Source organism: Pipra filicauda, unplaced genomic scaffold, assembly GCF_003945595.2.
Source record: "Pipra filicauda isolate LSUMZ 115617 unplaced genomic scaffold, ASM394559v2 scaffold509_size397805_pilon, whole genome shotgun sequence".
NCBI classification, from domain to species: Eukaryota; Metazoa; Chordata; class Aves; order Passeriformes; family Pipridae; genus Pipra; species Pipra filicauda.
In genome coordinates this window covers 257479-397763 of record NW_024104653.1, presented here as the reverse complement: position 1 = coordinate 397763, position 140285 = coordinate 257479, and the positions used below count along the sequence as shown (strand labels likewise).

At 40.0% G+C, this 140285-nt stretch overlaps 4 protein-coding genes and 2 long non-coding RNA genes across 13 annotated transcripts in view; 3 read left to right on the top strand and 3 right to left on the bottom strand.

Annotated features, from left to right (window-relative positions):
* Positions 1–19106: 19106 nt before the first annotated feature.
* Positions 19107–31326, bottom strand: LOC120324382. 2 transcript variants are annotated; one of them, XR_005565651.1, is made up of 4 exons: positions 30949–31326; positions 23932–24412; positions 21225–21343; positions 19107–19417 (listed from the first exon to the last, which is right to left on the bottom strand). It is a non-coding gene; the product is annotated as an uncharacterized LOC120324382 (long non-coding RNA). The 2 variants fall into 2 exon arrangements; XR_005565650.1 differs by lacking the exon at positions 19107–19417 and having other exon boundaries at positions 24321–24412.
* Positions 31327–31344: 18 nt separating this feature from the next.
* Positions 31345–51832, top strand: CIBAR1 (CBY1 interacting BAR domain containing 1). The gene is made up of 10 exons (XM_027737390.2): positions 31345–31459; positions 33266–33500; positions 35121–35189; positions 40287–40388; positions 42317–42322; positions 44041–44145; positions 45390–45503; positions 47001–47120; positions 51027–51125; positions 51702–51832. Exons 1-10 carry the CDS (start codon positions 31428–31430, stop codon positions 51720–51722), a joined length of 903 nt encoding a protein of 300 aa, XP_027593191.1. The 5' UTR covers positions 31345–31427; the 3' UTR covers positions 51723–51832.
* A 3834-nt stretch (positions 51833–55666) lies between these two features.
* On the bottom strand, positions 55667–61896 carry RBM12B (RNA binding motif protein 12B). Of its 4 annotated transcripts, none has more exons than XM_027737386.2 (3): positions 61818–61896; positions 58865–58910; positions 55667–58168 (listed from the first exon to the last, which is right to left on the bottom strand). In XM_027737386.2, the coding sequence occupies exon 3, from the start codon at positions 58138–58140 to the stop codon at positions 56041–56043; it is 2100 nt and encodes a 699-aa protein (XP_027593187.1). In that variant the 5' UTR covers positions 58141–58168; positions 58865–58910; positions 61818–61896; the 3' UTR covers positions 55667–56040. The 4 variants fall into 4 exon arrangements, with proteins under 4 accessions (XP_027593187.1, XP_027593190.1, XP_039242772.1 ...); XM_027737389.2 differs by having other exon boundaries at positions 61770–61867; XM_039386838.1 differs by having other exon boundaries at positions 55667–58910; positions 61814–61836.
* Positions 61897–63654: 1758 nt separating this feature from the next.
* Positions 63655–110911, top strand: TMEM67 (transmembrane protein 67). Of its 3 annotated transcripts, none has more exons than XM_039386837.1 (28): positions 63655–63841; positions 65786–65874; positions 67301–67394; positions 68805–68904; positions 69336–69405; positions 69501–69575; positions 69986–70048; positions 72387–72541; positions 72659–72767; positions 74376–74462; positions 77504–77569; positions 80492–80648; positions 81026–81149; positions 82364–82469; positions 82965–83021; positions 83123–83221; positions 83695–83793; positions 84144–84230; positions 84948–85047; positions 85149–85288; positions 87612–87752; positions 88220–88300; positions 88777–88893; positions 90091–90207; positions 90290–90394; positions 90642–90744; positions 91625–91767; positions 109689–110911. In XM_039386837.1, exons 1-28 carry the CDS (start codon positions 63655–63657, stop codon positions 109716–109718), a joined length of 2901 nt encoding a protein of 966 aa, XP_039242771.1. In that variant the 3' UTR covers positions 109719–110911. The 3 variants fall into 3 exon arrangements, with proteins under 3 accessions (XP_039242771.1, XP_039242770.1, XP_027593173.2); XM_039386836.1 differs by lacking the exon at positions 109689–110911 and adding an exon at positions 105335–105426; XM_027737372.2 differs by lacking the exon at positions 109689–110911 and adding an exon at positions 92220–93427.
* An 8482-nt stretch (positions 110912–119393) lies between these two features.
* Positions 119394–126929, top strand: PDP1 (pyruvate dehyrogenase phosphatase catalytic subunit 1). 2 transcript variants are annotated; one of them, XM_027737361.2, is made up of 2 exons: positions 119394–119498; positions 122993–126929. In XM_027737361.2, exon 2 carries the CDS (start codon positions 123037–123039, stop codon positions 124642–124644), a length of 1608 nt encoding a protein of 535 aa, XP_027593162.1. In that variant the 5' UTR covers positions 119394–119498; positions 122993–123036; the 3' UTR covers positions 124645–126929. The 2 variants fall into 2 exon arrangements, with proteins under 2 accessions (XP_027593162.1, XP_027593160.1); XM_027737359.2 differs by lacking the exon at positions 119394–119498 and adding an exon at positions 119537–119943.
* A 9526-nt stretch (positions 126930–136455) lies between these two features.
* The window catches only part of LOC120324380, a 6182-nt gene continuing 2352 nt past the window's right edge, over positions 136456–140285 (bottom strand). Inside the window, exons 2-4 of the long non-coding RNA XR_005565648.1 lie at positions 138788–138927; positions 137524–137813; positions 136456–136711 (exon numbers count right to left, since the gene is read on the bottom strand). This is a non-coding gene — a long non-coding RNA (uncharacterized LOC120324380). The remainder of the gene's footprint in view (positions 136712–137523; positions 137814–138787; positions 138928–140285) is intronic.

The following is a 140285-nucleotide window of genomic DNA, read 5'->3' as shown; positions in this document are numbered from 1 at the left end:
CCCTTCAGCCCCGTGCGCGCGCACACCACCGCCCAGCTCGCCCATGCCATGATGCAAAAACCGCTGGTATTTTGCGCCCTGTTTCTCCCTCCCACCGTCCGCACTCTCCCCCCACCCCCCCCCGCCGTTCCGGGACCTCGGGGCTTGTCGCCCTCAGGGGATTTGGACTTGGATTTTTTTGATTTTTGCTTGGATTCTTGAAGACTTTCATCCAAACTGGTCATTTGGTGTTGCAGCACCATCAAAATCAGTCTCCAGGCAATTAGTGCTTCGGTTGCGTTTTTGTCCCCTCTCTCCTTTTGTTTCCATATGTGGTGTCCAATTTTTTCCCAGTCTTGTATTTTTAAATCGTCTGAGACCACTTCGCCGCGGTTTTCTAGCCATTTTGCAAGCGATTTCGCCAACTTTTTGTCTAAGGGTTGTCCATGTTCAATAATAAAGTCTTTTACCTTGCGGTATACAAATTTTTGAGGGGTTGAGAGCCAGAGGCCCATTGCGAAATTACTTAGGCTTCTGTTAGTCTGTAGTTGGTTTTAAAGTTGTTTTTGTGAGGGTGGGAGATGGGATTAGAGGTTTTCCCGGTGCTCACCTTTCTTGGTGCAGTGGCTGTCTTGCCATGATCTGGAGTTCAGCCGGGAAGGACCAGTGGGACGAAAACGCTTCTCTCCGCGTCGTCTGAGCCCTTGTGGCATGTGGGCAGTTTTCTTAAGGTAAAAACCTCTACCTTTGCCCAACACTGGGTGCCATTTGCTGCGGTCCGAAGAGGGGATGGGACACGAGGAAGGGTGCAAGTAGAATGCCCTATTCACGCGTGCACACTGTCTTTTGTCAGCTCGGGAGGGGAAAGGGCCAGAACGTAGGGCACAGCATGAGACAGACAAGCAGGGGGACAAACCAGGATAGGGACATGGGCAAAAGGGAGAGGAGTGGGGAAAGCAGGGAGCAGGCAGCAGGCAAACTCATGGCAAGCCTGGGCATGTCCAGTAGTGTGAATACAATGAAACCACATAATAACAGTAAAGTCCATGTGATAACTGTAAGGTCCATATAATAAAGTCCTGACAATTGCTGTATGCTTTTCTCCACGCCTGGAACTGTTCTGTCCTAATTAGGACAGCTGAGACCAGTTCATCACTGTATGGGTGTAACCCAAAACTGTGTATTCTATAGCCTTCCATGCCATTTCCCAAAACTGTTATCAATGAACCATTTACACCATCTGCACATAGAACCTGACTCCTCAGCCTATAAACTAGGTGCTAAGAGACCTGCGAGATAGGAGTTGCTCTTGTCCTCACACCCATTAAGGAACCCCCCGCCCTGAGGGAGGTACTGAGCATTCCTGCCTGAACTGGAGAATATATAATCTTGGAGTCTTGGGACCTTTTTAACCACTCGTGGGATCCGGAGGAAGACTGCAGCTCACCGCTCTCAACCAGACTGAGACCACCACTCTCAACTGGACTGCAACCACCACTTTTCAGCCAGACTGCAATCACCACTCTCGACCAGACTGCAACAGCACTCTCACCAACAGGTTTTCCCCTCTCCTTTTCCTTTGGACTCAGGGGGCCCAAAGAACACCAGTCTGTTCATGCCTCAGGGTACTGGGTTATATATTTGGGTTTTGTGGGTTAAAACCAATTGTTTGTCTGTATAATCGTACTTATTGTATTATTTTATTAAATTGTTATTCTGACTTATAATCTCTCTTTTGAGTTGAGTTCATTTCCCCTGCTGGTTTACCTTTAAACCAACACATGTTCCCATCCTGAATCTTTCTCCTTCACAGCCCAAGGCCAATTTGAACTTCTGGGTTGCTTTTAAATTAGAATAGTTTTTTAAAAAAGGGAGATTTTTAACTTGTCATAAAATGAGCAGAAAGAAAAACTGTAATTTAGTAATTAATTAATGAAGACCCATAATGGATGCTATGACAACTGGAAACAACACTTGACATGAGTCATAGAACACACAACTGTATATAGCAGAAGGTATTAAAAGTACCAAACTTACAGCTTCATGCAATCTGCAGACTCCAAATCTGCTCCCTTCTATGTAATTCAAGATTATAATTATTGAAATCAGTGAGGAAAAGTGAAAAAGAGTCTCTTTCACTCTTACTATCCAAATGTATTTCACTAATTGGCAAGACATTGATTTTTGCCAACTCATGACTGTTTTGCCCATGATGGCAATTGGCAAAGGATCTCTCCATCTTTACCTCAATCAGCAAACTTTTTCCTCTTAGTTTCTCCCCCTACCCTATTGAGGAGGAGAGGTGAGAGAGGGGCTGTGTGGGCATCAGGAGAGAACCAACTGGGACAATCCCTGCTGCCTGGAACCCCTGCACAGGCCTTGTGATAAAAGCCAGTTACCTACACTGCAATATTATGCTCTGTGCAAGTAGACACGAGGAAGGAGGATTTACATTCTGAAGTTTTCATCATTAAGTATTAAATGATTTTGTAAATCAGGAAATCCCAAGGGAACAAAACAAAAAAAAGGAGACTCTTTGTATTTGGATGGATTCAAAAAATTGGAAGGAAAAACTTCAACACGTTCTCTTAACTCAAATATATTTTCCTGTTCCTCTTATCAGCTGGAACATTAGTGGGAGAAAGAAGTCACCATTTAAATAGCTAAAACGTTAAGATGTACTTTGTCATTATGGCACAGCCATCTTACATATGCAAAGCAATACTTAATGTGCACTTAAAGCCTAGAGTTCCACATGTGCAGCTTTTACAGTGGCACTGCAAAAATGCTGAAGTGAACCTAAGCAGCAGAAAAGGAAAACAGCTTTGTATTTCTAAAAGCATGAAGCATCTTGCACAGAACACAGCAGAACCATTTGAAATGATTCAAACCATGCACACGGTGCAGCTGTGACAGGAGTCACCCAGCTGACAAGGACACTGACTGTGGTGGTGTGGCCAGGTTGAGGGAAAGGAGCTTCTGTGCACTGCACTTCTAATGGACAGCCTTGCCCTCTTCCACAAATGCTAGCTTTCAAGTACTCCAATAACATGCTGAATACAGAGCTGAAAGCTATTCAGGAACAGAAACCATACACAGCAGGAGGTTGCAGAAGGTGGTCCTTGGGGGAAAAGGGGTTCCATGTTGGATCTCCTCTCACATTAACCACAAAAAACAAATAAGCCTTGTTGCTGTTGAACAGCTCTTTGTAATTATTCTGACTAATTTACTTTTCAGATTAATTTATACTGTTACAAACACGAAATATATAGTAATTCCAATATAGAGGAAGAATTTAAAATCTACAAATGAGCACCACAGGATTCAAAGAACCTTGTAAATAATGCCAGGGAATTAAAACACGAATGAAAGCATGTTCCCTGAATCCAAAAGTCCAGCAGTTATAACACAGATCTCTCTAAGAGGGTGGGATGAAGAAGATTAAGTTTATTTAAAAAGCACCCTTCATGATATACTGTATTATTTAAGTGGCTGTGATCAAAACTCACATCAAGTAATATTGATGCATTACATCCAGAAACCTAACTGCTGGGACTCCAGAAGTCTTTGCAGACTCTGAAAAGATTCCAACACTCCTTTCAGGAAATACCTGAAAAGGACAGTACCCTAGCCAAAATCTGAGATAGGAAAAGATCATTATACCTTACAATCCTATTGCCAACTTACTGGCCTATTAAGGGATAATTACCTCCAGTTTCATAGGTTTTCAGGGTTTAAGAAAACTCGACTATTTCCACTGCAAACACCAGGTAACCAGACAGTGGATATAGCAAAGTTTGCACCCACCAAGGCAAAAAAATCAAGACCCTTCTGGCCAGGAGTTTCCGCTTAAAAACTGTTTATTTTCTCAAATACCAATTCACTGCTACAATCTTACCCTAACATCGTCCTTTTCCCTACCTTACTGTACAAAATATTTATTCCAATACTCTTCAGTGCTCGCCAATTATCCAATGGACACGAAAGCTCTCTTGGGAATTTTCTGCAGTGCCAGTCCTAAACTCCCATGAGGAGTCCCAACCATTGTGCTGGTCTAAGTATCTGCTGCAAGGACAGACGCTTTTCCAAGGTACAGAGAAAAGAAATGTTGATACGAGGACAACACATCATCTAATGTGCCAGTGGAAGCCAAAGGTCTACTAAGGAAGGGCATGACAGCAAGAGCACAGCAGCCCTTAGCTCCCAGATAACTTAAGAAGACTGACTGGAGGGGTAAACAAGGAGCTGAAAAGCTCTTTCCTTCTTCCCAACTCAGGATCTTTATCTTGGCTCCACCTCTCCAAGGGTTTTCCATCATCTTGGAAAGCTGTGAAGCATCATTGCCTGCACCTCCTTAATCATACCAAACAAGATTCATACATGGAATATCTGGAAATATCAGCTCCTCTGGCCTCCAAAGAGCATTTTACCATCACATTTAGTATCATTTTCCATAGTAGGTAAAAATCACAAGGGTGTCTAGAGCATGTGAGAATATAATTTGCTGCTTTCCAGCCAAAACTGTTACAAACCTGTAATTCCCAGGTGCAAGTAATCCATATGATGGCACAAGCAAGAACACAGGCAGTGGTTTAAACACAACCAAGGTAAATTGAGTTTGAAAAACCAAAACAGTTAACCCTTTACGGCTGTCCAGCGTTTCCTTGTTAATTCAAACTGGTGTGCTTACTTCCCACTGTTGTTATAAATGGCCTCTTTCTCTAAAGACATTTAGAGCTCACAAGTTGATATTTGGTCAACCTTCAGTTTCAGGTATAATCTCCTCAAAACAAACATTGCTTTTCCAAAACTTTAAATATGAGAAATTAGAGTGAAGTTTTCCAAGCTCAAAATAAGTGCATTGCTATAGCCATGAAAGGATCTTAGAGAAAAACAACTCTTTCCATCCACCAACAACTAAAACTGCCACAAAGCATTAAATGAGACCTACTGATTTTTACTATAGCAATGATTAACTAAGTCCTTAGATTAGTTTCCTTGTTTCTCTCAGTTCTGTTCACTGTTTTGAACTGCATTATCATTAATCTGAAAACTCTAAAGAGAAGCAGTTCCCCTCTGACTTTGACCTTAAGACAATTTGTTTTAATATTCCCTTTCACTTAGCTCACACTAATGATGCAGTAGATCATTACCAGAAAGAAAAATATTCCCACTTTCTCGATATTTTGCTGTGCTCCATGAACTAGCATTCCTGCTCAAAGAATCTTTCCAGCTCAGCAGTCGTGTCCTCTGGCTTTTTCCTCCAGACAAAACCTCACACATTATCCACGTGCCATTTCCATATTATTTATGCAGCAACACTTACGGCATCTTCTTGCTGCAAGAAGAACCTCAAATGTCTTCAATACTAACAACAGTGCTTGTTCTGGTAACAGGAGACGTTATCAGGAACAGTTTCCCCTAAGTTGCATCAATAAGGTTCACATTTCACTATCTGCATGTGGCTTTGTGCTTCAGAGCAAGTTTCAGCTTCTATTTATACCATTTTGTAGTCAGAAAAGCAGTTTAACTTCTAATATAAGTCCAAATGACCATTAGCTAGAAATGTTATACTTAAGAAGGACATTTAAAATTCTTAATAGTTGACCAAGTGATCTGATTAAGCCCATCTGATTCTTCAGGGCAGGCTCTAGATGCTTCACGGCAACATCATTACTACTCAGGTGTTTAGAGAAGAGTGAGTTTTAAGCACATGCAGTATATGTAACATCTTCTGAGCACTGAAATAGTTCCAATTTACATAACAAGTTCATTTCAAGCTGCAAGAATTAGCTAGAAAACACTGCTTCAAGCTGTCAGTACTTTTCATAAACTCAAAGTGGACAGCATTGTTCGCTTTTTGTAACAGCTTATCAGACAATTGATTAATTAGTTAGGGATAACAAAAAGTCCTTTTATAAATACATTAATAGCAAAAGGAGGGGCAAGGAAAACCTCAATTCTCTGTTGGACTTGGAGGGAAATATAGTTAACAAAGATGAGGAGAAGGCTGAGGTACTTAACACCTACTTTGCCTCAGTTTTTAGCAGTAAGACAGGTGGCCCTCAGAACAACTGGCCTCTAGAGCAGATAGACAGAGACAGAGAGCTGAATAGCCCTCCTGTATTCCAGGAGGATGTAGTTAGCAACTTACTGAGCCAGCTGGATCCTAACAAGTCTATGGGACCAGACGGGATCCATCCCAGGGTGATGAGGGAGCTGGCAGAAGAGCTTGCCAAACCGCTCTCCATCATCTCTTCCAACAGTCCTGGCTCTCTGGGAAGGTCCCAGATGATTGGAGGTTGGCGAATGTCACCCCAATCCACAAAAAAGGCTGCAAGCAGGACCCTGGCAACTCCAGGCCTGTCAGCCTGACCTCGGTGCCTGGCAGGGTTATGGAGCAGATCATCCTGAGTGCAATCACACAGCACCTTCAGGATGGACAAGGGATTAGACCCAGCCAGCACGGGTTTAGGAAGGGCAGGTCCTGTCTGACCAACCTGATCTCTTTTTACGATCAGGTGACCCACCTGATGGATGCGGGGAAGGCTGTGGATGTGGTCTATCTAGACTTCAGCAAGGCCTTTGACACTGTCTCCCATAATATACTCCTGGAAAAGCTGGTAGCCCATGGCTTGGACAAGTGTACCCTCTCCTGGATTAGGAGCTGGCTGGAGGGTCGGGCCCAGAGAGTACTGGTGAATGGAGCTGCATCCAGCTGGCAGCCGGTCACCAGTGGTGTTCCCCAGGGGTCTGTGTTGGGTCCAGTCCTGTTTAACATCTTTATTGATGATTTAGATGCGGGGATTGAGTCCATCATCAGCAAATTTGCTGATGACACCAAACTGGGAGGGAGTGTCGACCTGCTGGAAGGCAGGAGGGCTCTGCAGAGGGATCTGGCTAGACTTGAGAGATGGGCTGATTCCAATGGGATGAAGTTCAATAAAGCCAAGTGCCGGGTCCTGCACTTTGGCCACAACAACCCTCTGCAGCGCTACAGGCTGGGCACAGAGTGGCTGGAAAGCAGCCAGGCAGAAAGGGACCTGGGGGTACTAATTGACAGGAAGCTCAACATGAGCCCACAGTGTGCCCAGGTGGCCAAGAAGGCCAATGGGATCTTGTCCTGTATCAAAAATAGCGTGGCCAGCAGGAGCAGGGAAGTGATCCTTCCCCTGTACTCTGCGTTGGTGAGGCCACACCTTGAGTATTGTGTTCAGTTCTGGTCCCCTCAGTTCAGAAAGGATATTGAGGTGCTGGAGCGGGTCCAGAGAAGAGCAACAAGGCTGGTGAAGGGACTGGAGCATAAGTCCTATGGGGCGAGGCTGAGGGAGCTGGGGTTGTTTAGCCTGGAGAAGAGGAGGCTCAGAGGTGACCTCATCACCGTCTATAACTACCTGAAGGGAAGTTCTAGCCAGGTGGGGGTTGGTCTCTTCTCTCAGGCACTCAGCAATCGGACAAGGGGGCACGGGCTTAAGCTCCGCCAGGGGAAATTTAAGTTGGATATCAGGAGAAAATTCTTTACAGAGAGAGTAATCAGGCATTGGAATGGGCTGCCCAGAGAGGTGGTGGATTCACCATCCCTGGAGATTTTTAAATGCAGATTGGACGTGGCACTGAGTGCCATGATCTAGTAAATGGACTGGATTTGGATCAAGGGTTGGACTCGATGATCTCGGAGGTCATTTCCAACCCAATCGATTCTATGATTCTATGATTCTATAATTAGTTCACCCTGAAGCCTTCTCTTCTTGAAGCTGAACAATTCCAATTCTCTCAGCCTTTCCTCATAGGAGACATACTCCATCCCTCTAATCATCTTGGTGGCCTCCTCTGGAATTGCTCCAACAAGTCCTGTGCTGGGGACCCCCAAGCTGGACACAGTATTCAAGGTGGCATATCACCAGAGCAGAGCAGAGGAGCAGAATCACGTCCCTCAACCTGCTGCCCACACCTCTACTGATGCAGCCCAGGACACATTTTGCTTTCTGGGCTGCAAGCGTATCCCTTCCCATGTCAGGGGGGGTTGCAACTAAGTGATCTTTCAGGTCCCTTACAACTCAAACCATTCTGTGATTCTATAATTCTATGGATTAAGTCTTGTACAGGTAGCTAAATGAGAAAGTCAGGAACATCAAAGAGCAGTCCAGAACAAAAATGCTTATAAGAGAAAGCCTACGTGTTTTCATGAAAGGAAGGGCAAAAAACTGCTCAAGTAGAGGTTTGTGTGAAACCATCAGGGAGAGGACTGGAGAGGCTCCACAAAAGAGCTGGGCAGAGGAAACCAAGTGGCATCTGATGAGAAGCAGGGGCAGAAATTCCCTAATGTGCCAGTCAGGTACAGAAGAGCTGATGGTATGTCTGAAATTAGAAAAGAAGGAAGGGGAGAAAAAGAAGATTGAGTCTGGATTAAGATTAAATTTGAATTCCGATATCAATGTGAATTGCTCAATTCTGGTTATGGGGAAACCACAGAAGGGGAAGGAGGGAATGCAGCAGGTTTTTGGATCCATCCTGCCATCAAGAACGGGAATTCTTGGATCAGTCTTGAAGAGGGTGAAGAGAAAGAAACAAAAGTCTGTACTGATCTGTACATTGATATGTAGAAATAAGATTAACTGCAGCTACCACTTGATCTATTGATTAGATGCCACCAGATGATGAACTGCAAGCTAATGGCAAGCTATTACCCAATTCAGTCTAGGAGCAGTGGAGTAAATCAATACATAGCAGATATCAGACTTTTTTGTTGGTTTGGGGGGAGGAAAACCTGCAAGCTGCTACATTCTTTAAGGTATGTACAATACAGATTTGCACCTTAGGAACTACATTTGGCTCCTAGATTTCATGGGACAATTAAATGCGTTTTCTCTGCTGACTTCAGTGGACTGACTGTACCATCATTACTGCAGCCTTCATCCAGAAATATCAGCAGTTCATTGTCTAAGCTACACAGTGGATTTCTGCCTGCAAAGTAAGAGGAAAGTCTGTACAGGAGATGTAGCTAATACCTGGAACTTTTCCATTGCTGGAACCACCAGCTTAAGTCAACTGTGGAATTCTCATTAAAATTCTGGAGCACGTGGCTTTCATCCTCTCCCTTATGCAGAGATTAGACATTCCTGCTCTTTAAACTTAATGAATTTTGACAATGTTTATGATATTATTTCTAAAGGTGGAAGAAGAATATTTTTCCAATGTCACTTTGAATATTTGGAGAGTTATAGCACTCTCAAGTTGAAAACCCAAATTGTAGAATATCAGTGATCAGATGTCAGATACTTCAGTGTTGGGGATGAGTAGGATATTATTGTCTCTCCAGATTTAAAAACTTTTTGAGTTTTATAAAAAGACATAAAAAGGAAAACACCAGTTCAAAATACTACCACTTCAAATTAACACGTTTCTTTAAAATAAGCAATGGAAAAATATGGACATATTGCAGCAAGACCAATGAAGGGTCATCGATATGGTTGGGAGCTGGATCACAAGACATATAAGGAGTGGATGAGAAGCCTGGATTTGTTCTACCTGTAGAAAGAAGGCTCAGTGGGACATCTTACTGCTATGTTCAGTTACCTCACAGAAAAGTACTGAGAAGATGGAGTCACCTTCTTCTCAGAGGTGAATGGGGATGAAACCAGAGGCAACAGACACAAGCTGAAACATGAAAAATTTCCATTAAAGATTAGAAAAACCTCTTCCAATGCAAAGGTAGTCAAACACTGGACCAGGTAACCCTGAGAAGTTATGGATCCTCTGTATCTGAAGTTGTTAAAAATTTGACTCTCTATGGCTCTGAGTAATTTTATCTATTTGGACCTGATGTCCACAAACTTATCTAATCTATTTTGAACCTACTGATAGTCTGTACACAGACTACTGCAGTAAGTACAGCAATTCCCTGTCTTTGAAGTAAAAAAAAGTACTGTTTCATCTGTTTTAAACCAGACTCCCACTGGTTTCACCGAGTTCCCTATATTTCTGATACCAAGGAATTTGTTAAAAAGCTGTTCTGCATTCAGCTTATCCAATATCTTCACAGTTTCTGAAAGCTTAACCATGTACCCCACCCCAGCTTTTTTGTCTCCTGTTTGAAGAGTTTCAGCTTTTATAGTTTCTTCTCATAAAGCAACTACTACATCCCCTTAATCATCTCAGCTGTTTTCCTAATACCTTCTCCACACTGTCCTTGATATGTAGAGACCAGAATGGCATTCAGGACCCAAGATGTGAATGCTAGAAGCTATTATGTGGTGGTGAAACAATATCCCCTGTCTTATTCTGAATATCTTTTCTGATGATTTCCAGCATTCTGTCAGCTATTTTTGCTGCCAAATATCAATAAAAAATATTTGGTTTAGTAATGAAATTAAAAAATTAGTAATCCCATCATGCTATGTATTAGTCTTTCTGAGCTATACTGAGAGCTTATTTATTTACCTCAGCCTCAGTCATAAAAACATAGAATGGTTTGGGTTGGAAGGGATCTTAAAGATCATCTGGTTCCAGCCCCTCTGTCATGGACAGGAACACCTTCCACTAGACTAGGTTGCTCAAAGCTCCATCCAACCTGGTCTTGAACACTTCCAGGGATGGAGCATCCACAGCTTCTTTGGGCAACCTGTTCCAGTGCCTCATCACCCTCACAATAAAGAATTTCTCCCTAATATCTAATCTAAGACTACCCTCTTTCAGTTTTGGTACCATCAAATAATGTCATGTTTTGAATAAGTTTACAAGTTTCTCAGGGGAATAAGCATGTCTTCTCTTTTATTGTGAGATGCCCATGATAATATAAGCATCCTTCAGGCCTGATAAGGAGGAATGAGAATAGCAGGTATAATGGTAAATGTGAACTACTGCCCTTTGGGACTCATAACAAGAATTCTTGTTACCAGTTGGTTTACTAATACCAGAAGGAGACAAAGGTTAACTGCTTATATGGTTGACCCTAATCAAAGGTGTCAACACTGGAGATGATTTCATTATGACAAATCATGCAATTTAGGATTAATTGCATAATGTAAAAAGAGGGTAGGCATTACTGTCACTGGCACTGATGTCAATGGTAAATTCTAATTTGGAATGTTATACATTAGCTTGATACTCATTTTCACAAAAAAGTTGGGGAAAATGCTGGGATGGTCTAAAAGAACAATTGGAAAAAAAAAAAGTCAAAGAGCTCAGGTTATTAACCCAGCAAAACAAAATCTTAGATAAGATATGATTCCTCTCTAGGAATATAAAAAGGGCAACATCAGAGCTGGAAAGAGCTATATAAATTGAAGCAAAAAACAACACAAATGGCCATGAATATATTTACATCAGAAATTGAAGACCTAGACCAGTAGAAAGGGGGTAGTGGATTGCTACAGGAGAATTTAATGTGCAGCCAGTTATTAAAAAATGTCCTCTCTCTCCCAGATTGCGCAGATTTATTTAAATGGTTCCTGAGAGCAACCACCTTTCCCAGGTGGGGACAGCCTAGCTCCTTGACCCTTTACTCTGTCTTAACAAGTTTAACAACCAAACAGAAATTTCTGCTGGGATACTGGTCTCATAAAGAGGCCTCAGCAAATAATGAACCTCTAAAATTCCAGAAACTAGATAGTGAGGAAAAAAATCCTCCCATGAAAGATTGCATGAAGGTGCAAAAGAGCAAAAGATTCAAAACAAGATGGATACTTTTTTTTTTTTTTTTAGTCTGCCATGTTGCTGTTGTCTCTATCTGCCCTGAACTAGCTTCTTTCTTTCTCTCTCTAAAAGCAATGTTGTGGTAGAGGAATTCTGTTCAGCAACAGACCTGCTTGGTCTCAGCTGGAGAACTTTGTTTAACTGCTTTTTAATAGCTGTTGAGAGAGTTCAGAGAGAAGGCCGGTGCACAGACATGCAGAAGAACAGTCTTGGAAAGTATCCTCTTGTGAAAGGACAGGAGCAGTAACCCTGCCCACTCTGGGGAGAGCATCTGACATCTGTTCACACATACTGACAACCAGGATGTCATGAAGAGAGAGGCTTTCACACAGTGATAAGACTTAATTTCTTCCTTCCAATGAAATGAGATGATGAACTGCAGAATGTGACATTGCACTATCCCTCTCCTCATGCCACAGCACCTACTCTGTAAATGGAGGAGGGCCTTCAAATGTAAATTTTGTTCCTGATGATGTTAGAAGAAGTAACATTCTGGAGTTTCTGGGAGAAAACAGCAGGTTTTTTGATTCGTTTTGCTCTCTCTTGTTAGTAATCAATGCAGCAAAATTGCTTCATAATTTTTTCAGCCCTCTGCCTGGGTTTTTACTAAGTACTGCAGTCCTAACCATAGAATCATAGAATCATAGAATCAGACGGGTTGGAAGGGACCTCTGAGATCATCAAGTCCAACCCTTGATCCACTACCACCGTGGTTACTAGACCATGGCACTGAGTGCCACATCCAGTCTCATCTTAAAAACCTCCAGGGATGGAGAATCCACCACTTCCCTGGGCAGCCCATTGCAATGCCTGATTATCCTCTCTGGAAAGAATTTCTTCCTAATATCTAACCTAAACTTCCCCTGGCACAGCTTAAGACCATGCCCTCTTGTCTTACTGATAGCTGCCTGGGAGAAGAGACCAACCCCCAACTGGCTACAACCTCCTTTCAGGGAGTTCTAGAGAGTGATGAGGTCTCCCCTGAGCCTCCTCTTCTCCAGGCTGAACAACCCCAGCTCCCTCAGCCTCTCCTCATAGTGCTCAAGTCTCTTCACCAGCCTTGTTGCTCTTCTCTGGACCTGCTCCAGGATCTCAATATCCTTCCTGAACTGAGGGGCCCAGAACTGGACACAGTACTCCAGGTGTGGCCTCACCAGCGCTGAGTACAGGGGCAGAATCACTTCCCTGGACCTGTTGGCCACACTGTTCCTCATACAGGCCAGGATGCCATTGGCCTTCTTGGCCACCTGGGCACACTGCTGGCTCACATTCAGCTTCTTGTCAATCCAAACTCCCAGGTCCCTCTCTGCCTGGCTGCTCTCCAGCCACTCTGTCCCCAGCCTGTAGAGCTGCAAGGGGTCGTTGTGAGCAAAGTGCAGGACCTGGCACTTGGCCTTGTTGAACCTCATCCCATTGGAATCAGCCCATCTCTCAAGTCTGTCCAGGTCCCTCTGCAGAGCCCTCCTGCCTTCCAGTTGATTGACACTCTCCCCCAACTTAGTGTCATCTGCAAATTTACTGATGGTGGACTCAATCCCTTCATCTAAATCATCGATAAAGATATTAAACAGAACTGGGTCCAACACTGATCCCTGGGGGACACCACCAGTGACCGGCCGCCAAATGGATGCAGCACCATTCACCACCACTCTATGGCCTCCAGCCAGTTCCTAACCCAGCACAGGGTGCTCCTGCCCAAGCCGTGGGCTGCCAGCTTTCCCAGGAGTATCTGTGGGAGATGGTGTCAAAGGCTTTGCTGAAGTCCAGGTAGACTACATCGACAGCCTTCTCCTCATCCACCAGGTGGGTCACTTGATCACAAAAGGAGATCAGGTTGGTCAGACAGGACCTACCCCTCCTAAACCCATGTTGGCTGGGTCTGATCCCTTGTCCATCCTGTAGGTGCTGTGTGATTGCACTTAGGATGATCTGCTCCATAACCTTTCCAGACACTGAGGTCAGGCTGATGGAGCTGTAGTTTCCCAGGTTCTCCTTCCAGCCCTTTTTGCGGATGGGCATGACATTCGCCAACTTCCAATCATTTGGGACCTCCCCAGTGAGCCAGGACTGTTGGTAGATGACAGAGAGCAGCTTGGCGAGTTCTTCTGCCAGCTCCCTCATCACCCTTGGGTGGATCCCATCTGTTCCCATAGACTTGTGGGGATCCAAGTGGCTCAGCAGATCGTTAAATGTTTCCTACTAGATTACAGGTAATGAATATTGTAAATATTGCCCTAGCATATCAGTTAAAGTCTATGAAGTGGGAACATAAATAGATGAATACAGTTTGGAAAGTCCTATCTTCAAATTTTTGTTTATTCAGTATTGCTCCATTTATCCACTTCAACAAAAGACTCCAGAAGGTATGACAAATCATGATTATACATCAGTTAAGTGCTTAAATTGCCTCTTTCCCCATGGTCTGAGCAGGAAATGATGATCACTTTACTGAGATTTCACAAAAATCTTTCTTATTGAGAAATAAAATGCATTTTTTGGAGAACATGCAGAGATTCCCATGAATCAGATAATTCTGCCTCTTGGCAACAGCAACTTTCAAAAGTTAACAAATATCAGGTAGGAAGGCAAAGAGTTATGAACTGGATGAGGGCAAGCCCTCCCAGGGAAAGAAGAGAAAAGCTTGAAGACACACGTACATGCCCTACAGGGAAGCTTTCAGATCAAGATCCTTTCTGACTCATTTCTGGTGTCAGCTCAGTGTAAGCTAATGATCACTTTGATTTTTCAGAAGAAGACAAAATTTCTGCCAACTGATTAATAAAGCTGCGCAGAGCATGTTAAACCACATAGAGGCCTGATTCTGTCACTAGTAGCAACCAGCCTTGCTGCTCTACCTGCACCTCATTAAAGCTGGGGGGCTTCCTGCAAACTGAAAAATCTGCTACAGAGACTGCATCTCACAGGACCTGCATGCCTCCAGTAGGATGCCCAGTCTCTCAGGGAGCCAAGTTCGGGTCATACCTTCCTACTGCTGCAAAACTGTGACCAACACTAGTCGTGCACCACAAAGTCAATGAAAAGCAAAATCTCAACTTTCAGTTTCAAAGTTATCCTTCACCTTCAAAAAGAATTCCCAGGAGAATTCTCTGACTGCTTTCAGCTGTAATTTCGACCATCAGCCTCCTTATGCTACCCAGCATGCCTGTCCTGTACTTCACTCAGCTGATGCAAAGCTTAGTGGCTGCTCATGAGGTCTTGCCTTCAATTTGTGCCAGCCCAGACAACTTATAACTAGTGAGGATAATATTGACACATATTCCTCTCCTCTGAAAAGAAATGCACGCGCAAAGCCAATGCTCAGCAGGTATAACACCCTCAGGCCTAGACAGGGACCTTGAAGGAACCAAGAGGAGCCCCCACTGGAGACAGCTCTCCTGCTGCATTCCCTGGCCATCTGGGACTGCAGCCTTGTGCCTATCAGCCTAGAAAGGTAAAGCCCAAGGGATGCTTCCTAATGAACCTTCTCAGAAATGTGATGGTATGGATCAGAAGCAAAAAGGAGTATCGGGTGACTCCTTGGCAGAAAGGCAACTGGTGGGATCCCTTTAGAAGTTTACTAGCCTTGCACAGTACATGGCTTGCCAAGGAGCAAGCTGCCTCCTGGAGCTCTCCAATGCCTCAAGACCTCTACAGGCAACCAAGATTTTTCAAACCTCTCTTCCCCATCAAAACTTCTTGCTCCTTAACAGCCAAGCTCACCAGCACTTCATTGCACCTTCTCATTGAAGTTGCCTTCCATCCACAAAGACAAACATTAGTAAGTGGTCATATAGTTGCAATTTAAAAATAAAATACACCGCCCCCAATAAACTAAGAGTGATGATGAAACAGGCATTTAGTTTAATTCAAAACCTGAGTTAACGTATCAAGCTCCTAATCAGAGAGCACAAGGTTGACCGAAGAGAAAATCCTGTTTAGTTCCTCTCTGCATTTTCTCTAGAAATTAGAACCAGTGAAACAAGTGTAATTTACTACAATTTAATTATTCAGGTAAGTGTCCTCTCTCACTTGGTGTTACTCCAATAAAAGTTATTGAATTTTTAAAAAAAGGAAAATCAAGAACTTGTGAACTGACATGGTAAAAAAAAAATACACCAGTATTTTAATAGACAAGGAAAAATTCTTTATTTTAACAAACATATTATAAAATTATGGTTATTTTTAGCCTATCATTCACCTTCCTTTTAAGAATGCATTTCTGGTATTATGAAATATAAGGTTAAATTAAAACAAATGGTGATTTATTATTTAAATTATACTTAACACTTGTGATATAGTTCACTCTCTTTTGGTTTTCTAATCAATTCTTAGAACTCCTTACATATACAACCAAAATTAATTTAATTGAAGCTGAGTTTAAGCACGAGTCTTTAGCAGATTTCTGCAAACTGTCCAAGCATGTTTGTACTAGGAATGTATCCTCCTGCTGCCATACTAGAGATAAGAAGGGACTTTCTGACTCCCAAAAGAAGACCAAACATTCAACTGAATATCTCAGAACCCACTAGTTTTCCAACCATGCTTATAATTTACTAAAATACCAGCATTTTTTTCACCATCATTTTCCATTTTTCTCCTGTTTTTCCATGAAGCGTGCTTTATGTATGAATGCCTATGGCCAAAAATTGTCACAAGCTTTTTGTGGTAATTCACTATTCAATTAACAAATTATGTCTTAAGCTTCAGCATACATAAAATCAAGCTATTTTAATTTTATAAGCGTATCTATAGAAATATTTTAGGACATTTTGAAATACATATAAGTCACGGGAAATATCTCTGTGCTTTCCTTATTTTCATTTTCCTGGAAGAATATAAAATTGCAGTTGTGTAGTTCATACCTAACAGCAATTTATATGAGATAAAGAACAGTTTAAGTTCCTTTCAACTGCACAATATAGAATTAACCACCTTGTGGGGCCATGCTTCATTATTTTCTCATCTTGAAGGCTGACGACATTAAATCTCCCTTGTAATTTTTAAGCTCTTTGACAGATGCAGTGCAGGATACAAAACCTTAAATTACACAACCTTGAGAACAAATAATAATGTAGCTATTACATGTATTAGACTGTTAGTTCATGTATTATGTAGTACATGAAGTAAACAATTAGTTGAAAACAAATAACTTTTCAGTTTTCCATTAATTCGTATACACTTTACTTCAGCATTATCTGTTACAAATAATACACCATCACGATGATTTATTATCAAAGTTCAAAGCTGGAGTATATCTCTTAGATCTGGAGACAGTAGTAATGAGGTATTACTAATGTCTTGAAAATAATCATTCATATGGTGGACGATTCTGCTTTAAACTGTGTAACTAAAAGCAATTACAGAGAACGTTTTAATATTTCCATTATTGAGTCCAAAATAAAAAACATGCACATTTCAAAAGTTTTCATTTTATCAGTTGAAAAAAAGATCTGATATATTGTTAATCTATGGAGTATTTGCTGCACTGGGATCTATCCTTCTAGCAAAGAAAATCTTAAAAAAGTACACTACTTTGTCATCATCATCACACAAGCTTTGTAGGTGACTATAAGTACTATCATGCATTTTTTGTTGACTCTTAAGCATTTTCATTTTTATTGCCCTTAAGAAAAAGTTCAGTGTGTTTTATTTGAAGTCATGTTCAAACTTTTAAGACCTGCTTTTGCCTTGTATCTGGCAACCCACTATGATTAACTGTGAAATTTCTGCATAAGCTACAGCAAAGCTGAAGTGACACGTTCCTTCACTGTCTTCACTGAACCAAGCAGCTCATTTCTCCTTTCCACCTAGAAAGCATTAAGGGCTGAGTATTCTGCACCACAAAGAGAAGGTGAGGTACACCTGACATGTCCAGGTGTTCCCTAACTGGCAGCTGTGCAGCCAGAATGACAAACCCTATGGGAAGAGCATGACCTTGAGATGGCCAGGCCCAGCCAAAACAACCTTTGGCACTACATTTCCAAGCCTTGTGGCAAGCACTGGCTGAACCTCTGCAGTGAATGTCACTACTCACAAAGCCATTAGTATACCTTTCTAGAGGTATTTTTCTTGAGTGACAGCATCCAGTCAAAGTTTTAAAAAGCAGAGAGAACAGGGTCAATGCAATCTTTTAAAGGGCAAAAGTGAACAACCATTTATCTTCTTTTGCGTGGACTTTATTGCAACCTTAGCTAGAGACACAAGAAGAACCTTTTATAAAATTATTTTTAGGATATGACATTTTCCTCTTAGCTTTGAGTTTAGTTTTTATCAAAAGATTTAGTTTCTTTGGGCTGCCTTGATCACTGAAAACAAGGTTTAAGCAGCAGTTCCACTAAGCACAGCTTAGTGCTGCTTTTCAAAGTTTGTTTGGCTGAGTCAGTTTTTACCTTACTCATATAACAAATCAGAGACTGTTACAGTGAGGAAGCTGTAGAAAAAGACAGTGTAGCATGAATTCTTCATCCAATATTCTTGTCTCTAGGAGAATTTGAAATGAAAACTTGCAGACTATTTTTAAAAAAAAAAAAGTTATTTGCAATGTAATTAAGAAAAAAATCTCCATTTTTAATTAGTTTCTGCTCAAGTTGGAAGGGGTTTTTTTTTATACATATACGTGTGTGTGTGAATGAAACTCCCACCATGTACACATGAATAGGTTATACATTATAAACTGGGATGAGTTCATCGCAGTTCGTGTTACAGTACAGCAAGACTGCCTCCACATGTGCTCTGAGTGAGATATTGGATGGATTTTTTAGGAAATTCAAAGCATCAACAAAGGCTAATTTCACTTACTTCACTCCCGTCAATCTCAGGCGGTTCTGGTTTTTTTACTGGCTTGTAAAGATGGCCAGTTTTATTAAAGTAGAAGGACTGACTTCCTGCTTGTTTTCAATTTTGTGCAATAAACTAGGAACAGATCATAACCATTTCTCTGTAGGAAATTGAAGCTATCTCCTGTCCAAAGAAAGGAGCCTGTTGCAGAGACCTCCAGGTGAGCTGCCCTGCGCACTGCTGTGCAGAGACACCACCTCACATCCATCAGCCACCGCAGCCAGCAGAGAGTTCGCTTGGATGGCTCTCAGAGCCAGCGCTGTCCTCCGCACCCTTGCTGCTCCTCCAGCTCCAAAGGCATCACACAGCACAGCTGTCTCTTGTGCCCACAGAATACTTATGCCCCGATACAAGGTAAGCTATATACCAGGAAGGTATTGACAGCTCTAAATTAAGTCTCAAACTTTCCTTGGTTATTCCCAGTTGCTTTGTGTTTGAGCTTGTGCCTGTCAAGCTGGCTTACTTGTCTTTTTCTGTATCAAAATGAAAGCATGGCTAGTTTAAAAGGGCTGACAATAAAATCCTGTAAACTAAATGAAAGAAAGCAAAACAAAAACCCTACCTCAGCATAATCGTCTCTCTACAGCACGAGAAAGAAACAAGTGACAGCAATGTCCAGATTTTTAAATTATCTTTATTGATTCATTCTGATGTCATTGCTGAAACGTGAATAAAAGACTGAGTTGTTTACTGAGATCTAGTCAAAACTTTACTGATAGCTTAACCAGTAATAACTGTATTAAAAATTCAGCTGGGTGGAGGCAGATATCCTAAAAGGTATCTTTTCAAAAAGGGAAGAGTTTGCAGAGCTGCCACAAGGCAGTATATTCACCCTTGAATACACCATATGCATTTCTGCATGGAGGTTGAAGAGTCCAGCACAGGCACTGACTCTGCTGGTTCTGCCCTGCTGAAGAAAAGGTAGATAGAAAAATTTATTGTTGCTACTAGTCAGTCATGATTTGACTAGCACAAGGAACTTATTTTTTGAATTATCTTAAAATCATCACATTTCAAAGTAGAACCACACTTTAAATATAGGAAATGTTATTTGCTATGTATGTATTATGTTATTAAGCGTAATTAAAGTTGAAAGCCACAGAACCACATTCAAAGCTACTGCAAGACTATAGAACATTTCTGTGGCCAACACAATAAAGTACCATATGCTGGAGAAGTCTGCAGCCAAGAAGTAATACACCCAGTAGCCTAAACTACAGCATGCTGTGGGACAGTATCTGTGCTAATCTCTCAGAAAAAAATGAGTAATGAAGAATTATTCCAAGAAACAACTATATCACTGCAAACATCATCATTTCTAGGCTGCTAAAAACTGAATCTAAACCTTGGAGAACAAACCTTCTCTTTTTATGGGTGCAAAATTCTACAGTGTCTTGTTTGAGGCATCTCAAAGATGTCATATCTAGCTAAAGTATTTCACCTCTTGACTTTTCTAGAAGTCTTGCTGTGATTTTTTCAGGCACTAAGTCACACAGAATGTTCTATGTTTCCTTTGTACTCCTCAGAAGTAGACAACAAAAGGTTTTTTCCCTTTACATTATGTTTTATTCATAACTGCTGAAAAGAAAAATTGAAACTCTGGTGTGAGTCACTCTTTAGACTTTTCTATTAAAAAAATGAATCAGAACTGTAAATGGTTTCAGAAACAGATACCCAGCACCAGCACTGAAAACAGAGTGAAAACTAATGTCAACCTGGAAAAGGCAGTTCCAGTACAATTTTTTAAAATGCAACTGAAATGACATCTGATTTGCCACTAGAATTGTTCACTGGTGAAAGAAGTAAGGGCTCTCTGAGACAAAGAAAATAGTTGCAGACTTCATCAGACTCCAGAAGAGACGTGGTTCACAGCATCCTCCTCCCAGCAATTCTGGACTCTGAGCACCTTCAAAGGAACAAACTCCCCCAGGAAAGGTCACCACTGGCAAGAGTGCTGCAAACATGATCCACAGTGGCTTTCCCTCAACCAGAGGCATCCTATCTGTCCCACAGCCCAGAGGCTCTGGGATGTTTCTCATCTAAAGGAGAGGTTTTCAGTCTGTATTGGAACAATCCCATTTCTTGACCTGCACAGCATTGAAATTATGACAACAGGAGCTTGCCTCTGTTACACTATTTCTGATACTCTGATACTTGGTAAAAATGCCCTCCAGGCCAGAGGATATATGTACTGAATGTACAGAATGTACTGAACTGTGGCTGTTTTCATTCTACATTCATAGGTAATCATGAGGAACAAATCATATCTTTGAGCTCTATAATTTCATCAGCTTGTATCTGCAGCCAGATTGTTCTCTAGATATGTGGAACACAAAACTTAAGCTCTTCCAAAGCAAAGGGCCAAAGAGTCAAAACACGCTCTCTGAAGAAGTTGCTATCTGAGCAGTTCCCTTTCCTCTAGCTCTGCACAAATTCAACTAATAAAATTTTGAAAATAGATGTGTATTTTTTTCTGGGAAAAAAAAAGGAAGAGGAAGGGATCATAGAGGCTACAAAGTTAGAACAGCTTCTATAGAGATAGATCACCGACCAAGAAAAATAGAATAGTAATGAGATGTTTGGGCAATTTATCATCATTTAGATTACACTACTGGTATAAGCTTACATGTGAATATACCAGGGCTATGATAAAGACAATAGAAAAACCCACATGTAAATAAAAGTTAATTACATTTAAAATAAAAATTACTTACAGTCTTTCTTTCTTTAGGTTGCACCTGTGAATTTATCACTAGGGGTTATTTCCAAAAGAAGAGGCACCCCCCACTATTCTCTACGAAGCGTGGACAGAGAAAAAGAAACATCCACATTCCTTTAAACACCACAAAACAAAACAGATAAGAAACCCCAATAAGCTCATATTTAGATAAATAATATTACATTTATGTCATGTACATTTTATATCCACTGAATTTTAGCCTTAGAATGTTAATAAAAACCATCCATAGTTCACCCTGCTTTAAAAAGTGACAACTGATAACAGGAGTATAGTGCATTTTATGCACACTATTTATCCACTTAAAAAGTGGAGGAGGGAAGAAAGTAAGGAAAGCAATAGGGGCCTGATTCTGTTCCCATGAAACAAAATGGGAAGCTTGCCATTAACTACAAGATGCTGGATTGTGCCTTTGGTTTGCTGGCAGAACTGTATGGTAATTTTGTCCTTTCTCTTGTGACGAAAACACAGTCATTTGCTGCCCTCTAGAAGCAGACTAATGCATATACTTTACAGAATCACAGAATCACAAAGAATTACAGAATATGCCGAGTTGGAAGAGACTCACAAGGATCATCGAGTCCAACCCCATAACTGACCACCCCCAAGAGTCACACCATGTGCCTGGGAGTATTGTCCAAAAGCTTCTTGTACTCTGTCAGCCTTGGTGCTGTGACCACTTCCCTAAGGAGCCTGTTCCAGCCCCCAAACACCCTCTGGGTGAAGAACCTTTAATATCCAACCTAAACCTCCCCTGACACAACTTCAGGCCATTCCCTTGGATCCTGTCACTGGTCACCACAGAGAAGAGATCCGTGCCTGCTCCCCCTCTTTCCCTCAAAAGGAAGTTGTAACTGCAATGAGATCTCCCCTCAGTCTCCTCTTCTCCAGGCTGAACAGACCAAGTGACCTCAGCCACTCCTCATACGGCTTCCCCTCAAGGCCCTTCACCACCTTCGTTGCCCTCCTTTGGAGGTTCTCTAATAGCTTAATATCTTTCTTATATTGTAGTGTCCAAAGCCACACACAGTATCCAAGGTTAGGCCACCCCAGTGCAGAGCAGAGCGGGACAATCCCCTCCCTTGACCGGCTGGTGATGCTTTGCCTGATGCCCCCTAGGACACAGCTGGCCCTCCTGGCTGCCAGGGCACTGCTGACTCATATTCAGTTTTCTTCAGTACAGGCCTTTTTGCTGTAATTTTAAATATGTACATAACAAAAATGCCTAGCAATGTTGAAGGACTAGAGAGATGTGAAGAACTATGATGTACTGAGAATTCTGAAGTGTTCCCCAATTTCACAGTCATTTGCTAACATGGTTGTTCTGTTTGAAACATGGAATAGTGTTATTTATTTCTCTTGGGATTATCAAACGGTTAGCTTTCAAGAAGAAATTAACTCAGATTATTGCTTTATCCTGCTTAATAAAACTGAAAATTAGCAGAATAGAATCATGCTTTTTTTTAAAGCCCATCTCTCACCACACTGATGCAGGCCACGGAGAGGAATGGGAGATTCACCAGGTCAAAATAAGTCGTCGAGTTTCAATTATGTGTAATGTTTGGATAGTTAATCTTTTATTGCCTCCAAAACTAGTAGCAATCTCATTCATTAATAATGATTATTTGCTTGTCAAGTGTTTAGAAATTTTTGTTCCATTTTATTTTGATTTTACTAGTAGGAAAAAAAAGTCTCAAAAGTGCTGGGAAGTATCTGGTTTCCACCAACTCTCCAATGACCTAGGAGTGATATTTATTTCAAATTTAAGTAAAAATAAATAAGACAACCCACAAACCTTCTAACCTCTACTCTAAAAAATTAAAGAATCTAACAAAGCAATGAATAACACTCAAATGTCAGCTATTATTCAATCATCATTGTATAATGCAATTAGATTACAAGTATACAGTGTTTGTAAGAGTTTTTTTTTATTTCATTACCATCACAAGTGGATTTTATGGGTCAAATATTCAAAAGTAGAAATATTGTTCTAGTATCAGTCCACAAACAGCCAAGTGCCATTTATTTAGATTTCATCCATACTTATGTCATGCTCATTGCTATATTATGTCCCCTGAAGTGACGAAGGACTTGCAGACCAAGTCTTAAAGAGCTAAAAAGTTCTTGGTTTTCCTTACATCAGAGTAATTCTATCAAAAAAATGCCCACTATCCTATTATATGCATTAAGCTACCAAAAACCTGATGTATTCATATTTACCAGCCATTTTAAAAAATTTTGTCTTAGAATCATAGAATTGTTTAGTTTGGAAAAGATCATTGAGCACAACCATTAATTGACAACCACTGAGCACAACACTTGCTTCTTTTCTCAGTACTTTGATAATAAATACAAGAAGGACAGGTTTACAGCTTTAAATCCGAAGTTAGATACTCGTAAGAATCGAACTGAATTGTGCTAGATATCACTTCAGAGACAGATAGAAACCTCCAAATTAAGAATTTGATTGGTGAAATATATTTCTGACACCTCATTTAAATGTCAAAAGTTAGGTAAAGTGAATCTGTAGCTGTTTCCACCTCCTAATAAACCTTAGTAATGCCAATGTTTCACACTTTCCAGAATGAGTCTTTGATAAGTGCAAATCAAAGATTCAAGAACTCCTTTCAAATACACTCTCCCCCTAACCAGATCTGTGCTATTTTTATTTCTAATTGACTTACCTAAAATCAAACCTTGTTTTAAACTCAGGTAAGTGGCAAGGTCAAGACCAAGGATCTAAGAGCTTAAACAGATTTTCTGTGAATAAAAATTAGTTGAACAGTCTTCCAAAGAAAGCAGCAAGATAGAGTTTAATCACTTTACTTTGATTAGTTGAGCCAACTGCAAGGCCAGTAAATATATATACTCCTACACTAAATTACAAGCATAAGGTGAGTCATGCATATGTTGAGCACTTTGCACACCAATCCAGATTAACTATTTTAAATACCCTTAAAGAATGAATGTCAAGACAGATACTCCCAAAGTTTTCCCAGTTTGCTGGCTATGGAGTTTTCAGCTAAATAAAGCATGGCATGGATGCCACCAAGTGGTAGCTATTATCACATACCAGTATCTTCAGCATGACCTCACTCCAGGCTGCCACTTCAGCTGCAGAAAATAATCCTGGTACAGCCATTTGTTGGGAATGGAATATTACTACTGTAAAAAGAAGAAAAGAATTCACTAAGGATAAAATTTGACTCCTACTGCTAATGACAGAAATCGTCACAGACTTCAATGAAACCAATATCAACTTCCTTTCAAAGCCTCATAAAACACTACTAATCTTCTGAGAGCAAATCTGAGGTTGCTCAAAAGACCAGATCTGCATTTCAGGTTTATAGCAAACCTGCAAGAGAGCTCCCAGGTGCACGTGGAAGAGACCCTCTGGGTATACCTGCTTCTTTGGGTATATCTACACTGCTGAATGTTATAGGGCCATGAGACAAACCCAAGTATTACTTAATTCGTTTATCACTACCCTACCGTTGCCAGTTCCAAATTGTTCTCTCTCAGACAAAGTACAGCCACAGTGCTGGGAACACTTTACTCCAGGGAATGATCACAAAAGTCGGTTGGTTACAGCTGCACCAGGTTTGCTGTGCCCATTCACTCTGCGATTGACTCCCTCCATTCACTACCATCCTTCAACATTATTGCAGCAAGTTTTGCCTCTCAAATATCTCATAAACCATATCCCAGGATATATATAGCCTCAGTTCCATGCTATAAGAGCACTCATGAGGGTTATTTCATGGCTTTGCATTATTTCACAGTGGCGCCTCAAGAGACCCACAGGAGACATCCAGGCACCCAGTACAGAGGCAGGCAGCCTGGTCTACTACCAATACTGAGGTAGCAATTACAGTAAGGGCATAAGACAACTCCTGCCACTTGTTGTTGGGATCTCTGGGAAGCACTTGTTTATGTGAGAAGCAATTTAGGAACACACCCTGTGTACAATCTCATTCTTAGAGAGCAGTATAGACATCTTTCGGGAATTCTGCCACGACTACCAGTATAAATCTGGCATAGAAGACATGAAGAAACTTCCGTCAAAGGTATTGTACCTGGTACATGTTGCAAATACCTGCAGATACATGAGCTCCATCCATCTTATCAGTCTTCCAGCCCAACCCACTTCAGCTGTGAAGGATCTAGGAGAAACTCCCTACCTGCTGAATGGGGCAAACAAAGAACTCTATACTCTCTGCTCTACTTCTCAGGCAGCAAAGTGACTTGCCACCAGTTTTGTATTTTAACACATATGAAATTGAAAAATAATAATTCTGACCTGCTAATTCTTATTTACTCACACTTGTTTCAATAATAAAGTATGTCTGGAAAGTAACTATTAACTAATTAAAATTATGTACTATGTTAATAATACAAGTGTCTATTTAATTAATGTGTTTATTATCACAGTTATCTGAAAACAAAAGGCAGATTAGATTGCTTCTGGCACTAGCCTGAGGGGAATGGCAAAACAGCCTGGCTCCACTGCCTACCTTCATCAATCAGAGCCCTGGAAAGCTGAGCAGGCTGTGACAGTGCTGTCACTGAAGGAACAAGGGACAATGCTGCAGAAAGAGCAGCAGACCTGCTCTCCAAAACTGATTTTCCTCACCATCTATACATTTAGTTCAAATAAATCCTTTGTTTTTTACTAAAGATTTCCATGGAGACATGTAGCAATAGTCTCCTTCCAGGAGTCCCCTCTGCCCTGTCTTTCCAGCAGCACAAGCAGATTGGCACAGGCCAATTTGTCTTCAGCAATGTTCACAATGTGCCTACACGGCTCAGGAACCTTGAGCAGGCTTCAGTAAAGCACTCTGACAGCCTAATCTAGGATTTCTACGTTGCTACCAACAAAAACTGGAGCACCATTTGTTGTCACTAATGAATCAGAACATTCAGAATCATCTAGACTGCAGATCCAAGAAACAGGTGTTTTCCAACACCTTCCCTGGCATATGAATCAGTACTCACTACACGTGACCGAGATCATGGTCTGCATCACAACAAATATGAATACCTTAAATAGAGTATCAGGCATTATAAAACAGTGTCAACACAAACATCTTCATCTGTCCGTATTCAAGCAGTAAATCTCAATGATAAACTGGATACAATGCAGATTAGTAAGGCTGGGGAAACAAGACAAGAATACAGGGTTCTTCTACCTAGGTGAGAATCTGGGAGGAACAAGTCAAAGTTTACATGGTAGAAAAAAGTGAGAGTAAGACTGAACTTGTATAGCAGCATATTCCAGACATATTTTGCATTTTCCCTTTAAACTCAGCTTGCATAAAGAGAAGTACAGGAGAAGAAATACTTATACAGAGGTAAGCAAGGAACCAAACAAAAGAACTTCTCTTATTTTATAAAAAATATAATACCATAAAAGCATGAGTGCATGTACTGAACAAGATCAAAGACCCTGCTAGCCCAGCATCCTGCCTCTGACAGAGGCTAAAGCTCTTTTACAGAACTAAGAACACAACAGGCAAATGCATAAATCATTGAGAGGTTTCTATGCTCCCACCAATACTGACAAAATGGATGACAGAAGGTTACACCAGCCCGTGGGTATTAGCCTGAGGAAACAGTGTTTTACGGTTTTTCTAATTATGTTGTCTTTTTCTCCTCTAACTAACTAACTGATTTTTAATTGAGATATCTGAAACTTGTTGAAGACTTGTGCATCAGGGAAGGATGGCTCCCATAAGCTACCTCTTGTTCTTGAGAAAACACAAAGCTAGGAATAAGAGGTGGTCTAGTTCCTGCATTAAGGGAACTGCAGAGGCAAAGTGAAATAGCAGGAAGAGAGAAACTGTTATAGAAGGAGAAAATGCTTGAAATTATTAAATCTCAAAGAACAATCCCTTGTATGCTAAATTAATGGGGTTTGACATTCAAAGTCTACAGTGATTGCCTTTTGATACATAGAATAAGATTTGATAGCATAGGTGGACACGAAAATGGAGTTATAAAAAAAGTTTAAAGATTGCAAAAAATATTCTAAAGTCACAAAACACACTATGAGAAGAGAAGTAGTCACATGAATAGGCAGCTCATCAGCTACATACAGAGACTTAATCTTAATCACGTAAACTGCAGTGCACAGATGAATCTCTGGACCTGTATGGATCATTTTGTAACTATTATACCATATAAATTAACATCAGTTAACTTAAATAAAGTTGACTGAATATTCTGTTGATATTTTACATATATCTAGGACACACTCATTGATGAAACGTGAAATTCCAACCCAGAAAAATGGCTTTACCTTACCAATGGCTAAAGCATTCCCTAAATATTACAGAAGAAATTCTATTCCAACTAGTGTTCTTGAAGTTTCCACAGACTCATGCATACTGTGTTTTTTCTATTTAGCATTGACAGGCAATTCTTCAACACTGTTGAAAACTGCTGGAGTTACATACTGTTGTTCAATATACCAGTACAGAGAATTTCCATGTGTTCATTTAAATCAGCAGGACTCTGTTGCTTATCCTCTGGATGAATATTGGAAAACACTGTCAATTGGTATTTCAGAGCTTTCTTATTTTCAGAATTTGTTATAAGATGTCATCATCTTTAGTATGTTATTCTGGAAACTTACTTAGAGGTAATGAGCAGGAAATTTGGCATTACTTTCAACAAAATTCTCCATAATTATTTCTAAACCACAGTACAAAAATATTTTTCCACTCCATGATTTATGCAGCTTGTGCTCTTGTACACTTTCTGATGACTCAATATTTCAACAGGCCCTCATGACATTATTTTCAACTTTCTATGTGCAGCTGGAGCTGGTGGGCCACATATTCCAGGACTATCTATAGCATCATATGAAGAATTATTAAGTCAAATCATGTGTGATATCAGCATATACAAAATAAGATTTTTAATGTCTATGCCATGTACTGTACTTCAAGACTGAAGCAGATTTAGTTTTCAGTAACTGAATATGAGCTGTGATTCCTCTTTTGTGTCTTGTACCAGTAACAACTACTTATTTGATTTTAATCACAAGTAACTTTTCCTTATTTTCAGTCTTTCAGCTTCTCATTAAGTGTCAGTCTGTTTCTCATTGGCCCATAATTTGAAGCCAATAACCCTGTGCTTCTTACAAGTTTGTATAGCACCTCATACAACAACATTCTACTGTTTATTAAGAATTTCTAGCTATTCTGGAACTTGCTTTGCTGGGTGACCAAGTCTAAACATGCTCTAAGTAGCAGAATAGATATTTTCAACTTTCAGAGCTCTTAAAACTTGTGAGTGAGAGGTCCTGCTGGAGTACAGGTCCCTGTGAAGAGACAAGACCACCTCAGGAGACCAAGAGATTGTCCAAAGAACATGTCAAGGGCAATGATTTGTAATTAAACACTTAAGAGCAGGATGCTGTGTGAGTACAAAAACAGTGGGGGAAAAAAACCCCACAACTATATTTAACAGGATAAGCCTTGCTCTGGTATGTCAACTGTTTGCATATAGGATAAAGTGCTTAGACTTAATTGGAACAAAGTAAAGAAAAGACTAAAATTGAATTGTATGTCTCAGAAAGTGTGAAGGGTAAACAATGTGCAGACAGTAGGAACTACATAACTGAAGGGGAATTTGGGAGATATTTCTGAAGTGAAAAAATCTCACCTAAAAAAACCATCCAGACACATATTGTACTGCACCCTGATAACAAGCAATGAGATGTGGCAGAGAGATGAGTGATAGAGTTGTAATTCAGTGGTAGTTGTGTGTAATGAGTAAGACCTAAGAGTAATAAACTCGGATCTTGCTACAGTGTGGGGAATTACAGGATTGCACATTAATAATAGTGACATCATTATTTGCTATGTCATTTAACTGATTTATTAAATTATTAAAAAATGGTTAACAATAAACATTGTAGCCTCTCATTTCAAGCCTGCAATTGAGAGAAATTAAGACCTTCAGTTAGCTTGATGTCTCACCCTTGCATCCTCTGTAAGACATTTTGGAGTTAGATGTATTAGTCTACCAAGTCCGTAAGGGCTGCATACCTTTGGGGTGAGTTTTACCATTGATTTCACAAACTTGCCTAAGGCAAAATGGCAACATTTTGTTTTAGCTTAAGTTGGTGCAAACCATTAAATAGGTCATTATTATTTGAAGAGTATTTTGCTTTATGTGAGTTAAAGCTTTGGTTTAAGTGATCTAAATAATCTACTTTCAGTAGAAAAATATGATAAAAAGTTTAAAACCAAATCTTAACTGAATCAGTTTCTATTCATATGCTCAGGCAAGCCTATCAGATTTTCTCATGCATGTGTGGTAGTAGCACTCACCTTCCCCCCCAGCTGACACGTGGAGATGACCAACCTTTTGTGCCCTCATTTTCACAGACTCCTCCACGGTGGGAATGAGAACAGAATGTCTTGGTCAACAGGGTCCTCAGCCAGTGGGGGCCTTGGCCCAGAAATATTTCTGGCCCATGACCAGGTATGACCAGGGGCCCTGACCTGACCAGGTTATCCGTGGGGGCCCTGCTGGACACCACCTGGGTGTGATTTTCCTTGGAACAGTGGGTCTGTGAGGAGAAGCCCTCCTCTAAGGGCTGGGAAGCCAGCCCAAAAAGACTTAAAAGGGTTGACTGCCTTACCTCTCTCTTCTGGGTGAGTAATTATTTTCCCACTAGATATACCTGAGTGATCCTTCAATCCTTGGATCTTTTGGGTACCGTTTGAGTGAGAAGCTTCATGTGCATTGTGTGTGTGTGTGTGTGTGTGTGTGTGTGTGTGCACACTTTGTGTAGTAAAATAATCCTGACAGGTACACCAAACCTGTAACCTGACAGATGCCATTGGAGCACCATTATTACCCACCTTGTTCACTAGTTTTGGCCATTGTACTTAGTTGCGAATTAAAGCTTGACTTTGTTACCTGAGTGAAGTTGTTGTCTTGTACCTCCGTGACAACATGCTAACAGTTGTCCAAGTCCTTAGCTCTCGTGGACTGCTGTAATTTCGGCTGGGTTTGTGTTGAACACAGCACAATTCCCTCCTTCCCCCTTTAAAAGCCTTTTCTGCGTTAGTCTCACACAGCACCTGCAGGGACTCTGACACAGGCTCATGCCTACACAGTCACAAAGTCACATTCCCAATACATTACCTCTACAGAGAGGGGGGTTGGGGGTTTTTTTAAGGTTTTGAATTTTGTTTTTTCTTTTCTTTTTTTTTTTAAAGACCTTTCCCATGGCTGCCCAACCTCAGTGGCTCTTCCTCAGGTGGAAGACCTGTGGGCCACATCCCCTGGTACTGCTTGTCACTTGCCAAGGCTAGACTTCTTTTTTTTTTTTTTTTTTTTTTGTGAGACAGGCTTGAGCCTTCTGGCTTTCTGCTCCTGCACCAGTCCAGGCCTTGGTACTGCACTTGTCCTGGCACAGACTCAGTCCCTGCCCTTGGGCCAGGCTCAGGTGTGGGGCTCTGCACACCCTGAGGGTCACCTGGAGCACCTGGACAACTCCGGTCACTAGTTGTTTCCCCCAGGGATCACAGAATCACAGAACATCCTCAGTTGGGACCCACGTGGATTATCGAGTCCAAACCTTAGCTCTGCACAGGATCATTCCCAAGAGTCACACCATGTGCCTGAGACTATCATCCAAAAGCTTCTTGAACTCTGTCACCCTTGGTGCTCTGTACAATTACCTGAAGGGAGGCTGTCGCAGGGTGGAGGTCGGTCTCTTCTCCCAGGCAACGAGTGACAGGACGAGAGGAAACGGTCTTAAGCTGTGCCAGGCGATGTTTAGGTTGGACATTAGGACGAACTTCTTACAGAAAAGGTGATTAGGCATTGGAATGGGCTGCCCAGGGAAGTGGTGGAGTCGCCGTCTCTTGGGGGTGTTTAAGGAAAGACTGGACGTGGCACTTAGGGCCATGGTCTAGCTGACATGGTAGCGCTCGGCCACAGGTTGGACTCCACGCTCTCAGACGACTTTCCCAACCTAACGGATTCTCTGATCCCGTGACTTCCCTCACGGCACCTCCCGGGGGCGGAGCTGCCGCAGCCCGTCCCGCAGGCGGCGGGCGGTGTCCATGGGAACAGAGCGCACGCCGAGCGCCGCCTCCTTCCCTCCTTCCCTGCTTCCCGCCGGGCCGCCGCCGCCGCTTCCACCGCCACCGCCATTATGATGCTGCTGGGCCGCGGGCTGGACGCCAGGTACGGGGCGGGAGGCCCGAGGGAGCCCAGGGTGTTGCGGGGGAGGAGGCCTGGCCGCGGGCAGGGCACCAGGGGATGGCGCGGCGGTCGGAGGCCGATGCGGGCCCAGTCCCCCTTAGCGCATCTGCCCACCCCGTGCGGTGGGGCCGCCTCTGCCTTTCTCCGGTAAAGGCCGCAAAACTTTTCTAGGCTTAATGTGCTTTGCAGAGATGAAGTAAAGATGTGCCGATATTTATTTGGGCCTCTCGCAGATAATTTTGTGGCCAACTCTAAGCGATCATGAATAATGACGGGGGAATAAAAATGTTTACACCCCCATATAAATAAATGCAGTGTTTCATGTCTCAAAATTAAATACTAGTTGCATGGGAGTCTTGTGAGATCTGAATTGTAAGGAGGGTGAGGAAACGTGCTTAAGGCTTCCCCTTGGGAGGGGAACTTTCTGACATGAAGACCTTCCAAGAAAATAGAGTGTACCTTTAACTGAAGATCTTATCACACAGTATTAATTTTGAAAACCAACTTTGTTTGTACTTCATGAAATTCTTACTTTCCCACTCACTGGGTGAAACCTTCACTATTCAAATGGTTCTGTGCTCCAGCATGTTCTGGAGGACTGAATAACTTACTAGGATTTTTTTTTTCCTTTAATGAAATCTCTTTTTAACAGTCCTCTAGACTGCTTGCCATGAAGCAATGCAACTGGGATTTTGCCCATAGTGTAACTTTGGCCTGAAATACTTTTCCTGAAGTAAAAGTGTTCCTTGCTTGAATTGACTGCATTATTGATCATTCTCAAAATACTACATTTCTTCCAGTTTTTCTGATCTTCACATGTCCCGATAGGAAGTCAGTATTTAAATATTGGTCAGCAATATTGGAGTAGCTTAAGGATATGAAGGAAGTTTTTGTTTCTGCCCCTTGCCAAGACAGTGGTATGAGTGAATTCTCTTGCTGAGAATTCAAGCACTTCACATGAATAGTCTTGTCTTAGACTTTGGAGACTTCTTAGGACCCAGTATGTGGAAGATACTGTTAGCTAAATTGTCTTGTAGCTGATTCAGTCTGTCAACAAAAACTGGCATGAATTCACACAACCATCAAATGATATAGGAATATGAAAGCAAAATACAAAGTGAAATACATGAATTATTGGAATTACTTATCTAGATCATTAATAATGAAACACACAGGCATTTGGATCAAATAAATTAATTAGATTTATGTAATTTAAAAGAAAACAATTTATTAGTGTAATGAATGTTCTTTCAGTGGTACAGAGTGTTCACCTCTGTACTTGTGTCCATTCACTTTTCTTCTTTAATTCTCAGCAATATTTATCCTTTGTGCTGCTGACCAGGAGCAGATTGGTACCTGTTCATGATTTAAAAACCATTTAATACCTCTGCTGCCTAATTTCTCCAGATTTGTCCTCTGCTGCCTAATTTCTCCAGCCATTGACTTGCCAGTTTAGCTTGCAGACTCGTGCAGGAAGCAGTGGTCTTGGGAAGGTCTTGATTGAGACTTCAGGTGTTACCACTGTGTTAGTAATAATACCAATAGTAATAGTGAGCTTTTGCTTAAATACAGTAAGAAAACTTCCAAGCAGATTTTTGTGATTTGGGGTTTCCTCTCTTGGATCTTTAAGTGTAAATCCTGCTTTTTTTTGTAGTTCATTTGTTATTTGTTCAGAAATAAGCACATAGTACGTCAGACTGTTACAACATTCTCTTTTTAAAAGCAAATTTCTGTTTTGCACTGATTTGTGTCCTTCTTATTTTTTACTTATTTTTCTTTGGTATCCAGGGACAATCAGACTCGACAAATACAAGATGCTGTTTCAAATGTGGAAAAACATTTTGGTGAATTGTGCCAAATATTTGCTGGATATGTACGTAAAACTGCCAGACTACGAGACAAAGCAGATCTTCTAGTACATGAAATATATGCATATGCAGCCACAGAGACACCAAACTTAAAAGTTGGACTGAAAAACTTTGCAGATGAATTTTCCAGACTTCAGGATTATCGCCAGGCAGAGGTACAAAATTAAAGCTGTACATGTTGTGTTTGCCATCTGAACTTTTCAGTTACTTCTCTTTGATTAAAAGGAGAAATATATACTCTGTAATCACAAGAAAACATAGGAGAAAACATTTCTAAATATATTAGTGTCTGAGCAGGGTAGGCTGCCAAAGTATTCATTATTTACCCCCCTAACAACTAATGAAAACTGCCTGCAATTAGTCCTGTTGAAGTCAGCAAAACTATCCCTACGAGCACTCAAAGTATTTGAGACAGAGCAAGTTTTTTAATGGTCTTAGACTTGGGATTGTGATTTATGGTTAATAAAGTGTTCTTTTTATTTGTGTGACTTGACTTGTCTGGCAGCAGCTGAGGTAAAATCAGTCATTTTCCTTTTGCTGAGTCTTATCAGAAATAGTATGGAAGAGAATGGGCACTGGTAGCCCCACTGAGATGCTGTCAGGGACCACTGCAGATTTCTTAAGTTTGTAGTTTAACACTCAAAGTACAAACTTGATTTGGACAATGTGTGACTATATAGTCACATGTCTGCTAGATGAGTGAGAGTGTAAAGGAAGGTGTTTATGCCACTTACACATCTATCTGCAGGGCCAGTCAAACTGTAACGTGTGATGCAGAATTCCAAATACTGCGATTTAAGACAAAATAAATTCATTCACATGGACTCAAACTAGTTTTTGGAGTATGTATCTATACTTTCAGTAGAGTGTAGAAAATTACCATTTATAGTTTTGAACAGCTAAGACCCACTATAATTCAAAAAAGAGACCGAAGTAACATGCACTTCATTCAGAGCCTTACTGCCCTAATCCTTTGTATTTTATTGGCAGTTCAAGTGAAATTGTTTGACAGTGTACTGGTAGAGTGTATAAAGGAAAAACATTTGCTCAGTTGGCATAAATTTTAGCCCAGTTTAGAGGGAACTGTACATTCCTTGTCCTGATCTGGCCCATCTGGCCGAGCAGTGGGCCAGATGACTCACTGGTCCATAAGTCATTGGCAGCTTATGCTGGTGCTGCTTGGACAGCATTGTCAGGTGTGATGAGCAGGTCTTATCCTATTGCCTGTCTGACCATATGTAGCTGTTTTTCTAAGTAGGAGAACTGAAACAAAAATTCAGATGCACTCACCTGTGAAAGCATTCGTGCCTTTTACACAGCCTGTTATTGGTATTTTTAGTGCATTCAGTACCAACAATGCAAGAAGTGTTACATTTTGTACAATATATTTGTTAGCAAAGATGGCTTAATCCATGATCTATCAGTAAGTGTAGAGCAAAACGTTGATCTTAGATAGAAAGTTACACATCTCCAAGATGCAGTGTTTGACGTATTTAGTACTCAGTTGTTAGAATCTCAGTGTTTCATTTATCCTGATGCATTTCTAATTAAGAAAAAAGTAATTCCACTAGAAATCAGCTTGATCTCCTCAAAATACAAATTGCTTATTGGCTAATGTACTTGACTATAGTTTTTACAGTATTTTTAAAACTATCCCATTATTTTTTCAGCATATATGGACTAATTCCTAATAAGATGAGTCACCATTAATTGTTTCCTGTTTCTGCACAGCATAGATATGGATGATTCTAGTGGCCCTGTGATTTCTTTTGTAGGTCGACAGGCTTGAAGCCAAGGTTGTTGAACCTCTGAAATGTTACGGGACCATAGTGAAACTTAAAAGGGTAGGTTAAGCATCTGTTTTCTCACAAGGTACATTTCAGTGTTCTGGCCGCTCAGTTGAAAACTTCTGCTTTAGGGGGTGAATGGTTCTGATATTTCATATTGCAATAATCAGTCTAACTTAATTATGTAGTGATACATCTAAATTGAAGCTATATATATGTTGGAGAAAGAAGCTTTAGTGTGAAGACAAGGATATTCAGGCTCTTTGAGCACAAGCAAATGCTAAAAAAAAGGCATTGTGGATAATGTGAAACTTATTGGATAGTGTCATTTATTATTGTTAGGGTTTTTTTTATTATTATGATTATGATTATTACCACTATTATTCAGATTTCCAAAAGGTGAATTATATGTAATGCTTTTGCCTCTTAATCATCAGTATGCTGCCTTTAGCAGCTTTTCTAACTCTTTTCTAACTTTTTTTAAAAGACACATTTGAAACTGATATATAGGTAGTGGCCTAAATCCCTCTCTGTCCTGTTAAGTCATCATGATGACCTGAAGATACACAAAAATCTGAGGTCTCTTCATTCACTATATTTTAGAAACAGTGTTTATAGGGGTTTGAAATGTTCCCTTAAAATATCTGAAAGTTTCTTTCCTCCAGGAGGGATAAGCTTGAGCTTAACTTTCAGTAAGCAGATACTAGTTTATAGGACAAAAGCAGATCTTTGTAATACTTGTATATTACATAGTCCTGTAAACTCAAATCTGTAATTGATGTCTATCTGTATCATAGTCTATATAAATCAAAATATTAAATTATTATTCTTTGATTATATTTTACATACTAAAATCTCACAGTGTGTTCATCATGATTAATTTGAGTATGTTGTGGCACTGCATCTCAAACTAGCATTTTTCATATGTTTTTGTTCTGTATCTTTTTCATATGGTGAAGAACCGAGTACAGTGTGTGGAACTTACCGCACAGCTACCTCACTTGGAGATTGGAGAAACAATTGTGAAGGAGATGCATCCTGCACTTGAGTGGGATTACATGTGGTGGTCCTTAGCAGAGTTGTAGACTATAGAGGCTAGAATCTGGTATCCTAATAGTCATTATAAAACCCAGTTTGTGAGATCTAGAACTGAGTATTCCATGGGATATAAATGTTGAGGGTGGAAGACAAGCTTCATGTGTTTGTGGCAGTATGGTTGCTGAGGAGACACAGAGCACTACAGCAGTGCCTGGGGTTTGCAAAGCATTGAAGGTGCATTGCCACTGATAGCCAGTAATGCTGAGGACAGAAGCAACTGAAGCCAGGTCATCCCTTGCAACACTGAATGGCATTTCCTGTTGCCTTTGCCTTTCAGAATGCCAGAAAGCATTGCATAATGTTTATTTCAGCTACAGTGAGGAGTACAAGAGTATTCTTAAACTGTAGGTGGGATTAACTATTTTTGTCAACACACCTTTGAACTAAGATTTTGCTAAAGACGTAGGCTATTAAATGTTTTTTTTTCCCCCATTGCACATTAACGATAAACTGTGGTTAAAATTTCAACTGTCTGGTCTTCAGTTATCATCTCTAAACACTAGGACATCTTTAGTGAAAAAGAAAGTTTTGTGACTCTTAAATTTAGCACAAGGTGTAGGACTGCTTTACCTGTAACTACCTTAGCTAAGTAAAACCTGTTAGAACATGTCATTATAGCACTTTCTATAAAGGGAACGTTCTCACTGTTGATTACTTATTGGAACTGTTCCAGGATGTACACAAGAGTACTTCTGTGCTTTATCTAAAAGGACTGTTGCTATTTCTGTGGCATAAGACATCAATGTCCTGTGCTACTAAATGCTTTAAAGAGGCCCAGATAATGAGAGTAGTGTTGTCCTTTAACTGCAAATGCAATAAAATTGTTTCATTCACTTGTTCCGGTTTATGATGCCAAATAGCTTCAATGGACATTAATACAATGGTCTGTAATGTACCTTAAATGTAGGATTTTAGGATTTCTTTCTGTTTCATTGTTCTGTATATCAATCTTCACTTTTCTGCTTTTTGGCAACTCTGTTCCTGGCTCCTTTTCTTCATATAAAACAGGACATCATAAAACCAAGGTGATCCACATGCGGAAGAAAGGATTGGTTTGCTTTAATAACTTCAGTGACTGAAGCAGGTAACAGTACAGTGATGAGGCTCTGTCAGCTCACTGTCTGGTGGACAGACTGTGGCTTGAAATTAGATGGGTGACCAGTGTTCTTACATGTGACTTGAATTCGTAGTTAAAAGCCAGAGGGACTCTGAATAATTTTCTGTTCTCTCTACCTGTCCTTTGACTTGTTGCCTATTCCATTCCATTTCTCCTCGAGTGTAATTAAAGCATATTTTCCAAAAATATGTCAAAGCTTGGTCTGAAGACACTGAAGGGGAATGAAGGACTGTTTGTGGTAGTAGGTGGTGAGTTTGTGGTGTATTGTTTTAAATTAAAGACTTCTCCTAATCTCTGGTTCTTGTTATATGTTCCACTGAGATGAAAGCTCTATAATGCTCTGGTTTTTTCTGGATGAAGGTATTTAGATGCTAGTAAAACCAGTCTTTCATTTTTTTTCTGTTAGGTAATAATGTACACCTTGATTCTTTCACCATAATCACATTTTTCCCAGCTTTTTAATATTTTTACAGGGTTTTTTTCTGCACCCTTTTCAGTTTTTCAACATATTAGACAAAATATGCATGTAACTGTGCCCTGCCTTTGTACATCCAAAACTTGTGTATAGCTTCACCACTATAGCCACAGTAGCACTAATTCTTTATCAGGCATTGGTTAGTAGAGAAGTATGTTTCATGGTGGCTGATGCTACAGAAAACAGAGGTAGAGGAGGGAACTGTAAGTATTTCCAAAGTCACGACATGCTAGAAAGAACATACTGAATTTTATAACAACTCTAGAACTTTGCATCCTCAAGTACACTCTGCATGAAAGTCAGAACCCTTTTAGCCACAGCTTGAAATCTGATTGACTGTTTTAGATGGGCCTAGAAGTCAGTGCTGTTAACAGGACTTAGTCATTAAATAACACTAAACATGCAGCTGTGAACATTAGATACAAATCTGTTTTGTTCTGTTCCAAAAATAAATAATTCTTCTCTTTCTCTACCTTTAAAATTTAAAACTCAAACCAATAAAACAATAAAAAAAATTCTGTTATTGCTTTTCTTGTAGCTTCATGGTTTTGATAAAGGGAAAAGCCCTTTCCAGCAGTGTTTTGGATGACCTTAAAGGTGGTGTAAATTCCCTTCTGAAAGAACAGCAGTAAAATTAGTTTTGATGGGCTAAAGATGCAATAGTTATTATTATCAGAAACCAGCTTTGTCCCCCTAAAGGGGAAGCAAAATGAGTCATACACAAGGACATAGAGACAGACAGTAAAGACAGAAACAAGGAGGAAACTTCATTTTTTGACCCTGACCTCATGTACAGACACATTATTGAAGGAACACAGCACTGTAAAACTTGGCACGCTTGTGCGTGTCACTGACAAGTGATCTGGTCGCAGGGTTACAAAACCTGCTGAAAGATGCATCCTTAGTTGCATATCCTTCTGGGTAAAGGAGACATACAAGCATATAAAACTCTGAAATCCAAGGAAGGAGCACAGACAACTTCCCAATACAATAGTTTCTAATAGCCCTAATTCCCTCCATTCTGAAGTAGTAGATAAATGGGAACTGGTGTTTTTAGAGAAAAGAATGGTTTGAAATGTATACCCAACTTCTGGCTCAGATTTTGTTAAGACTTCTGGCTGTATTTCTGCTTGTTCTGAACTACTGCTCCTTTAAATTGAAGCCATCAAAGTGTATGTTATTTCTGATACCAGGGTCAGGGAAGTGATAAATATCTGACTGATAATCTTAGATCCCATGAATGCCAAACACTCTGCAAAACACAGTTTTATAGCATGAACAAAAATTTGAGACTGGTAGATAAACGTGATTCAGTTGTCACAGATCTTCCTAGAAGTACGTCCTACTTCTCCTTTGGAAATGAGGAGCAAAAATATTTATCAGCAGTTTCTGCCTTTTCTAAATCAGCAAGTTTCATCTTCTCCAGCTACATCATTAGTAGGATGTGTTTTGTTTCAAATGGTTTTAAACACCTTACTAACTGCATATATAAAAATAGGCAGTTCAACCCTTTCAGCCATAGATTTTATATTTCACACCTTGAAATCTGTGTAGCACAGAATTATGGAGTTGTTAAGGTTGAAAAAGACCTCTAAGATCATCCAACTGTTAGCCCAGCACCACCATGTTCACCACTGAACCATGTCCCCAGGTGCTGTATCCACATCTTTTGTGAACACTTCCAGGAATGGTGATTTTACCATTTCCCTGGATAGCCTATTATGACTGACCACCCCTTCAGTGAAAAAAATTTTTCTATTATTTAATCTAAACCTCTCCTGGTGCAGCTTAAGACTGTGCCCTCTCCTCCTGTCACTCGTTGCCTGGGAGAAGATACCAACCCCCAACCTGGCTACAACCTCCTTTCAGGAAGTTGTAGAGAGTGATAAGGTTCCATCCATCCTCCTTTTTTCCAACCTGAACACACCCAGATCCCTGAGCTGCTTCTCATCAAACTTGTGCTCCAGACCTTTCACCAGCTCTGCTGTCCTCTGGACAGGTGACAGCAATTATGTTTTCTTCATAACTTCTGACTGGTACTGGCTGCTTCCTGCTTTGTTATTTTTCTTACTGATATATTTGATGCCACTTTTTATTTCTAAATGCCACCTTTATTCTGTTTCTAAGTCAGGAATGGGCCTACCTTCTTACTGCTTTGGGGATCTCAGCTTTTGACCATCTGCTATACTTGTCATGAAAAGCTGTGAATGTATTTTTCTTCCCCACATTTTAAATTACAGTGCATGCTGTAGGGAGCTGTGCAAGGTTGGGATTGTGCAGCACTCCCTTGGTTCCCACTGACTTCTCTTTCAGAAGATCAATTAACAGGATAAGATCTATAAAATCTGGTTTTGTTTAAAGCAGAAGTTTTGTCCGTTTTCTAGGCAATGCATGTATGAAGGGAAGTGTATTTTGTATTACCCTAGTTTCATTTTAAACATGTCTAAAACATTTTTATTTCCAGGATGATCTTAAAGCAACTTTAACAGCAAAGAACCGAGAAGCCAAGCAATTATCTCAACTGGAAAAGACACGTCAGCGGAATCCATCAGATCTACACATTATTGTATCCTATTTTTCTAGTCACTATGAGAAATATTTTTAAAATTTCTTGGGAAATAAACTACTGTGTTTAGAAAGCAGTAAGAAAGTAGTAGTAGCAATAAGTCTCCTTAGAAGGATTTTCTCTAATGTCAAATCGTTTCTTAAACTTTATGATGAGTTACAGCTTATAATAGCTGCTGTTACTTCTTTTTTAATTAAACAGAAACTATTTCTTGATATGTTTATGCAAGAGAGGTAGGCATAGTTTACATCTAGGAATTTGGAAGTTTTTGAAAATAAGTGTAATCAGACAACTTTTTTTATTTCTGTGGATTTCTTGTTTTATTGTTTTTCTTCCTGTCATTTTGGTAGTTGTTGTGCTTCCTTGGATGTAGATGGGGTATGAGTTTCCTCCAACTGCATGAAGTGTGAAAGGAAAAGTTGTTATTCTGTTAGTAGCATACTCTACTAGACTACTTTTCCTTTCCAAAGACCAGTCACCTTCCCCAGTACACTATTCTGTATCAGAGGGAAAAATTAAGCCCCCACAGAACTTCCATTAAAACCTCACTGAAGTCTCAAATTCTGAAGCAATCAGAATATAGGAAATGCCAAAACAAAGAGGATCAAGGCAATCCTACTTCAGTCCCTTTATGCCTACATATGTCCCTTTATGCCTACATAAAGCATTTAAGTGCATGATGATGTGCTGTTTACTTTTTATTACACTCTAGTGCTGGACTCAGGAGTTAAGCAGTCCTATTCTTAGTTGGATTTTATCAACTTTATTTCAGAAACTAGGATCTTTAGTGACTGGGGCATGGGAGTGTAGAAAGCAAAAATGATTGTGATGGTCAAGTGCCACACAGGAGAACTACATTTTATTTTTGTCTCTGCCAAAGAATTCACATCTAATATTAATCAGATCAGTTAGGTCAAGTGATAACTAATTTGAATGCCTTCTGTAATAAAGACAGATGCATGTCAGCTGTATAGTTAGAACTTGAGCTGTGATGCAAAGTTCTCTTCTGTTGGAATTAGGAGAGTAAACTGTAACAGTAAGCTTTCTCCCCAGAGGGACACTGGTCACATTTTTCTCCCTCTTGAGCAGTAGTTTTTTCATGGGAATGTCACTGGCACCTAGTTAATTTCTTCTTATCTGTTTGCTAAGCTTCTCACAAACACACCTCTGTGGTTTAGCTTCTTGTAACACCTGTGCTTTCTATAGTTAAGGCTTTGCCTGAAGAGTTATAAAATCTCAGTACAGTCTGCTTTTGCATATGGCCAAAGGCACCAAACACTCTGTATTTGCATTTTAAAGTGATTGACACAAAATGCGTGAAAAGGTATTAGGAGCAGGAATATGTTCATTTGCTTTTGGGGATGTGTGCAGGTCAGCTTTCAGGTCTGAGAGAGGCTTCACGACATTGGAGCACAGTAGTTGGGCTCCTGCAATGCTTCTCTTATGGTTGAGCAACTATGATGTTGCAGCAGCAAACAACTTTGGCCCCAGATAGCAAAGGATCTGTACTCACTCCCATCTTACAAAATGGGGGTGGGAGGGTAGTACTGCTTTGAAAAGAAAACATTACCAAATTTTTAAAAATATAAAAATACAATTTTTAATCAATTTTTTCCCCCTGAAATAGTCTACCTAGGTTGTTTAATTTTTTTATTTTTTTTTTAATAAATAACCAAATCCTCAGTCCAAGACAAACAGCTGTCCTGAAATGTTTTGGTCTGGATACTTGAATTCTAGCAAAGCTGTAACAAACTGTAATGTCTTAGAGCCAGAAGCTTCAAACAACATAATAGTAGCACTAAGTATACAGAAGTTTTGAAATAACTAAGGTAAACAGTTCACAGCATATTAAAAATAGAAGTGAAAATGCATACTTTAATGAATATTGGTTGTTACATTGCCATTTTTTCCTTCACTAGTATTTCCAGTCACAGGTGAGTGTTTAGAAGAGAAAATATCAAACTACTGTTGTGCAAACTATGGACGCTCTGTGACTTTAGACATTTCACTCTACAACAGAGAGAATTCCTTTCCCAAAGCATCTGCACACAAAAATCTGACCAGTCTATTTAAGATGTATTGAGATGTATTTGATTATCATAGAAATAACATAATGTATTTGTATGTGTAATGGCTGCTTATGCAGCTTATGCTGCCTTCACTTACAGGGAGTAACTGATTGAACTAATTGAGAATACACAAAATGTCTTTTCTTACTCTGTTTCCCTCCTGTGTTTTGGGCAAAATCAAGAAAGAGAGGTGAACAGGTGACCTTACTAAACATTGTTACCAATTTTTTTTGCCCAGTAATGGTGGCAGAATTGTGTCTGTGACTTTAAGCTGTTTTTGAAAGATTGTTTCAATTTGATAATCCTGTAATACAAGGTTACCAGATCGTAATCAAAGAAGTCAACAGAGCATACCTTATGCCTTAGGTTTCCATATATGTGACACTAAAAACTAGATCACAGGAACTGGACCTGTGGTGCCTATTTAAAAAAAATTTCCTCTCTTAAGTTACAGTTTTTTAGATATGGGAAGAAACCTACAACTTGATCGTAGACAATACTTGATCCATGTCCTATTTTCAAATCTCAGCACAAAATAGATTTGTGATGATACTCACTGAGTGAGCCTATAAGTATCACTAGTATATGATGTTTGACCAGTAATCTATGGAAAATTACATAAGTTTAGACCCAAATTTTGTAGTCTTCGAGTGCAAGCTCTTACACCTGTACATCATTATTTTGTAGTAGTACACAGTTCTCAGACTTGACATAACCAGAACAGTTTCAAGATCTTTATTTAAATGGTAGTGTGCATTTTTATAAAGTTCATAATTATATGTAATCAAAAAAACTATCTAAATGCTTTTTGTAGTAACAAAATAAGGAAAACTGTGTATTTAGGTGTTAGGGATTGGTTGATGTGTCCCCATCTCAGTGCCCTGTTGAAGATGTTTACTATAAAATATCTTAATAATACAAAAATACTAAAAATATGAAATACCTGAAATGCTTTTGGATCTAGAAATTATAACAACTCTAGCCTGGAGATTGAGATATTTACAGGATAAATGCATTACTTTCAGCTGCTGCTCTAATTGTCTATTTAAATAATATATAAAAACTTAGTAAGATGAGGTTCAGCACAGGACACTGGAAGAGATTCCTTAAGGACCCAGCAGGTTGATCTGCACTTGAAAACAAGCATGATCTTTTCTGCTCATCCACCGCACTGGAACGTGCAGTCCTGCCTTCTCCTTTGTGCAAGCTTAAAAAAAAAACAAGACAAACAAGAACTTTTCTGAAGGGTAAACCCTTGTGTTGGGTTAAGTACCTGGACCCAGTCCCTGTGTTGTCAATGGGGTGTCAGGGCTGGCTCAGTGAAATTATCAGATGATTATTACAGAAAACGGATCAGGGCAGAGGGACCTTCCTGACTGGCTGCAGTTCATTTTTCATGTTTCACATCAAAGTAACAACAGTGTAGGAGGCATCTTTATATGTTTATTAAGCAACAGATTTACAAATACTGTAACACAGATATGTAGTTTTGAAAACCCAGACTTCAATGTTTTCATGGCAATTGGAGCAAACAGCTTTGTATCAAATACAAGACTAATTTCACCTCTGTGTTACTTTACCAGGCTGAAAGTGAACTGCAGAGAGCGACACTGGATGCTACTCGAACAACGCGGCAATTAGAGGAAACTATTGATAATTTCGAGAAACAGAAGATAAAGGATATCAAAGTATGTGTGCTCACATTTCAGTATGTGATATCAATTTTATCTTGCATAATAAAATTACTATAGTTAAGTCTCGGGCAAGATTAGCAACATTTAATATTCACTTAAATGCAAATATTGTGGTATTCATGAATATTTCAGAATCACAGAATTGTTAGGGTTGGAAGGGACCTCTGGAGATCATCAAGTCCAACTCCCCTGCCAAGACAGGGTTACCTAGAGCAGGTTATACAGGAACGTACATAATCCAAATATGAGGAAATCTGAAATTAAAAAATCAGTTCATTACTCTTCCAGTTTTTGGAATTGAAAATTTTCCTGTCTCCAGTTGTTTAGTGTCTGCACCGTCACGAGTTGCTGTATTCTACTTCACTAGTAGCTGCATTTGTTAGTGGAATGATATGTGGATTAATATCAGCAGAATTAACAGAAATAGTAATAAGTAAATAATATATTTATCCATGCTGAAGTATGTGTATGTTACTGTAGTTAAAAGTTTTACTGATGCAAAAAGCACAAAATGTTCAGTGACTGCAAGCAATGAAAGCTTTCATTTCTCTCTTAATGTCAAACATTAAGTGGCGGAAGTCCCAAAGACTACAGTGACTGAAAAACACTTGCATTATGTGATCTCATTTAATTATAAAATTGCTTTAGTCATTTTTTTTGGGGGGGGAGGAGACAGACAGACAGTCTAAACAGGAAAGAATGAAAGATGGTTGAAAAACCCAACCAAACCAACCAGTACTTGATATTGGAGTAATATGAAAAAGATTGTGATTTCTGAAGTTGTCATAATTGTGGGGGGTTTTCAATATATAAAGAATACTTTATTATGTAAAATATATAAATATTTGTAAATTATAGATATGTATGGAATTTACAGATAACTTACCCCCAACCTGTTATAAAAGGTTGTCGTCAATAAAGCAAAAATCCACCAACTACATCTTGTAAATACATACTGGGAATTATCACTTTTCACCATGACGTTATTCCTAATGAGTCTCCTCTTCACTTTTCAAGCATTTACTTAGAATCTATAATGAAATAATAACAACTGCATAAGTGATAGCCCAGCCAGCATTTATGTTTAATTTCTAAAATTCAGGTCTGACTACTTAAAAGTACTAAGTATTGTGCAGTTATTTGTATAATAGAAATACCAAGTACAGAACTCAGTAATTTTTTGAAGTGGAAATGTACTTTATTGGATTAAGAAAACCTTTGTTTTCATTTGCTTTTAGAACATCTTTTCTGAATTTATAACTATTGAAATGTTGTTCCATGGGAAAGCTTTAGAGATATATACTGCTGCCTACCAAACTATCCAAAATATTGATGAAAGTGAAGATTTGGAGGTAAGAGTGATGAAGATTTGCTTTTCAGTATACTTCCTACCTAAAAACAGTTTTCACACTTGGCCTATACATGTCCCAGGCAGAAAAATGCAACATATGTTTCAGGTTCCCAGAACAAACTTCTTATGTATATCAAGCCTTTTTTTGCACTTCTCCAGCAAGAGCATACAGGTTTATAATCTCAGAGAACACTAACAGAGAACAACTGCAGTGGCAATCTAATCTTTCCCACAAAACACAGATAAGAGATTTTTCCGAAATTACCTGCTTCTCCAAGCTCAGGTAATCACAGTTCTTAAAGAATACCTCTGCAGTGAATCTCACTGTAAAGATGTGCATAGAGAAAATCCTACACTGCTCTGATCAGATGATCTAAAGACTAATTACCGCATTAAAAAAATCTACTCGTTTTTTTTTTGTCTTGTGGCAGTTACAACTTCAAGTCACCCCTTCTTCTCTATTGAGTTATAGTCTCTCTGTCCCAAGACTTGCTTTTCAGTCCTTTTTTCATTCTTGCAGTTCTTCTGGATGTTGAGCCTTTAAACTGAGTATCACTGAGATGTATGTTGTATATATATATTCAGCTTGTCAAAAAAGTTGGATCATTTTCAGTCTTCTTCTGTAAATCCTACAAGTCCTGATTTTATTTTGTTCATGACATAGCTCAGGATCAAGTATTCAGTTAGTGCAAGACACAAAAAATCATGATTCTTCAGTGGCAATCACATTTGAGACTACTCGGTAATTTTGCTTCATTTAAATTATGCCATGGCAATCTTGTACTATTGTAGTTTCACGATTAAAATGTCATGTGGCACCAATTCAGAAAAATCCTTTAAGTCAATACTTTGTCTTTCACAACCAAATTTCTAATTTCATTTTAAATTTCCTGTTAATTGGACAATTATATACTTTCCATAAAAATACTGACCGTAATCTGCCATCTCCTTGACTTTATTAAAGTCTTGCATGAATAGCTTTATTGGAAATAACTTGCAAATATCATGGATGTTACAGTCTCCTCTGTATTCTAAGAGGTTTCCCAAATTTTTCTCAAGCTGTTTGTCTCCTGAACATTTCAAGTAAAATTTTTCTGATGTGTCTGTGACTGTCAGCAAGGAATTCCTTGTGAAGGGGATAAGAGTTCATCTTTCTGAGAAATGGAGAACCTGAAGGCAGTTGCTGGGGTTCATACCTCTAGGTTAGCCTGAAACTCAGCTACATACCTTGGTGAGAAACTCTTGCAAGTTTTCCATGTGTAACTGCCCTCAAGTCTCTGAAGAATGTTTACTTTGACCACATAAGTATGTTGATGTGTCTCAGGCTGAGAAACATGTTGTTTCAGCCAAAAGTGATCAATCCAGACTACAGCTGATGCATATCTTTAGATCAGGTTTCATTGACCAGTGCTGCATTTCTGCTAGCTTCAGTATAGGTGATTCTTAGCTTGCAAGCTGTATCATGGTACCTGAGTCACAGCTTTCTCCATTTCAACAGGTTTTTCGGAGCTCACTTTATCCGTCGGACTATCAGTCTCGCCTAGACATAGTTCGTGCAAATTCCAAGTCTCCCCTGCAAAGAACTGCCTCCTCAAAATCTTCATTGAGAACAGTACAGGTAAGAAAGAAAAATTACAATTGCATGATAAAATCACTGTATTAAAGCTCTACTTAAGATAGTATTTTAGCTAGTGTACATGGATCCACTATCTTCACTCAGTTCATGACAGTCAGAAAGGTAAAGAAAATTCCAAGGGCATAAATATCATATTAAGCTCTTAATAATGCAGCTTTATCATTTGAGAGAAAAAAAAAATTCAGCTTTTAAAGCTGTGTTGCTTACTTTTGAAAAATGCCATTTCCAGCAATACTATTTCTTCCATCAACAAACTATGGCATCTCACAGAGAAAACATCTAGGAGCTTATTTGAAAGAGAAGTGACATTCTTTAAATAACACTTGCATATTATTAGTCTCAGTATCAGATTCTAGAGTGTGACTTCTCTACCAGATCCTAACTCAGATTAGTGATATCTTGTAGCAGCAGAGCAAACCCATGACCAACAAACTTTTCCCTTTATAATCTGAAAATTCAGAGGAGGTGAGGAAAAGGAGGATGATAAAAATGAGTGAAACAAATGGAAACAGGGCCACTGGTTTTGGATCAGCTACCTTGCAATAGTCTTTGGCACTTGTTTGCATCAGTAAACTTGCAGACATTGCAAAATGGCTAAATTATTTTTTCTTTATTGCAACCATAATCCTGTAACTACGATGATTCTTACCAGTGTTTCAGCTAAGACAAAGATAGCCACATTTAAAATGTACATGTCTTACTTTTCTTCTTTCAAATCATGCATTGATACTGTAATAAGGAAAAGTTATCTTGATTACATACACATTTTACACCTTCGCAACACAGAAAGGATCAGTTATTACAGTTGAGCTATTCTGTTGAAAGTGAGTTAAGTCATCTGAAAAGATAAAAGAACTCAGTGATTCAGTGCATGAAATACAACCTGGACTCGGAGTAACCCACCAGTCTTCTCTATCAAACAAGCAAATTTCATGTTCAAGCTACTTTAGAAAATGTGAGAGAGAAAAAAAACCCAAAGCAACAGGAAACTGAGTGTATGTACACTGATTTCTCCCAGAGATGGAGTGGAACTCTATTTTGACTAACTTGCAAGTTTACCTAGACTTCTCTCTTAGTTATAACTTCAGATGTTAATGTTCTCATAACATCTCACTGGAATATCTGAAAAGAACAGGAAGTCATCTAGACCTAGAGGGAAACTGCAATACATTTCAAAATAATGTTGTCTTACTTGGCTGTGCAGTGTATCTGCAGAGGATCATATGGCAGAAAAAAACCGGTGGAACATCCTACTAATGCAGTCACTATAGGGCAGTGAAGAAGGGGCAGGCAGCCTGTTCCACTCACTCCCCATGTGCCCTTTCTGATTCTGCAAACAGCGTGTTGTTGAATTACACTAAGGGCTCTAATCTCTGGAACCCACCAAACATCTCATGAGAGGAAAAAAAAGCTGTATTCAGGTGACTTGTTTTCTCTTTTCTGGGGATCTTTCACTCCCAAATTTTTCACAAGTCTAGTTTCCTGCTACATAGTAATCCCTTACTAACTGTAAGGCAGCACTTGACAATTTCCAGTGCAAAGCAGTATAAACAATATGGTAAGCAGTTCACAGAATCACTGTGCCTAGGGCTGTGAGGTGGGGGAGGACAGACAGACACATACATGCCAACACTAACCCGTAGGTGGAGGACAGACAGACACATACATGCCAACACTAACCCGTAGGTGGGGGACGTGGGGGAAGTCACTGCATACCAGATGGGATAAACTGTGCCACTAATACCGTTCAGGTCTTTCAGAAGATTTAAGGCATACCATCCTTGAATTTATTTCTGGTTCTGTGGACTAACTTTCTGTATTATTTGTATGTTAAAAATCTAAAGTAGTCCTTGAGCTTGATATATTGTTTCACAAAGAGCTACCGCCTTCATTTTGCACTTTACTTGGCAATTTAGCCTATCATTTTGTTTTACTGATTCAAGTTGGTATATGCTGTACTTTTAGAATATAGCAGAAGAAAATGACATTTTCTAGATATTTTAAATCAAACTTAACTACATAAGTTTTATCTACATGCACTTAATATAACAAACTGTTTTGCACTGACTCTCTAGGACAGCAAAGTATCATTCTAACAGTTACTGAAAATGTCTGCATCTGAATGCTCCAAAACTGCCCACTGCCCAAGACATGAGGAGAGGATTACCATGCTTTCTCTAGTAACACCTGCAGTGAAACATGGAACTGAACAGCTTAAGCAAGAACAGTCATCACACCTACATGCAAACTCATAGAATTAATCTTCACATAAAATTATTTATGAGCAACAAACTATCAGTTTTTTTATTATATTATTTTAAATTTTTTCAGCATGAAGTAATCAAAAATTAAATTTTCAAGTACCGGTATGTTCTAGCTCTATGGCACAATAATGTGGATTTAAACTGCCTAATTTCCTTACCACTATCAGTGATAATATTTAACGTACTATTTAGTTAATTACAGCACAGAGGTATTTGAGTAGTGAGCACAAAAACGCCATAAAGCCAAAACCAACACCTCTTATTTCAGGAAGGGGGAACTTTTCTTCAGAAATATGACACAAGTTCCGTTTAAGAATTTGAGATACTCTTAACTAGAAAAAAACCAGGAAAATTAGTCTATCCCATTGAAATGACACTACCTTAACAAGGTCAATCTGCAGCATTGCTTGATCACTAATTACAAATCAGTGCCATTGTCTTTTTTTTCTTTCACAGAATGAGAGATTGCTGTTTTAGGCATTTCAGCTCAAGTTAACCCAGCTTCATCCAATGATTAACTGCATTCTCTATTACGTTCAGGAATTTGTAAGCATTTGCTTGAAGCTAAATTATGTACTTTTTGAGCATCAACAAGACTAAAGATTTTTCTGCTTTCATTAGTTCAATGACTGCAGTTTGCTTTATGCACACACAAAAATCTTGTTACATACATGGCTGTATGAATTATAACATCTCAGAAGTCAATTTAATAATGAGCATTTAAGGACTTTTAAAATAGGGGGCTGTTTAAAAAAAAAGGCATGTTCTGTCTTCAATACAGAAGTTTTATTATATCACTGTACGTGAGAAAACACAGAAAATATAACCAAAATTAGAGCTGCAGATGCTCTTAAAGAACTGCTGAACCTGAAATCATTTTTCAAAAGCATTCCAGATGACTTGGATAACTAATGTTCTCTTTCTCATGGGGAAAGAAAAAGAACACCATATATCCTACATGAAATTGTAAATGTTGCATTGTCTGTGAAGAATCTATCTTCAATAGGAATTAGATTGAACCCTCATTAGAAAAAAGTACAGATTGCAGAATCTGTCAGATGAGATGAAAGCTTGGCAGCTGCCACTTGTTTTTAATGTTTGATGAACCAAAGAAAGGAGACTAATGTCATTCTGAAGGGCAAGCAGTGATGGGCAGGGAAAGTTGTTCACCTGTGAATGAAGACTTTTAATAGTTTGTCTAATTCATTCCCAAAAAAAAAGCCCTAGAGCAGCATAGTTTTGAACTTTTAACTGGAGGTCTGATGTCTTCAAGATTAGGTCCTAATACTCATCTTCAGTCTGCTGTCTCAACAGCCAACCCAGGAACAAACATCTTGTTGATTTTTAGCATTAATTGGATCAAAGTATAGTTTTCCCAATCCTATAATAGTTGTCATGACTATGGGGATTTTTTTAGCTTTTAAAAATCATTACAGTATTTTTATTCTGTGCCATGTATCTTTTCATTGGCTTGCACGTTATGAAGGGTTAAGGGACAAACAACTTATGCACTCCCCCAAACAAAAAACTATAAATATTTAGACTGGAAATGCCAACAGATAATTGTTTTTCTTTGAGGAGAAAAAACACTTGATTTACTTCTGCTGGATTTTTGTTTTGGCAGATTTCCCGCAGTATGCTAAGAAGAGATGAAGAAGAAGAGGAGGAAGATGAGGATGAGGAAGAGGAGGATGAGGAGGAAGAATTTGATGCTACTAAGGAAGTGAGATAACAAAGCTATTCTAAGAGAGGGTTTTTATTAAGGGGGAAAAAATCCCTTTACCTAAAGGCTTTTGTGTGTTGATCAAAAATTTCACTGAGGCTGTATATTTAAAATTCTAACAGGAACAAGCACTAATTCTAGAGTGCCAGACAAAAAATGACCAGTTTCAAAGAATGGAACAAAATCTGCTGAAAATGGACAATTTCAGTAGCTAGAAAATGAAATATTTAAATAGAATCCTGTATTATATTTGCATAAATATTGTATTGCAGTCATATTTGCTTAAACTTACATGAACAGTGTCCAAAAACTGCACTAAGCTGACAAGCAGTTATGAACATAAGGGTTTGCTTGTAACTTTGCCAATATATTACCTTATTCTCTAGCTAAACACCTCTTCCATTTAGTAAGTCCTCTAGCTGTACCTGTCATGACTGGGTTTATATATCCTAAATGAACTGTAGTAATCAAGAAACTGTTTGCAGCAACAACATGTTAAGATTTCACTTTGTTACGCACCTTGGATGGCAGAAGGCAGGGTGAGGTGTATTGTTTTCTTGTTTTCATTTTCCTCAGGCTTTCCTCAGGCTAAGATGACTTGATTCCTTTACACATAGAGAATCAATGCTCACAAATAAGGACCGAGCCCAGTATCTACGTTTATTGCTGCTTTGCTTTTAAATAAAAGTGCCTTCATGATAAAACTAGTGGATATTTTATGTAGTTGATGTTTATTATATTAGTTGATATGCTATAGAGTTCAAATTTCATGTGCTTAACTACATGATTCAGTTACTGATTCCATCAAACATACAAGAAATTACACATTTTGAGTGTAATTTCTTATTCTGTTTGGAGATGGTGATACACATGTTCATTTTTTAACAGTGTACAGTTGTCTGCCAGAAAGCCACTACCACACTGTTCATCTCCAGCTTTAGTTAAAGAGCGAACGCATGCATAAATATAGAATTTAAACTTGTCACTAGGAAAAAAATTTCAAGTTATGGAAATAAACCAAAAAGTGCATTTATAGTATTGATGCATACCTATTCTGATGTGAAAAAACAACTTTTGCCAAAATTAATGTGATGGAAATATAAGTGAAAATGTCACAATAAAAGGTTCTGTTTTAAACCCAGAAAATAATTTTACACCAGAATTACATACTATTGACATTGTACAACTGTTGACAAAGAGTAAATACAAATGAGCACAACTTTAAAACTATCTAGGTAACCAATTCCCATCTATTTCAGCAGCTAAGGCACTTCAATAAATATTTGTATCACAACATCAGAATTATGGTGGTCACCACTTTACCATTTCATACTCAATGAAGTAGTCCATCTCCAAAACAGATGGCCAACTTCATAACAATACTAGGCTTTCATATCATATACATACATGCAAACAGTGATTGTGTACTATGCCTTGAGAAAGGAATGCTGAAAAAAGGCAGCCATGTTTAATTAATTCCCCCCTAAAACATTAGTAGCTAGGGTAAGAATGAGGGGTTTGTTTTCCTGAGCAGCTTCAAATTCCTTCTCACTACCTCACAAAAAAGTCAACTTCAGGAATTACAGGAAAACTTCCAGAACAGGAGAAATAGAGTGTTGGGCAACTTTGTCCTGCATGTATGATGTCTTAGGTTTGCACGTTGCACAGCACTTGTGTGACCTTGAAACTACAGATGAAAAGTCCCTGATTAAAATACTTTAGAACCAGAAGAATAATTTAGAATGTAATTACAGAATTAAAAGATACTTCTGCAAAGATTTTTTTTGTGGCATAAGTGCTTGCTGCAAGACTGACATTTCTCACTCACATGTATTTTTGACTACTAACACCTAGATGATGCAGGCTTGTATCAATCTTGCTAAGAATATTTTGCCACTCTGTTGAAAATGCTGGCACATTCCTTTTGGGATTAAGGGTTATCTTCTTGTACTAACCAGACTGTGCTGTTACAGCTTCCCTGAACGCCTCAAGCTGCTTTGGTAGGTGATCACTATTTCTAATTCTTGACAATAGAGACTGTTCTCCTTTACACCAGAATTTTTGGACAATGGTAGCAAAAGCAACTTCAGAGAAGGCATAACTAAAGAAACTTGCTGTGTTTTATCAACGTCACAAACTGCAGCATTTCATTTTTTGTTCTTTTACTATGTGGATGGTACTTAAAAAGAAAGAACAGTACTTCAAGCCATGTAATTATAAGATGGCTTCTGATTTGTCCATTGTACCAAAAGTACAGTGCCTTCAAGCCACTAAACATCTAAAGTTATATAACCCTATTATCAGGAAATGCTGCCACCACACCATGCACCTGTACCACCTATTCAGGCAGAATCAGAATATAATGCCTATACATACACATCTCAGTGGAGGAGAAGGGGAACAGAGAAGGACAGACACACACAGAGGCAAAGCACCAATCAGATAACACCTATAAACTAAGAATCAACTATCCTAGTAACCTTATTATTTCACTGATACACTGGCATCCCTTCCCAATTTCCCTATGCTTCAAGTTCATCTGTACATACTTTGAAGTACAGTTTTTGTATTTATAGACCTTGAAAAAATAATTATTTCTTTGGCCTGTCAATCAAACATTTCAGATAAACTAGTCATAAACTCTATTCTGGCTTTAAATTAAATACAAATTAGCTACAGAGCAAACAGAAAACCATTTTGAAATGCCTCAATTATGACCTCTGCCATTACAAGCTTTATGATTCTTTTTTATATGTTCACTAAGGGTGGGGGGGGAGTTTACCATCCCAAAAATTAATGGTATTTTATCAGTAATTACTCTTAAATTCTTTGAGAACAGGTGTTATTTTTAAAAGACATTCTCATGCTTTACTGGCAGAAAAACCTACTAAACTCTCCTGTCTTTCCGGCCTCCAAGTTTGAAATACCCTGTTGTGTAGTAGCTGGAAGAACTTTAAAACCAGCAAATGACCTAAAGCTGACTAACTGGAGAAGTTACTTGCATTCATATTTACAACACAGCTTAGTAGTAAAGACACTGGCTTACAAAAATAATCACAATGAAGTTTTCAACATAATGATAACGTCAGGGAAGTTCATTTTGAGGATTCTCATGTCTTTTACCTGCAAAGTCTTCTGGCTCCTTGATCTCTTTCATAGTAGCTAAAGCACAACTTTGTGGGTTTTATTTTAATGCCCTTTAAATTTACAGGATTCAAAACCATATGATTCTGAAGCTAATTCCTACCAGACAGCAAAAAACTGTATATTAAGTGTTCAGAATTTAAACTTAGCCACATTTTTTTTCTTTGCTACATACACAGACCTTGCATTTTCATTCAAAATTCTTTTTTCTGGGCACTTAAAATAGAGAATAATATGCAGAGGAAATAAAGCTACACTAACCTTTTAAAAATTACAGAACAAAAAATTCTCTTGATTTTGTTTGCTTGTACTTAACAGTTTATTTGCAAGTTTAGCAATTACGATGATGACTTTACATAAATAAAGCAGTTAAAATTTGACCCACCAGTGAGGGGGATCAACCACAGGCTGCCCAGAGAGTTCCGTTCTTGGAGCTATTAAATACTGAAGGCCTTGAGTAACCTGATCTAGCGGACACTGCTTTGAGGAAGGGGTTGGACTAGAGACCTCTCTACTCCATGAATTTATGATTTTTTGTATTGCCCAAGCAAAGGTTAAAAGTTTTCACTGCCAAGTTGCAACTTTGCTGTCCTAGTCTGAGGGGACTAAAATTCATGAAATTCTTTAGTACTCCAAATACTATCTTGTACAGTTGCAATGTGAACAAAAATCCTTACCCACGCAACCAAAGTTTCCAACTAAGCCTGAATTTTGAACATGCAGCTTTTCCAGGCTAGCTTTTATTTCTTCCTAAAATTTAAATATGGTGGTACCAAACCAATCTAACCAACATATTCTAAATGCTGACATAAGCATTTATTTTATTACAAAAGAAAATAACATAGTTGGTTGGCAGCTTGGTTACCATGACAGATGTTAGTTAAAACTAATCAGAGATTGACCTGGAGCGTATCCAAACATCATCAGCAAGCTAGTATTCACATTATGCAGCATGTGGAGATAAAATGAAGACCACTGAATCAGAATTCTTGATCTGATTTCAACATTCATTTTCTGCCTCAAGTTACTACAGCGAGTGAGAAGAAAACCTGTCCAACTCATTAATACAGACTGAAATCTCTGTAAACTAACTACCTTTTCTTCACTGTGTTGACAAACTGTAACAGTTCACTCTTCCCAGAGGAAGTAGACAGCATCAATCTCACCAAGACCCACATCTGCTGAGCATAATAGTTGAAACCATTAACTATCCAAGTTTTAAATAGAAGACACACATTTAAATGGCAATTTCCTTTTTATTAAAAAAAAATTGCAAAGCCAGCTAATGTGAACAGGAAGCTCTTTTTTCTTTTTTTAACAGAAACGCCTGCAAACACATGAAACCGAATAAAACCTGAAGTTTACACAAAAACAAAACCCAAAAAATAAAAATCATTCATCTTTTAAGCTAACCTCAGTAAGAAGTGTTATTTACTAATGCAGGTAGCACTGAAAATCTTCTATTTGAACCATTTGCGTGGTCAGTCAACCAGCATTTATATTTTTATTTGATGCAAAGACAGAGGACATGAAATTAAAACAAACTAAAAAAAACCCCAAAGCATTACAACTCCATCCCTTTAGACCTTGATGTGTGACTTCCAGTGTCCTACAAACATTTCAACCAAGAGCTAAACAACTGAACCGGGTATTATTTACAACCGTTCATGGAAACTGTTTCTTTTGGATGTTCCAGGAATTAGAAAAAGTTAAAATAACTGTCAATACTGTCAAACCGAGAATGTTTTACTATAGAGCATCTTTTCCTCCTTTACAGCAAGCTCAACTTAACTTTCCGTGGACCAATCGGCCTATCATTCAGTTCATTAATAGCAGCCATAGCCTCCTCATAGTTTGTCATAGCAACAATGGCATCACCAGAAGGTAATCCTTGTTCATTGTACTGCACAGAAACTGACTCCGGAATCACTCTGTAGCCATAGAAAAAATCCAGAATCTCATTAGGAGTAGCTTTAAAAGGTAAATTTTTCAATAGAATAGGAACAACACGTTCAGAACCACCACTGAAATTCGGATCCGGCATGAATCTTCCTTCAGGAAAATTTCCCATTTTATTATTCCCAAACTCCATTCTGCCGAAAGGTTCACTGTCACCACCGAAATCCATGAGGGGTGGTGGACCTCTAAAATCCTTAGGAGGGCCCATGAAGTCCTCAGGGGGGTGTCTAAATTCAGAATGATGCCTGAAGTTCCCGGGGGGACCAAATGAATGCATGGGTGGCCCTTGTGGTGGCCCAGATGGTGAACTGACTGGACGGGAAAGCTCACCTCTGTCATATGGATGTGAATAACCATGCACTTGATTCGGTGCAGATAATGGTACAGATACACCAAACTTCTGCATCTGCTCTTCAGATATAAGTCTTATTAATACCTCTGTTCCCAAAAATGTTTGACGATTTAAATTTTCAGCTTTCATGGCTTGTTCTTCAGATTTAAACTTCACTAGTGCTTCTCCCAGTCCAAGTCCTTTTTCATCATAGAGTAAATAAATATCATCTTCATCAATATCAAATCTTGCAAAGAACTTTTGCACTTCAATTTTTGACACATCAAATGGAAAATTCCTGACATAAACACATATCTTAGGGCTGGAATGACCTTCCCGGTAACTTTTTTCTGATATAGCCTGTCCAGGATGATCTCTGTCTAGTGATCTTTTTCTCTCACAAGAATCGATTATTTTCAACATTGACTTTCTTGAAATTGGAAAAATGTAAACAGGACGATTGAGAAGAACCTTTCTATGACATTCCAAAGCAGCCTGGTATTCTCTCTCACTCCTTAACATCACAAAGGCATCTCTAGTCCTTTTCTGATGCTTATCTGTTAGAATCTTGATCTGTTTGCTGGATATATCCAGATCAGGGAAAAAATCTCTCAAATCTCTCTTCTCCACATTAAAAGATAGATTTCTTAAGTGTATGTAATATTCCTGGCTGGGAGATGAACGAGAACGCGTTCTTTGTCTCCTTGGTGATCTTGAACGAGAATGCCTCCTTGAATGCATGTAGCCTGAACTTTTTGGAGAAAGGTCTTCACAGAAAAAGTGATCCATTTCATCTGGCACATCCACCGTCCCACCACATTCAATCCACCGTTCCTCCGTAGTTGGACTAATTTCTATAAACCTCTGACCCATGTACTGTCTATGACGTTTAAGTCCTTCCAAGGCATCACCAGGTGTAGCACATTTTACCAAGCAATCACCATTGTTTAAACCATTGCGGTGCTTTATCAGAATCACTCCATCCACACGTATCCCAGAAAGGAAAGCACGTACTTCCACTTCTGTTGCAGCGTAAGGTATACCACGTAGAAATAAGTAACAGTCATCTGGGTTAAATGGGTGAGAATCCTTTCTTAACTGATAGTTTGACTTATGTATACCCATATCACCGTGTCTTGTGCCATTGGTATGGAAACCAGCCTCTAGGCGATTTGGTGGCCCGTAACCAGGTTTTCTTATTCCTTTTGGAGAAGCTGTGACTAAATGTGGCATGTCTCCAACACTTGATGCACCAGAACCATTAGTACCTGTTCTTCTAGAGCTAGACATAGTTTCTCGTCCCCCACGGTCAAATCGTTTCCGGCTCATTTCTATGGTACTCTGCATTTCTGCCTTGCTGCTGAGAAAGAGCTCTACGCGTGAGTCCTTGATAAACCCTCCTGAACAGCTCATGGCACGCCGTGCATCTTCATCTGTTGCAAATATAATAAAAGCCTCCCCAAGCTCTCCTCCAATAATATGCACACCTCCATCAGGAATATTCAATCCCAAGAAGAAACGACGAATATCTGGAGGACCCGCAACAACAGGAAGCCCCTGTAAACGGATGACTACAGCCATGCTGAGCTCAACCCACAGCAAAAATCACCTGCAGACAAAAAGGTACACATGATAGCACGTCTTTAGTACTCAGCTATTACAGTATCTTATCATTTAAGAAGCTAGAGCCGTTTTAATGAATGCCCTTGTCTCAATCGAGAGAGAAGGTATCAAAACACCCACAAGTTCACAAGAACAAGATTAAAACACAGTTCACTGAATGTTGATTAGTCAGAACAATCAGCTACTCCACCAGCACACGTGCACAAATCTATCAATATTCCCTATCCTAAGGGCAACAAAATCCACCTAAGTCATTCCTCACCATCCACAATACCTAAAGAACACATCAAGTCTTTCATGGCATAGTGACTATATGCCAGAGATCTCTGCCCAGTCCTAAGGAACAAAAAAATCCTGTTTCCTTTTGAACAGGACACTAGTTGATAAAAGGAGAAAGGAAAAAGAATAACTATGTCATTGAAAATGACATAATTCACAAACAGTGATGCCTTTACTGCTTTGACAAGTTGCTCTACCCAGTGATCAGTTCTGTTCAGTAATGTATGTTTTCTCAGCATTCAAAGAAGTTGTCTCTTTGACGTAGTCAGAGTATTAACTGCAGCAGCCACGAGCACTCAGGAGAGCATATCCTAGTTCCCAGCCACAAGTACGTGAGGAAAAAAGGCTGTGTATGATCTTGTCACAATACTCACTGAGAAGTGTTAAGCTTTTGGCAGCTTACCTGTTTCTGCTTTGGAGACCTGATAAATTCTGTAAAATCAACTTAACTGTGGAAAGAAAATGAAACATAATTAATGGCTGATACCTGTACTTTGCTTTACATACTGCGCTACACTGCTGCAGCTCATCCATAGCAGTGGCTACACTAAAGCCAAACATGTTATGAACCCATGTGAAGAACTCCTTCCACGTTCCAAGATGCTATGCACTGCATCTTTGTGTTTCCATTTCAGAAGCAAAAGAAATTCAAAATTTAAGTTGACTTCTGGAAACGATGAAAATACGATGAGATTACTTGGTCATTGGTTGTGCCACACTGAACTGTTGCAGTGAAACAGACTGCCAGTGTATCGAGGGAACAACTCTCAACTGAGTCCTTGAAGGATCCTTAAGTCCATCTCATGATTAAAGGACGTGTCCATTCTTCTGAGATCCACCTGGTTTCAAGGTTCACAAGAGTACGCTACTCACCAGTCCAGCACTACACTTAATGTACACAGCAAAGACCATCAAATGACAGAGCAAAATATCCAACAAGGACAAACTTTGGAAAGTACCTGAATTTACAAAGCCAACTTCAGTATTTTCCCTGTATCTTTACTGTACTGCACTGCTGTTCACACACAAGAACAAGAAATGCTCTACTGCACTGACTTAAACATACCTTGATTTTCAACATTATCTAACATCACAAATAAATAGCACAGTACTCTGAGAAAAAACACAAGCTTCTGTAGCAAATTACTGCATCCCTTTAGAACAAACACAACAGCCCAACACTCCAAGCATTTGACAAATCCCTCCTACAAACCAAAACCCTTGCTCAAAGCACCAGATCCTGGTGACAAGTCGTCTATCAATAACTGTAACTGTCACTCCAACTGAACTTAGCAAAACAAGAACAAAGTCCAAATTCTCTAACTAATGGGTTTTATGTCACTTCTACATCACCACTTTGCAAGCACAACAGAAAACAACTGCCTATTTAGTAACTTCTCTAAAGACCATCTGTTCTCTGTACTTTTGTGGCAAGTCGACTCCAGCCAGCAGCCAAGCACCCACACAGCCAATTGTGCACTCCTTGTCCCCATCAGCAGGACGGGAAAGAAAATAGGAAGAACAAAGTCAAGAGAACTCGTGGGTCAAGTTTCATCAGTGAGGAGAAAAATGCAAAACAAAGAAAATCACTCATTACCTCCTACAGGCTGACTGATGTCCAGCCTACCTTCAAATAACAACTGCCTTGGGAGCCAAGAAAAAATCCCCTCAGGCAACCAAAACCATCAAAATATTTCTTCCTCTACCTCAGTTTTTGTTGCTGAGCATGACGTTACATGGCACGGAATATCTCTTTGGTGAGTTTGGGTCAGCTGTCCCAGCCATGTCCCCTCTCAGCTTCTCACCTATACTCAGCACACTCGCTGGAGTGGCAGAGTAGGGAAAAGAGATAAAGCCTTGACACTGTGCAAGCACTGTTCAGCCACAGCCCAAAACACTGATGCGTTGTCAACATTCTTTCAGCCACAAATCCAAAACACTGAACTGTATGGGCTGTTGTGAAGAACATTAACTCCGTCCCAGCCAGACCCAGAACTTTACGTCTCTTCTCAACAGATGCAACGGCAGTGCCAAAAAGCATGGAGAATTCAAGGGCAGAACTTTCATACAGCACCGTCGTGTCTTGAAAAACCAAATCCATTGCCCTCCTACTTCATGATGTATTTAATCTGTAGTACTCCTGGATTTCACAACTCCACATTCTTATCCCAATTTTTAAACATCATTCACAACAGCTCTCCTTCGTATTTCTTTGGTGATAAAGAGCAAGTTCTCCACGATGCACCAGGGACACAACACACAACCTTCAGCGGTGAAAACTAGACACAGTGATTCCAGATCATGTGATCTCTAAGAAGTTCACAAACAAAAATGCAAGTTCAAATAATAAGTTCTTACTGACTGGATATTAAACAATCAAGCGTGGGTAGAAAGTACAGACAAGCCATCCAACAATTTAAAGTGAATGACCAAAAGCAGTGATTTGTCATGAAAAGTAAGACCAATTCATTAACTCAGCAGAGACTCAGAGAGCAAGGATTTGGAGAACAGATTGACAACTTCATGCCACCAATTTAAAAGCACAGAAGCAAACACAGTTTTATGAAATTTTATATTTAAACAAAGCTGACCAGAAAACACTACTATACCTATTCTTCCACAGCCTCGACAAATTTGAAATACCATTAAAGCCATTAAAATAAGCCCACAACTTGTAAACACTGTGGGAAACTAAGCCTGCACTAGACCAGTATTTTAACCACAACGTTCAGAGATTACATTATCTGTATGCAAGCTAGAAACAACATACGCAGAAACACTCTGACTATAAACTGGACCAATATAAAAATAACCGGTAGATCAGAAGAAGATTTCTTATTCTGTTCTTCAAAATAAGCCTACACAGTGGAAGCAGGCTGCTGCTAATGGCACTCTGCACATTGCTGGAGGAAGACGCAACTGAGCTCTGTAGCTGGGCCGGCTGGGAGCACCGCTCACTCCGAGCGCCACCGCCGCTGCAGGACCCGGCCGGGCCGGAGCGCGGGGCCGCGGGCGGCAGGACGGGGCACGGGCGAGGGGGACGGGCCGAGGGGAGGCCGCCCCGCGCCACACGCGCTCCGGGCCCAACAGAGCTGGTCGTGCTCCGCCGTCACGGAGAAGCCCGGCCGCCTCTCGGCACCGGGACAGGGCTGAGGGAGTCACCAGGAGCGGGGAAAGGGGGTGGGAAAGCCGGCGGCACGAGGAGGCCGCGGCCCGGGCAGCGGCCGCGCAGCGGTTCCGCGAGAGTCGAACTCCCGAGAACTGGCTCCCGGCGCAAACCCCGCGCCGCCCTCAGCCACACGCCGCACCCGGAGGAGGCGGACGCTGTCCCTCACGCCATCCATCCACGCACCCACCGGACTGGCGCTCGGACGGACTCCGCAGCTCCCGCACGGCTCCGCCAAGATGGCGCCGCCGCCGCTACCCCCCCACACCGAGGAGCGGCTGCGCCGCACGAGCACTTCCGGGCCGCGAGCCCTGCCGCGCGCCGCGAGCGCGGGGCTGCGCGCGCACCCTGCGGACGGGGCGGGAAACGCCGCTGCCCCGTGACCCCGCCCCCTCCCGCCTCTGCCGCGCGTGCGCCGCCTCGCGCGCCCCCATTCACCGTGATGCCCGCGCGCGCCGCAGGTAGTGCGCATGCGCCTTGTGGCCGGGGGCGGCCCTGTGGTCCCGTTTAAATAGCGCTGTATAATGACCAAACTGTGTAATGATAGAGCTGTACAGTACCAGATCGGTATGTAGAGATCGGTCACACGGCGGGCTGCGGGACTCGGCCACCTTGCTGTGTTGTGCGCTGTGCTCAGGCTCATACCCGCTAGTGCCGCATCCTCCCAGCCTCAGAACTCGGGAGCGGGTTTGCGCTCACCGCTGCTCTGCCAGTAACTTCTAACCCAGCTCGGCTGGCTTAAGTCTGGGTTTTGGAAGGAAAGGCAGGCAGGGATGGGGAAATGGCAGAGGAGGAGGAAAGGCTGTGTAAAGGGAAGGGCAGAGGCAGGATTGTTGGGCAGGTGAGGTAGTTATTTTATCCTAGTGTTTATCCCACCTGCCTTTATGTATTCTCCCCTGTATTTCTACGCTTATTCAGCACTTGTCTGCTCCATTTTACATAGACAAATAATAATAAAAAAATGTTATTTTTGGTAGATTCACCTAGTAATGCTGCCGATTTTAGGAGCTCTCTAAACACACACAATATAGTTTAAAAGGGAGACATTGCTTATCCTGCGCAGGATGCAAGGTGGAGGTTTCCACAAATCAAGCACACCAAGGGGTAAAAACTAACGTCTTTTAGATAGTAAAATTTACATGAACTTCAGCCTGGGGACAGATAATTCGACTTGAAGATATCAGTAACTCAAGCTTTTAAAGCCTTGTTGAGCCAGCACAAGAAATCCAATGAGGAATAAAGCATTTGGTGCAATAAGCATATAGGCTTCCAAGCAGTGCTAATATCGAGAATTGTAATAGTTAGGCAATTAGCTTGCAGGACAGGGGCAACAAGGAATAATTAATACCCAAGGCATAAAGTACCCTGCAAAGTTTTGGTAACATTTGAAGGAATGGGACAAGCGGCAATGGGCAGAAACTGTTGCACAGAAAGTTCCACCTGAATATGAGGAAAAACTTGTTTACTGTGTGGGTGACTATGCACTGGAACAGATTGTCCAGAGAGGTTGTGGAGTGTTCCTCGCTGGAGATATTCAAGAACTGTTTGGGCACAATCCTGTGCCATGTGCTCTGGGATGATCCTGTCTGAGCAGAGAGGTTGGACCAAATGACCCACTGTGGTCCCTTCCAACCTGACCCATTCTGTCATTCTGTGGAATGGGAACAAGAACGTCCTGACAAAGGTGAAAGAGGTAAAGGGGAGTTACTTCGGCTCTGTATCCATTCCTCTAGGCATTTTGTGTTTTCACCTTGTTACCAGTTTCCTCTCACAGGGGGGAAGTTACAAACAAGTGTTACATTAGTATGATACACCGTTCTAGAGACGAGGTACAGGAAAGCGTAATCCGGGATTCGCCGTACTCTTGTGTCCTCCTCCTAATCTCCCACAGGACAAACAAACCCCTGTGCAGCCCACACCCTAATCCCGGGTTTGTACCACTCCCTTCCTGCCCACCCCGCGGACGCTTCGCGGACTGCGGCGGCTGGCCCGCGGCGCTCGCCGTAGCGGTGGTGCGCGCGGTGGCCATGGCAGCGGGGGGCCGCGGTGCCGCCGCCGCCGCGCTGCTCTTGGCGGTGTCGGTGGCGCTGCCTCCCGCCCGCGCCTTTTCCGTCCCGCTCCAGCGCCCCGCCGCCTGCGCCACCGACCGCTACTTCGACAGCTCCCGCCTGGCCTGCGCGCCCTGCGGAGCCCACCAGCGGCAGAGCGCCGGCGGTGAGCGAGGGGGGAGGCGGCGCTGCCCGGGCCCGAGGCCGATCGGGGCTCGGGCGGCTCCGCGCTGAATCCGACTCCCAGCAGCGGGAGGCGCAAAATCGGGGCTCAGGCCGTGGCGGTGAAACAGTAGCTCTCAGGGGCGAGTCTGAAGGCAGCGAAAAGCGCCACGATGCCGCAAAGACCCAAGTGGGCGCAGCAGAGCTGCGACGTGTCTGAGATACAGCCCTGAGAAACGGCTTTTTAAATAAAGCCTTTTTTAATAAAGCCTTTCTTAATACTCTTTCTTTCCTCAGGCATTTGTATGGTTATGAGTATTTGCGTTTTCGTTGGTAAAATCTCACAGAGCCCTGAAATTATGTTCTTGAACACTTCGGTAACTTTAAACTGCTTGTCAAAGGTTGAATGTGCGAGATGTAGAGATCCTCAGGCTGTACCCGTGCTGGTCTGAGTCCCACACGGGAGCTTGGAGCGAATACAACACACCTTGACAGTACTAGATAAAAAATCCAGATAGTCAGTCGCTTTCTTTAGGGGATGAGAGTGGGAGTTCACTGTCGTGTACAGACACAAATTTGAGACTAAGACCCAACAGCATCTCTCTTCAGAGCTGGTACTTCAGTGAGAAGCAGTGATGTGGATGGCTGTTTTCACAACTGCTGCGTAAAAGCTGGTCACCTCTTCAGCACCAATATGACACCCTAAAGAGTAGTCCTATAGTTTACTTACAGAAAAACAAATACCATGTAATCATTTTCAGATCTTATAATGTGGGTGTCTAGATCCATAACTCCCCTGAGGCTGAATCTTCCTCCAAATCAGGGGCTTCAGGGAGAGATAAATTCCAGGTGGAGGTCAAGGGTTTATTTTTTTTCTTGGAGCATCTGACTGGAGCAATGTAGGTAGGTAACATTTAGCCTACTCTTTGCATGATGGCTGAATTCCACTTGTGATTGCACAAGCCTGCCCATACACTCCCTCGATAGCTCATCACTGTGGATTCTGCCATCAAGCAATATGCCTACAAATTTAGGTGTTGTCACAGTGAAATCACAACTCAAGCCTCTTCACTGACATAATCCTATTGGTCTTTTTTATAATTATGAGTGGTTCATCCCTTTGACAAATGTTTCTGTGCAACTGATCGCATGAGGATGTACTTTAAGGCTATTAAACTTTTCACAGAATTTTACATTATTTTTACATGCACAGTTCAATAAACTTAAGTAATAATAAATACAGTTTATTAGTACGTATAATCAGTTTTGGTTTGTAGTATGCGTTCCAAATTATGGTGAGAAGTCTGATAGACTGAAAAGGTTTCTAAAAAAAAAGAGTTGCTGAGGACTAGCAGATGTGCACGAGGGTGTGCTATGAAAGTAGTGTTTCATTTCATACTAAATGTTAGGTATGTTCTGTTAGTTACTAAAAACCATTCAAAGTTTGATCCCCATGCACAATTTTAAAAGCTTTGCAAATTTAAAACAGCTTCACATATGACAGTTAAATTTTAAAAAACCTTTGAATATAAACATTAAACATATTTTGGTTTTAGGACTGACTTCCTGTGGAAATAGTCAAAACTGTATACAAACATATAATGCTGGTGTTGTAGAGAGAATGGGCTGAGAAAGTCACTGTGGCAAGATTTAGATAGAGAGATTATATCTGTTTGGTTTAAAAAAAGAACACAAAAAACACAAGCTCGAGATTCCTGTTGCATCCTGGTGGATCAGTCAGCCTTGTAACACTTTCCTAAAATATCTGTGTATGAATCAGAACATGGACATTTTCAAAAAGCAAGATGATTTTCATCCACATCTCAGGTGTTTTGTGTCTGTCTAATAATCCATACTGATCTCTTGGGAACAACAGCAGTTCTTAGTATTCTGTAAAAAACAGTCAGTTTTATATAGATTAAAAGTGCATTTGCTTTGTTTTTTTCAGGTAGTTCCTGTGTATGTGAACCAGGATACAGGATGGTTTCCAGTAATGGTGGGTTCTCTGTTACTTGTGAAAAATGCCCAGAAAATATGGTAGGTATTGAACTTTTCATGCTTTACCATAATAATAATAATTTTTTAATTTTAAATTTCATCCTGACCGGAAGTTATTTTTCATTAATTTAAAATACTTTTGCGTTATGGTCTTTGCTTGGGAATTTTTAAGACCATACTTACAGGTATTTTTTTCAATTTAGAAGTATTTATAGTAATTCATATATTTAATATGTAGTATTTTTTCTCAATTTAGAAGTGTTTATTATTATGATTTTGCAGGCATTTTTTCATTAGAAATTTGACCCTGCAGACAAAATAAGATTTTAAATATTAATTTCCTTCCACTGCTTTTTCTTTCTGCTTTATGTTATTCTTGCCCACACAGCTCTGTAGAATGTCAAAGATAGTTTTCAGTTCATAGGTATCTTATTTGATTATTTATACAAATCCTATTATTGTAATATTTAAGCTGTATCTTTGTAGCCCCAATACTTCTTTTTACTCCAAAATGAGCTGCTACTATTTTGTTACTTTAATTACAAATATCTTTGTAGTTTGGTCAGTTCTTTCTACCATTCTTGACAAATTAAGCTATAATTTTGAGCACTGAGCCAGAGACACCAGGCTTAACCAGCTTTTTCCTGTCATAGTAAATAGAGAAATATTTTTTTGTAGCAAATCAGCTTTTCAGGGTGAAGCCTTCCCAAATACTTCTCTTTCTTCAGTAACTATAGAACTTTTAAGAGGCCAGCTTAGTTGCCTGAGTTGGGTGTTTAATGGGTAATGGGCATTGTAGGTAATTTCCCTCTCCTTTGCATTTACTTGCTAAGTTAGACAAAGACATTGACAAATATTCTTTGGTGATTTGATCATTTGCTATTTCTTTCTCTTTCCTGCACTGGTGGTATTTGTCTTTAATCTACTGGCAAGGCTTTTGAAAAGATAAAATGATGATAGTGGAGAAGGGAGTAACATTTTGGTTTTTATCTGTAGTGCAGTTACTTCATAGTATAAAGTAAGTGTGGGTGTGAACTGTTTGAGTATGAACAAAATTCCATGCAATTATGTAAGCTGCTTAACTTAGAACTCCTCCATATCCATTACTTCCATATATTTATATGCAAATATGTCTATTATTATGTTTATTTATTTTTCTTTTTCCAGTGTAGGATGTCTATATCTCTTTTTAAACCTTCTACTTTTAATTAACTCTTATCTTCACTAAAGAGTGTGCGCTAACAGGTTCAGAAGAGCTGAATTTCTTTTTAGTCTGTGTCTGCATAGGAATTGCTTTTGCCAGATTGTTTAGCCTTTTATTTGTCTTTAAAAGCTTCATGAACGTTACCAATGTTTTATCTGAACACATTTTCTGTAACTAATGTCTGGATAAGGCCAATTCTTCACAGATATTGAGTGATGTCTATATTTTTGAAAATTCTAATAGTTTTACATTTTATTTCAGAGCGGAGTTACTCAGGATGGGTGGAATTGTATTACTTGCCCTAAAGGCCTGACTTTGGAAGGAAAATGTAAATGCCCCAATAATGAAATATTAGGTAAAAAATTTATGCAAGTTATGAGATGATAGTACTTATTTTATATATTTGAGTTTACTAAGACATGCTCTTCTGTTAAATAAGAAAGGAAATTTGACGTATGTTTACATATCTGTTGCAAAAATTCAGCTTTCCTCTTGATCTTAATTGTCATTCCTGAAAGACAACAGATAAATCTGTACCATTGCGCATTGCAATAAAAATTATTATGTAAACATTCCAAAAATGAATACTGATGTATCGCTTCCATTAAGCTTATTGGCACTGGATGGAAGCATTAAAATTGGAATAAAAACAATGTTATGAAGTATATAAAGCAGAAAGGAATTATATATAAGAGTACATGGAAGAGAACAGCCTGAGCAAGCCAAGCGAGCTGCTGTGTGTTAGTATCACTGGATTTCCTGCTCCCCTGAGACACACACCTGTATCTGTGGTTTTCTGTGCCGTGCTTCCCCATAACTTTGCTTCTTAGTTGCAGATGACTCTCAGTTGACAGAAGAATAATTTTAATGTTAAAATTAAAACATTAATTAGTGTTTGTGTTAATTATATTTTTGTTTATTTTGCATAGTTAAAGCCTAAAAGCAAAGTACAGTTTTCATCAGGAGTGTAAAACATAAGAGCTCTTGGGACCCCCTGGTTTTCCTTATTTTCAAAGACATGGCATGGATGTAATTCTTTGAATAAGTATATTAAATGTCCACTTTAGTTACATTTCTAACAGAGTATGTTGAAGAATCAGTGTTTTCCAGATTATTAATTTTAAATTTCCTAGGAATCTGAAAAACAATGAATACCAGTCTTCTTCCTTAAACTTAATGAGAGTTACAAAATACATTCTGAGCTTTTATAGTAAAATGTTGAGAGCAAAGCTGATTCTGTAATTTAACATGCAGGAAGAACATTAGTATTGTCATTTTTTTATTATTTTATTTGGTTTGGGGTTTTTTCGTAATTAGACTTGAAATCTCTTGCTAAATGATTTAGTTGCTGGAAGATGCAGTTTTGAAACTTGAGATTTGTGACATTTGCATGAATCATTTCAGATGAAGTTTAATTATTTTTTTTCCCAGTAATTTGTAAGCTTGACATTTTGAATTTTTGCTTTGCAGTGAAGTCTTGGTTTGAAATTCGGTTCAGAATTAATAGCAAAAGAACAAAAAAACTACACATGAAATGTTGCCATTCTCACTAAATTTAAACTGCATGTGCATAGCTATACACAGTGTACACATACACACATAGTGGATATTATTTGCAAGTTGTGCTCTTGATTTTTTAAGAATAAACTCTCTGAATTTATTGTAGATCTGCACAGACACTTTATTTTTTCACACTTTTCCTAATCTGTGTGACATACTGTGAATCGTGCAATTTTATCACAGTTGCTTTTCTTTTCTACTGAAGTGGAAAGAAGCATCGATGGCATCTTGCTTAACGAAGCATTGTGCATACATTGTAATGGAAGTGAGCAGTCCTTCTCTGCTTCAGATGCATCAGGAAGTAGGTGGGTGTTCTTTGCCTTTTGTGATGATAAATTTGAACGGGTCATGCTCTGTTCAAATGGAACATTCCTGAGGAATAGTCTGTATCTTCGGGATGACAGTTTTGAAGGCAGTGACTTGGAAATCGTCAACTCCATATCAAACTCTGTTTCGTGCTCACTGAAGTCCTTTTATGACCAGCAGCTTGGTTTGTTTGTCTGGCTTTAGTGTGACTAGAAAGCAGGCTTTGAATTGGAAGCAGAAATAGAATTCTTATTTGGTTTGTTTTCTACTTCACTGATAGTAGAAACAAATAGGTAATAACTTTGGAATTTCAGAAGTAGGGAAGCCACTGACACTGTTATTGGGCATGCTATGTAATCAACTTTCACTAAGTAGCAAATCTCATACTTAAGTGCATTTTAAGTGCATTCTTCATGTTTGTGATCCATAGGTGTGTAAGATGTGAAAAAACATTCATCCATGTAAGCAAGTCTTGTGACTGCAGCAGCCCAAACATTCTGGTAAGTAGAATGGTTATTATATTGAAGTTCAGCAGAGAAAAGTTATTTTGACAAGTGTGTAAATTTCTATTTTTTTATTCTTTTATTTCTTTCAGACCGGGGGATTGTGTTTCTTTGCTCAGGAAAGTTTACCCCCAAAGGGAGTTGCAACTGTTCGTTTTGCACAGCTAGTGAGTATATTTATTCTAAAACATTTTTAAGCTCTCTTCATTGTTTACTTTTAGTAAATAGTTTAAATTCCAATCCTGAAAAAAAAAAGGTGGTAGTTTGTTGTCTGATTTGCATCAAGATAGAGTATAGGTATGGAGACCAGGCAAGCACTGTTCTAACATAGTAAGGTTTTAAAAATTCATGCCCTCTTGGAAACTGAAAAAGAGAAGTCATTTACATGACTTCAGTATCAAAACAAGTAGCATGGTTGTGTTTTGAACTGATATTGTTTGATTGAGATATTTACAAAGGACAGAAAGCTCTTAGAAAAAAATAAGTAGCATCTTTTGGCTGACTTAGTTTTCCAGACTGTTACATTATGGATAAATTGTTGTGAACAAAGACAGTGAAAAAAAATCCTTATTTACAGGGTATAACACTGACATCTGCGTGGTTTCTGAAAAACCTGCAGTCCTCAGCCTTTGCCTGTTGGGTGAGTTTCATGAACATTTGCAGTTTCATTTTTTTCTACAGAAGTAGAACCCTCTATAAAAGCATGGCACTTTAACTTTTGGAAGTTACCTTGCTTATTTTTAAATAATATTGAGGACAATGTTAATGCAAGTCAACAGGGCTGGAATTTTCACAAGATGAATGGGGTTAAAGAAGAAATCCCACTTCAGTCAGCAGTGTGTGAACTGTCGCTGAGCATATCCAGGAAGGGATCACTCATAAAATTAACTTCTTACATATTCAGTATTGATTGGCACCTGGTCTTTACCTCGTATTTGACTTTTGGTTATTAATTTTGGTTTGTGATGTAGAAGGATCACCATAGAACCATCCTTTTTAGTTTTGCTTTGCTTTGCTTTCTGTATGCAAGTGTTATTTGCCATTATGTTGCTCTGGGTGACAGTAAACATGGGTGGAAGAGTGGGTGCAGCAAGAGAATCACAGACACTTGTGAAGGGGATATGCCTCTGCCTCTTTTTTTTACCAACTCTGTTATCACACATGCTCCTTTTCCTTCTGCATTCCACTCCTCAAAATCAGATTTTAACTTCTCAAGCCCTACTTTTTCTTCCAATCTGTCACATCCCAAAGGGTTACCTGGCCTACTGGTCTCTCAAGATCACAATAGTGGATTTGCAGAATTCCGTAATACACAAGCACACAGAGCCTTTATTTCCTACATTTCCTTGTTAGAGATTACTACAAATAGCTACCAATAAAGTGAGTATACTTACAATTAATAAAGCAAGTATATGTGTATTCCAGTGGTAGCAGCAAACAGTAGTAGCAACAAGCATATATTTCAGTATTACAATCTACTACAAAATGATCACTAGTAAAGCAGCAAATATGCTTAGGATCAATTACCTATATGCATGCCTATGTATATATATTATTCAAAATAGTACCAGTACCATACTCACTAAACCACACCCAGAAGTGGGGCCTCAAAATTGATGACAGTGAAGTTTCACTTCAAAGATGATCCACATTGCAGAGTCTGGAATCAGCCAGGCATCCCCAGCGTGGTCTGATAACTTGCCTAGGAGAGCTCATAGAAGAGTTTGTGTAGAGGACATTCTCTGTGTGTTAGAGAGATTGAAAGAGAGAGACCACAGGCAAGGACAGAGGTCACTCTCCATTTTGGGTAAAAAGTAAGTAATTTTTGTATCACAGAGACATAATGTGGCATAGGACAGCACCACCTGGAGCAGCCAATAGATGGTGGTTTATATTCTCTCAGGCTAGTTTTTGTTTTTTCCAGACTGTTTTTGTGCTCTTTCATCTACAACAGTCAATAGCAGTTGCTAATTGCTACTCTTTTGAAATGTTTTCCCTCCTCTAGATTCTTTTTCGTGCTTCCAGATGATAAGTTGCTGTTACAGTTCCTTGGTTTTGTGTTTATTGATGGTATCTCAGGAGGTCTCTGATGTACCAGAGACATTAGGTACCCACCTGCACTTCTCAAGGATGTTTCAGATTCCCAGGCCTAGTTCCTAGGATGGCAGGTGTTCTCTCACTCAGTGTCTCATCAGATTCTTGTTCAGTATTTCCCCAGATCATCTTTGTGGCTGCTCCCATCATCATCTCGTAAACACAGCTCTGAGATGTATTCTCCTACTTGTCCTATTCTTTTTCACCAACTGAGACTGTTCTCATTGCTAACATAAGTTTGTCCTGTGTGTCCTCAAGCTGCTCAGCAACTCAGAGGTGCTGCCTGAACGTAATGTGCAGCCACGGATCTGATCCAAACAAAGGGAGTAAGGAGGTGGCAAGTTTGCACTAGATCACTGCACAGAGATGCCAGGCATCACCTCTGCCTAGCACTTAGCCCTGGTTTGTTTGCCAAAACTGAACAAGGTATAGATACAGCATAGTTTAGGAACAGCAGGATAGAAAAAGTACTAAAACTGAAAAGAAGATATTTACAATACACGCAACTATAGTTGTCAGTCTGAGCTCTTTGATGGAGTCATCTTTGTCATATAGCTGAAGCGGTATTAAACATTTTGATTCTTACTTTGTTTTCTAAATGCAGATTTTGACATTTCTGTCACATCATCACATCATAGCTGATGCAACTAAAATAAACTGAAAAAGAGAGAGTATTGATTTTACACTGCCATCTGCAGACCTATAAAAATATGATACCTGAATACATGGGAGAAAATACTAGGTGTTTACAAAACAAAATTCCTTTTAAGTGAAAACAAGGGTTTAGGAGTGGCTTCTTAAAAATAGCATTAATTTTATGATTGCCTCATCAAAAGGAGGGGTAATTAAATACTTTTGTGTGTTCTTGTGTTTCTGCACTGCAGTTGTACTCAAATGTAACAGCATGCCAAGCTCTTGGAAATATGTGTGTGATGAATATGAACTCATTGAGTTCTTCAAGTACTGATGCCTGTGGTTTATTTCAATATATTTTTATCGGTACAGCAAGACTAGGCATCATTCATTCAATAGCCTACTGGTAAGTTGCCTTTTCCATAACTTTTGGTCTTTAATAGCATTTTATGGAAATTATTCTGAATGTTCTTTGATGAAAAATATTATGTTTCTTTAGAGAAAACATTGTAATTCTTTTCAGGAGGCATAATCTTCCATGGCTATATTATGGTGATCAACCAGGATTAGCTTCTCAAGTGCTTGAGAAAAATCATTTCCCTACAACCTTCAGTTTTAAAGGAAGAGATAAGGTAAGTTTTGGGTAGTAGACATGGGAAAGCAGACATTAGGAACAAGACATAATCACATAGAGAGGCTTAGATTTATTATAGTTGTGACTCTACTAAAGATATATTTTAGGCAGTCAGTGTAACAGAACTCATTGTGAGATCTTACAGAAGAAGAAGGTGATCTTTGTGTAAAATAATGTCTAGTAAGATGATTTTACTGACACTCACACATTTGCTTTGGTTATGCTCTCATACCCACATTCTCATAAGGCCAAAATGTGCTTGCCTGAGTGGTCTGACCAGGATCAATTGTGTGACACAGAACAGAGGATGTCAGCTATTAAGTGTTCATTGTGTCCCCAAGGTCCTGGGTTGGCAGCAATGGACTAGTAATTAGACAAATCTTTTATACCCCTTAGGAGTTACTAGTTGTTTTGCCACTGTCCTTTGCTTCAGTCTTGTTTACTTCAGTCTTCATAAATCTGAAGCAAAATTGGTTTTTGTCTTTTTTCCTTGTTTGAAATACATTAATCCTTTTTTCAGTTTTCCTGGTGAGATAATTGGAAGAAGCGGGATGTATGTGCTGTGCTGTAACTTTGCTGCCACTCGCCTGGGATACCAAAGTGCAGGGTCTTTTGCTGACAATTTATCTGTGCCACGGTTTTATCACAACCCATTTCTCAGCTCTGTTGCTGGGAATAGTATTCTTCATCATTGTTATGTGGTGTTTAACCCTTTTCTTCTGTTGCTTCTGTTGTGTACACACACATTGCTCTCCCTACTTCATTTATACCAACTGTAATATTTGTTACAAATCTCTACAAGCTGAGTTGTATCAGAGATGGATTCAGTGTATTACTCCAGGTTTTTCCTCTTCCTACAGTGAGTTAGGGAAAAAAACAAACAACAAAAGAGGTGAGAAAACCAAATCATTTCAGTGTTAACAAAGCAATATATCCATCCCTAGGAGGGATGGACTGCTACAAGTAGATTGTTAACTGGCACAGTTTTATGAAGGAATCAAATAGTAAATCAAACACTGAAGTGATTTATTTTACAGATTCACTGTAAAAATAGAATAACTGGAATAGTTTATTCAAGTTAAGCTAATCACAGAAGGTAAGTATGCTAGCGATAATCTGTTTGTCAGTTATACTGCCAGATTTATCGAGAGTTTTCTTATTCACTCAAAAATAAAATCAATCTTTTTCAGCCATATTCTAAAAGGCTGTGTTTTAAGTTAAGCAATGTTACAATGCTGCAGTTGTTTTAACAACTAAAATACTCGTTATTCTTCCTAACACTGAAAGTCCTGGAGGCTCTTAAGGTCCAGCATAGTCTACATTAGAAATCTGCATAGATTTTTGATTAGTTCAGGGCATGTCTACCTGTGTCGAAGTTCCTTTGGAACTTTTTCCAGTGAAGCTGTAGAAGTATGGTAAAGTAGGGAGTTTTTTTGAAAAAGATAACTACCAAAACCAAGATTTAAAACAAAATCAAAAGGGAAAAAATGGAAGGATTATGCTGAAAGTTTCAGGAAGCATAAAACGATGACATAGCATTCTCTTAAAACATGTATGTCCACTTTAGGGCAGTTTAATTGTTTCTTTATCTTTTTTTCATCATCAGGATGTGAAGCTGCAATTTATTGCAGCCTCGTTTGATGCAGCAGGAAACTTTCTTAAATGGCAAAGTTTGGAAGGAGGCATCTTACAGGTATGTCTGATTTTAGTTATCTTTCCTTGATACCATAACTTTCTGGTTGCCTTTAGTCAAATTAATACAAAAACCAAAAGTTTGGTTACTTCACTAATGACAGTTCATAACTATAGAGCTACATTAGGGAAAATAGCCCCTGATTCTTGATCAATGATCTCTACAAAATGACAGGTATAAATTCATCGACGTTGCCTTCATCCATTGTACCAATATAAATTTTGAACATTGGAAAGATGTGAAAAATAACGCTTGTCACTTAAAACCAACCATCTCTTTCTTCCTTTCAGCACAGTTACCCATGTGTGTAGTTTCTGATTAGACCTATTTTGCTTGTTGAGAAAAGTGTATTTTTTAGCTCTCAGTTCACATATATTTATAGACGATTGTGGCAGTTTGAGCCACATTAGAAATCTAAAAATTTAATTTCCAGGCTCCCCCACCACTTCCCACAATTTATCCCAACACCGAAGAGAGAACTTTCAGGCCAGAGGCTTCTATTGGGGAAGGGGGAAGTATTTACATTTATTTTATGCAAATAAATACTATACCAACTAAAGGCAACTATATATATATATTACATTTCTATTAGTCCTTTTAAGTCCCTCCCTTTAACTTTAGTCCAGGAGAAGCCTTTTCAGGCTGGGAAGTAACCAGTCTCTCCCTCGTGGGAGTGTTCGGAGCCCGAACGCTCCCCCCTCACCAAGCTCCAGCTGTTGTGGAAGTTTTTCCTCCTCACAAAGTCCAAGAAGATAGCTTTGAGTCTGTCCTCTCATACCTCGCTTCCCTGTTGCTGTAGTGTAGTTTATCACAGTAGGCGTTTGGAATCTTCATTCCTCCAAGTCAGTTTTTGGTTGCCCCCAGTCAGCTTCGGCAGGCAACTCCCGAGCCTCTCTCTCTCTCTAGCCCGTCTCCAATTTTGCCTGGGATTCTTCTCCTGAGCGCCGAGCTGTTTTATTATCAGCCCATCCACTTGGCTCTGCTTCAAATGCTGAGCCTCTCCTCCACTTTACAGCAGAGGGAAAGAAAAGGCCCCCCTCCACAGCTTAACTGTAGAAAGGGGGGGGAAGAGGGATTGACTGCAAGGCCTGCCTCTCTCCTCTTATCTCAGGTGCTGTGAGTCACGTCCCTCACAAACACTCACTCTAAATGCTGCCTTTAACTCTGGCCTAGGCAGAGTTGGGGAGCTGCAGGGCTCCCCTCCCCCCCGAAGGGGGGAAGAAGGAGCCCAGCCACCCCCTGGCCTTCTACACCTACACACAGCAGAGACCAACAGAAACACTGCCAACAGCTTCTGGTGCTGTGTATGTGTGATTTTTCAGCAGAAGCGAACAAGACGAATGGTGACTGGCTCTCCAGGGAACACTGTCCTGGCACCCAGTCACCTCTGAGCCCCTGACTCTCGGGGGGGCCATCTCAAACCATGACAACGATTCTATGAGTATGTCCCTGTTGGATGTTGTCACCCGCTTGCACACATTGTGGGGGTAACAAGCAAATCAGTGATTTTGTCACTGTCAAAAGAGGTAGGAAACCTGATGTACTACCCCATTTTATTTCACTTCTCTTTGGATTTTTGTTTGCTTATTTCTTTTGGTTTGAAACATAAAAGGTACACTTTGGCCAACATCTGCCTGTCTTTTTCATAACAGAAGGTTATAAATACTTACTGGGAGACTTTACATAGAAATGGGGAACACTGGCTAGAAGATTGACAGTACCCTTGGATACGCTACCCTCAGATTTCAGTGGTACACACAGACATTCTACTTCAGCGGTACCATGCTTTATAGATAACCTGTAAAAATTGGAAGTAAGCAGCAAGTAGAAAGTGCAATAGTAAATTAGCTTATCAGCAAGAGAAATGGGCAGCTGCAGCACATGTTACAGAGTAGAATTTGTTTAGCAGTCTAGTGGTGATCTAAGCACTCTCAGTATTTCCCTTGGCAGGCAACAATAGAAACACTAGCAAGAACAATTGGGAATTCTATGTCCCATTTTCTAGGCTCTTCATGTCACTCTTGGAGTGTGTCACTTCAAATGCCACAGTGTCTACAGAAAAGCAGCTGACATTCAGGATTTAAATAGTGACTGCTGTTTTTTTTTGTTACTCTCTCAGGGTGAACCGTCTTGTGTCTGCCTCTCCAGTTTTAAGGAGAACTAGTGTCTGAGAGAACAGGTTACTAAGACAATTACTATGCATAGAAAATTATACATTCTGAGGGAAATTTTAAGGTTCATTAGGGCATATTAATTTTCTAAGGCAAAGAATTTCATAGCTATCAAGAACCAATAGGAAAGGAATATCTTTTCCATTCAAAGCTTCATTTAATGTAATAGGTTGTGTGTGATGATAAGACATCACAGTGCTAAAGTGATCTCAGTGCATAATTGTAGCAATTCCCAGAATTTCAGTTTCGCACTAGCAGAATTGTGGTTTATATAAATTTAGACTTGATTTTCATTTTGGGAAAATGGCTATGCCCTTTGCTAAATGCCATGATAATTTAGTTAGAATTTGGCCCATTTTTTCTAAATTCAGTTGAATCTGCTGTTCTTTGCAGAAAATATAAGTGTTAGAGTAAAAAAAGGGAAAAAATTCTGTTACTTGCTGTAACTTTAATCCTCTGATAATGCCAGCTTAAGAGAAATAGTGTAATATGAATGTGGACTCCTTTTCTTACAGGATTCTTGAATTTAGCAGAAGCCACTAATAAAGCTTGAGGCAGCACAGTGCATTGAACATTCAGTCCCCAAAAAGATTATTCTTGCCTGTTTGGATGCTGCTGTCCACAGATTCAGTGGAACTTAAAAATGCTATGCAAGTATGAATAAGCTAAACCAACGTTTTAAGAACACCAATATTACTGCAATAAATAATCATGTTTACTCTTCAAAATATTCCTTCTGTTAAAAAAATAGAACAAAATATCTTTTGTGAGAACTGTGAATACATAAACTGCTTGAGGTACCTGTAAATATTTTTCATGTGAGAAAATGATAATTTTGAATTGACTTAATTATAATTATGATTTGTTCAGCTTTGTCCTGATACAGAAACTAAATTGGATGCAGCTTATACATTTGGAACAACTTACCAACAAAGTGTAAGTAAGATATAAAACGCTATTCTAAATTTTGAGTCAAGTTGCTTGATACATCATTAGTAATTCAGTGTATATTAAAGGACATCTGCAGTTTAGCCATAAGCTGCAACATGAAGTTCTTTCTTGTGAAAGTGGTGCTTATTTTAATTTTTTTTGTCGTTGACTGAAATAAGTGGGTTTCTTTAAATTATTTAACTGTACATCACAAAACTTGTGTATTACATAGCATGATAAAAATAAATTAAACTGGCATTTATATTAGTGAGGTTGCTGACTTAGCAGTGGAAGAACACAATGCCTGAATTCTGACACTCATATACTTTGCATCATATCTTCTAATTTTCCTTTTGCCACCTTTGGCCAGGTTTCATACAGAAAGAAGGCAAATCCCATCATGCCATGCCTGTATATTATCCCTGCTAACTCTTTAATGTGTGCCCTGATTTTAGTGAACTCAATACAGAGAGAAGGCCGAACAGATGATTCATCAAAGAGGTTCTTTAGTTGTCTCAACTATGGAAAAAAACTGTTGGAGTTTTCACACCTGACTAAACAGCAGGAAGGAAAGAGGGGATAGAGCAGTGTATGCTTATATGCTAAATTCAGTCAGCCACAGACATGGTTCTGCCAACAATAAAATATCATTAATTTTTGTCACTTAACATGTTAAATGGGGAGGTGATAGTCTCTTTGGCAGGGGGTGGTGAAAGAAACATATTTATTTTTATAAAACTCCCTATGTGTGCACAGCATCTCATACCTATATATTAATACTGTTTATTAACTCATCTACATTCAAAACCATTCCCCACATTATGTGTTGCAGTGCAAAAATACATGAACTCTGGCTGCTACTTGGGTAATGTGAAAGTTTGGGTAGGGTAATACAAAGCTTTAGTCTGTGAAATCTAAAGTGTTTACCAAATAACATTGACAAGTGTTAAATATTTTTACTCTTCCATATTGTTTAATCTTGTTTAATCCATATTTCAGTATTTCAGACAGAATGAAAACATTTTCTATTCATGATCATTGAACTAGTCAAGTATGGTTATTTTTTTCTGCTCTTTAAAATGTTATGTATTTGATATATTGAGTTTGTAGAACTTGTTAAGTATTACTAACAGTTAATATTACTGGGTTTGAATATATACACCAATAAATAATAACTTACTGAGTATTTTTTAATGTAACTATTTTCATGGGTTGCAATACTTTTTTTTTCTTTCCTACAGCTTTGGAGAAAACATGGTTGACATGTTATATGAGTATTTAAAGACTTCCTGGTTGTTCATATATGCACCTACTTTCATATTTAATTTTCTTCACACAGTCACGGTGGTTGAAGTAGTCAGGGACCTCAGGAAGTCATCTTGTCCACTCCCCTGCTCAAACAGGGCCACCTAGAGCAGGTTGCCCAATACCATGTCCAGATGGCTTTTGAATATCTTCAAGGAGTGAGACTCCACAGCCTCGCTGAGTAACCTGTGTCAGTGCTTGGTCATCCTCACAGTGGAAAAGTGTTTTCTGATGCTCAGAGGGAACCTCTGAGTTCAATTTGTGCCCATTGCCTGGGCCCTTGAATTGGATTTCAGTTTGTGCCCATTGCCTCTGGTCCTGTCACTGGGAAGTGCTGAAAAGAGCCTGGCTTTGTCTTGTACACCCTCCCTTCAGATATTTGTACACATTGATAAGATCTCCCCAAGCCTTCTTATTCTGGCAGAAGTCTCAGCTTTTCCTCAAAGCAGAGATGCCCGCATGGGGCTATATCAAGTAGCTCCATATCTATCTTGTACTGGTGAGCCCAGAACCAGATTCAGTACTCCATGACTTTAGCATTTGTGTGTCTTGACTTTAGTGTTTATGCTGTTTCAAATTTTATGCCTGTGAAGTTTGCTAGGATATTTTTTCCTAATCTGTTGAAAAACATTAAAATCTTCATTCTCCACATTAGTCATTCTAGTGAATTGCAATAATTTCTAAGAAGTTTGTATAAAATCATTAGTACTTTGTAATTGCTTGCAGTAGCTGGAATGCCTTGCTTGTCAGAACTTCAGTAGAGTGTTTGACACTGTTTCCCACAGCATTTTCATGGAGTAACTGGCTGTTCATGTCTTGGATAGGTATACTCTTTGCTGAATGAAAAACTGGCTGGATGGCTGGGCCCAGAGAATGGTGGTGAATGGAACTAAATCCAGTTGGTGGCCAGGGGTTCCCCAGGGCTCAGATGATCTGGATGAGGGGATCGAGGGCACCCTCAGCAAGTTTGCAGATGACACCATGTTGGATATGGGGTGTTGATCTGCTGGAGGGTTGGGAGGCTCTGCAGAGGGATGTGGACAGGCTGAATCAGTGTGCAGAGGACAATGGTATGAGATTCAACAAGCCAAAGTGCCACGTCCTTCATTTGAGTCACAACTCCATGCAGTGCTCAGGCTTGGGGAAGTGGCTGGAAAGTTCTCTCTTAGAAAAGATGTTTGACAGCTGGCTGAACATGAGCCAGCAATGTGCCCAGGTGGTCAAGAAGGCCAGTGGCCTATATCAGAAACAGTGTGGCCAGCAGGACCAAGGCAGTGATTGTCTTTCTGTACTCGGCACTAGTGAGGCCGCACCTCAAGTGCTGTGTCCAGTTCTGGGCTCGTCACTACAAGAAATACATTGGGGTATTGGAGCAAGTCCAGAGAAGGGCAACGAAGCTGGTGAAGGGTCTGGAGCACCAGTCTCGTAAGGAACAGTTGAGGGAACTGGGTTGTTTAGCCTGGAGAAAGGGAGGCTCAGGGGGGACCTTGATGATTCTGTGACTTTGTCTTCTGTGAAGAAGTGGGACAGATTGCACAATAGTTTTGTAGGAAATGAATCCGCAACTCGATAAAATAATTAAATCCATAGTGATCTTTTTATTTTAACATTTTTTTCTTGTAGTGCAAAATTTCAGTTTCTAAGATTTTATTGGATTTTGCTAATCCAATCTTTTATGACCTGTTCCTTGAATATAATGACGACAATGGACAACAACATCTTTGGGCCGTGCCAGTTTTAAATTTGAATCTTCAATACAACGAAAAGTTTGTTAATCAAGGTAAGACTGTCACAGTAACATTTCTTTGAATTTAAGTAATCTGAATAACTTTAAACAAATAATTTATATTCATTACTATTACTAAGTTGTTTTAAAGATACCACAACACACCACAACTTGTTTCCATTTAAAGAATTTAATACTTTATGGGCAAGTTCTGATAGTTTAAGTGTAAGCTTTGGTTGCATACAGTGTTCCAATCGATAGTATGCACAAATAAAGTAATCTCATTTCATTATGTATTTGTTTAAATTGAAAATAAACAATTTTATATCCTCAACAGTTCTGTGTGTTATACCATTATATGTTTAATTTCTAGTAGATTTCTTTTCTTTTTTTGTGCTGAATTATCTGTGTGAAACTATGTTTTTTCAAAGGTACTAATATGAACAACTGGCTTTTGACTCGTCGATTTTTTTTGGTGGATACACTTAGTGGAAAAGAGACTGACTTGGGAAAACCACCAAGGGTAATTCGGATTGCTAGCGAAATAGCAATAAGGTGATTCATTCATATCATATATAGTACATAGAAAATAAAGCCAATATTGCACAGTCTGCATTTTATTGTCTCAAAAGAAAGTTGTTTTATTATGTTGTTTCTAATATGTCTAATATATAATATATAATGCTTCTTTCTCCATTGGCTATGTGGAAATGGCATGAATTTCCATAGGTTGTTCTGATGAGTGAGTGAGAAAACATTGACTTGTGGTATAGGTACAGTGGATCAGACCATGTTAGCAGGCATTCAGTCACCTCTTAGAAGCAAGCAGGTATCATCTGGAAAGACCTGAAAACTCTGTTAATTCTTTTTCAGTGTGTGTTTTGCTGGCTATACAAGGATGTTATTTCATACTCCATATTCTTTTTTGCAGTATTTTTACAACCTGTTGCCTATTCTGTTATACAATCCAGAATAGGCTTGTAGTCATTTAACTGAAAATGTGAGACTGCATATTAGGCTCATTACTGATGGTTAATCTAAGCTGGAATATATTTTGAAAGAAACTTTTTTTTCTTCTTTATGTGACGTAATGTCTTCTGAGATGACTGCCAAGAAATTGGTATCTGCCTTTTCTTTTGGCTCTCCTTCAACTTATCAGTTAAAAGATTGCTGAATAGCACTGAGTACTGACCCATACAAGTAATAATCTTCTCAGAATCACAGAAAATGCCAAGTTGAAAGGGACTCACAAGATCGAGTCCAACTCCTGGCCCTGCACAGGGCCATCCCCAAGAGGTTAATTTAATATACTGACTCCATTTACCGAGAATTACATATTACATCATTTCAAAAGATAAGGATTAGTTTATGTATCTTAGAAGAACACCCTTCCATCCCCTTCAAGAAAAGGATAATGCCAGAAATTCAAAATACCCATAAGAAAGGTCAATCTGTAATGTTTTGAGAAAAGTTACTTTATGGAATTGGATTCAATTGCAGCTATCTTAATGTCAGTAGGCAGGTAAAGATTGTTTCAGGTATTTTCTTACAAATAAACAATCCTTCCCAGCTTTTCCTTTTTATATATTTGTGTACATGCCTTTGTACACTCCAATTGCTTTTAAAATGTGAAGTGCATGCCATTGGGTTTGAAACTCACGTTTTATTGATCAGATTGTTCTGTTCTCTTAGTATTTTCTTATTAGTACAAGTTTCAATGAATGCTTTCGAAGCACTCATTCGTTTAATCATACTCTGTATTTCTGCAGTATTCGTCTGGTATCCCATATGCAGAGAGGAACTATCTACCCTCCTCTAATCACTATTGCTTACACGGATGTGCTTGTCCAAAACCCTGAAATCCAGAGTGTGATGGTGAGATCTTTGTGCTATCTTAATCAAATTGATTTGGTAATCATACTTTTAGGTCCGTTGGAATTCCAGTTTTCCAGTTGAGTGAACATTTTGGTGCAGTTTCTAATTCTGCTCTTAAGTTTTTGCTAAAACTTAAGCCTTTTAAACAAAGTGTTTAAAAGGATTCTCTTTTTAATTTATATTGAGTCTTTTTTAACTTAAAATAATTAGAGTTCAAAGTTGGTTGTATAATGCTAAATTAGGCTACAATTCAAATAAAATTATATGCACAGAAAATAACAGGAAAAGAGTATGCAGTACACTGAAAGCAATAATTTATGCAAGGAAATGAGTTTTTGTTTAAAGCAATGCACTAAGAGGAGGTTGTTATGACACAAACGTTTCAGGTCACCTATAGTTTAATTTAAAATAAAATTGTGAAAACTACCACTGTCTGTAATGGTTGTAGCATTTCAGAATTTCTATACATATTACTTTTTGCATCTTAATATTCAGGTTTCATTCTCAGTCAATTATGAGATGGATCAGTCAGAGGCTCGGATTCAGACTGATGTAAGTTGCAATTCCCTTTAATTTGTTGATTTAATGAATTATTAACTTCTGGTTTTTTGCTTTTTAAAAAATATCTGCAAATAATTTTTCATTATTTTCAGGTCGCATTGGGTGTGTTGGGTGGGCTCGCAGTGTTATGGTCCCTTCTCAAGACTGCAGGCTGGAAGAGGCGTACAGGAAGCTCTATAATTGACTTGCAGGTATAAACAGTTGGCAACCTCAAAGGGGACATTTCTTCCCCCCTTTAATGAGACCTTGCTATGATTCCCTGTGATTATAAGTATTCTGTTTCTTAAGCAAACTGAAATAATTTCTAGCCCAGCTGCATAGAGCTGTGCCCAGGAGTTAGGTTCACTTCAGGAAATAGGTTTTTGCATTTTTTTTGATTCTGATATTGTCATTCAGAATATGCTGTTGGTAAAAATAATGGTATTTACAGAGCTATTCTGATCAGTTGAGTGGACTTAGTTTTCAAATTATTTCGTCTTTGAACAAAGACTAGCATTTAGAAGTTTCAGGCAGTGAATATACCATAACTATATGACCACAGTAGAAAAGCTTTGTTCAAGGCTCTAGACTTTCCTGTGTGAGCTGCATAACATTTTATATAAATGTACATATGCATTACTTAATTAACTTTACAGATCTCTACAGTGTGTTTTTATAATTGCAGACAGTTTTCAAGTTCTTACTGTTTTATGCTGGAGACCTTGCCAACGTTTTCTTTATCATCACAGTGGGCACAGGGATTTATTGGCTTGTATTCTTCAAAGTAAGTGTTTTTCCAGATTTGAGTGCTACGAAAACCTATTAATATTACATATATTTTTACATGAAGATTAATTTTCTCTTTTTTTTTTTTTCTTTCTGGTCAGACTATTGAGGCAAGTTCTATATCATATTCTGTTTTGTGTGCTTAAATTTTGTGTTCACCTGTTTCTTTTCCTTAGGATTCATTGTACTTACAGTCTGCTTAATAGTCACTTAAAATATTTTACACATTTAAAATGATTTCACATTAAATATTGATCTTTTTCTGCAAAAGCTTACTCACTTTTAAGCACTTATTGTGTTTTTACATACGCCATGTGCAGTCTTTTCAATATAACTTCTCAATTACAGGCTCAGCAGTTTGTCTCTGTCCTTTTACCACTTCCATCTCAAGAAGAAGATTTTGTTACATACATAGCATGTGCATTTAGTTTAAAGGTAAATATTTTTTTCCTCACCATTAAATACATGTTAACATGCTTCTGTATATTTTAATTAAGCTTGATTTTAAACGTCTTGTACGGTTCATTTTATTAGTGTATAGACATAAACAATTATGTTCTTATAATAATTAAGTAATTTCCCCGTAGAAATTTATTTTGTGGAGTCGTAATAGGGAAACAAATGTCTAAAGAAGATTGTCTATGAAAAATCATTCTTTCAAGGATAAAGGTCTAAAGAAACCCAAATAAAATAGCATCATATAAAGAAGAAAGTGCTTTCTTTTGAAGCAGAATATAAATGCTGTCAGTTCCTGATTAAAAAGAAGATGGATTCAAATAACATATTCAAATATTTAGAATTTAGAGATCATTGTTCTGTCTTCATGGGACATGCAAATATTGTATTAGTTGTGGGTATTATATGGAATTCTATTGGAATTCATAATACAGGTTAATATGTTATGAGGAAACAGTTTTTTAGAATTTGTTACTTTGCTGTATTTTGTTTGTAATTTTGGACATCATCACATGACTTATCATTATTCCAAGCTTTTAAATTAAAAAAAAATATCGAAAGTTGATAATAACATTGCTGTCTCAAGTATAGTCAAGACATTATTTGTTATGTTTAATGAATGCAGTGATTATTTCTTCATCTTTCATGCTATTGCTGTCCTTACTTGTTATATTTCTCCTTTTTATTTTTCCTTAGGCTCTGCAATTCTTACAGTTGCTGATTTCACAACTTACTGTAGATATTTTCTTTATTGACTGGGAAAGACCTAAAGGCAAAGTTCTTAAGGCAGTTGAAGGTAACTCGAACTGTGCTTGTTTGTATAAACAGCTTTGGTTAAATTCTGGTATTACTCTCAAGTGTTAAATTTCAGAGCTTTATTGTATGTACTCTTTTTAGGTGAAGGTGTTATTAAAAGTGCTGCTGCACCTGTGAGCATATGGAGGACATATTTTATAGCAAATGAATGGAATGAGATTCAGACAGTGAGGAAGATAAATCCCCTCTTTCAAGTGCTTGCAGTTCTTTTTTTTTTGGAGGTAGTATAACTACTATGATGAATATTGTTGTTGTTGTTGTTATTTATTTTTTATGATTCACAATCAGAGTGTAACTTGAGAGTCTGGTTTTTAATTCTTGCATTCCCTGAGGTAACAGTGGATCACCTTCAAGTTCACTTGAAAACATGTAACTTAGTGAAATAATTATTTTAATGCATTTTTTTATTTTATATGTATGGATAGGTCATTGCAATATTTGACTAAGGAAGACTTAAAAAACCCCCAACCTTTAAATACCCTAAACACCCCTATTAGTTTTATTTGGTTGGGGTTTTTTTTAAGGTAATGAGTTACCCTAAATGGCTTAAGAGACTGATAAATCTGTGTACACACTCAATTCTTTATTTGCCTACTAGCTCCCTCCCATCACAGCTTACAGCTTTGTTTCTGGTTTCCTTCCTACTCGTTTGCTATAGTGCCCTTTTATAATGCAGGAAGTTCCGTTCCTGATGGCAGTATGCCTTCAGTTACAGCTTCAGGGTATGTGAGAAATTGTGCTTTACCTTTTAAAAAAACATTTTGGTTTGCTTCTTCTGTAGTTTAATAGTTACTTCTATTTTGGGGAAGTATTCTTAAAGCATGTAGCATATAGTTGTTTATGTGAGGTTCTTCTACATATGTTTAATACTTTTACTCAATTTTATACTTCTGTTTTTAAATTTTTCTTTTAAATTAAATAAAATTAAATGATATTAAATACAGTAAAATTAAATACAGTAATAAACCCCAAACTTTCTTCATTCACTACATCAGCATTTTTGCTGTTGGTACCTACAGGCCAGGATCAGCTTAGGTGCCTTGTTACAAGAAAAGAATGGTAGAAAAGAGAGCACGTATTCTTTTTGCGCTCTTCAACTACCTGAAGAGAGGTTGTAGTGAGGTGGTGTCAGTCTCTTCTCCCAGGTAATAATCAGTAGGACATGAGGAAATGATCATGAGGAAATGGTCAACCCTCCACAACTGTATTTCTGGTGCAGCTTCAGTTTTGAATGATTTTCACCAGTTAAGTGTTTCAAGACATAATGTTCGTCTCATCTTTTTATTGTGGACTTTTTCCAGATTTTTAGTTTAAAATAGATTCAGCCATACAGATAGTGGAGGGGAAATATATTTCTATTCAATAGAAACAAAAAAAATGAGTTTCTTATAGTTGCAAAACACATGAAAAATTTGTTCTAACACTGGAATATATAGGACCAAAGAGCTGAAATTTGACAGAAATAAGATCCCTATGCAGTCCAACAGTAGAATCCTGTGGAGTTTTTCAGTAAAAACCAATGTTGACTTTTTGTGAGATTGTACCAGGGTGAATTTATTTACTTATTTACTTTTGGTCTGTGTTTGGCCCTGCCACCTGTGAAAACTTTGCTCTTTCCTTGCCAAGTTATGGGAAAACAAGCACTGATAAACGGGAAAGTTGTCCTTGAAGAGGGCTTCTTGTATAAACTGTTTTAATTGGTATTCTGTGATTGGCTAGTTGTCCTCCGAGGTCGCTTGAAGGAGAGATTGAGGAGGAGGAGGAGGAGGAGGAAGGCTCACCCCCAGACTCAATTAAGAGAGACCCCCAAAACATACTGCACGTGCATGAGGGGGTTTCCGAAGTTCTCATGCGTGGGCAGAAGAGGTGTACTTACATAACCAGGAGGTGGGGCTGAGGGCCTCAGGCTGGGCAGTGCTGGCCACACCTGGGAGGTTGTGGCCACTCAATTAATTGTATAAAAAGCAGATAGTGCTTTCCTGGGGGGAGCTAACTTCACACCAAGGACAACGTTGCCTTTTGACGGGGACGCCTGCTAGTTTGTGAACTTACTGACTCTCCAAGGATGCAGCTTCTGCTATGGGTAATTATAGGTATGCTAGGTTGGTAAGATAACTTTATGGGCGACAGCTGGGTAACTGGGGAGGTCATGCTGGGGGCTTATTTCTTTCCTCCTTCCTCCCTTTTGGGTTTGTTCGTTTTGTTGGCCACCTTTTGGTAATAAATATTGGTTTTTGTTGAGCTTGACACGGTGTCTTGGTTTTCAAGCTTCAGTATGTTTCGAACCCCTCCCTAATACGGAGATTTAGCTGCATATGTTTTTAATTTATGTATCAACACATATATATACAGTTTATGTTTGTAATGTTTCTCAGTAATGACACTGGATCGCACAATTGAGCTCTATCATAGTGAAAATGCTACTATTCCTAGGTGCATTTTTCCTAATTTTTTTCTTACTTCCTGCTATGATGGGAACAACAGGATCCTAATTAGTACTATTCATTGCCTCCTATTGTTATATGGACCTTCTTACCCCTTCAGGTGGTAGGATTTTCAAACCTGGCTTTAATGGATGCTTCTTCCAGTCTTACAAGAAGCAGTGAGAGCTACGTAGCTCCTTGGAGCCGCATTTTAAGATTTGGTGTGTCTGTTGCACTCTGGATAGCCATTGCCATCCTACAGGTATGTGAAACACATGACATACTGAATTACCATTTTCAGACTGGTTCTTGGAAGCTAGAATATATCGCTAGGACAATCATACTGTTTGTCATAGCATTGGGTGCATTCTTAACTTCTTGTTTAGTTGCTTTAGCATAGTACACCCTTTGGACTCAAAATGAACCTTCTGAGCTAGAGACATCTTACTTCATGGTCAGAATTTTAAATCTCTCAAAGATGTGAATTTATGCAACTACTTTGTTTTATTTTAAACAACTTCCAAGGATCTCACAAGTTCAAAATGAAAAGCAGGTTATTGCTACAACTTTACTTCTTAGAAGAAGTATGTTAATTCCATTTCATAAAGGTCAATCCTTCTGACAGACTACAGAATTCTGTCATTTGTGAGTGTTAAACTGTGAAATTAATTGCTTAATAAAGTCAAATCTGGTGAACTAATACAAGAAAATTTGGTTGATTTATTTCAGGTTATATTTTTTTCTGTGTTTTATGAAAGATTTGTTGAAGATAAGATCAGCCAATTTGTTGACTTGTGTTGCGTGAGCAATGTAAGTATTTCTTTGTGTCGGTTGTACAGTGGCATTTTAAATTGAATAATGCCTAAGATAGTTTTAAGAATATTAAATAATATTTATTCCGTTAGTTTAATCAGATAGTATTAGCTAACAGCCAAAGTCAATGTTTCTTTCGGCTCACTTTATTGGTGAACTGTGCAAGATTTCAGTTAAACTTTAATTTGAAAAGGGTTCTGGAACCATAGGTTTATGGCTCAGTGGAATTAAGTAATGATCCTTGCTGTTGATAAACTAAACTTGAAGCTAGTGCGTGTTTTAGCTACATATAGATAAAACCGATCAGTAAAAGAGTTACTAAATATTTTTCTCCCGTATTTATTTTGGTACTTACCTACTTTGTATATGTGGAAGGGCTGGCTGGTCAGGCTGATCTTCATTGTGAATTCAGAAGTTCAAAAATAAAATTATTATTGTTAATTAAAGTATTCTTCTCTTCCCCTACCTCTTAGATTTCAGTGTTTCTCTTGTCACACAACTGCTTTGGTTATTATATCCATGGTCGCTCAGTGCATGGACACGCAGATACCAATATGGAAGAAATGAATATGAACCTAAAGAGAGAAGCAGTAAGTAAAATTATTAAAGTTTACACCTGCTCTGGTTATTTATCTTACATAAAAACCCTCAGACCTTTGCATTGTGCAACTGCAGTTGTGCATTACGTTACACCAACTTATGTTAGGCACAAGATAGCAGGTGTTGGTATGTAAATTTATGACTCAATAGTTGTTTTAACTAGCTGTTCATCTTCTTCACTATCTCCTCTCATTACTTCTTCAGACTTCAAAGATATGAAATTCCTGTTTCTCTAAAAAGTCATGTTTCATGTATTTAAGAACCTTCTTTTTTAATATTCAAGCTTTTCATAAGATCATGGCCACATTCAAAAAGTTGCATACCAAAAAGGTTTCATAAAGACACAAATCTGAAAAACTCCTAATAAAGAAACATCTACTCCACCAATAAATTCTTTTATTCCATCTCTTCTACTATGGTGATATAACTTCTTCTTTACAGAAATTAATTTCTATAAGTATTTTTTCTAGTTTGTCGTATGTTGTATCTTTGGTGCAAGATCAGGCAAATGTAAAATGTGTAATATATGTTCAGAGATTTTGCACTAAATGCCATGATATCTTGCATCTTTTTAGTGACAACTAAGAAGAAAGTACCTTAGATAAAGGATATTGCTATTTTAGTGATAATTGACAGAAAAAAAACATAACCATGTGAAAATTAAATCTCAAACACTGAAATATAGAGTAACCTTTTAATAATGTTTTTGACTTGTGTGTTCCAATAATTTTTTTCCTGAATGTTTATTTTAATATAATTTTGGGATAAATAGGGGTTGTCAAATTTTTCAATTTTGGGGAGTTTCTGACATTTTTTTCAATGTGACCCGAAAAACATATGGAAAAAGTCAGGAATCCAAAACAAACAAACAAAAAAGGCAGGACAAGTATAGAAAAAAATAATAAACCTAAAGCAAAGGTCTTCCGAGTGAATATCAGAAGATACATTAAAAGGTAATGAACTGAACACAGCTGAAAAGAGGAATATGACTTTGTGACAGCAGGGGTCAGGATTTTATGTCTTAAGAAAATGTTCCTGTACTAGAAACAAGAGTGCAATGGATTCAAATACTTAGAATTATTAAGTGCTATGTATATATGAAAGAGAGGAGATGAAAAGCTTTTGACTTGTTTTGGGTCTATGAATGACATTAATAATGTTAATTTATAATTGCTTTGATTGTATAGGAAAATCTGTGTAGTCAGAGAGGTTTGTTACCGAACACAGATGGGCAGACATTTCAAATTTCCATTTCAAGGAAAATGCGACTGCACTATGACTGGATTCATGAAACCCTAACGAGAGTAAGTGAAATACTGGTATTCTTTAAATGTTATTTAAAATATGTAATTTTTCTGCTGAAGTCATAGTCATGTTATATTTCAGAAACGTGGTCCTGCAAGGCTTTTGGAGTCATCTGCAAATACCTTCGAACAAAGCACAAGGGCATACAACACCATGAACAAATTTCTCGGTTCTTTTATTGATCACGTATGTATATTGACATTACTATATTAAGGAAAATATCATTATACTAAGTAGAGACTAAAAATTGTAAATCTGAAAGACAGTAAGACTGCTCTTAAAAACAACAAACCCTTTTTTGTTATGTATTTATTTTTGTCTTGGAATAGACCAGTTCATTCATAAAGGTCTAAGTAGCTGTGCCTCACTTTGTAGAAAGCACTTTTTCTTTGAAATCATGAAGCAAGAAGTATCGTTTTTCTTTTTCTTATAGGTTCATAAAGAAATGGATTATATTGTTAAAGATAAGTTGCTGCTTGAACGGATTCTTGGCATGGAGTTCATGGAACCAATAGAGAAAAGTATTTTTTATAATGGTAAAAAGATTTGTGGTATTTGTACTAATATAATAGAAATCCTATTTATAATTTGCTGTTTATCTGCAATGTTTTTTCTTTTAGGCAACTGAAAGGATACAGTTCATAATCATAAACACTGATAGAAATATATTGTTTGATATATTGTTTGTTGAGACTCTCATGTTTCCCAGAAGTTCAGATATAAATCAGGATTTCATGGCAGTAGGACATATGCAATTTTTAATGAAAATACACTGTTTCCAATCAAACTTGTATTGGACATTTTTCTGAAAAAGTAGTAAGAGGGGAAAGAATATGTTTTCTATAATTGCTTAAGTGTTCTTTTTTAGAAATGGTGCTTTTTGATAAGATAAAGAAGTGGATGATAAATGGTCTAGAGCACTTTGGCTATGAAAAAGGTATTTTAAGCTTAAAAGACCTATTTTTTTGGGCACTGTTAACCAATAAATAAAGATAATGCTAAGCTCTGAACCTCCTCCTAAGTAAGGCTTTAAGCATATGTTTTTATTATTTTGTTGAGTTGGGGCCAGAGCTAACAGTTTCTAGAAGTTTCAGGGACAAGACAGTTACATCTGTTTGTTGTTTAAAACTACCTTTTTAAACAATCTGAGATTTCCGGAGGGAATAGAGTTGCGTGTGGTAGGCAGGTTTTTCCTGTTGTTTTCCACCAGTATTACACCATTTTATAAGTGAAAAGGTTTGTGTTATTTTTCAATAGAAGGACACAATTAGCTCTATGTTGCCACAGAATGTCATTAACTAGCTATGGCTCTGAGTTCCCTTTTTCTTACCAGCTTTCTCAGCATGGACTGAAGAACTTCACAAACTTGCAACTCACAGCAATAGTAATTTTTAAAAAAATATTTTTGTTTTGTAGATGAAGGACACTCTTTCATTGATGTTCTCTACTATGGAAATGAAACAACGCTGCTCATTTTCGATATCCTGTTTTTCTCCGTTGTGGATCTGGCTTCCCAAAGTTTTGTTTTAGCAGCTATTCTGACATATTTGCAACAAGAGGTAAATTTCAACTTAAGAACAAAGTAATATTTTTTTAAATATGGGTCACCTTGGCAGTTTATGCAGTTAACTAGATAATTTAAGCAGTAAATTAGCAGTATGCAGTGACAGAAGATTATACTGAGAACTTATAAAATAGTTTTTTGATTTTTTTTGTCAAATAGGCTTGTGAGAAACTAATTTTGTTCACATGGCTGTCATGAATAAAGAGGTTACAAATAATTTTCAATAGAAAACACAAATATCTGTTAAAATTAATCACACATAATTCTATCATAATTTAGGGTGGAAGGGTAGTAGAAAATGTTTCAAAAATGCTAAAGTTAAGCACCTAGTTCACTCATATTATTTACAATTTAAAGATAATACGAGGTTATTATTTTATGTTTGATACTGAAACATACTGTTTTAAGTATTTCCTCATTCATACATGTTTTCTAAAATGTTCTTAGATATTTAGGTTTATCCGTAATACACTTGGGCAGAAGAATTTGGCATCCAAAACCTTGGTGGATGAAAGATTTCTCATTTAATTAAGAAGATGAAAAATTTCATTGAGGAGTTAATTGTGGAAATTATGTCCATGATCAAAGCATCTCTGATCTGCAGATTATTTGTACAGCACTTTTCAATAATAATAATGTAATGGGTTTGAAATGTGTTGGGTTTTATATTGTGTAGTAGTAAGCTTTATTTTTCAGTATTTACAAATTTATTTTTAATTTGTGAACACTGAGACATAGGCCTTCAAAAGGAAATGTACATGCAAATAAGACAGAAGTAAACTTACTGTAGTTATTTTTAGAATAAGATAACAATTATTTATTGGCTTTTGATAATATATGGACCAGTCACTTTGAGGCAAAAATTTGAGCATCGGTTGACAGGAGAGGTTGTCAACTCTGAAGTTGTCTGAAAATACCTTAAATCTTTTTTTTATTTTTTTTAAATTTATTTTGAGGTGTAATTGAGCAAACATATTTCCAGTTTTACACAGCACAGGATTTGTTCTGAATTAAGTTAATCTTTCAGGAGGACATTTTAAAGATCACTTATTTGTGGTGACTCCAGTTTAAAATTTTAACTTTTTCTTATTGTGTCATAGTATTGTATGCTTCTGTGTCTTCTCTTGGAGTTCACCATTGGTTTTTTTTGGGTGTGGCCTACACATGACATCCCATGTGTTTGAGATACAGTGGTGTTACAGTGATGGAGAAAAACAGGCCAGTTATGATAGAGCAGAGGAGATAGTTATCTGCATTTGGGGTTTGTTCCTGATCTTCTGTCATCTGATGCAAGATGCTCAGGGGAAAAACAGTAATTATTCTGTTCAGTTTTTCTGCACAAGTGAAGTGGAAGCAATTGTTCGATCATTTTAGAAGTGTTTGCACATGTGCTCATGTACCTTTGTCTCTCTTAATTTTCTGACTTTATTATCTTTGGATATAACACAAAGACCATAATTGTTTTACAGTCATCATATTTTTGGCATTTAGACAAGTTAATAATTATTCAAGTGTCACTTATTCAGTGTTAAGGGAGATTATGAATGGCTTTCAAATCACCTTAAAATGAGATGACTACTTCCCATTTTTACCACTGAAAAGTCTCCCTACCTTTTTTATACTTCAAATTTTTTCAATAAATGGTTAAACGTGAATAGTGTTTGCTGTTTTTATAGCTGTTACTTGCCTTTAGATGATTCAACAAGGGACTTGCACCAGCAAAAATACCATAAAAATGTAAGTCAACATCATCTCATGCTTATTCTAAAACAGAGACTCAAGATTAGTTGGACTTAGCAGGTTTCTGATGCAGACATTCTTATCTGAGTTGAAGCAGCATTGCATTTCAGATGGTTTTTGGCCTCATAAGGAAGGTGTTTTCATGTTGGTACCATGTCATATTATATTAAACCTAGAGCACCATGGACATGAATCTCACTATTGCTTTAAAGCAGTTGCTTTTGTTGTTGCAAAGCCTGTGTAACCTGCTAGTCCAATACAGTTGCCATTGACTGATAGAATGTGTCTGCCAGTAAGGCTGTGACCAGAGGGATAACTGAAGAGTTGATTTACAGTGGGACATCCATTTATTAGTGTGCAGTTTAGCACGGGCATTTCCATGTCATGCTTTCCTTGCTTTTGTCTGCTTATGCACACAACTCTTAGTTTGTTGGTGCACGCTATGCCTCAGAAAAGGTGTGAATACAAGACTTCTAACAGAGTGAAATGTCCACTATAAATAAAATTAGGGTTGTTGCTTTTATAGTGAATGTAGTAATTGAATTGTCCATTAGGTTCTGGATCTCTTTAAACAGCCAAAAATCATATTTCCACTGGCTGCCATGGCTGTAGGACCTCAACAGTTGTGAATTTCCTTCTTAGTGATCTACTGAGTGCCAAAATTAAGCTAAGGGGCCATCTGAAAAGAGTCTGCAGTAAGACATTCACAAGGCAAAGTTAGGCTCACATGGTGTCCTTGTGTTTCTTTGGTCGATATCCTTGCAAGGACTACTGCTTAGTTCTACTGCTAAGTCAGTGTACTACAGGAAATACAATCTTTCTCATGTGGCCGTATTTATTTAAGCCGGTGGATGTGACTAAAGGGGTGTAGAAGGTTGCTGCGGTCCATAACTGAGCACAGGTGATCCCAGTGAATTGCCCTAATGCTGGTCTTTGCTTACTGCACCTCCCAGCAATAGAACTGTGAGTCAGTGTCAACGGTCAAAGGGACAGGCTTTTCCTCTGAATTCTGGTGACGTGTTCACGGGCATGAATTTACTCCAGGGAACAGAACCACACCTCAAACAGACTTCTTCCAGAATGGTCTCATTTATGACCCACTGTAGTCAGAATAACTAAAACAAAGTAACTAGACCTGAGTAAACCAGCAAATGACTGCAAGCAAAGTGAAGATGCAGTTGTGCCATCTGTAGACGCAGATGCCATTTTTAGTTCGGTGCCAGCAGAAATGGAGACCTTTCAGCCTGTGGGCTCTCACGCTATACCCTGTTCTCAGTGCTTGTGCTAACTTGCAGTACAAAAACCTTGCTTGAGTTTGCTTTAGATACGCCTTTAATTATCTGCTTCTCAAAAGGGTATGTGGAAGCTTTAATGACCTTGCATTTTGCAAGAAATACTGCTAAAAGCAAGATAAATGATAAAATTATCTAAAAATGTCCTGTCAAAACAGTTCAGTCGCTTGGCCCCCACTTTCTTCTTAGTGTACACATTACTCTATTTTGTTTTATTTTTCCAGGTCATTTGTCTAAAATGTTAATATAGCTAACATAGACACTCTACATGATTTAGGAAATAATTAGAGAAGGCAAAAGCTCCATGAATTCGTAGAAGCTTTTCTTAATTCTTGCTGCCCAGTGAACGCTTGGAACAGGTTGACTGAGCTTTGTTCCCCATTGCTTGATATTTGTTCAAGAAATATCAAGCTTGATATTTGTTCAAGAAATATCTCTTGTGATTGTATTTCCAACAATTTTTTTCTTTTTTAAAATTATTCTGCATCTACACCGTGTTGTTCATATGATGAGTGTCTTTCAGGTTTCTGAATGTTTTATTTGGCCACATGGCATTTCAGACTATGCTGTCTGTTTCTCTGAGCAATAAAATAATTTTCAAAGACTGGAGACCTATTTTTGCACTTGTCAAATGAGTGGACCCAAGTCTGCAACATATTTTTCCTTCCATGATCATGACAGTAGGGCCAGAGGCTGCTGTTGGCTCTGCAGTCCAAAGAAGCTCTGTCAAGACAAGTGTAAGAAAGGGGGTTTGCAGGCAGTGCAACAACAGAGAGTATAGTTTTGGATAACCACAACTAATGGAGTGAATGGTTGTTTCTTGCCAAGCATCCTAGAGGTTAGATACCAAACAAATTATTTCCACAAATAATTATAACTTGTATGTACAGACAAGGTACAGTAATTTCAAGAATATGTTTAAAATTTACAGGTTTCATTTACTAGTGAAAGACTTGCCATTTTACTATAGCATTCATTTAAATGGTAGAGATGGGTGTGACTGAGGTAAATCCTGCCAGAGGTGAGAAGTGCAGCCAGCAGGATGCTCAGATTACACCCTGCCCGTCAGCTTTCTGCAGTGTGGGCAGCAGGCAATGCTAGCCAAGCCGAGCTCGAGGGGTTTGTGTTGGTTTTCAGAGTGGGAGCATATGAGCAGTGGGTGACAGGGGGAGGGTGACATTGTGACATGATCCTGTGAAAATCACAAGTAGACTGGAATGGTGGAAGGGAGGTAACTACCAAACTTCTCAAAACTGGTCTCCCTCAACACCACCTGCTTTGCCTTACCTTTTTTTCTCTACCCAGTACCACACCCTTTTCTCCTGTGCCTTTTCACCAATTAAAAGCACTAATCCCCTGTCTGACTCTCCTGGACCCCAAGCCAGTGCCTCCACGCAGTGCCTGGCACAGCTTCCTACTTGACCCCACCACTGTCAGCTGAGGTGCAGATCCTGCCCCTCCCTTCCTGCAGGTCTGGCAGCAGGGCTCTCGACCGGGGCAGTTACTGCTTTTCCCTGCTTCCCTGGGCAAATGAGCAGAGAGGTGGCCTTGTCAGGAGAACGCTGTCAAGCTGGGCAGCACTGCGTGCCAAGGTGTGCCTCGAGGTAGCAGCAAGGTTCTTTGGTGAGAAGAATGAAAATCCAAAAATAGTATTAAAAATCAAATACTTCAAAACTTTGAAGTCCCAACTTTCATGTATGTGTAAAGGGAAGAAGGAATGAAAGCAAGACATCTCCAAAAAACCCTGCTTTTGAGCACTGGCTTCCTCCAGCTTTGCCTCTTCTATTGCCTACATTCCATCTCCACCCCAGCACACCCAGTTTTCTCATGTGACTCCTACTACACCACAGCAGACAGATGACACCTGCCATGGGTGGCTTGGAAAGGCCACCATCCTTGCTGGCCTGCCACCGGCTGCCAAAGTGAACAGGCCCTGCAGGCAGGGTGGCCAAGCTGCTGCCAGTTCTGTGCTCCAGTGCCCACAGAGAGGACCTGGATCCACAGTCTGGGCTGGGGATTGTGGAGCCTGAGGAACAATGTCCAGGAAACTCCATGGGAGATGCATTTGCCTCACTGTAAGTTGAGTGTTTCTATCTTATCCTAGTAGAGATTCAGTAAGCTTTGATGGTCTCAAGCCCTGACCAGCTGTATCCCTCTCTGATCCAGACTGCTTTACCAACCTACTGTTGCACTTGAGACTTGTCACTCCATTAGTTTTCCCCTGTGACTTCCTTCTCAGCAGGAGTAGGTCTAAGCCTGGCAGCTGGAGAGAGGTGAGGCAGCCTTTGGGGTTAATGAGGAAATATGTGATGTTCAAAGCTTACCTGTGGAATAGCTCTGCAGAGATCAGGAGGCGGCACTGCATTAGCTGATACTGAGAATTTCCCTTTGAATATTCAGAATTGTTCTTTTGTTAGTCTGCAAAAGCTGAGCCCACACCTGACAACCTCCTCACAACTGTGGTTGTTCATGGAATCAAACACAGAGGCTGTATCTGAGCAGAGAGAAGGAAATGTACTTGCCCTAGCACTAAAGCAGTTATTCCTAGAAAACACACAGCACTTAAGAGACAGATCTAGATGATTTATTTCTGTCGTTGGGTTTGGGTTTTTTTACGTAAGTCCATGCTATTACAGAATTATCAAATTGCCATTTAACAGCTCTCTGTGTCAGGGTGGCAGAAAGGCTCATGCAGTATGAAAGAAACAGGAATGAAAAAAACGACCATGGTCTCTTCTCACCTTGGTTTATAACTCCAGGAAAATAATCCCCTTCAAATCATACAAAAAAATAAATCTCCAGTTCTTCCTGCAAATGCTGAATGGAGATATTTGCTTCTGGCTTTGCCTGATCCCTGGGACAAGAAGAGTGGCACCAACAGACCTACAGAGCAAACAGCTTGTTATCTCCCAAAGCCTGGCCTGATTCCCATTCCCATCCATGCCCTGTCATAAGCAGCCAAGGTGGGGTGAATGGATTTTGCACTTTTCATTTGCTACAGTTTCCCCTGACTCCTTCCCACTCTCCATGGAGCTGTTGGGCCGCAGTGGGGGGCAGCATCCTCCCTCTGCAGGCTCTCGGATGATGGATCCGGGCACTGGCTTTGGGGCACGTCCCCAGGCTGCGGCCCCACCTGCACCAATCCATCCTCTCACCTCTTCCTTCCCGGGGTCACCTGGGCCTGCAGAGACCCAAATCCCAGAAACCTTGGCAATGGGATGCAGGAGTTATGCTGAAGACTTTATGTTTAATAACAGCTGTGCTGAAAGCTCGGTATTTATTGTGTTATCCTGGAAGATCAGAGCAGCGACGATGCCGTGAGAGGGACCTCTCAGGTGTTCATTTCTCCTAAGAGCATACAGTCAGAAACCACTTTCACTTTGTTGGACAGTTTGAGACAGAGTGCACTTTTTACTGGAGAGGAAAAGGCTGCATTTCCCATTTCCAGCATTTTCTTTCTTTTCGTGTATGTGGATATTAAGATCTGAGCTTCACTGTTGAAAAGACCAAAGTTGCTCTCCTGTACCTTGTAGTACAAGTAGTTCTCTCTACAAACACTGTAAAATTTTACTGCATGGTCAGGCACATGACAGGACATGGTGACTCTTTTCTGTGGAAGCTGCAGTGCAGAGGGGGGTCATGTCCTGCAAAGTTCAGTGCAGAACTTGATGGACTCGATGAGACTCTGGGTTCTCCCTGCATCCTAAACCAGCAGGGACAGGGAGACATACCTCTCCACAGGGACAGAGGCAAAATCTGACAAATTTCTCTGTGTAGACATCATTAAAGTTCTTTTTTAAAAATAAAAGGATATGGCTGCCTGGCTTGCATAGGCAGCTGCAGCTCTCACTGCCGACCAACTCCAATCTCACTGAATGTTATTTCTCTTAGGTGGCAGCCTGCCTTTGTATCTGCAGAAAGCCCAGCACTATGCTGTTGGAAAGGCAAAACACTGAATTCCTTTGAAGGCTGCAGATGCTGTGATGGGTCTCAGGGATTTGTGAGCCCCATTACACAGTTTGGTGTAGGGGAGGGTCAGTTGTTACGCAGAGCGATGACACGCTTCTTGGAAATAATAATATTCATTGCCCATGCTCACCAAATGTCCAGCCAGAAGAGACCATGAGGTAATGGAGCCTCTCTTGGTGGCCGCTCAGGGCTCTTGGCTACTCTGACCCAGTCACACTGATTCCCCACCTTTTGTCATCAAGGGAAGCACTGCCTGCTCAGCAGCCCTTACCACAGAAGGGCTGGGATCCTTTAAGACACAATTAAGCAGTAGACACATTTAAATGTATCTAGATGGAGGAACAGAAAGGAGTTGATCCCCTCTGGGGAATGGTTTTTGTTTCCCTAGGCTTTTAGCTTTCTGAGCTTCCCCTTTCTCTCCAGAACTGTTGGGTTGCAGCTGCTTTAACTGCAAGCTTGAGGGAGAGCCTGAAAGGGGTGCAGTAGGTAAAGGCAGGAGTTAGAGAATTCAGGAAAGTTAACCTCCCCCCAGTCATTGCCATACGACCGGTAGCTCTAAAAGCTGTACTAGAAACCACAGTGTATGTTTTCATACTCTGTGCCTGTGTGTATGCTGGAGTGCAAAATCCTGGATGCTCTTCACACCCCTTGTCAGTCTCTCAGCTCAAGGATGGCATAATATGAGTCTGCAAGGAGCACAAGCCAGCTCTGTGAATGCATGTGCTTGGAAATAAACAACTCTAAAACCCGGCTCACAGTTGGGAACAAGTCAGCCTCTGACATGGTCTGTGCAGCAGCAGTGAAATGGATCTATCCAGGCAAGTGGCTTGTTGATGAGCAAGGAGCCCTGAAGGTCCTGCAGGGCTGGGATGATGCTGGTGGTACCAGATGAGGAGAGGAACAAGTGGAGAAACCAGGCCTAGGAAGAGGTAGCTGGGGCAGCAGGACTCAGCCTTGCCACCAGGCACTGGAACAAAGCACAGCGTCAGCTCAGGGCCACCACCTGAAAGCCCCATACAACTTGCCAGTGAACATGTCCAATGATGGCTGCATGAAACTGTATGCACCAAGTGAAAACTCCTCCAGGATGTGGAAAACAGCAATAGAAAGTGTGTGTGCATGTTGGGCTGTGGAGAAGACCATGTACCTGCGGTCTCCCTGATAAACAGGAAAACTTGGCTGCCTCTCCACGGGACATCTTAACAGGCCAAATCATCTTAATTTCAAGCACTCTAAAGCAGAGTTTAAGGAAACACTTATTTATTGAGAGAAGGTGTTATAATTTGAGAACTGAAGCCACTAGAGGGTATGTGCATCAAAATCATCCAGCTCTGCCCAGCCTGCTGTGTGGGTTTGCCACTGATGAGCCTAAAACCTACCCCTGAGATGTACCAAGGACTTGTCTCTTTAACACCAGGCTCATGGTTTTAGCTCAGGCCAGCTCAGATGAGAGGCAGACCGTCAGCATGTGCCCTCATAGTCTCAGGCCAACCCCGGTCTTCACTCCACATTCCTGGCTGTTGGGATATTTTTCCAGGAGAGGTGTCAGAAACCTTGGAGATGGCCAAGGACAAAGCCTGGTCCCTTGAGAAAAGCTGCATGCTGTGAGAGAAAGGCTCCTTTTCACTCCTAGAGACCCTCTGGGAGCCACCCCTCCCCTGCTTCCCTGTCGGTTCCTGCTGCCAGGACCAGTAAAGGCACTGGGAGTTGCTGGGACACACAAACTAATCTCTGCAGAACTAGAGCCATCAGCAAGGGGAGCAGTAGAGCACAACTTCTTGCGCTCTACAGCAGGTCTGGGTGACCCCAAAGTGCACTTTCCTCCCCCAGATCACCTCTGCAAGCGAACCCGATGGTTCCCAGCAGCGTGGCCACACTGGCAGGTAAAAGATGGTTCCCCCAGCCCTCAGTGCTTGTAACACTTAGCCCAAGAGCCAATAGGGTCCAGTGCCCTTCCTGACCCCAAGGCATTGCTTAAGAGCTTAAAGGTAGGCTGTAAGCATTGATAAAATGCCCCAGAGCTCACATCCCTGTCCAAAGTCTGGGGATGGTGCAGCTCTCTGTCTCCTTTGTTGCCAAGGACTGATTTAGCTGAAGGAAAGGAGAAATCACCCTGTTTGCTTTGGTTGGTGATGCTGGTGCTGTAAATGCTTTTCTCAAAAAAGCCCAAGCACATGCTGAAACCGCACCGGTGTCCTGATCCCCCTTGCTGCATCATAGCACAGGCTGTTGCACAGTTTGCTCCCGAAGTATTTATTTTTAGGGTTAATTTCTGAGCAGGGAAGGTACTCATGCTCCCAGCAAACTACGCTGTTTATCAAATGCAATTTTCCTCTGGGTTTACACACATGTAACAAAGGCTGTGCTTGAGCCAAACGTGGAACAGAAATGTTTCAAACAACCTCCCTTTTGTTTGCTCAGTCCTGCAGCAATACTGATTTAAGAATATTGTCTTGATGGTGACCTGTTAGAAAAATTTAAATTTCTTTTGCAACCTGGAGAGAAAAGGGGGCCTCTCAGTGAAAGCCCTTCCTGGCAGTGTCAGACTCACCACAGCCCTGCTCTCCAGAGAGCCAGATGTACCCCTTAATTCTGCTGTAAGGCTGCACTGGCCTGTCATAGGCAAAAGAAGAGGACTCTGGAAAAGGACAAGGTAAAGCAGCTGATAATCCCCCTTTTGCCTATACCTAAGCATGCAGATAAATAAGATACAGCTTCAGGGAAGGGGTTTTGGAAGGCTGTGCAGCGCTTGAGCCCTGTAGAGGTGGGTGGGCTCCTGGCTCAGAGGGCTGCACTCCTAAAATGCAGCAGAGAGCTGGCAAGGGCAATTTCACCGTGGCTGGCATCTTTGGAAGGATGTAAAAAAAGTGGGACAAAAGACACACTTGTGTAAGCTGTGGAGGCTGAGGGAGGAAGGGTGTTTTCTGGCATCCCTTCCTCTCTCCAGCTGCTGCTCCCAGTGCAGCCTCATCAGCACTCCCACACCCATGTGCTGCCCACCCACTTCCAAAACGGCCCTTTTTACATCTAGGTGTCGTGTTAGGATCAAGTCCACTGTGCAGTAGCAGCTCTGCTGTCAGGCCAACCTCTGATCAGCAGGAAACTCCTCACAGCTGCAGAACGAGGGGCAGCAGAGGCTCTGTGCTGCTGACCTTATCCCTGACCAAGGGATAAGGAGCAGTTGTCACACTGGTCTTGGACGTGTTGCTGGGAGTTGCTTGGCTGTCATCCCAAACTCCTCTTCCCTCCTAAGCCCACAAGTACACTTCTTCATCCTTTCTAAGGACACTTCCTCACCTTACGCACCTGCCTACAGTACATCCCTGAGTACCACCATACTGCAAGACACCATGTGAGTTCCTGCCTGCATGTCCCATGGCAAGATGGATGCCAGCCTTGCAGTCTCTCCACAGGGAACGGGTGCTGCCAGGTGGCTCTGGCTACCACCATCCTGTCCAGTTACTCACACTCAGTTGCTGACAAAAGTCGAGCCAGACAAAGCCACACTTTTTCCTGGACAGAAAGCAACTCAGGACCCCTTGGCCTGGGGAAATTCTGCATCTAGGACCAGTACAGGATTTTATTTTGTTTCTTGGGATAGAGAGGAGTAGGGGGAAGAGGGTAAAAACGTCTGGGAACATAGGAGAAATGCCTTCTGATGAAATTTGCTGTTGTTTTCCAAAAATACCTGGGCTGAAGGCTGAAAGGATTTGTGTGACAATTTAACCCATGATGCCACTGCAGCATAGAGAGCTGGGGATACCCACTGAGAATGGTGAGCGAAGCACTCCAGAATACTCCCAAATACTTTGCAAAATGTTAGATCACCCTTTTGCCATCGAATCTCTGCTGAGCACTTGGAGCCCCCTGATTCAAGCCTGTTCTGTGCAGCCTGCTCCTGCACAGGGACAAGCTCTAGCCCAAACACTGCCTTTCCGATGGCAATCCCAGTGCTGCCAGCTGGGTTTCAATGCTGAGGCTTCTTCAAAGTAAACAAAACCACAACCTCCTCTGACCACCTCATCCATTGGCTTGTATCACACTGATTCTGCTGGCTGCTGAGGGGCACAAGCCAAAGGAAGAGCCTTCCACTTCTGCTTGTGACAATCTCTGCGTTAAACTCCAGTCAAGTTATTAAGTGTCCTACAAATGTATATTAAAGGGGCTTCATAACAACATTCATGGAATAGGATGTCATAGAGGGAGAGAAATAAATGTGAAAGTATGGACTTAATTAAAGCCATTCTCCCTGTAATCATCTCAAGTTAATGCTGGTTTTGTAATGCCATGCCTATGATAATCTTAGTTAACGCTTTTATACGTATATGTTATATATATTATTATATGGAACAACATGCCAATCATTTCAGGGCCATCAGCTTCTTATCACTCCTATCTATATCTTATGAGTTTTACTCAGAAAGCATGAATTGCACCAAAATAGCTAGACAGTACTAAACCCCCAGTTCTTTTAGATCAATTATGATCAGAAACACACTTCCATGAAATCATGGGGCCATACACCCACCTGCATACACATACATTTCCTATTAGTGAATTCAGGCAATCCACGGTTAAAATCTCATTTTTCTCACCCCCAGCATAGCAAAATGTAAATAGGCCACTTGTTTTGCCGCTCTGCTCTATATATCAGCCACAGAGGGTCCAGGAGTTAGTGCTTAGCTGGCAATTTTGCTGATAATGTAGGAGGCAGAGCAGCCTGCTTGTTTACAGCCACATCACCTCTGCTGACAGAAGTAAAAATGGGCTTTTGTCAACGTCAATAAACAAATTAGAAACTGCTCTGGAGACACAGGAGCTCTGGTAACCCCATTGCATCAACAGCCGAAGAAGGGGAGGGCCAGGTCCTTCCATCACCTGGCTGCAGGAGATGTTAAGGAGGACCTGCCTGCCTCTAACACTGCTCCTCTCCATTCCTGGCCTGGTTTGAAGGCAGCTCATGGACCCTAGCCAGGTATGGGCTGAGCAGGGCTATGCTCCCTGAGCATGGTGGCTCAGAGCTTGCTGGCCTGGCTGACACTGGTCATGCAGCTCCACCAGCCAGTAATGTCTGTCCCTCAGCTGGCACAACTTTTCACCAAAACAACAGGTTTTCATTAGAAAATGCCAGTTCATCAAAATCAGCAGGTTTTGAACTAGCTGAGCAGTTTCTAATGAACTTCTGAGAAAAAAAGAAAGAGATTTTTTCAGGACCTGCTTCGTTCCTTCCTGGTTCCTTGAGCTGCACAGTTGCCCACAACTTCGACAACTCTGCAGGGCTCCCAATCTTTCTGACTTTTCATTTTCCAGGGCTGAGATGCCTGGAAAGGCCTAGCAGGAATGGAGCTTATAGCTCCCTGCAGCACAGGATAGAGCATGGCACCCTGGAGGATATCATCTCACACCAAGGACATAAGGGTTCTCATGCCCAGGGAACAAGAAGCCCGGACGCATTGAAGACAACGTGGATAACACAAAATGAAATTCCCAGAATAAAGGAGGATTATAGAAACACCAAACCTTAAGCTACAAACTTAAACCCCAGGATCTCCATTCAGGTCTCATACTGTCCAAACGTCATTTTGAAATTGAACATCTACTTTGTGGTCTGTGAGGAACAGGCTCACCACGTGTCCTCCCACACTCAGGAGAGGATAATATTTGGTCTTTCTAATTCTCCATCCTTTCTTCTCACTTCTTGCAGGAACTGCAGGTTTTCCTGTGGATTTCTTATGGGAAAATGCATTTCCTTCAGTGCTGCCTTCATGGTATTGAAGGCACATAATTTGTCCTTTTATCCAGGTGCTTATCTCTCCTGTGTTTGATGTTTGTAAGAGCTATTTGACAATGATTTCCAAGGTGTTTTAATAGCAGGCATTGCTTCCTTTATGTATGCCAGAGTGAAATTGCCTATGTGAGAATCAGAGATAGGGAAATAAGAGACGTACTGCTCTGGCTATGCTAGCCTCTTCTTCTGGATAGACCATTCCTTCTACCACCCAGGGCAAGACTGGATGCCCAGTTGGGTGGGTCATTTAATGCTGCTGGAGGGAGCAAAGACTACTCTGCACAGTCCAAGAGCTTTCCATGCAAGGTAACAAGCCCACAGCCCTCATCGTCTTACCCATGCCAAGATATTTGGATGCCTTTCCAACACTGAGCACTCGTAGCTCAGAGAAACATGGTCTCCAGGACTCACACCAAAGGTGACCTTCAGGGGCATTTTGAAGACTTGCAGGTGCCTAGCTCTGTCATACAGAGTTTCCAGACCCCAAGGGGTCAAGGCATATACTTGCAACCTCCCTTATAACCTGAAGTGCTGTTGCTGGTTGATTACCTGTGGGTAACCATCTGCTTAGTAATAAGCACCGGCTTGAATTCCTCATTAACAACCATGTCAGAGATTCACACATTTCTCCAGAGCTCTGGTTCAGCATCACATGGTGCTGCTGCGAGCAAAGGAGTTCCAGTGGCAAAGGGTGTCAGACCCCAAGCTGAGAACAGAGTAGGTGTCCCATAGCTCCAAAGGCACTAAATACATCTCATTTCTTTTGCCTGCAGAAAGAAAAAGGAATGACACAGGGAACAATGAAGAAGAGAAGATGAGGAAAGATGATGGAGAGAGAAAAGGTTTCCCATTATCACCACTGAGTTTTGGTGCCTACAGCAGGGGTTATGAGATGACTTCTGATGTCAAATAAATCATGGCCTGATGTATCACCCTATTTTCTCTACAATTACTTGATTACCAGACCACCTTGTTGCTATAGTGCATTGAAAGCACCTGCCAACAAGGTTATAGTATTGTGCCTCCAGCAGAAACAGGCAGAAATCCTCACCATGCTCAGCACAGTGCCCTTTTTGGTAAAAAAAAACATTAGAACCTTAGGTAGCTCAGATGACATTGCTGCCCTCTGTAAGCAGGTGGCCACCCCCTCAGAAACAGAACAGATGCAAAAAGGAGAATGTTTAGAAAAGGTTAGGATTCAATAAATGGTGAGACATACACTTTGATTTGGAGAAAGGCCTGTGCTTTTCCCACCCCAGTGAGCATAATCTACAGAACTCAGAGAAACACGACTGCTCAGTCCTTCACCACTTTCTCTTTGGTTGTCTGCTTTAGCCATGTTTACTGCTGGCAGAGCAAGTTCTGCACTCAGTCACTCACATCCAGATGTCATGAGAGCTGATCAACACTGTGCACAGACACCCGAGCGCACAATGTGCTCTGCTTTACAGACTGACCTCCAGCTCCAGCACTCTTAGCCCCATTAGTTTTTCACCATGGGAAAATTTGGACACTCCTTCCACTGCGTTGATTCTGATTAAAAGCGTCGTTTTAATTCCACTTGTTATTTTGAAGAACTTGGATGGCTTTAACAGCGCTTTAAAAAAAAAAATTTATATTATTTTTCATCTTCTAATTACTGTATCAAGGCTTGAAAAATTACATATTTGCTACAGTCCATGTTTCAGATGAAGGCTCAATGCCAGTTTGCTCTTGGGGATTAAAGATAAAGCAAAGATGAAAGAGTAAATGCAGTCCTGTGTGTTTGATACAGAAGCCAACTGTACTGTTTCAAGGCATGTTTTAGACAAAGCCATGTGAACTGATTTGGAAAGGAAAAGTCATCTCGAATTCTGGGAGAATTCAGTGCTAACTGCAGCCATGATCACTCTGTCTCTCTTAATGGAACTTTATCAGAAAAACAACAACATCCTTAATATTCCTAGCACAAACCAGGCATGGATCCAAAAATATTTTACCTCTGAGTAACTGGGGAAATGAGCTTTTCCACCATGCATTCTACTGCAGTGACTCACCAAGCAGCTCAGCCCCCAGCGTAAGGCATCCTTGCAGAGTGATCCATCAGGACCCATGCTCAGCCAAGCATATGGCATCACAGTCACAGGCTGCAAGCAAACTGAAGATTTCACTATGGGTACGAAATGCCTATTTCATTACGTCCACTATGCAGATGTGCTGTGTATATAATCTAAGGAAATTTGATATTAAAGCATGGTGAATGCTGGTTTTCTTTAAAGTTCTACCAGTATTGCATCAAATATCTCATTCAAAACAAAGCCCAGTTCATGTCAGTTTATGGTGGTTCCTCCCAAATGGCCAGGGGATCCCTTCTGTAAGGTACACACATGATAAATTCCTATAATTCCATAATATACTACTGTATTAAGGAAGCGATGCTGATTTAACAAATCCTATGGCAACACACACCGTTAAGATCCAAAGGAACAGCTTGATGATAGAGCAGAGACAAGAGGAGACCTGCCTTCCTTGCTCCCCTTTGTTTCTCCCCAGGAGTCAACGTATCCCCTCAGCCCAGCCCAACAGCCCCTCTGCCTCTTCTCTGGGCAGATTCAACTCACTGAACCAGCAGTATCCAACACAATGAGAAAAAAATGAGTAGTCATCTATTTCCAGTTTAGGAGTTGCATTGTCCTGGCAAAGGGTCTGTGGAGGATGACAGCTGGCACAAGGAAGGGGACTGGACTGCAGGTGAGAAATGCAGGTAGCAGAAAACAGGAGTGTGGTAAGCAGGTATGACCTCAGCTATATCACTGAGCTGCTGCCCCCGTTCGCTGCCCAGATCCAGCAGCAGTGGCAGCCTGGAGCAGGTCTTGCTCTCAGTGGTAAGCACAGGGCAGACCCAGATGTGCCGAGACTTCACATGCAGGGAAGTAAGATTCAGCTCCCAGTCTGCTTTGTAAGGATTCAGGAGCCTGACACAACTTCTGAATCACTGCCAATTATTCCTGTGTCATTTTTGAAGTGTTAACAAGCAGCTCCTGGAGACAAGTTGTTCTGATAATAAGACAGATACCTTGTTGTTGTTCAGCTAGAGGAGAAGGCATTTGCTTCTCAGTAGATATTACATGAAGTCCTTGATGATTCCTGCTTACCAGCCACCACCCTGAGACCTCATCCAAACCACAGAGAAGTCAGTGTTAAGACCTTCCAACTCCAGTCACACTGGGACCTTTGGGTTTTTGTCAAAATAAACGCAAATGTAATGCAGGTCTTTACATATCCTTTATAAAAGGAAGTCATGGGCATACCTGTTTACTTGATGGTGTATAATTTTGCAATGAATTAAAATGCCAATCTAAATTTCAAGGATTAGGCTGAAGTTATGCACAGAAGATATGCAGACTGGGTGCAGGAAGTACCATGTCACCCACTGTTTTTTGGGAAACAAGACAATGGAAAATGTCCCTCATCTCACATTTCCGCAAGCATTTTTAAATGAATGAGCAAGATCTTTCACATCATGGTTAATTACAGAGATGGAAATGTGTCTTTCATTGTAGCAGAGCAAGAGAAGCAAGATAAGAAACTAGAATTACAATACAATAGAGCTAATTTAGGAATTCAGCTGTAACTATGGCAACCTTCATTCACAGTATTTAACTGAGACTATAGAAAAACAGTGCACTTAGCAAGCCTGAATAAATAAGTTACTACATCATTGGCTTACAAAGATTTCAAACACATGAGCTTTCACAAAAATTAAACTTTGTAAGAAGTTTGTATTTGCAGAAAGCATTTGACATTACCTCTCCATTGCCTGTTTATACTGACTACAGGGATCTGTCTTTGTGGAGTGGCCAAGCATTAAGGGAGATACATTTCAGGAGGACAGGCAAAAAAAAAAAAAAAAAAAATAAAAGTGAAATCCAAAATTAAGTATTAATGTAAATTCTAATACAATGTCCTGTAACTGTGCAGTTACTGTTAAAATCTGGCACTGCCAGCAACAGCATTTTAGTTTGCCTTGATTGTCTAAAATCAAAAGGTGACACGGCCAAGTTCTTCTCTCACTGAAATGTATGTTTTTCCCTCCCACTTTCGTTGGCGTTGGCAGGTTCAGCTTGCTGCATTGTCACAGTCTCTAGTTGCTTCCCATACTTAAGCTTAAATAACGCAGTAGTGTGGTATTAATAGAAAACAAAACAAAACAGAAGCAATAAATCAATATAGTGACATTTCCTCTCTGCATCCAGCTCCTCTGATGTTCCTGGCTGCCACGGAGGCGCTTCACAGCTGCTCCCTGGTATGTGGCCACAAACAAGCCTGTTGTTCATCTCTGCATCATACAGCATTTTTCTCTATTCCTCTGGTACAGAAACTGGCTGTAGCTGACAGAAGATAAAGCAAAAGCATTAAAAATAATAATTTTCAAACATCAAAACCAAATCTTTCTTCTTTGTAAAGGTGTTTGATTTGAGACAGCTAGTGAACACTGTTTATTGATGTCCAAAAGAAGCCAAAGAATGCTCCAGATGCTGTATTTACTTCAACATTGGTTATATCAATGCATCATGTGGAGCAACTGCAGCAGAAGTGTATTTGACACACTAATCCATAGCCACACAAGCTTGGTTAGTGGTGCTTGTACGCAACAAACAAGGAATTTCTAGTTCACAGGGATGGACAGATTTCTGGCAGGACTCATCACTGCATCTTTAATGGGGTCAGAGACGTGGCTTCCCAACATTACACTACTACACCTGATGACTTGGCCTTGGTAGCAAGATCAAACAGGCTTGAGCACAGTCATAGAACACAAGGTAAAGGTGGCAAGGCACCTGGCAGAATTATGATTGCTGCAGGTGTGCTAAAATCATGAAAACACGAGGGTCTGGCACTGTGAGTACTGTAAAGATGGCCTTAAGGAATGACCCTGGAAAATGGTACAGCGTGAGAAGAGATTCAATCACACCATAGTCCCATTTCCTTAAGTCAAGTTTGCCTTGTTTCATGTACAAAATCCCTGTTCACAAGCATTACTGGTTATAAGCATGCAGGGAGGCGCTCAAGACCCAGTTTGTCTATTGTCATAGGTCATCCTTATTTGGATATTAACCAGCCTTTTTTTTTTTCTTTTTTTTCCAGAAAGATCTGGCAGCAAAACAACATTTTTAAACTTTTCTGACATGGTTGGAATGTTTGGGTGTGAGCCTTGCTGCAGTATGTGTTACAGCCTGAATGCTGTGTAGCAAGCCCAGTGCCTTTGAGGACAAGCTGGGCACAGGGAGTGCACTTCTCGTGCACATGGGAGCCCTGATATGTCACCATCTGGAAACAGTTCAGAGTTGTCGACAACGCAGATTTGCTAATCAAAACTCCATGGCTGAAGGACACATATACTGACCTTTACTACAGTCCTGGGAATGTTGCAGCAGCCTGAAATGACTTTGTAGAGCCGCTCCCACTGCTTGAGTTGGAAAAGATTCTTTGGCAGTACTGGTGGGGATACTATGCCTCTGAACAAAGCACCTTTTTAATATTGACTTTTCAGAGACAGGGGAGGAATTATCTCTGATTCAACAGGGCTTTCTAATATTCTTTCCAGATTACTACAGTGCTTTCATTCAGTTATGCAGACTTCAAATTAAAAGTTAATGAAAACTAACACACTTTTAATTTCTCCTGAGGTGCATTTGCTCTCCTAGCCGAGAAGGGGAAGTCAGAAAAAAATTCCTACTTGTTTGACAAAGGGTTCAGGGACTCTGAGAACTGCCTGGCAGCACATTCCTGTATCAACACCGTTGCTGTAATTTTGAAGCAGTTGTGCTTATTTTTCAAGTGTGTTTTATAGCCACCTCCCACATGGCAACATGTGAGCAAGTAAAGTATCATTAGCTCTGATGGGCATCCTTTGTCTTCCCAGGAAATGACTAAATGGTATCCTCAAAAAGCTGACCACTGAAGAGCAGTAGAAATTACAGACTCATGTTTGGCACAGAGTGTCATATTCGCAGCTGTACTGACTGCCTGCCAGGAGCTGTCTGCCTACAGGACATGCTGTCTTCCAGTTGCTCGACCCAAGATAGTTCAAGAGGATAAGAGCAGTGTTAGAGAACTGAACAGACTTTCTCTTTGCAGATTTCTCTTGCTTGGTTTTACTGCTGTCCTCTGGGGGATAGAGAGCTTGTTGCCAGTCTCCAGATGATGGCAGATTTAAGAAATGGTTTCTAGATTAATTTAAGGCACTGCTTTTCAACTCAGGGTAAGGCATCCCTTCATTATTAACATACGAGAAAAAAGCCCCACCCGTGACTCATATATTTTACCCATTGACACATGCAAATACAAATCAGAACAACTTGAATACAGGGAAATCACTGGGTTTTTTTTTTATTTTTGCTGGTGGTTTTAAACCCTTACAGCTTCATAGACCCTATTCTTCCTTAGTCCAGCTCTTCTTTTAGCCTTTCCTATTTGATCCTAGCAATCACTCTGAGTCATGATGTTGGTACTGAGTATAGTGTAATAGACTCATGTGTACAATTCCTTTATTTAAAAAGTTCTTGTTTTCCTGAACACAGCAAAAAGCAGGCAGGCAAACAGTAAGAGCCTACCTGTGCTCACATTCAAGCCCTTTCCAGGAAGTTCTTTGCCCCAGTGTTCTCCTTCCTGTCAGTGTCATGTCCCTGACCTCAGTTTACTGTGCCTTTGCATTTCTATCCTTTTTTAAATTCTTTTCCTTTCTTACATGCTCACACATGACTTCACAACTTCTAGCTTAGCCACTTTTTGTCTGTATCATTTACCAGTACACTGCATAGCGAGCCTGTCTGAGAACATGCTGTTACCTAATTTTCTGATACTGGTGCAATATTTTGGGAGGTGGATTGTACTGTTTTGGTTTTTAGTAATCAGAGTAATTTCACTGCTTTCTCATGCCGAACAAATTTATTTTATTTTTTTCTCATCCCATAACTTTTCCTTTCTATTTTCAACAAGATTTGATGCAATCACAAGTTGATTACATTTTGCTTCATGAAAACGGAAGTAAATTGGAATTGCACACGTGGAATTTTGCAAATGGCCAAAGTGATGTTGGGATAGCTGCACGGGCTGATGGAGAGAACAAAAATCACTCCCAGAGTGTGGCTCTGTACTCCCTCCTGCTCCCCGGCCCCGCTGCAATGCCCCTCCCTGCTGCCAGAGACTGCTGTCTGCCCTGCTCTGTGTAGTGAGCCGTCGGCGGAGTCGCGTCCTGAACTGCTCTGTGAAACGATCCAAAATTAAAAGTGCTTTTGGGAGCACTTTAAAGTACGGCTGGACACGCTCTTGTATGAGTGGTGACTCGGAGTGCCTGGGAGGGGACATGAAAGACGAAGCAAGAAAGAGCTTTCTATAAATGAGGTTACAGCTGGATGGCTTAAACTAGACAGAGAATGAGACTCCACAGTAATTTGTTCTTGCGCCTTTAACCTGCATGGCATCGGTATGACTGAGCCAGATTACACAAGAGCACAGTGACATATGGGACACAACCTGGTCGTCCACTGGGTTGAGCAAAGCACTCTGTGCACTTCAACCATGAATTTTACGTTTTCCATTGGGAACAAACAGCAAAGGACATTAATTGCTGTGAGCATTGAAAACAAATGAGCATGGAGACTGTGCTTATGATGACAATATTTTTGAATGCATTTGTTTCCTGAGGATTGGAAGTAAATATTTTTTTTTTTGTCTCAACAACACATTTAAAAGAAACAGGAATATTGTGTGCTACAGGAGTTTGCTAAGGTAACTGAAATAGTGACTGAAATATATCAGTTCTTGATAACCCAAAATGTAATTTAAAACATAAATGCCTTTTTGAGCTCATCTGTTCTAAGCTGGATAGAGCCCAGCATGTTTCAGTTTTTAAATAACTCATTCCCATGACCTTTGCAATTCACTACCTTATACAACAGTGCAAAAACGAGCTTCATACACATGACTCAGGCTGCCTTAGGGTTGCTGAAATTTAAGAAGGCAGCCTACGTAACATGATCACAAGCAAAAGGAAAATAAAAGACAGCTTATGTAACATCCAGCCAAATTGGACAAACCTCTGCAGTTACACAAGGCTGCAGGCTGCAGAGATGTATCCGAAGTTCAAAGAAATTTTACAGAAACAACCTGATGTGGCTGGCGTTTAGCCCTGGTGTTTAGCCCTAGTGTTTAGTGTCAACACTAGTAAAATAAATAATCCTTCCTCTTAAAATACTGCTCTAAAACACTTAGCTTGCAATCTGGATGTGCTCCAGGACATTTGAAACACATGAAGTAAAATGATCATGGAGAAGGAGCAAGGTGCCTGGACGTACAAGCCCAAAATGATCCACAGGAAACATGTGACGTGAGCTCCTGACAAGCAGCAAGGTGGCAGTCATCTTGTTCTTACTAAATGTCTTCCCAATGCTCCTAGATCTTTATGGAGGTTCCTCCCAGGCACAGCCCATCTGTAAGGAAACCTGTGATCTTGCACCACCTCCCCAGCCTGTGCCACAGGAATATCATTGAGCTGTGCAACTGAATATGCAGATTATTCACACTTGCAAGCCAGATCCAGCCCTGGGCTGGAATCGAGATCCAAGGAAAGCACCCAGGTGCCAATGCAGGGCAAAATTAGAGTGGGGATCCCTAAATGACCTTATAAAAAACTCCCGAGGACAAGAAGAGCACCCCAATATAGCACCCCAAGAGCACCCTGCTGGAAATAGTCACAGTCAGGCCTTCTCTTTTGGTTAAAAGCCTGGCACAGGAGCACAGCTTTGTTCTGCTGAGATGGAGAGGATTTCTCAGAGGGAGTTGGCTGCCTCCAGTTCCTGGACACAATAAACAAAGCTCTGGCTTTCCTTGTAAGACACAGTGTTGCTCTTTCTGCTGGTCTCTATCTTTCTGTAATAGCCTAGTGGCTAAAGCTTGTAACTGTAAAACACTGATAGAATTGTCACCTTCATTCCACATGGCCTGTTTTTCCAGACAAGTCCTGTTACTGTCTGGCTGTAGGTCAGCTGAGGTGAGGGCAATCCCTTAGCTTGCAGTGAAGACTGGTCCCCGACTCACCCAGGAGTCCACCACTCCTTGGCTCAGAGGCAGCAGCTGGGATTCTGTAACCTTCTGCCTAGGCACTTGCCTGGAAAAACAGAGTAATTTACTGGATCCAACCATAAGGCTCCATATCTTTTTCAATTATTATATTGGTTACATATTTCTTGGACTATATTCTCAGTTATTTGTGGCTAGACTTGAGCTAACTCCTTTCCAAGCCATCAGGAAATTATTTTCCTTTTGAGAAGCACACTGTTAAGGGGTGGGCACACAAACCAGACCAAAGGTAAGAGGACAGAACAAATACATTTTTCACTTGTTGTTTAAAAATATAAATTAAACACATAGTGTAAAGCAAATAGTAAATATTTATGTAGATGGGGTCACTTGAGATCATGTCTATTTATCAACCAAGGAAAACAGTAACCTAACTTATCTTTCTTCCACTAAAAAAACCTAAATGCTTATGTTTTTTCATCAAATACAAATTTCAAACCCCAAAAGATACAGCTCAGTCTTATTTTTCCAGCATTTAGGCAAGGCTGATCTTCAGAAAGATAAATAAGAGTGACAAAGAGGTCACTTTTGTCTCGTATTCTTTCTAAGCTTCCTTGTTTCAAGTGGAAATGAGACCTGATCTAACCCTGGGCTACAAGACATCTAAGAGATTGGTTCAGAGTCTACTCTTGGTTCTAAACTGAAATTTCTAATTTTATCTTCCATAACTACTTTCCACTCCAAAGTATACCCTCATACTAAGAAGGTAACACTGGTACTTCTAGCAATTGGCACTTGTTGCTCTTCCTCATTGCTGGAAAAGTTATTAGTCTTTTTTGCCTAGATCACATTTGCCTAGAAAGATCTCAACTCAAATGAGCCAGCTGTGTCTAGACCATCTTTCAACTCCAATGACCTCAAGTAAAGACAAAAGGCTGTATGCAATTACCAGCCTCTAAATCATCTTTGATTTCAGAAGTATCATACCTGATAAAATGAACCCAGGATATCATTGTTTCAGCAGTATTAGGTAAGTCATATTTTGGCTGTTGAAAAGTGTAGGCTATTCTCTGTATGAAAAAAAATGCTGGCAGATTCCCCTCCAAGTTTTAATATCTGCTAGCTCCCCTGGAGTCTATTGAATCTTTTGCATGGCATCCATTATAACTGCAAATGTAGTTACTTTTTTAAATGACTGTAACAAAGACATTTGAAAAATGCACATCATGAAATACAGCTGGAAAAGAGGTCAGACCCTTCAGAGACAAGATAATTCCCAGATTCAACCTCCTGATATCCCAAAACTGCTTCCTCATAACACAGACACTGATAATGTCATAAGTATAATTCTTGAGGCTGGCCAAAAAATTATATTCCAAGAACATTTTTTGACAGAATTTCCTTTACTTCACCAAGTTGTCAGAATGCTGTATTCCCCAAACTGGATACAGACCCTGAAAGATGAACCCAAGTGAAGGGTGCAAACTAGTGCACAACTACTACCAAATGCAAAAAATGCATTTAGTTCTCTGCTAATGAGATGGGGACCAACATATAGTATGGATCAAAGAAGTCCTGAGGGGCAAGAGTCAACAGATACAAGCTGAACAAGGAAAATTCTGATTAACTACAAGTTAAAAATCTTTACAATGAAAGTGGTGAACCACTGGAACTGGGGCCCAGGCAGATTGGAGCACCTCAGTCCTCAGAGACATCCAAAACAGGACTGGCCAACTCCCTGAACAACCTGACCTAGCTTTGAAGGTGGCCTTGCTCTGAGCAGGTCCTGTTTGACCTCAATTATTCTATGATTCTGGGAAGCTGGATTTGAATGGTTGAATGACTCAGAGCCATTGCTTCATTTCAGAAAGCAACTGAGAGTGAAGGGACAAAGGGCCTCTGGGGGAGATAAAATAAATTACACTATCCCTGAGTCTCACAGTGATAGCGAAATACCCACTGAAAGCAATTGACTATGATTCCCCACTGGACTTGCCTTTAGAAAGGGCAGTGGGAGACATCAATCATGTACCACTGGTTTACTCTAAAGTTGATACTCTTAAGAGATGTTTTTTAAAAACCACCTTTTGCAGGGCTCAATGTAAAATTTCAGAAACATTCACCGTACTTGGGAATCCAGCTGTGTTGAGGGAGGATGAATGTCCCACCCGCAGCAAACACTCCCTGAGAGGGCAGCAGAACACTTGAATGTACAACCAAACCTTCCCTTTGAAGCAAACTGAAGACCACAGGCTACCGCTGTTTGCAGGTACTCCAGCTGCTCTGAACTCTACTGACACATTTATATTTGCCACATAATGCCTCCACCAAAAATAAATTACTGCTCTGTGCAACTGCAGACTTGGATTGGTGTCAGTGCTTCTGTAATGCTCTCAGGAAAGGAAAGAAGATAGTTTAGTCTTGTCCTATTCTTCCTGTTTATCCAGTACATTGTATGTTTTTCTCCCTTATTTCCCCCCTTCCTAGGCTTTTCTTTTTTATGCTTTCAAAACTTGTATGACCCCTCTGTCTTTTTGTCCTGCTCTAGGTTGGTATAGCAGCATGCCAGGTGGAAGTGTTTGATCTGTGCACTCAGCTTCAAGGCAGGTTTTAGGAGCAACTGCTCTTTTCAACAAGCATTTCTGGAAAAAACAGCATTTCTGAAACATTGTGTGTAAAGATATCATAAGAATGTTAAGGAGTCAGTGGACATAAAAACAAGTAAAGTGTTACCCTATGCTTCTGAGCTAGCTTTCAGTAAAATGAATCAATAAAATTGAATAAATAAAATATTCATATGTTAGGCACAAGAACATATTTAAACTAGAAAGTTATTAGAAACACTTGATTTCAAATGAAAATGGGGCTTGATGCTCTGTAATGGAGTTTCTCTGGAAATGTGTGTTAGGGTAACTACTGCAGCACCTTAGCTGCAGTGATAATGCATGGCTGCCTATTGGTTCTGCAGTGATAATGCATAGCTGCCTATTGGTTCTGCAGTGCAGAATTACCCACTGCCAGCAACAGGCACAGTGGACAAGAACTGATGTCTTTTGTCACACTCAGCTGATAATCCTTTCATCCAAGGAAACAGGGAGACTTCGCATATCGCGAAGCAGTTACAAGTGATTGCTTCTCCATCAGTCTCTGATGTAAAATGTGGAACAACAGGGTTTTATTCATTAAAATAATTTTTATTCTTTAGAATCAGCAAAAATGGACTGTTCCTCAAAGTGCACAAAAAGGTTTTGGCAGCAGCAAGATGGAGAGAAAGAAAACTTAATTTTCCAGTTAGATTGCAACATCCAGCTTCTGGAAGACCAGCAAACTCGCATGAGCTTGAGGAGCAAAATATCAGCCAAGTTTTAGTATTTTGTCTTTCATTTGTAGGATTTATATGTGGTTGCTAAGGCCAAATTCTCTTCTCATTCAGTATTTTAAAATTCAGATTTTGTCTATTGTTCAGAGATAAGTGGTATCAACAGGATACTGTAGGAGAAGGAGCCACAACTTCTAACACAAGCTCTAAGAGTAGCTCTTCTCCTGGCCTCATCAGGAAATCAGGAAGAAAAAAGGATAAATAAATAAATAAATAAGCAGAGACCTATAACTACACTTCCGATTTCACAGCAAATTATGGAGAATCAAACTAATGGGCACAAGTTTTCTGGAGACCAAAAGTACTAAATGCTAACTATTTTGAGATTTTTTTTTTTCTCAGTAGACAACTCTAGAGACCAACAGTCTCTGCAGAATTCATACATGAATCCATTCTACAAACTCTGTACTTATTGTACTTATAGTCAGGAATACGAGGTGATGGGTGGCGACTTCATCCCAATCCATTTCTGTATACCTACTCACATAACTATTACTCAAATTCACCCAGGCAGAGGTCTGTCTTCCCACAGCCTTCTTACCCTCTGACAGGGTAAGATGATGCCTTAACTGTGCCACTGGACGTAATCTATAAGAACATTTCTAAACTTGGGGGCTTTACAGTCACTTTTGCTGCAAGTAGAAAATTATGTAAATGGTTGTTGTTTCAGCGTATTCCGCCAATCTATTTCTAACCATGTGCTGCCATTAGAAAGGAATGCAAATTATTCATCTTCCATGCCTGTTTAATGAAGTCTTTAATGTACAATGGTGCCTGTCAAATGCCTTTTTCTGGTTTTAATTCTAAAATAAACGTCAAAGAGAAGATGATGGAGTACAATTCTTGATAAACAAATGTCCCAAAAGTCACCCAGAACATCAATGAATTAACATTATAATACTCTGCATTTCCAGCTACTGCTGGGGAAGACTTGCATTTTTAAGGATGGCATCATTTTATCTTTCTAGCTGGTTTTCATGCAGAAGGTCACAGGGCAGTACTTTCCACACTCTTACATCTCAAGTACAGCTCACTAAGTGCAGATTTTCTTTTGTTTCCAAAACCTCTGGTTTTGGTATACAGCTATACACACCCTACCAACTGGGTAAAATGCAATTATAGTCAAAATCCATGTTTTGTTAGAGCTCCTAAGGGAAAGCTAATTGCAACACTCTGAGGCTCGCTGAACATCTGCTGCCAACACCACACAGCAAAGTGGGCATCCCGGCCATCCTGAAAATAGAAAGGCACGAGAGCACAGGTATCTATCAACAGAGAAAGACATCATTGACTATTGAATTTATATACTTTCCATATTCAGAAAATTACAGGAAGAATAAGGCTGGATCAGAGTATCTCAGAAGCACGTGCAAAATTTAGCATTGCCCCTGTCAGTGAGGACAGGACCATAACTAACAGCAGGGAGAGAAAGGGAGTAGTCGAGGCTGCTCCTCCTGCTGCACTGGTGGGAATGATAGGTGCTGCTCTTCTGGGAAAGGGCTTTGTAACCACTGCCCTCAAACCATTCCTTGCTGGCAGCAGCATCAGCCAGGGTGGCTTTGTCAGGGCAGAGGTCCCTGGATGTTGGCACTCCATGGCAGCTTTTTCTGGAGGGATTCTGGTGAAGACGAAACACCACAGGGCAAATAAAAAAAAAAAAAACCAAACAAAAAAAACCCCCAAAAAAACCAACCAACAAAAACCCAACAAACAGAAAAAGCACATGTTGCACTACAGACTTTAGTCGACTCTTGAGGAGTTAGCGTGTTTTGTTACTGTTCACGTCGTGAATATTTCAAGTGGAAAAAACAACCCAGCCCACATTTCCCATTCTTTAAGATTAATTCAAAGTAAATGTCAATACGCCTTACAGACGATTTTTAGACATTTTCCCATATTCAGTCTCCCTGACAGAAGCTGTGTGACTCTAGCTCCTGACCAGCGTGGGGGGCTTTCTCGGGGCAGAGAGTTCCCCGGTTTAGGGGACAGGCTTCACAGTGGTCTCTTGCGGAGTTAACGTGTTTTGTGACTGTTAAAAGGAACTTCACGAAGATTTCAAGGGGGAACCCCCTCACACATTTCCCCCTGGGAAAACGAGCGCCCGGCCGGGCTCGCCCTCCCCGCGCGCTCGGCGGGGCGGGGCGTAGGGGTGCGGCGGATGTGCCGCGCGCCGCCGCCGCGTTCGCGCTTTCCCGCCCCTGCGCGGTGCGCGCGCACGCAGCACCCCCTGCGCCTCTCGCCCCCACGCGCGCTCCCGCAGCCTCCGCGTCACGTGACCGCCTTGCCCTTCTCGGCAGCCAATGGGCGGCGCGCCGCGCGCCGCAGGGCTCTTTATAAGGCGCGGCGCAGCAGCCGCGGGCGTGAGGTGGTGGCTGCTGGGGGTCCGAGGGGGGGGTGGTGGTGCGTGCGGGGTGTCGCGGGCCTTCCACCCGCCTCTCTCCCTGTGCCGCCTGGTCCTTCCACCCGCCTCCTTGTGCTGCCTGGGAAGGGGCCAGGTCTGTGCCCGGGACGGGCGGAGGGAGGAGGAGGTGGTCGTCGTGCCGGAGGCGGGCGGGCGGGCGGCTGGCTGGGGAGGGGCGGCCATGTCGGGACCGCGCAGCGCCTGAGCGGGCAGTGCTGTCCCCGCGGCGGCGCCGGGCGGGCCCGGCTCCTCGCCCTGCCGGAAGGGGCAGCGGGGCCGGCGGGGCTCGGTGCGGGCGATCGCTGCGGAGCTGGCTCGGTCCCATCGCCGAGCGGGCGGCGGCGCCGGGCGCCCGCAGAAGGGCTGTGTGCGTGTCTCCTCCTGTCTGCCGTCCTGCCTCCGTGCCGGAGCTCTCCGCCTTCTCTAACAAACTCTCTGCCTTGCTTCTCCCCCCGCCCCCCGGGCTTCTGCTTTGTGGATGTTGGCGGCTTCATGTTGTGACAGGAGAATGTGTGTGTGTCCTGGGCCCAGGCGGATCGGTATGTATGTCCCTGCGTGGAACGACGGGCTCGGGGGTCAGATGGGATCCGGGGAAGGGGCTACCGGGCTGGGATGTGTCCGAGGGCTGAGGCGTGGGGGGAGGATTAGCGGTGCTGCTTGCGTTCAGTGCTTCTTGTTCCTCCTCCCCACCTCCATCCTCTACAACAGGCTCGTTCAGGTCTGTAAGGTGTAGGAAGGGCACCCAGGGGAAGTGTTATTAGCTGAAGCCATAGGTGTCTTTGGCACAGTGTTATGGAGGAACCTGTGTGTGCTGTGTCAATTGACCTTACTAGTACAGCTAGAACATCCCTTTATTAAACGAAGGGGTATTTTTCTAGTTTTTTTAGTGTAGTAGTATAAAAGCCATACATTGACCACCTGACTCATTATTGGCTGTATTATGTTTGCAGCTTGAAAAGTAACATTTGTACCCTGTTCAGAGCTTGGAGAGATGTTTACACTGCATCAGTTCTAATCTCTTGACAAATCTTCATTGAACTGTAAAATTTCTACTTCACCTCTTTTTCTTTTCTGCCATCTTTTGATCAATCATAATGAACTTGGGATCTTAAAGTAATTATTTAGAGGCTAGATGGTGTGTCTGGTTATATTTGGGACATCTGTGTTGTGGGGATAAATGGCAGAGACTTAGAATTTCAGTTCAGGGTGGGAAACTTGAAATTTTGCATTTGCTTCATCAACTTCATAGGATTTATTAAATCTAGTATGTGAAACAGACTGATCTCTTAAGCTAATGTAGATCTAGTGTAAATGATACAGACCATGGATTATTTGAGGCCAGCTTTCTACTACTTCCTCTTGGATTTCATGTAATATTTAATAAACTAATGATTAAAAATCAGCAAAATATCCTCCAGTGGTGATGCAGAGCCATTACAACAGTGGTATATTCGTATTTTTGCTTCATCATGGACCAACAACAAAACTGTCAGAACAGTTGTGGCACCACTGAGGGTCAGCACTGAACACAAATGCTGAGCAGTCAGGAGAACCTGACTCAGTTAGACTCTAATGGGAGACCAGTGCTGAATCCAAGGTGCTGCCTTAGGCCAGGCACATCCATAGAACCTTGAGGTTACCATTCTGTAAGCAAAATTGTTGCTTTTAAATGTCACCTGAAGAAATATACATAACTGTTACCAAAATAGATCCTTTATAATTAGAAGGCAGTGAATATTTGGAGTTGCAGTATACTCCTGTCATGCTGTGTGCATGTGAAACTTGGACTGGAGAAAAAGACTTTGAAAAGCAAATGGGTAACAGAAATTTAGTATTCATCTGGAAGTTTGAGCCAATATGCTGCTGCTGAGCATCTGGACTACAACCAGAGCTCTTCTTGGTAGCTGCATAACAGAAAACTGACCAGTTCAGTCTTCACAGCTGTCAGTGGGAGACATGGAGAGGTCAATGGACAAGATTTTTTGTCAATCTAAGTCAAGAGTGACAGTCAATCATTAAGACTGGGAAGCTGGTGGAGTAATAGCAACATGAATTCTACTTTGCTTTTGGCAGTTATGTATCTTGCAACAGAGAAATGGACTCCACTCCAGGTTACATAAGGAGAAGAAGCAAGCTTGGAGGGAAGAATGTGACTTTCTTGCCTCTCTTGAAACAGAGTGAATGGGGTGAAGTTTCATATATTTCTAGACACTTCTCAGCTGGTCTGAGTGATCAGAATCCTATGGCCGAAGCTATGGAAAGCTCAGGGAATAGAGTGATTACACAATGCAATCCTGTCTGTATTGCACGATCCTTTAGATTGAGTATTGGGGCTTGCTGCATATTTTATAGCAGTGTCTCATCTGAAATACTGTAGTGCTTGGCTAAAAAAAATCAATTTAGTGACTGAAGCACCTTGCATAACACAGCAATATTCATTTTTTTCAGTAAAACAAATCTGAGATAGAATGGTGCTGATAGATTAGTACTTATGACTGCAGTAAGCCTTCTAATGGTCTTTTCTGAGAAGAAGCTTTTATGATGGAACTTGATCATAAAAGTTAGAGAAAATTGAATTCTCCTTAACTGCATGTACTTTGCACGAGGCACAGTTCAATTCCATTTCCATTCTGGAATTGTTTCCTCAAGTATGACACTGTAGAAGACTTCCTGATAATGAAGCGTAGTGAATAAGACTTTTGAGAGATACTCACACTAATGTTGTGATTTGGTATGTAAATGGGAAAAAGGAAGCGTATATTAGAGTGACCTTTCTTCAGGGGAATGAAAAAATAAGGAAACATTTTAGATGTGACAAGTAGTATAATTTTTGATATTGAACTTAATAGTTTATCTTAATACTGAACTAACATTAGTCTATTGAGCAGGGTTTTATTCTAGTCATGGAAGCAAACACAGTTTGGATGTAGTTCTTCAATTGAATAGCTTCCTAAAGTGTTTTATAGTTCTAAAACTCACTGGAGTAGATGAGCTTTTAGTAAGATGTGGTTACAAAAAGAATATCTGCTCTTTATGACCTACTGCTTGCTTCTGTCATCTAAACCATCTTCATTTTAAACCCAGTTGTATGTCGTCCTTAAGTTGTTCTTGAGTCTTACTGTTAGATGCTTTCTCTTCTTTAGCCTTATAGAAAGACAGAGTTTTCCTCCCTGTGTGCCCTGACATCTGGCTCTGACATCTGTGAAATCACCAGGAAAGCAAATACCTATGAAAGCCCTGTAGAAGGTGACAATACTGTAGAGTGCTCCATGATAACTGTTGTCCTAAGTTCTTTGAAGCTTTCTTGTCTGTCTGGCTGATGTTTTCACTTCCTACCTGCTATCTGAGTGGGTATAAGCTAAAATATCTGTTCTGAACTGAAGTGTGGTATAGCTTTTTTGTTTCAGCCCAATGTAGTGTCTATAAACAAACACCTCTTAATGCCTTTCTTTGTCAAGTCCTCTGAAGCTACGAAGTCAATATAAGGAACTTGGTTAGGGACTGTAAACATCTTAACACAGACCTTGGGGGGCGAGGTAAGAATCTGTTGGCTGTCCCCATAAGCACAGTTGTTCTCTTGTCTTTCAGCAATTCCAGTCCGAAGCTCCAGGCTACCATTGTTGTCTGATGCCATGCCAGCACCAGCTCATCTGTTCCCATTGATTCGTAGCTGTGAGATTAGCAGAATAGGCAGCACTGCGTGTTACTGCCACCATAGACATCTGTGTTGTTTGTCATCTCATTTTGCTCACAGTCACTTCAGATATGCACCGCAGAAGAAATTTGCAGCACTTTATAGGCCAAAGGAGAACTTTAATCACTTCATTCACACAAGGGATCATGCTTCTGCGTCACAGAGGTTTTACCTCACTCCTCCACAGGTCAACAGCATCCTGAAGGCAAATGAGTACAGTTTCAAAGTCCCAGAATTTGATGGTAAAAATGTAAGTTCTGTTCTTGGATTTGATAGCAACCAATTGCCTGCTAATGCTCCGATAGAGGACCGGAGGAGCGCTGCCACATGTTTACAGACAAGAGGGATGCTTCTGGGTGTGTTTGATGGCCACGCAGGCTGTGCTTGTGCTCAAGCTGTAAGTGAAAGACTGTTTTACTACATTGCTGTCTCTTTATTACCTCATGAGACTTTACTTGAAATAGAAAATGCTGTGGAAAGTGGCAGAGCTCTGTTGCCCATTTTACAGTGGCACAAGCATCCCAATGATTATTTTAGCAAAGAAGCTTCCAAGCTTTATTTCAACAGTCTAAGAACTTACTGGCAGGAGCTGATTGATCTCAACAGTGGAGAGACTACTGATGTGAGAGAAGCTTTAATTAATGCTTTTAAGAGGCTTGATAATGATATTTCTTTGGAAGCTCAAGTAGGAGATCCAAATTCTTTTCTCAACTATCTAGTACTGCGAGTGGCATTTTCTGGTGCAACTGCCTGTGTAGCTCATGTAGATGGTGTTGACTTGCACATTGCAAACACAGGTGACAGTAGAGCAATGCTTGGGGTTCAGGAAGAAGATGGATCTTGGTCTGCAGTTACTTTGTCCTATGACCACAATGCACAAAATGAACATGAAGTGGAACGTGTGAAAACGGAGCATCCAAAATCTGAAGAGAAAACTCTTGTGAAACAAGATCGTCTCTTGGGTCTCCTGATGCCTTTCAGAGCTTTTGGTGATGTGAAGTTTAAATGGAGTATCGAACTGCAGAAGAGAGTAATAGAATCGGGCCCAGATCAGCTGAATGACAATGAATATACAAAGTTCATTCCTCCAAACTATCACACTCCCCCATACCTCACAGCTGAACCAGAAGTCATATATCACAAATTACGGCCACAGGATAAGTTCCTGGTTTTGGCTACAGATGGACTGTGGGAGACGATGCACAGGCAAGATGTGGCTAGAATTGTAGGGGAGTACCTCACTGGTGTTCACCACCAACAGCCAATAGCTGTTGGTGGGTATAAGGTAACTTTGGGACAGATGCATGGTCTCTTAACAGAAAGGAGAGCAAGAATCTCTTCAGTATTTGAAGATCAGAATGCAGCGACTCACCTGATCCGACATGCAGTGGGTAACAATGAGTTTGGAACCGTGGATCATGAGCGACTGTCCAAGATGCTTAGTCTTCCAGAAGAGCTGGCTCGAATGTATAGGGATGACATTACAATTATTGTGGTGCAGTTCAATTCACATGTTATAGGTGCATGTCAAAATGAGGAACTGTGAATTTAATGTAATGAACTAATTACGAAAGTTGTAACAATGGCCAGTATGAGCAGCAAATTAAAAACATCCACCCAACAATAAAACCCCAAAAAAGCCTTTGGCAAACAAATTGTTTGTTTGCTAGATTCAGCATATCCATTGTTCCTGCCTTTCCCCAGAGCTCTAAATACATGGGAAGTGCTATTGACCTAATAAAAAACTTGAAGAGGATGTCACAGTTTGGGAAAAGAGGCTTTTATAACAGCTTTGCACTGTTGATTTCATGAATGCTGCTAGAACAATGTCTTGAATTTGGCAGATTTGGGTGAGGGAGGGAAGTAGAATGAAGAATTAACTATCAAAGATCTGGTTAGAAACAAAACCTGTTTATAAAATATCTGCAAATATCTATAAGAAGAGATGAGTAAAAATGTTGCTGAATTTTTTTATGGGGCTAATTCTTGCTATGGTTATGTGTGAATGTATTGTCTATTGTTTCTTCAAAGGCCACTTTAACCAAGTAAGTCTTCAGTGTAACAAAGTTGTCTCACTTTCATATGGACAATGTCATTCACGTAAGGATGTTTGTCTAAGTGTTAATTTTCAGTGCAGGTCTAAGCCATAATCAGTACCTGAGATTGTTACAGCTTAATCATAATCTTATGCACGGTAACTTCTAAATTTCTTGTGCATTAATACTTGGCTGTGGGTTTCTGATCAACCCGTAGGGCAATAATACATTACAACATGCAGCAAGATACCAGATAACTTTGTGGAGGACTTCAATTTGCACTCCTTCAGACTTTTCAGAAAGTCAGTGTTGTTGTTTAAGGCTATGTTTGCTTTCCTAGAGGTTATGTCCTTCATGGACTCCACCACTGTCTGGTGTTGCTTGTCTAGTAAATAAGTTTTTACCTGAAAAGATCGGGAAATCATTGCTAACCTCTTTGTGGCTTTGTAATTTGCATTCATTTTCATTTTGGCTATTTCAAATGGTCACATCGGAAGTCCCTCACTTTGGGTTAAAAACTACAAATTACAAAAAATTGAAGTACAGCTTGTAAATAGCATTTTAATTGGGAAACTAACTGGCATGCATGTGTATGTTCAGTGGCTATTTCTAGCAACTTCTTTTAGTTGTGTATTTCTGGACAGCTGCTTTATGCATGTTCTCACAGTCCAGAATGCGATCACACAGCAATCTCTGAAATGGGTCTCTCTGTCTTGTAATGGTTTAATTTGAACTTAAAAAGATTGGCTATACTTGTGTGCTGAAGTTGTTGGGCTTGTAATTATAGAAAGTAGGGACTGACAGCTAATTGGTCATCATTGTATCTAATTTAGGCATGTTGATTTATTTTAACCTGGCGTTAGATTAAAAACTCAAATGCTGACTGAAATACTTGATGACTGAGAGAACACATGCAGTTTGATTCCTGTGTTGCAGAGAACAATGATAGGTCAGCTTATTTCACTTTACCAAGGTGTTTCAGTTAAAATACCTCCCTAGCGTTCATCATAGCTAGTTTAATCAACACTTTTCTCAATTAACCAAAATATGCTAGGTTTCTAAAGTGGCATTTTCACTACATATAAATCTTGCCAATTAATGCTGCTGTTCCATAGGATACACTTGTTTTGAACAACGAACTTGTCCTATAGTTAACATTGGCTCCTCAAACTCACAAATGCTATGTGTACTCAGTGGCCTGCAGCGTTAGTATGGCTGTTTCTTTACCTGACCTAAGTATCAGCATCAGTATTGCTGCAAGGTTAACGATATCTAAGTTCACGTTCAAGATATGCACAACCCTTCTTTATTTGAAGGGAAAAGGGGAACTCTAAAATGCTTAGACAATTACTGGCTGTTGACATTGCTTCTGTATCTTGTGTTTTGGTGAATGTGTCATTAACTAGGTCAATAGATTTTGTTCTAGCATTCAAATGCAGTATGTAATCTCAGCTGTTGCAGTATTTAACTTTCTTACTTTTTTTACTGTTAAAGCTCTATTACATGTATTGATGTACTTACCCTATGATTGTTAGTATGGGTTTGGTACAAGTCATAGCTGAAACAAATGCACATTGGTCCCATGGATACAACTTTTATTGAAGAAACGCTGCTTTTTGTAGTAAAGATGCAAATATATATATATATAGGGTCAGACAAAAGAATATTTATGTATTGCTTGGAGACTTGCTCAGTATGTATGCAGTGAACAGAAGCAGCATAACTGCCTGCTGAACAGGTGGTCTGAACAAACATCTTTTAACAGATTCCAATAAAATGATCAATTATGCAAAAATCCACGTGTGTTGAATTGATGTAGAATGTGATTTCTATTCTGCTAGGACCGAGCTTATGAACTGCTTATATTTCAAGACTTTGTTCCTTTGTGTTGTCCCTGTTATGAATAGAGCAGATGGCCAAACAAAGTGAAGTATAAATAGAAACAGACTGAGAGTTGAAGTCTGAGCTCTTAAATGCCACTGTGAGGCTTGAACACCTACATCAGGCATGCTGGTGCTGCCTCCCCCAGGCAGCAGAACTCAAATCCTTCCATCAGTATCGCTGCATGTCTCAGTTCCCAGCACCTCAGGAATACCTTTGGGTCCAGTGCTGCTGATGAAGCAGCATAATTTGAGATCATAGAGCTATGTACTGTACTGTGTATAGAGCAATACAGCATTTCATAAACAATCTAAAACACGTGTGTGGATTAAATTGGCATAAGAATGAACTGATCATGAACTAAATGGAAACAGCTCTTCTGTCACAGGCTGTGGACATGTTGTTTGCATTGTCTACCAGAATTGTTGCATTGCAGAAAGTACAGTTATTGTGTATGTAAGGGGGATGCTGTGATTACTTTTCCAGATAAGGATTTCACAGCTGCAAATACATGGCTCAACTGAAGAGGGTGGCTGAATCTTGATAGTCAACATGAGACCTCAAATTCACCTTAATCTTTAAAACTGTTCTTGATGAATATCAACAGAATTGTTTAACAGTGATATTAGGTAAGAGAGGAATGGGAGATCTCCTGTTAGTCTGCGCTTTCAACTTAAGACTCCGTAAATCTTCCCTTGTGTTTGAAGTGGTATGTGCACTGTATTTTCTTTGGACAGTATTTTACAACTATTGCTGTGATAACTTCTGTATTCTGTTTGCTGTAGAATCACGAAGGTTGGAGAAGACCTCTAAGGTCATTGAGTCAAACTGTTAACCTACTGTTGCCAGGTCTGCCACTAAATCATTTGATGAATGAATTTTTCATAATATCTAATCTAAACCTCCCCTGCCACAACTTGAGTCAGTTTCCTCTTGTCCCATCACTTGGTACCTGGGAAAAAAGTCTGACTCTCACCTGTTTACAGTCTCCTTTCAGGTAGTTGTAAAGAGCAGTAAGATCCCTCCACTGAGCCTCCTTCTCTCCAGACTAATCAACCCCCACTCCCTCAGCTGCTTCTCCTAAGACTTGTGCTCCAGTGTCCATGTGCAATCTATGTGCATGACTTGGTGAGCACAGAACTTAATAAAATACTTAATAAAGTATTTTCCCTTTCCACTCATTCCCTCATTGTAGGGCAGAGTTTTGCATATAACAGACTTGTAAAACACAAGAGTGTAGTCTCAACATGAGATGCTGTTTGAAGTTAGTTTTTTAAACTCGCGTCTCTCTGCTTGGAACAATTCTGGAGTGAGATGTTTCTGGTAACGTTCTGATAAATACTCTGCAGAAGGCTTAGGCTGCTCTGTTCTTCCTCACAGCGGAAGCATATTTGTAATGAGATTACCTGATGTAGATGGATAATTCAGGTTTCTGATTCTAAGCATATGTGGTGACCTAAGCTCCCTGATACAGGCAGTTCATGTGGTTTCATGACAAATATGTGCTGTCTGATTTGCACCAGTGACTGTTATAGCAAAGACTGCTGATTACTCATAAGTGCTGCTGCATGACAGTCCAAGAACAGTGCTAGCACAAGGCATTTTGAGATGTCAAGGTAATTGGCATCTTTTAGTTGATACACTTGATCCTAGGGAAGAAACACATGCAGCTTCTGATTGTTGTTCAGTAATATATAAATAGAAACAAAATCTGTGGAGTTGGAAGATAAGGAAATACATAGGTTCACCACTTAGGTATTAAATATTATTAATGACTGAGGGGTTTTTTTTATTAAATTGCTGTCCTGTAAAATCCAAAACTTGAAAATAATTGCTTTTACTATGGGAAATAGGTTCTTAGGAGAGAGGAGAACAAAAACAGACCAAATCATGTAATTAATCCTTTAAATTGTCAAACCAATTTGAATTTTCGTCCTTCTGTTTGGTATCCCATCCACCTGAATGCTGAAACACAACCCATGTCAGTTGTACAGAGTGTGTTGTTTCTTATTGAAGCTTATGTAGAACTGTACCCAAAAGCCTCCTTGACATGTTTCAGTAGTAATAAGTTGCCCACCCCATTGACATGATGGCAGATCTAGGGTTGTATTTGCAATGCAATAGATAAGCTTGTTATGCTGGTTACACTTTCTGTTTTGTTTGCTGCTCATACATGTTTTAATAATAAATTTCTGGATAGTGGCAAAGGATAACCCAGCTTTCACAAGTGGCTCACAAATGCAGTGGAAGTTGGTAGGAGCACTGTATGGCAAAACCAAAAGCGATCTGAGATGGGTAAATGGTATGTTCTCATCTGTTCTGCAGGGTCTGAGGGTAAAAAAACAAACCCAAATAACTTATCTCATGTATTGATCAACGTGTAAGTCTTCTGAAACTGCATTTATTACAAGTGGGTCACTTAATCAGTCATGAAGCTTTCCAGGATTACATAAAACAGCATAAGAAAATACAGGCACCATTCAGTATGCCATGATACCTGGGTACTTTATTTTGCATGTGGCAATTAACAGGAAACAAGATTTTTTTTTCCTAGTACTTAAGTAAGAGGAGTAGACAAAAAATTCTCACCCCTCAAAAAATCAGGATGGCACAGTACGAGATTATTTGGGGATTGTCCTCCCTATATTCTTTCATCTCTTTCTGTGTTGAAAGGGAAAAAAAGGGTAAAAAGAACAGCAGAACAGTCTATCCTAGATTGGATAAGTATCCAACTATCCCAATCTGGATAAGTAAGTAATCAGTTTTACAGATTGCAGGGGATGTATCATACAGCAGACTGTTCACTATCATCATGGTGACTCTTTTTTGAACAGAAAAATTATCCATGATTTATAGACTTTTTATTACATTTCCTAGCTAGGAAATCCTATTGAACAAAACTTGTCAATACCAAACTATTTTTTTGTAACATCACGAACAAACTGGTCAGTTTTAATATCTCTGTACTTAGTGTAGCCTTTAATGTATTGCCTCACATCTTAATTGCAAAAATAATCCAGTTAGGGCTGTCTAGCTGCCATGTCACATGATGCTGAAAGACAGGAAAAATACCTAATAAATAGGGAAATCGTTGATGTTAGCAGGAAAGCACCCCACGAGCTGACACGCAGCCACGTATTAAGCATAGTTTTTTTCAAAAGCTCTCTATATTAATGAAATGAATCTCGGACTTGCAGCAAGGTTATAATAATTAATTATGTAGTCTTCCTTGTTGTTCTTCTCTAGTAATTCCTTGCCCACTGTGGTGGCTTAACAGCTGAGCTAATATGAAAATAGCGTTTTCCAAAGTTTTGTGGATTATATGCAAGTTGATTAAAATGACTAGTGGTAATTGGTTGGTGTTCCCAGTTTTAGGCAGCTGGGAGAGGAGTGAATGTTGCTCCCCTAATAGCAGCCTCTTCTAGAGGGGGAAAAGGTAAATCTTTATTATCTCTTAACAAAAGCTGTCTGCTGTACAGAAGACCTGTACAGAAGCTATAGCACAGCAGTGCTTGGTAGGGATTTATTACTCCTACTAAAAAGCCAAATGTATTCATTTGTACAGGATGCTACATTAGTACAACTACCACCCTGCTACTCTGGGACTAGCTCAAATGTCCCTGCAAAACTCGATGTTTTCCTGTGTATACACGCAGTCACTGTTGTGAGCAGATCCCTTACCAGCTTTATCTTAAGACACCTAGACTTGGATAGCTCTGTATGTACTGGGTGTTGAAGCTCCTGTCACAGGTGATGGAGCTGTGTTCAGATCCTACTGTGGAGTCTGAGTAGCTATTCAGCCTACTCCACGCCTACATTAAACTCCATTGAGCACGATAGAAGCTTAGTCACCTTGTCCACACAGGCAGCTCCATTTAGGTGTTGCCTGGAGGCAAATCTTAACCATTCTTTCCAGTGTCTTCAAAGGTACAGCAGTCCTGTACAAGGACTGCCATGGCCACATTGCATCTGCCACTTCTGCATAATGACTATAGATTTTTTTAATTGTGTTGTACCTAGTGTACCTGTAATTAGCCCTATTCTAAGGGCCTGCTCTTGCCCTTTTCTTTTTAAGGTATATGGAAGTGCATCTCAAACTCCAGTGTCATCTTCTGTGTTGACCTACATGTGTAGCATGTAGGGTGTTGCTGCAGTGCACTATGATGTGTTGCTATTACACCAAGGACTCCCTTATTTTCCCTGTTATAGAGCCCTGCCACTGTTTATCAATGAAGTGAGCAACATGGTTTCTTTGGCATAACCTCTGAAGCCTGCACTTGCAACAGTGTTCGGCATTCCTTCTAGCTTTCCTGAGTAGTAATCTATAAAGCTCACAACACAGCTGATGAGAGGAATCTGTGTTCTTCTATTCATTCTACTACAAAGCTCAGTTGTAAGAACGGTTCTATAAAAAAAGATGATCCAGCCTTTACATAGTTCCCCTTTATCTGAAAAAAGAAATAAAAAATCCTAAACTGAGGACACAATGTCTTTTTGTCAAAATAGTCCACCTTGTAAAAGGTAAAATATTAATAATTAAGGGGAAAACACAGCCTGAACTTATAGTTGATAGTATAGAAGGGAGAAGAGTCTTCTAGCAGGAAGCTTGGCAGCACTGTAATGTGGCCATAGACTTGTGCGATGCTGAGTCAGCAAATCTGACGTAGAAATGAACACTGAAGTGCCATTCACTGCTTAGCCATTCACTGCTTAGCAAACACTGACACAAAAGAATCTGAGAAGCTGTCTAGCTCAGTGTCAGAAAGATAGATGAGCATAAAAAATGTGTAGATGTTTGACAGACCCTTTGTCTTCTTGGTATTCTGGTTTCTTTTTTTTTACATTTGGACCATGTTTATGTAACTTCACGCCAAATCATCTTCAAACAGGTGAAAAGAATCTATTTTCTGTAGAAGTGATGTGCAAGAGATGCTTCTTACAGCTGATGACTACTTGTACTTTGTCAAGAGTCTGTAAGGAACAGTTGTGAAAATCCAGCTGACAGAAAAATGTGAGGAGAAAAGTAATGCAAGACAAGGCCCCAGAAATAACAGACCCTCCAGGTTGGTAGCTGGCAAGCATTCAAGCTGGTATTACTGCATTTTAAAGCCACTGTAGCAAACAACATTTTGGGAATTAAAATTGCCTGAGCTATGACAAGCATTCAAAGAGTTGAAATATATCATTACTTAATTTGGTAAAAGACTCAATTCAGACAATTTTGATGCCTGCTGTATTTGGTGACCTGTATTAAAATAGAAATATCGGAATGCTATGGGTCCTATTTCTCAATGCAGCAGCTCAAAGGAGCCTTTGAAACATGCCACAGCAGTGATATTAAAAGATCAGTTCTGAAGTCAGGGAATCATAAGAGTCCCTTTGATATGAGATCAAGTGTTCCCAGGGCACCCACAGGAAAGAGGTTTGGAAACTCACTTGCCACAGCAGCTAACTCTTAAAAATTAAAAAAGTAACAAGATCTGTCTAGCTAATGAAGAGACATAAAAAGCACATCATAAGCTGTGAGACAATAACTGAATTGGCAATGTGGAATTAGGAGACAGCTTCAGAAAAGCAACAGAATGTGGAAGTTTTCAGAAGTACATGGAAATACAATGAATGTGAATCCTAAAAAAAATCGATATAAAGTAGGAAAATGTAATGGAGAAAAAACCTGTCTTAATGTGTCTTTAGAGCTGAAATTGTACACATGAAAGAAAACCTAGATGTGTGTCATAAAACAGATATAGAAGGCAGCACAGTAAACTACAGTGATGTCAGAGAGAGTTATGAAGAGAAAGAATCTTGCATCAGTTATAGTTGGTGACACTGTCCTGCTCAGAAAAACAAACAACAGATCAAGAGATAGAAATGGCTGTATGTCTAAGCTGATGACCAAACAAAAAAAAGGGAAAGCTGAACAAAGTACAGCTGCTGCTGTTTTGATTTTTTAAATTAAGTTTGCTGCTTTTGTGCGAACATGAAAACAGAGACACAAGTCATCAAAACAAATGTATGGGTAAAGGGAATTTTAAAAACCAAGGACAGTGCACATTACAAAACAGTACCTTTCTGATTTTTACATTGCAATGGCACGTCAGTACAGAAGACAGAAAAGAAGCTGTGAGTTAGGAAGAAAGAAAAAAGATCAGGAAAACTAAGTAGAGGAAAGAAATTAAAATCAGAGCTGAGGAGCACTTGTCACTTCATTTTCTTTTTCTGTCAAAGTCTTCAAATTTGGATGATGCCTGTGTGGGAGTTTTTTGTGGGTTTTTGAGGCCCTAAGCTTTTAGACTATAAAAAGTTACGTTTGGCTTAGAATGTAGTTAAAAGCAACTATATGCTGACATTTTCATGGGTGTTAAAATGCAAAACTGGAAGTTTTGCTCATGCATTCCGACAGTTGCTGCCCAAATGAATACTAATCATTGTGGCCTTCCCTTGTTCAACAAGTTTTTCTTGTTCTCCATACTTCAGGTGAATGCTGCTGTCTCGAAGACCAACAGTTCATTTTGTGTGTCTTAAATCACCCCCACCCAAGAGAAGAACATGCTGCACGCATGCACATGAGTGTCCACGTGAATTCCTTAAATAGAATGTCCTCAAGGCATTCAGAGATCCTGCCAGTCCATCAGAGACAACTGGATCAACTATTACCAAGTGGGGAGTAAATAATTGGAACTGTTTTCAAAACTGGGAGCATCACATGATGCCTGGCAGCTTCACAGGCAAAGAACTAAAATTTTTATCATAAGATGACTTTTGGTGGTGTTTCATTTTCAGAAACTTCCTCCAAGATAAATTTCCTCCAGAATATTTCACTGGTGGGAGTTAAGTAGAATAATGTCTGTATTGATGATGTGATTGTTTTGGCAGAACCAGCCAGGAATATAAGTCCAACATACATTTGGACTTTGCAATAGTGAATTGATCAGTTATTGACTGAACTAAGCAAAAAATGACATTCTAGAGTATTCAACTAGCAGGGACAATAATACATCCAGACCTGACAGGAAAACATAACGGAAAGCAAAACCCAAAGTAAATAACAAATTTGACTGGATGTTAAGCATAATATTTTAATGGGCAATCTTATATAAACTATGAAAATAAAAGCATTATTGGTCTGGATGACAGGTTGTAAAATGTGCTCCAGCTGAAAAAAGAAACAAAGAAACAAACAAAACCTACAAATCAAGAACAAACAAATAATTTCCACTGTAAGTTCAAAGTTTTCTTGTAAAAGCAGGTTAAAAACAAAAAAAAAAAAGAAAAAGCTAGTGATTAATAATAAGGACAGAAGTAATGTTTGATCACATTGATACCAGTTTTGATCTACTCCTGATTTTAAAAAATCAATAGACCTATCGAAGAAACAGGTCTTTGCTGATGTATTTGTAAGAAGAAACTAAGAAGCAGCATAAGTTACAATGGCTGCAAAAGACATCTTGGATTGAAAATGTGTATTAATTTTCATATGCTTCATTACATTTCCAAGGATTAACACAAATGAATTTGATTAATTACTCTTCAAAGAAGCAGTGAATGAAAGCAATACTACAAATTCTTTTTTTGCTAGTTTTCTGTCTTTCTTAAAATTTCAGTTAATCTAACCCAGTATTTTACCTAAGATTTTGAATAAAACATTCTATATCTGTAAACTCCTCCCAAACACTTTGCATCAGCTCTTTTCTGTTCATTTCTTCATGAGCTATAATTAGTCACTTGAGTCAAAACAAGAGAGGGTCAGAATAAAGAGGAAATTGCGGTTTGAAATTTTATTAAGAAGTCAACTTAAAAATTGCACTATGCATTTCTTAAATAGGAGGCAAATTCTGGATTAATTTCTTCAGGTTTTATTTTCATGGAGTGGTGGAGGTTGGCAAGAACCTCTGGAGATCATCTAGTACAACTCTCCTGCCTAAGCCCCTGGTCAGTCAGCAAAACTGCTGTCACAGATAAACCAAATTAAATAAAGCCTCAGAAAGGTCAGAAGAAGTTTGGATAGACCAAGCCTGAAGACTCTCTATCCTGAGGCCTTGCAAACTCAGTACAAAGCTTATGGCCCATTGCTAGCAATGGTTGGGCTGTATTACAGGACTATGTAATTACAGACTCCATGCCGGCTGCTCCCAGTCGCCTTGTTCTTCAATTATTTGGAGATTCTTTCCAGGAATACTTGCTTCATCATGCTCCAGGGAACAGAGATGAGACTGATCAGCCTATAGTTCCCTGTGTCCTCCTACTTGCCCTTCTTGAAGACAGGAATGACATTCACTCTTTTTGACTGTTCAGGAGCCTCTCCTGATCACCATAACCTTTCACAGATAATCGAGAGTGGCCTCAATAACATCAGCGAGCACTCTTAGGAGGCATGGATGCCTCCCATGAGGGCCTGTGGACTTTAATATGTCCTTTTGTTGGTTTGTTTGCTTTTTGTTTTGTTTTCCTTAATTTGATCTTTTTCCTTTTGCTCCAGGCTTTCTCACAGATTTCAGGAGCATGGGGTTCCTGAAGATGACCTTGCCAGTAAAACACAGGTACCTCAGCTTTCACCATATCCCTTCTTGCCAGGTCCCCTACCCCATTCAGCAGCAGGCCCACATTTTCCTTTTTCTTTCTTTTGCAGCTGATATACTTGTAGATATTCTTGGTGCTCTCCACAGTTCTTTACCAGATTTAACTCCAGATAGGTGTCGGCTTTCCTATCCCTATCCCTACATGCTTGGATAGTATCTCTATATCCCTTGCAGTTCACCTGTCCTTGCTTCTACCTATCGTATGCTTCCTTTTTATATTTGAGCTTTGTCAGGGCCTCCTTGCTCATCTTTGCAGCTACCTCCTGCCTTTGCTTGATTTCCTGCACATTGGGATGGATCATTCTGGAGTGGGAGGAGGTGAGACAAAAATTAAATGATCGCCTCTTCCCCTCTTCTCTCTATAGATGCATTGCACAGGATTTTTCCAAGTAGATACCCTAGGAGGCCACAGTCTGCTCTCCCAAAGTCCAGGGTTGATCCTGTTATTTCCCTTGCTCCCTCTTTTTGGGGTCCTCCACCATTTCATGGCCACTGCTGCCCTTGACCTCCGCATCCCTGAAGAGTTCTTCCTTGGTTGTAAGTGTGGGGTCCAACAGAGTGCTTGCCCACATTGGCTCTGTGATCATCTTCATTAGCAAATTCTCATCAATGCGCTCCAGTAACCCCCAGGTGCCGCGGTCCGAAGGGGGGACGGGACACGAGGAAGGGTGCAAGCAGAATCCTTTATCCAGGCATGCAAACTCTCTTTCTGTCCGCTCGGGAGCGGAACGGGCCAGAACATAGGGCGGAGCATGAGACAGACAAGCAGGGGGACAAACCAGGATAGGGACACCGGCAAAAGGGGGAGGAGTGGGGGAAGCAGGGAGCAGGCAAACTCATGGCAAGCCTGGGCTTGTCCAGGCTGTGCACTGTGTAGTGTGAATACAATGAAACCACATAATAACAGCAAAGTCCACACGACAAAGTCCCGCCAATTGCTGCACGCTTCTCTCCACGCCCGGAACTGTTCCCATCCTGAATCGTGTTCCTTCACACCCAGGTTGCTTGTGTGCTGGTTGACCTCCCAGCCAGTATCATAGCAGGGCAGTTTCATTAGAATGTCGAAATTCAGCATTTCATCAACTTTATTAAAACAATCTGTTGAAGGTACTTGTGTCTGGATAATGCAAAAAAAAAATATATATATATTGCCATGAGTTTTTTTCTGGAGTCCTAATAAACAGCTCAGGTAATTTTGCAAAGTAGGCAGCAATTTAAGCAAACAGAGAAGGAATCAGACAGATAAAGAGAGAAACCATTTACATTACTGTGAATTCTGGGTACATAAAATAAATGTATAAAGAGGAAAAACTGCACTGCCTTTTAAGAAAGTGCAATTTTTTAGCTTAAAATTGAGCTAAAACCTGCTTATATGAAAGAATTCTTGAATGAAATCCTGGCTCAAGTTAAATCGAGAGAAATCCTTGGTTGTGGCACAGCATCTGGCAGCATTTTATTGATCTTTGACAGATATGGATTTTGTTCCTTATTCTGCCAGGCATGACTGGGTTATTGTAGGCAAGTTGCTCAAGATCAAGCTTTGAAATGTGGTCACTTAATTTGCAAACCTCAGACTTTGGATTGCATTTTCAAAGCCTGTGGCCATACAGGCTGAGAGTGCACCTGTACCATATTGGCCTCAAATGGCTCTCTGAATGCTTAACATGTCTGAAAACCAAGCAAGAGAAGTCACAACTGAACAAGTGCTTTGCACACTTGCACTTTCTACTCTTCTCCAGATTGTTATAGCTGTAAGATAATAATGAGGTTATTCACAAAGACTTTGCTAAGTTAAAGTAAGCTTTGTGAGTTATACTAAAATTAGCACAGTAAATTCAAAATTCAGGCTTGAACATTCATATAGTAACATTGATATAGTTGAACATTCATATAGTAACTTTATTTGACTGTATGAAATGTTCTACTAACCTTTGTTGTTTTCTTTCAGCATCATCCTGCAGTCCCCAAGGAAGCAGTTTCACTTAATCACACCTTCCTGCCTGGGCAAAACGTGTTTGGCATTGTAAGTAAGTGAGTTTAAGAAAAAAAAAATGATTTTGTAGGCTCTTGTTGTAGGCAGTTGGTCTTTGATGTTCCTTCCCTTTGGGTTTGTTTTCAGTCACAAAACATCTGTTCTCCATGTAATTGGGAAAAGTTGAGATAATGTAATTAGGCAAACATCCTCTAGCTGCTGAATCTTCTTCCTGATGGGAGTTTAGCTGAAAAAAACCAACACTGATTCTTTTATCAAGCAGTGATTCTCTGCTAATCTGTTCAGCCTGGGTACCACTAAGAAAGAACTCTGGTCTTTTCATGAATTATTTGTAGATGGGGCTCCTCCTTGTGGGTGATGCTTGCAGCACAGGGCTGGGCAGAGGCGGGCCGGTCCCGGCAGCTGTCTGGGTTTAGGCACGGCAAATCATTGGTAATAATTATGCAAAAAGCATTTCAGTCATGTGCCAACACTTCACACCAGAGGTTCATGTGCAAGCCTGAAGGGCGGTTGATGGTTATGAGTTCTGGAGGTGTTTTTGTAAAGAGCCAGGCCAAGGTGGTGGTAAGGGAGATGTTCTCCCAAGGCCAGCTGGCCTTTATTCACAGCTGCCGTGCGAGAAAATAAGCAGGAACCTCTGACTCAATGGCTGCAAGGTGCAATGGCTGATATCACCAAGTTTGCCCACCACTCTTAAATTATTTTAAAATTAATTTCACATTAGCTGGAGATGCTGCTGCCAAGAGCAGCAGGCTTGGCAATGGCAAGAACCCTGAGAGGAAACACTTCCCTGTGTCCTGAATTAATGCAAAATGGCACTGACTCAGTCTGCCCACGGTTTAATTTCATGGTGATTTTTAGTCAAATATTCTTTTAGTAAAGCTGAAATAATGTACTGCGTCATAGCAGAATGTTATGCTGAAATGAAGGATCCTTTTGAAGTTGAAACTCTGTCCATTCAAGTTGGAAAAATTCAAATTTTTACCTTACTAGAATTTATACATAGTTTTTATATGCAGTTTATCTTTGATGTTCTATCTTATGATTTTCTCAATATAACCATTTAGGATTTTTTTTTAATTTAAAATTGAGTATTTATGAAAGGCAAACACTCTCAAAAGGAAACTGACACATTCTTTATAGAAATTATATAAAAAGAAATCTCCCATTCTTTTATATTAACAGAGGGTTTTATGGTACCTTTTGGAAGTACTGCTTCCTTTGTACTTAACATGTAGATTGCCTGGGCAGGAAGAGCAGTGGAGGATGGTTCTGGCTCTGATGGGGGTGTTTTTTTGGCTCCAAGCTTTGGCAAATGGCAAGGATAACATCCATACTCACTTGGAAAAGAGGGGAAAAAAATCAGTCATTCAACTTTGTTTCACTTTAGTACTGCTTTCTTTTAACTTTAAAGATAGAAGGAGAAGGGGAAGCAAAATTGTATCTCTATCCATTGTCTTTATTGTCTAGCAAACACATAAACCAGAGATTTGTCACAAAATCTCAATGAAAGAGATATGCAGGTGAATAGACAAGATCTAATAGACCCCACAGTCCTCCTTTGATGTGCTCTCAGTCACATTTCCACTGTAGACAGACACAAGCAATGACATTTCTGTGACCAGACATGCATCTGTGTGTCTAAGTGTGAGCAGTCACAAGTGCCAGGTCTGGCCCGCAGCCTCCACGTGCTGCAAATTTGTATGTACGTTTGTCAGCTGCTGTGAGCTCGCTTGGCAGAAGGAACATGGTCCAGGGACTTCTCATGTCCCTTTCCTCGTCCTGTAGTGTCACTCTACTGAGTCGTGAAGTGCCACCAGAGCAACCAGAGGAGTCACCAAACCAGTAAGTTTAATTTCTCATGGAGATTTAACTGAGGATATGCTTGAGACATGATGATGATCACAGTGCTGGTGTAATTTTCCATCTGGATTAGAGTTATAGCAGTAGAAATATACTATGAGAATAATAATTAAAAAACCCATTTAAGTTATCTGACTAAATCGTTATCTACTATTCATGCTACTGATTGTAGAAAAAAAAAAATCCTATACAGTTAGGTGAAGCTTTTTCTATATAGGTCCTTAAGAAAATAAGCCAATTTGTTTGCTCATTTTAGAATGGAAAAAGAATATTCAACAGCCATGAAAGGAAAGTAAGAATTATAAACAAAATATTTTCTTAAAATCAGTCTACAATAGTCTTGTCAAGAAGAAATGAAACAGTCTTTGTGTGATTGTCACAGAAGTAATGAGATCGTAAACAGCTGAAGTAGTTGCAGGATTTTATAAATGCATTTGGAATTTAGAATTACTTCCTACCTTTAAGATAAAAGCTATTTTGAGCACACTAGGAAGTAAGTTGTTTTAGCAGTAAGTTATTTTTTGACTGCAAACTATGGGTTTCTTGTACCTTTTTCTAAAAACTATTATGTTGGCTTTGGAGATGGTATAGAAGATGGAGGATAATGGAATGTGAGAGGAATTGTTTAGTAAATATATAAATATGATGTATGGACTTATTGACAGTTGTATTTCTGGCTCAGTCAATAATCCAAACAAGTCTTTCCTGCAGAAACTATTGTCACTGTATTGTAATTAATGCAAATTTCTTTTCCTAAAAGACTGACAGAGATACACCTTTTAAAATTCAATGCACAAATTGTTCCTCAGAGGAAGAATATACTAGCTTGAACAAC

Coding starts and splice junctions, on each gene's coding strand:
- CIBAR1 (XM_027737390.2), top strand. CDS start 31,428: ATGATGCTGCTGGGCCGCGGGCTGGACGCCAG. Junction 35,190..40,286: donor CCATAGTGAAACTTAAAAGG/GTAGGTTAAGCA, acceptor TTTTATTTCCAG/GATGATCTTAAAGCAACTTT. Junction 45,504..47,000: donor ATGAAAGTGAAGATTTGGAG/GTAAGAGTGATG, acceptor CCATTTCAACAG/GTTTTTCGGAGCTCACTTTA.
- RBM12B (XM_027737386.2), bottom strand. CDS start 58,140: ATGGCTGTAGTCATCCGTTTACAGGGGCTTCCTGTTGTTGCGGGTCCT.
- TMEM67 (XM_027737372.2), top strand. CDS start 63,655: ATGGCAGCGGGGGGCCGCGGTGCCGCCGCCGCCGCGCTGCTCTTGGCG. Junction 67,395..68,804: donor CCCCAATAATGAAATATTAG/GTAAAAAATTTA, acceptor TTTCTACTGAAG/TGGAAAGAAGCATCGATGGC. Junction 68,905..69,335: donor TCAGATGCATCAGGAAGTAG/GTGGGTGTTCTT, acceptor TGTGATCCATAG/GTGTGTAAGATGTGAAAAAA.
- PDP1 (XM_027737359.2), top strand. CDS start 119,883: ATGTTGGCGGCTTCATGTTGTGACAGGAGAATGTGTGTGTGTCCTGGG. Junction 119,944..122,992: donor TCCTGGGCCCAGGCGGATCG/GTATGTATGTCC, acceptor CTTGTCTTTCAG/CAATTCCAGTCCGAAGCTCC.